General features: G+C 41.7%; 1 protein-coding gene across 27 annotated transcripts; it reads left to right on the top strand.

Moving 5' to 3' along the window:
• Positions 1-48,670: 48,670 nt before the first annotated feature.
• Positions 48,671-120,675, top strand: MBNL2 (muscleblind like splicing regulator 2). 27 transcript variants are annotated; one of them, XM_080341291.1, is made up of 8 exons: positions 48,671-49,271; positions 88,955-89,119; positions 92,175-92,375; positions 93,561-93,668; positions 93,744-93,824; positions 98,010-98,063; positions 98,737-98,890; positions 120,325-120,675. In XM_080341291.1, exons 1-8 carry the CDS (start codon positions 49,098-49,100, stop codon positions 120,450-120,452), a joined length of 1,065 nt encoding a protein of 354 aa, XP_080197417.1. In that variant the 5' UTR covers positions 48,671-49,097; the 3' UTR covers positions 120,453-120,675. The 27 variants fall into 27 exon arrangements, with proteins under 27 accessions (XP_080197417.1, XP_080197412.1, XP_080197432.1 ...); XM_080341286.1 differs by adding an exon at positions 103,044-103,079 and having other exon boundaries at positions 93,561-93,824; XM_080341306.1 differs by lacking the exon at positions 120,325-120,675 and adding exons at positions 103,044-103,079; positions 104,481-105,074 and having other exon boundaries at positions 93,561-93,818.
• The last annotated feature ends 23,504 nt before the right edge of the window (positions 120,676-144,179 follow it).

The following is a 144,179-nucleotide window of genomic DNA, read 5'->3' as shown; positions in this document are numbered from 1 at the left end:
GAAAAAGATGCTATTGAGTATTTAAAAAGACTGTGGTAGTTTTACTCGGGGACAGAAAAGATTGTATCAGTCTCCCAGCTCTTGTTCTTGGCCCAGAGAAATTGAAGCCCAAAACTGAGATGTTCACTGAGTTAATTATTCTGTGTAATCTCCTTGTTTCCAAATTTATCAGAAAGATTGGTAACAGAAATACTTCTGCAACAAACCCCCCCAGTTTATCCATAGCACACTTTTTATTATCCAGAGATTTCATACCCATTTTGTCTGACTTACTTTTCCTATAGTGCCACTCTTACTTTGTACTGTAGTTCCAATGAATTAAATTTTCTTTGTGGAGAACTCAAGTGTCCCAGCAATAGTACTTTTAAATGTAGGTAAAATAACAGAATAAGAAGGGCTATATCCTGCTAACCTTTGTTATTATCTAGGAATTCATATGGCTGCAATTTTTACCTGCAGGTGGTCTCACAATCCAGTGTAAAATCCATCAAAAAGGAATAGAAACAGCCTCATGCAATGTCAAGTCTACGAAGCTTCCTTAAGATGTGTTGCTGTAAAATAACCTTACTTTTAAAGATGGGTGTTTTATCCAGAAGATTGCATAAAATGAATTAATAGTGTATATTTATATACCATCTAACATCTTCTAGCATCACAAACCACAACTGAAGTTTCACAGGTGAAGTCCAACGTTTCCTAACGCTTCCAGGTGAAACAGGTTTCACGGTTTCATTTTTTTTTAAGTTTTGTGGTTTTTCTTTTTCCCAAATGAAGCTCTATTTAACTTTTTAAAATAAAGAAGACTCTAACCTGGGTAGGCAGAGGACTTTCACTGTCCAGTTCTTCAAAGTTATGCTAGTTAAAAAAATAAAATTAAAAAATAAGGCACTCAATAAATCGTAGGAGAGAAAAGCCCAAGATAAAATAATGGGGATTCTACCCAACATATGTGCCTCTTCAGGTTTGTAAAACACAGTATAGACAGCCATCTAAGTGTAAAAGCATACATTCAACATACTTAAGCCATAATTCATACCTTACATGCTCTAAATTGGTCTATTCCAATTTTATTCCATACATAACATCAGTACAAGATGTAAAATCAAGTACAAGATTTCCAGGTTCAGTGTCAAATACCCTATTAGTTGACCTACAGGTACGTCACTTCTTCACAGTGTAACATTGGATTTATCCACAAGAAAGCTTTTATATGAATCATACATTAGTGGTGGATGATGTAGGTGTGAAAGTATGTGTCATTTTCCCATCTGCACCTTCACTTTGCATTGCCCTCTCTACTGACCTGGAAATAAAAACCCTACTGGTTTTGTTCCGATCAGTTTGCTCAGTTCCAGTTCCATGTTCTGCCAGGGTCGGCCAACTTTGCTGTCTCATCGGTACCTCCTGGCTGGCCTGTCCCAGCCTTTGCTCCCTGATTGCACTGAGTGTGTGGCAATACCCACCTCAGATGGAGCTGGGGCACTCAGTGTTACTTGGTTGTGAGGGTTAGATGAGGGTTAGATGAGGGAATAGAGTGTACTATCAGTAAGTTTGCTGATGACACTAAGCTGGGAGGAGTGGCTGACATGCCAGAAGGCTGTGCTGCCATCCAGCGGGACCTGGACAGGCTGGAGAGTTGAGCAGGGAATAATCTGATGAAATTAAACAAGGGAAAGTGTAGAATCCTGCACCTGGGCAGGAACAACCCCAGGTTCCAGTATAGGTTGGGAAATTACATATTAGAGAGCAGTGTAGGGGAAAGGGACCTGGGGGTCCTGGTGGACAACAGGATGACCATGAGCCAGCACTGTGCCCTTGTGGCCAGGAAGGCCAATGGCATCCTGGGGTGTATTACAAGGGGGGTGGTTAGTAGATCGAGAGAGGTCCTCCTTCCCCTCTACTCTGCCCTGGTGAGACCACACCTGGAATATTGTGTCCAGTTCTGGGCCCCTCAGTTTCAGAAGGACAGGGAACTGCTGGAGAGGGTCCAGTGTAGGGCAACAAAGATGATGAAGGGAGTGGAGCACCTCCCTTATGAAGAAAAGCTGAGGGAGCTGGGGCTCTTCAGTTTGGAGAAAAGGAGACTGAGGGGTGACCTTATTAATGTTTATAAATATATAAAGGGTGAGTGTCATGAGGATGGAGCCAGGCTCTTCTCGGTGGCAAACAATGACAGAACAAGGGGTAACGGGATCAAGCTGGAACACAAGAGGTTCCACTTAAATTTGAAAAAAAAACTTTTTCTCAGTGAGGGTGCCAGAGCACTGGAACAGGCTGCCCAGGGGGGTTATGGAGTCTCCTTCTCTGAAGACATTCAAAAGCCACCTGGACATGTTCCTGTGCAACCTCACCTAGGCGTTCCTGCTCCAGCAGGGGGATTGGACTAGATGATCTTTTGAGGTCCCTTCCAATCCCAAACATACTGTGATACTGTGAACCTGCTTTGTTGCAGCTAGGACAATTACACTGTACAGTTGTTTAGTAGTAGTTATATATGATATTATATGATATTATATGATATTATATGATATTATATGATATTATATGATATTATATGTTATGATATGATATGATATGATATTGTATTGTATTGTATTGTATTGTATTATATTATATTATATTACTTTCTTTTATTTATTTCTTTTATTTTATTTTTACTGTAAAGAGATTTTTAAAAATTTACATGGATTATACCCCTCTTGCATTCAACACTCATATTTCATGTCAGAATTCAAATGACCACACCTGTCACATGTCACTTTTGCACCTTTGTGCTTCCAGAAACTCTCAGCTGTTTTTTTCACACCATAACTGAGGGTCAGGTAGCTCAGAGAGCACCTAGGCTTGTCAGTGCATTGCATGTAGAACAGAATTAATTATTTAAACTTCACCCATTTGCATCAGTGCTGCATAGGTATAAAACTGTGACATAACTTCTGTGAAGTTGTGCCAGTAGCTTTAGGGCTCTGTTAAGTATTCATTGAGTACATCCCTATAAGGGTGATTTGCACATTTAAAAAAATTACTCTAGTTTATAAGTCACTGGATATTTCAATGCTTTGTTCTATATTTCAAAGGATAAATTAGAAAAAAGTATTTGCATATTTTTCCTACATAATTTTAAAATCAAAGTTCTTAAATAGCTATAATTCTTAGACATTTGGCAGGAGAAACACTGAAAGTGTGTATCAAATTGCAGAATAAGTCTCTAATTCAGAAAACAAACAAACAAATAAATAAACAACAACAACAACAAAAAAACCCAAACCAAATGTGTACTTAAATTCATCTCTATTCAGCAAACCATTTAAACATACCGAGGCTTCACTGGAACTTCAAGACTTACTTACGTGGCGCAATAAATAGTGAGAAACTTAAAAAAAATGCTTAAAGTTAAGTGCTTTGTTGAAACAGAATTCGGTGATGCAATTCCCATCTCACAAATTATTAAATAGATGTAGGTGAAACTGTAAATTATGAAGTTCTAGTTATTAGTAAGTCCGAGAAAACTTCTCTGGGCAGGAACTAACAATACTTAAAAATATGTGTGCTATCATTTAACAGTGTTATACAGTCTGGTTACATTTAGATAACAAAAATGATATTTTAAAAAGCATATGTAGAAACAGATACATGATGGAGTTTTCTATAAAAACAAAAATAATATTATGTAAAAAATACAAGTTCCCTGGCAGATGAACGCCTGCAGCACTAAATTGTCTCCTGATGTAGACAATGCCATGGCAGTAGGAATAACTAGTGCAACATCTGACCTCTTGATGTGATGAGTTTAGGGGGCTACAGCCTGGATGTAGGTCCTGTTTTAATGCAGGTCTGATTGGATTATTGCTGTGGTCTCTACTAGCCTTAAAAAGCTATAGGGTAAAACATGTGAAATATATTCTATACATGAGTTGTGAAGACATTTAGATCTTACTTAATGACATTGTTTTATGCTAAAGTTAATAAACTACATATAAAACATCAAGATGAAAAATACATGCCACTGGTTAATTTGACCTAGGGAATATTTGCTGGATAGTTTGTATGGAAAAAAAAATTACAAACTTCAAGGAGAAGTGTTATTTTCTTTTTAAAGCTTCTTAATGCAGTAGGCACTGCTCCCAAAGGGAATGACTCATTATCAGACCTCCTCTTGACAAAGAATAGTTAATTGTCACTCTAAAAATTACTCTTCTGTTTGTGTATTTCTGATTAGAATCTGATTACACTCCATTTGCGTAAACATGTAACAGTAGCACTAATATTCATCTATGAATCTCTAAAAGAGCTAATTACCCAAAGCTTAGACTAATTGCCAGCATAATGGACAGAGAACACGGCTTTGAAGTAGGAAATGTTAAGAGAAGCTGCCAGTTGTTCAAAGATAGCCAGCTGAATATGTAGATAGCCATGATTTCATTAGTATGTAAAGGTTTTACTGGGCAGAAAGCCACCATGGTTAAAAAAAATAAATGAGGAAATATGAAAATAGAAAATCAATTTGTAAAGACTCAGGTGGGAAACAAAGAAATTAATGTCAGAGTTTAAAAGTAACAAGATTTTTTAAAGTTACTTGTTAGAGTACCAGTGGGCAACTCGATTAAATGCAATTAAAGAGCACTTTAAATAAGCATGAGGAGGAAAAGAAAAGAAGAATCCTACATCAAGTATACGTGAAGTACGGTAGGTAAACAGTACAAGAGATTTCTGTTTGGTATTTGGAGCACAGGGTTTACGTAGCTACGTGACAAAGAGGAAAAAGAAAAAACTATCACCTGTAAGAAAGCAAGCAGGACATGATCCGTTCAAATTAAACTCAGTCCTAACAGAGTTAGACGAGTACCTGTCTTCAGCTGCTAATAAGATGTTTCCCTAGGTCATGGGTAATTCCAGGAGGGTATTGTCAAAATTGCATCAGTTTTGGAAAGCTTGAAAGGACCTATTGAATAATTAATGATGTCGTTCCTAAACCCAAGCAAAGAGATTGCTAATTTGGGGTCTTACTAAGAAAAATTAGAGTTTAAAATATAACTAAGATCAGTCAACATGGCATCCCAGAAGGCAGATCTTACTACTGTTCTTCTGCTGGGGGATGTGCCTGTGCTTTTTCGCTTTCTTTGAAAAGGGTGTAATTCTGAGTGCTGAAGACGACTGTTCACATAACAGCCATTGATTTCTTCAAAGCTTTTTAGTCAATACCATAATAACACTTTGATTTAAAAGAGCTTCCATTATATGAAATTAACATTACATGGATTAAAAACTGACTCACTGGTTGATCTCCAGATGTCATTGTTAATGAAGAGACATAAACAAAGAAAATCATTGTGATGAGGAGTTTTTTCCCAGAGACTGTTTTTTTTCTCAGTGATTACTTTTATGGTAAAGTTTGCAGATGATAGTAGATACTGGAAAGCATGTACTATTTTTGCCAGTGGGGCTGAATCATCCCGTCGAGCATCACAATCCAACACAAAGGCAAATTAAAAGGGCCAAATACAATGTATTACACACGGGACATGACAATGCTGGCTGTATCTACAGAGTGTGAGGCTTGAGAAATGCGGTGTGTGTGGTTTATCAAAGACTGAAGAGAATTAAACTGACCGCTAGGTATAGGAACCATCAAAGGAGAGGGCTCATGGCTGGCTTTGCAACCTGGACGTCAAAGGTACAATGTTATTTGGTGGCTGGAAATTTGAAGCTAGCTAAAAACAAAGCTGAAATGAGAGATGGCAGGCTAGCAGCAAACATAACTGTGGGAATAGGTTAGTGGGGAGGGTGGAGGACTCACACTAAGTGAATGAAAACCTAATCAGAATTCTTCTTCGCAGATACAGTTTAGCCTGTTTCAAGATGGATAGTCATAGTGCTGTGTGTTTCTTTTGGTTGAGGACTCTGTGAGGTTACATGTATACAAGAAAAATGCACAGGACAAGGATACGGGCTCAGCGTTGGCCATTTGCATCAGTCCATAATGTTAAATGACGGCCTAACACACGGTATAGTTACACAACAACCAACATGCTTTCAGACAATACTGAACTTGCAAACAGACACCACCATCCCCTGAGCGCAGGAAATAACTCTTTTGCAGTCCTGCTGGAGGTGATGAGTGTTGTACTGCCCTGAGCACGTTCATTACATTTGCAGCTCTTCATTAAGACAATGAATGTATTAAAATCCTGTATGTCTGGACTTCAGCTGGTTGGCTGTCACAGTAAGGAAAGGCTCCTCTATGATGCACAATAGCCCAATTGTATTTTGTGGGTAGAGGGTTATCTCCCTCTGTCAGGCTGGAAATGAGTCTCTCCTAGAGCTGGAACATCGGTGGGAAAGCACTTGTTTTCTGAGATCATATGGAGAACCTTCCTTCTCAGATGTTTGTCTGCTACTGCTTTTTCACATAGCAAGCAAACTACCAAAGCATTCAATATATGTATAAATAGGAAAGAATTTGCTTCCAAGTCAGGGGGATCGTACCTTCCTCTGGAGCATGTGGTTTCTCTTGGGATCATCTGGATATACAGCACCACTCCAGATTAAAGAATAAACCAGCCCCTACCAAGCCCTTGATGAACCTTAGTTTCTGCTTTTATTTGAGCATGGCATGCACAGCTCAGTTTGCTGTGGAATGAGATGGCTTCTGCTGTGTCTGCTGAAGATGAGCAACAAAGTCATGGGGATGGCTCTCTGTGGCTGTGTCTTGGGAAAACTTAATAGTACATGGCATACAGTGTCTGAATCTATTGATCCACCATGGCCTTAAGTGCCGAAACCATGAAGGTCTCTCAAACTTCCTAACAGATGTATTGTGAAGCATTATTTCAAGAAGTCATCCTGAACAGATGGGGCAGATGCCCCAATCATTGTGTGACAAATTTAATGCTGCATACATGAAAAAAAGACATTGCAAATCTTGTACAGAAGAAGCAGATTGCAGACTTAGTTTCCTTGGATGATTGCATTGCACAAACTCTGGGTGAATTGTTTTCAGAAATCTGATGCTCCAGTGTTAAGTAATAAGCAATATGTGCTGTTAATTTGCATGAGTTCATAGGTTAAGTTTCATGTGTTTTCCCCTCACCATAAAAAAAAAAAAAAAGAACAAAAAGAATTAGTTATAGCACTGGCTATGATCTTAATGGCCTCTGTATATACATATAGGTGCCCACATACAGGAAAACATCATATTCAGCTGAATTATCCTGTTCTTTACAAAAAATGAGATCAATTAAAAAAATGAGTTGAACTGACTTGACTGTTTTTGAAACTACAATTTAATCTCCACTTGTGTAGACAAGCAAACTTCAGTGAAAGCACGCCAACATTCCCTAGCTGCAGCAGGTGAATATATAGATAATAAAAAGGGTCTTTTGTGAAGTTTCTTTTTATTGGTGGACTTGAAAATTAAGAGGCAAATAAAATGTATGTCTAAACTTAGGATTTTGCCATGATCCAAAACAGGTCGTTGGATTTTCTTGGTACATACTCTAATTTAATTAAAAGCACAGCTCAAGTTATTTCACTCTGTGCACCTTCCCTTGTATGAAATTCCCAAATTGATTTGAGGCTTCAGAGAAAGGGGCTGTGCAGTGTACGGATTGCATATGCCAGATTTCTTGTGTCACGTAAAAGCCTAATACATTCCTGGCATCCCAGTATTTGAAATTCACATGTGGAGACACATGAGGGCACCACTAGGTGGGTGTTGGCTGCTAATGCAAAAATTGATGTCTATCGGCACCTTCTGCAGGCTGGCTGGGATGATGCTCCTGGAGTCCAGGCAGGGGAGGTGGCTGGTGGTCTTAGGGCAAGCAGGTGCGAGACCAGGAGAATAGGCTTTATGCTCTGTGAAAAGATTTGACAGGTCATCTTTAAGCGTATGCAATATTTCTGAATATCATGTCATCATCTTGTAAAATATGAATGGCCTTATTGGTACATCTTGTTTGAATGGTAAGATATTTTCAGCCTTTGTGGTATGTTCTTGGTAAAAAGTAATAATACAAATAAGACAAAAAATCTCACAAATATGAAAGAGTTAATGGTATTTAACTTTCTCTTTCTCATCAGTTTTCTAGGCTGCACCTTTCAAAGCAGGATAATATTGACCAAGCCTCATTAAGCTGATTTAGAAATTATTTTTAAAAGAAAAATGCAAAATTAATGATCCATTTTTTAATTCCAATAAGCTACTTCAGACAGTTAATTGATGAACTATCGCTATTAAAAGATGCTCTCAATTGGTGGAGAGTATCCAAAATGAGTGAAATGAGGACAAGTGATGGGTAGGCACTTAGGAAGGCATGAAATTCATGCAGGGAATAGGTGGTGAAGAAAGGGTACTGTTGGCACTGACCCCCTACTCAATGAGTCAATGCGAAGTTGCCATTGCAACAAGAACAAATCTCATTAAGAAATATATTGGCAAATACACTATATGTAAGTCACCATTAATTATTCTACTTTCTTCATTACAGTCGAGGCTCTGCTGTTCCACAGTGTCCTGTTGTGGACATCACATTCAAGTATCTAGAGGAGAGCAAAAAGAATGATACAAGTTTGGGAAAATGGGACAATTTGAATCAAAAAGAGAAGTCTGAAAGGAAAATATACCTCATTGTAGCTTTAGACATATATGTAAAAGATTGTCATAATAGAATAATACAGCTGTCCTCCAAAATCACAAGAGGAAACCAACATTTAATTGGGTTAATTTGCAGACAGAGGGGCTTAGGCAAAAACAGTTAATGGACACAACAAATTGCCTGAAGAAAATAGGCACTTCACTTGATGTTTTTAGAAGCAGGGTAAAAGAAATGTGTTGGATTTGGCCTGAAATATATTTAATCCAGCTTCACTATGGGTAGATGCCTAATAGAAGGCCTCAGGAGATCCTGCATTTTACAATATCAGCTGTGTACTAAAGTCTTATTGGTGGAAGTTGAGGTTTTTTGCATATTTAACAACACCTTGTTCAGTTCTACCTTCTCTCGTTTAATGAAGATTAAAAAACAATGTGCCAGGAAAATTTCTTACGATCTTGCTTGTTTTCCTTCATAGAACTGCCATTCATCAAGACCAAACTCTTATACATGGAGGGAAAGAATGGACAGAGATGTTGCTCTTGCTGCATGTGGTCACCTGGGGAGCACCGTCTTCAGTAGTACGCCAAGCTGGACTTTTCAAAGCCATTCTCCTACCAACTGAGGGAGGGTGTTCATTCAGTTCAGTCTACCTGGTGGCAGACTCAGCTGGGCTCTGGCTGGGCTTTGTATTTATTCCATTTATTACATTTCCCTTTCAAAGTAAAGCAATATTAACATACCTTTTCTCACTTGTTATATTCAAACACCTTTATCCATGGAGTTGCCTTGAACAGACTGGTTAGAACTGGTTTCCAATCAGTCTTAAAATATTAATTCATCACTCTGCTCATTTCTTTAAAAGAAAAAAGAAAAAAAAATGAAAAGAAAGAAAGAGAAAGAAAGAGAAAGAAAAGGAAAGAAAAAGAAAGGAAAAGAAAGGAAAAGAAAGGAAAAGAAAGGAAAAGAAAGGAAAAGAAAGGAAAAGAAAAAATAAGAGAGGAAGGAAAGGGAAGGGAAGGGAAGGGAAGGGAAGGGAAGGGAAGGGAAGGGAAGGGAAGGAAAGGAAAGGAAAGGAAAGGAAAGGAAAGGAAAGGAAAGGAAAGGAAAGGAAAGGAAAGGAAAGGAAAGGAAAGGAAAGGAAAGAAGGAAAGGAAAGGAAAGGAAAGAAGGAAAGGAAAGGAAAGGAAAGGAAGAAAAGTAAAAGAAGAGAAAAGAAAAAGAAAAGAAAAGAAAAAGAAAGAGAAAAACATGTTTTCTTTGTGTTTCTTTTTCAGCCTCTAGTTGCCAAAGGAGGTGGCTAAGTTGAAAGGTTCACTTTCTTTCTCAAAACTAATACATTTTGCAGTAGCAGAAATCTGAAAGTTCAGTTACTGATTCTTGCAAAAGACCTCAGGGACAGAATTTAGTTGAAACTGAAGTGCAGATGCTTCCTGATGCTCCCCTGCCTACCCCAATGTGATGCTGCAGCAGTTCAGATCCACTCCTGGCCATGCCTGACCATCTCCTTGTTGCCTGACTTTCTGGAGAGGCTGCTCAGGGACTTAAACTGCCTGGAAACAAATTCTGAGTTTCATCAAATGAGGCTTCAGCTCTTCCAGCCCACAGAGCAGGGGGTAGCTGAGATGGTGGGGGCAAAGGGGATGCCTGGCCAGAGTCATGAGTGCCCTCACTGCTCTGCTGAACCCACCTTTAGTTTCATCTGGCAGAGCAAGAGCACAGAGGGATGTGCTGGGGGCAAACCGGGAGCCACTGTAGGTCCCCCCCTCCCTCTGGCTGGGGATATTCTCTGTTTTTTAGGGAAAGGTGCCAGGGAGAGCGGCTTGCAGGAGGATGGGGGCTGAGGGACACTGCAGGCCTGCGCTGGCTGCTGGTTTTTTGCCTGTGAACGTCACTTCTGGGCAATAGAAACTGTTCATGAATTCGGGTCAAAATCTGGGAAGAATGAGCCCTGGGAGCCAAACCATGCATTTGTTTCCTCCAGAAAATCGCCTGCAGTAATGGTGACAATCCATGGCTCCAGAAATAAAAAGGAAGCGCAACAACATGCCTCAAAGCCAGGATTTTGCCCCCTCCGCAGCATCCCTCTTCGCCCCCGCCCCCGTTGTTTTGCGGAGAAAAGGCTGGGGTTTGTTCTCAGGGCGGGCCGCGCTCCCGGCAAAACACCGCGGGGCCGGCCCGCAGCCTCGGCGGCGCCCGGGCCCCAGCGCTGGCCGCCGCGGGACGGCGAGGGGGAGGACACCGTGCGGGCTGCGGCGGGCGGGCCCGGCCCGGCCCCGGGGCGGTGCGGCGGGGCGGTGCGGCTCGGCGCTCGGCCCCGGCAGGGAGGGGCCCGACTGCCCCTACGCGAGGAGCCGCCGCTGTCGCGGTCGCGGCAGGAGAGGTGACAAGCCGCTGCGCGGAGCCGCCTTCGCCCGGGTGGGAGAAGCGGGTGCCCCCCACCCCGCGCCCCCAACCTCCGCCGCCCTTCCGCGCCCCGCTCCGAGGTAAGGCTGCCGCCCCCTGCGCCGCCGCCACCAGAGTCCTCGCGCTGGCGGCCGCCCTCGCCCCGCGGGGACACGGCGGGGGACAGCGGGTCCCGCGGCTTCTCCGTGTCCCCCCGGCTGCGGGGCCAGGCCGTGCGGGGACGCCGCGGGTGCGCGGCGGCGGGAGTTTCGTTTCTCCGCCGCCCCGGGGAGGAGTCGCGGCGGCGGTGCCGGCGGCCCCGGGGGAGCCTGGCGGCTGCGGCCCGCGGCGCCTCCCTGCCCGGGGAGCGGCCGCCGGAGCGTCCCCGGCCGAGCCGCTGCCCGTCCCGCCGCACCTGGGCGGGCGGCGGCCGCCCCCGAGCCCGCCTCGGCCTCTGCTGCTGCTGCCGCCCCGCCGAGGGCGCGGGAAGGCGCCCCGAGTCCGGCACTTGTTTGGGGTGCCTCCCCCCACGTCGTTTGCTTCCCCTTCACCTCTCTGGGGGAGCCGGCGGGGCGGCGGGCGCTGCTGCCTGCCCGTTGCATCTGGTTCGGCAGTGATTTATGGTTTTGTTAACTCAGCATTCGGCCCGGCGTGCTTGCGGGAAGCAGCGGCGAGCGGGGCGTTAAGTTTTTGTGACTTGTGGAAGGGAGAGGAAAGGGGCTCCGTGGGGCCGCGGCCGCCCCAGCGCCTGCTTCCGAATCACCCTCTCTGTGCCCCCCGCTTCAGCGCTGCGGGCAGAGGGGAGCGCTGGGCAGATTTTGTCGGGGGGTGGGGGGAATTACCACTCGTGAAGGTGAGCATGACGGGAGGGAAAATCTGTCAGAAACTGGTTTTTTGTTGTTGTTTTTTTTTTCTTACTACTATTTTTGTGCGGAAACCCTATATATTTATTCCTTGTATGTACATATATGTGTATTTATCTATGTTTACATGGTATATATACACATATTTTTTCGAGCTATGAGAACATTGCCTATAGGCTTCTGTTCCCAGATGTTTTGTTTTCTGTTTCTTTTAGGCATGTTTGCATTTCTGCTGGTAGGGGAACAGGCACAGCAGTAATGTTGCTGAGTATGTGTTTGAACAGTAGCATGGAGCAACTCGTGTGCCTTTAATGCAGCTGCAGAGGATATCCATGTGGGATTAATATACTTAAGCGATCATGTCACACTGACGTATCTTGTTCAGACTTGTAGATTTTTAAAGCAGTGTGGACTTGTAGGTAGTAGCGGAAGTATAATTAATTTTAAGCATGTGACTTGGCCTAGTGCTTATGATTTTAACGTGGTATTCATACCTTGGTAGATACACACAGATTTAGCCATCTGTCTTCCCTTTTCCCTTCATGTGTGTGCCACACTGCACAAATGAAAAACGTACCTCTGGTAGGTTTAAGGGCCAAATACATATTTAAACTCTTCTGAGAAATGCTCTAAAGTTACCGTCAAGAACTAGTGGAAAGCTGCTTTCATACGGTTTTTGAGTATGTTTAAAAAAACCATATGTTTGCTTCAGCATCAGTGATGCCAATTTGTAACTTGTATTTGACGTTAATGCTGTTTGCATGCATCCAATACAGCTGATACTGCTGCTGGAAGGCATGTAATTCTTCCTGCTATGGACAAGGCCCTTTTGTGTCGTGTCAACTTCGTACGCTCTTAGAGGGCGTATGAACCCCAGGTAGAGCTCTGCGGTTTTTCTCATCTGTGATAAGGTGGTCGGGGGGTGCCAACTGATAATTGCTCATTGTGGATCTTAGCAACAAAACTTCTGACCCAGGCTGGAGCTCCGAGTTGGGGCATGTTAGTCTTTGGCACTTGCTGTAGTTGCTGGCGTATGCTCTGACTCATCAACGTGCAAGTGAAAAGCAGTGGGCTACAGTGGTTTTGCGTTAGTGTAAGGGTCGGTCTGTCTGTCCAAGGTAGCTCGCAGGATGGTGGCGATACTGTAGTTGTGTTGCGGTATCCCTGTCACCACAGGAGTGGTACTTCTGCAGTGTGTGGATAGATGGGTGGGTGACATGAGGTGTCACCTCAACATGCTTTCCCTCTGAAACCTATCTCCTTTATCATTTATTATGGCACTGGTGTGTTTGATTTGCTGAAATCTTCATTTAAACATAATTTTCTTAAATTTGGCTTTTATAGAATAAAAGTTGCGATAAGAAGATTAAAAATAAAGTCAACTTGCAGCTAACACTTGGTGGGTGAAATTTTCATCTGTTCTATTACAGCTGCTCTGTAAGTTTCCCTGCTGATTAAGGGTGCCAGAGCACTGGAACAGGCTGCCCAGGGGAGTTGTGGAGTCTTCTTCTCTGGAGACATTCAAGACCCACCTGGACATGTTCCTGTGTGACCTCACCTAGGCGTTCCTGCTCCAGCAGGGGGATTGGACTAGATGATCTTTTGAGGTCCCTTCCAATCCCAAACATACTGTGATACTGTGATTACAGAGCCCCTAGAACTGTAGTATGTGGTACTGAATAGAATACTTTTTCTACTAACTTAGGGATTCTTAAACTGTGATATACCTATCGTAGCAAAAGTGGTACATGAATCCTGCCACCAGTGGCACGTGACTGCCATTTTGGGAACCTTCTTAGTCTTGGGTTTTCTTGGGTTAAAAGCTCAGCTACAAGACACTGGAATAAGTTCTGTTAAAAATTTATGGCAGGAAGAAGAAAAAGCATATTACATTGCTATTCCCTTTGCTGCCTGATGGTGTTAGATGATTTTGCATCCTCTGGGTAGCTCTTGGAATCTCAGCAACACTGTATTATTATTTAGTCCTTACGCTGCTGAGTAAAATTATACAGGCTAATTTATTTAGGTTTGGCATGTTCTCACTGGAACTCGTACCACGCTAGGTGAATGAACAGCTTGCTTGTTTATGTTGCCATTTTTTCCCCACTTTTAATAGGCCCTCATAGGTTTTATTGCAGTTCTATTGGAAGGTTTCAGAATTTGGTCCAACCTGCCAGTAAAAACAGAAGTAGAGAACCGTAAACCACATTGGACATGTTATCGAAGAAGGTATTTTCACACTGTCCGTTATCAGGGTCGAAATCTCACTTCGGATGGCTCCAGCCAGCCCTACAATTGCATTTACTGAGCTTCTCTGATTTTTTTTCTGGCATTTTATTGTTAGCCGTCTGGGACTGAAGTACTCGGGACAGATGTGAACATGCTACCTTCATCTTTGCAGAATTACAAACTAACCTAATTGGCTTCAAGATCTCACTGTGTCTTTCTTCATGTCCCTCTATCGTGATTCAGACTGTCTGCTTATTACTCCTTTCCAGATGTCTTTTACTGATTTAATCTTTACTGGATCACTTTTCCACAGATGAATTATTATTCGTTTTTTTCAGAGGCATCCAAGAAATAAAATGCCTGATGGAATGATGAAATTTTCTTTTTTTTACCCCATTACCTTTTTTCAATATTCTCCCACGTTCATTTGCAACTTTACGTAAGAAGACTTAGTTAGAAAGTATTCATTAAAATGTCATTGAAGTGAAAGTCAGGAAAAGTGTTGATCAAAATGGTTTTCAGTTTCGAGTCACTCATTTCTGGTGAATAAACCTTTAAAAACAACATTTTTTTTTTCTTTTCTACTGGTGATATTTTCCCTGAGCTTTTTGCTGTCTTGATCTTTGTGGTTGCATTATTGGTGATAACTGAGTTTTACAGAATCGATTTACTTAAAGCTTCAGAGAAACGCAATATCGCAACACAACTAAATTTGGAATAAAAATGTAGTCGGTATGGCTCAAATCACTCCAGGCATGAAGGAGGAGGAGATTTGGTGTGTTGAGTAGCTCAGCGGCTTATACTGATGTGCATGTGCACACAGACATTTTGGGTGACTGATGATGATGGTGATTGCCAGGGACTGTTCCCTTGTGGAGCCTGACGTGGCACTTTTGCTGCCCAGGGCTGGGAACACAGAGAAGCCGTAAGATTGCAGGTGGGTGTTTGAGCACGGTGAGGATGCAACCTGGGAGATAGTGGAGGGTGATGGTACGCAGCCATTTCTAGGGAAAGACATAGCATGTTGTGGAGCAATCAGATTTCCTAGGCTGGAAGGCTTCACAGCCTGCCTGTGGTGTGCTGGAGATGCGGGTCACTCTTTGCCTAGATGGAGCTGAGACAGCAGCCCCGGTGTTGAGTAATGTTTCAGTATGAAAGTATCATGTCAGTGTAAAGTCCAGAAATACTTATGACCTATGACCAGTTGGGATCATGTATCTTAAAGCGACATGACCAGGGTCTGTCTGTAGCGGCAAACTCTCAACAGTGTTTTCCTCTGCTCACCACTGAATTCCAGGTTTAGGTTTAAATTCAGCTACACCTTGTTTTCATGATGCTTCATCTGTTTTAGGCTGAGGGATAAATAGGTCTGTTGTGTCTCCACACTGAAAGAATTTGAGTCTATGTCTGACTGGTTCACCTGGTGGTTTGATGCTGATGTTAGAGAGTAGTACAGAGGGAATTGAGCTGTGTAGGTCTCTACAGGGGAAGGATCGAGTGATGTGGGAGCAGCTTCCCGCTGCTGCTTCTTTTCTCTTTGCTCTTAGTTTATCCAGAAAGGCCCCAGGCCATTTGTAATATTTTTGTGGGCCTTTGTGAGATGTCCCCAATCCCCTGGAGACAGACAAATGTTTTATACCTAATGGTATGAAAGAGGAGGTCTGGGAGGTTGAGCCCACCACTCCTCTGACAAGAAGTCATTTGAATTATGAGAAGATCCATGTCCTCTCTTTTGTTTGGTGTCCCTGGTCTATAGCGTGAGGTCCATTTAAGTGAGCTGTTAGTTGGCTTTGTTGTTGACCTTTACCAGGAGCAGGAGATTTAGCAGTAGTCAGTGGTTGCTTTGGACCATAGATCCATGGCAAGTTTCTTCAGCAATGGGAGGACGGTTAGATTTTCAAGAAGGAAGGAAACTCCTGAGTATTTTGTTAATGATTTAAGACTGGAAGGAGTACGGGTTGAATTCACAGATCTCAGAGGAAAAAAAAGTGTTTTAAGGTATAGGGATGTCTAAATGTACTTAAGCCAGGTTTTATAAGCTGGCTGTTGGTGGATATGGGTGAAATGTGTTCTTGTTGCCTGAGAGGGCTTTCCATGTGTGCAAAAGGTTTTCATGAAGTAGAGCATTTCCTTGTGCCCTTTGTCTATATGGACGTCATGCTCTGAGCATTGAAGGCCTGAGCACAGGCTCTCATAGAATTAATAATTTTGGCTTTCATTTGCCATCCTGAAATCTGGAATTTCTATTCTGCGTGTGTATATGGTGAAATATGAAAACATCAAGATGATTTTGGAGTTTGCTACTGGAGCAGTGGTTGTTAGGGGCTGACTGAATTTTTTTTGTCGTTGCTGGTGGTACCAGTCAGGGCTTCCCTGAGACCCTTGCCTTGCTGGCTGTTTGAGAGCTGGAGAAGATTTTGGAGTTTCTTGGTCTTTGTTCTAATAAATCTTCCTCTAGTTGCTGGGAAACTGGAGATTCTTTCTCGTGCTTGAATGAGGTGATGCTCTTTCCATAACAGCAGCAGTGTTGTGATATCCTTACTCTTCAGCTTCTCTGTCCAGGGTCAGGTCCAAAATACAATCAACTCCATGGGTTAGACCAGAAGTAACCTATGAAGGTGCCAAGGGGACTATGAAGAAACTGTTTTTTCATACAGAATGTTAAAAATGGATTTTGGGGACTTAAACATGTTCAACCTTGTCAATATATTTGTTGAAATTCCCCAAATTCTGGAGCATTTTGCCACCTTCTGTTAAAAGATGTTAGTGTTAGCCATGCTAAAGCCATTTGTTTATTGTAGTCTTTAAGTGAGTAAATGTTAGCTTTAGCTTTTCAGATTAATGAAATCTAATGAAGATGCTTTACTAGAGGCACCTTAGATTTCATGTTTGCAGAACAGGTGAACGAAGTGCTTCCTGCCATCTGCTTATGCCTGAGTCTTTGACTCGGTATCAGGAAGGGGAAAAAAAAGACATGGGATTTAGGTCTCGTTTAGACAGCTTTGGGTGATGCAATGCATATCAAGTATTTCACTCTTGGGACTGTGCATTGCCTGTTGGCAGTGAGAGGTAGGTCTTGTGTTACTCAATTCATTAACTTAATTTCATAATGCTTTATGCTCTTTGCTTCCTGTTTGTGGTGGAGTGCATTTCTTCTCCTGCTTGCAGATTTTAGAAGGTATCTGATTTCTCTGGTTCTTTTCCTAATTCATTGAACAGCCCATTCCAATTTATACCATGGCAGATCATAGAATCATAGAATAATTCTGGTTGGAAGAGACCCTCAAGATCATTGAGTCCAACCATAACCTAACTCTAGTGCTAAACCATGTCCCTAAGAACCTCATCTATGTGCCTTTTAAATCCCTTTAGGGATGAAGTGGGCTGTGCCATTTGGATTGCTGGGTGCCACGGGAGAGGCATGGACACCCCGTGATTCATTTTGGAGGTTTAAGCTCTTGAATCCTGGGAATGGTTAGACCTAGATAGGCATGCTGTGGGAGTAGTGGTGAGTGTGGACAGGAAAGGTTCAAGTTGTAATAGCCATATTGGTAAGATTAGGGCACATCCCAGCAGAAGGAGTTGCTGCTGATGGCTTCAGTCAGTCATGGAAATAACCTGTCCTCACCGTTGTGTGAATTAGGGGAAGGGGGAAGAAAAATCAATATGCTTTCTGAGGTATAAAGAGACCTCTTAATAGTGTGGCAATAACAGGAGGCCAGAGCTGGGTGGAGCTCAGTTCTCCTCCTTCATGAAGCAGCAGAGATGTTTGGTCATCTGAATTGTGTTGATGGCCCTGGGGCTGACAGGAGGATTATCACGATTATCACAGCATTGTTCTTGGTTTCTATAAAGCTTACCTCATTCTTCTTTGCAGATTTCAAAGATGATTCAAGCCCTTTTTCTTGCATGGTGCTAGTAGTGCCAAGCCTGCTAGTGCTGGTCCCTGCTGCTGTTGAGTCCTTGGTGGAGTCTGCTGCTGGAAGCAAACTGGAAAGGCGGAAATGTGGGTTTGTGTAGAACTGTGTAGAAGGCTTTTAGGATTGAGATGATGAGTTTTCTGAACAGGAGAAATGACTGAAACTGCTGTAGTTCCACTTTGCTTACTTCAGCAGGATTTTGTCAGTGGGGTCATAGTTTTTTGATGCTCTCCACATAATAGACTGAAAAAAAGGAGCAGAATTAATGTGATATCTATAAAGGTTGGTTGTTTTTTTTTTTAAGCTGCCAATACACTAGAAGTTCTGTTGTCTCAAGAAGAGATCTTTGAAGATGGCCATAATTGGAGGCATTTGCATCAAATTTTGTGTTTTGACAGACCTATAAAGAACTCTTCTAGAAAGTAAGCACTGGTAGCTTCAGTTTTTTGTTAGGTGGCTTGCTTGTAAAGATCTTTGTAAAATAGAAGTGCATTCAATATGCAAAATTTCCGAGAGGACTGAAATAGTAAGGTCCAAAATTCTGTGGACCTTTCTGTGCAGAATCTGAAGTGTTTACACTTCTGTCAGCAGTTAAAAGAAGAACCAAAAGAAGCAAACGCAAAAACATCTGTGTGATATTCCCTTGTATATGCTGCCAACAGTAAAGGGAAAAGATAGAGACCGAAGTCTCTTTAGTTCATCCATTGGGAACTGAGCCCATGGTCACTTGCATTTGTCAAAGGCAGAACTTCCAGCTCAGATGAAGTCATGTTGCTGTGTCTAGATCCAGTGAAAAGCTACTATTATGAGTAGGGGTCTAGGTTGAGGGAGCTGGGCTTCTTCAGTTGGATGAGAAAGAGTCTAAAGGACAATCCAATAGCTGTTTACAGCGATTTACAGCTACTACAGGATGGTTGTGAAGATGATAGGGCCAAACTCTATTTAGTTGTGCCATATGGCAGCAAAGGACAATGACAAAGGACAATGTTGCGTTTGAAATTCAGCTTGGATGTTGGGAAAATCTTGTTATTAGGAGGGTAGTGCAGCACTGCAGCAGGTCATCCAGAGAAGCTAATATCTGTCCTCAGAGTTTTTCAGGACTCATCAAGGCAAAGCTACTGCTGACCTCATCTTCTGTTGGTGACAGTCTTGCTTTGAGTCAGAGGCTGGACTAGGTAACCTCCAGAGGTTTCTTCCAACCAAAATTTCTAGGAAACTGGCCCAGATCACCCCCAAAATAAAGACTTTTTATACAACTTTGAATTGAGATGGTCAGCTACTGTGGGATTCTTGGTGATAAACTCAATTTCATGTGCTCAATGTAGCTTTTGTAGTTCATGCAATAATGTCTCAGTGACTGTGATCAGTTTTGTTGGCCTAAGTATTTATGGCCTGAGGACCTGCAGGTTATTTTTGTCAACAGTTTTCTTTTGGTCTCAGCCAGTTCAGAGGGAAGGAACAGAACTCTTTGATGGTCAGTACTGCCCAAACAGGCAAACCCCTCCTTGCAGGTCTGCTGAAGAAGGATTTGGGGGATGAGATGCCATTGCAATCACCAAGGGGGCAGGTGTACTGCAGTGAAATTTGCCTTATGATCTTAGGTTTGTAAGACTATGTTCCCCACAGCAAAAGATGTGTTTAATCTTCATCGTGTGCTTTTCCCCTGCAGTCCCCTTTGTGTAGTATGACCTTTAAGTACGCCAAAGGTGACAAACAGGATGCCTTCTAATCTTATTTGGCTCTACTAATATGTATTAGTGCTTGTATTTTATCGTTATTGGAGTTGGTATGAGGGGGAATAGCCAAATGAATGGCTTTGTCAATTTTATAACACCTTTTTTGTGAGAGGAAGAGGAGAGTCAGAGAAAAATGCAGAAGAGGTGAAGTACGCCATGTTAGAAAGCTGAATGCTGTTCCATTACAGACTTTTCCCTACAAATAAACTCTCTCTTCTATCTTTGGAACTCTGGTGAATGAAGTCCTGTGTGCATGTTGATTTTTGAAGCATTCTTTGTGGAATTTACTTCGTATTTGAGGTGGTGGGATTAAATCTTGACATGCACTGCTTGAAACATGCTGTTGTCAGAGGTCAGGCTTTTGGATGCTGTTTTATCCCACACCTAGTGCTTCTGCCAGAGGACCTTATTCTTTGCCTTTCTTTACCCTGACTTGTTTGCTTATTTTTCCTGAGTGAAAACAATTCTTGTTTCTGCCGGTATATACAGCTACTTATTTTTTGGTTTCTGTTACATGACATTGGGAAAAATGAAGGGTCGTGTTCATGTACACAATATTATGTGGCAGAGTAATTAGGCAAAGATCCATATGTAATGTTTGAAAACATTATACAAATAAAAGTATTATTGGCACTTCACAGTAGTTGGAGAGCAAGCTGAAACAAAACAACCTCTTTTGAGGTGAAAATGGAAATTGGGTGCAAAACTCATGCCTATTTGAATGGTTGTAAGTCTGATGTTTAAAGAAAAGCTTGCCTTTGTGAACACAAACTCATAGACTTCGCAAAACAGCTGCCTGCTAACCAGAAGACTAGTTGCTTGCCAGCAGTTCACTTGGCATAGCTTTCTTCTACCTGTCATCCATACTTCACAGAAAGAAATAAAACCCTGTACTTACATACTCCAGGCCTTCCCTCCTTGCCAAAGTAACGCTTTGGTAATTATATGGAGTCCTCTCCTCTTACACATATAGGTCATTAATTGCTGTAAAAGGGTGAGAGATTGAATCCTACTCTTACTGATTTTAAAAAACAAAAATTATCCAATTGGCTCTCATTTTCTGTGTAGTCTCCTGGAGCCTGTTTTCTCTGCTTATAGTGGAGATTGCTTGTTGATTTTGCTGCATGCCCCTGAGCATCTACCCTACAGACTAAGGCTGTTAAGTGGCAGCTTGTAGGGAAATGGGAGCTAGCATCACCTCTTAAATAGCAATACTTGTGTTGCAGTAGTGTGCAAAACCAATAGGATAATTTTAATAAATTAGAAGGAGTGCGTTGAATTATTATTGTTCTAATTGGAGATGGGAAGATTCAAAATGTAGCTTAGTTTCAGTGGCATCTTTTTCCCTTTGGGTTTATAATTGAGTAATGAAAAAGAGCTCTTGGATTTAAAGGATAATTAGAGAGTCCTCATTATATCACTGGTTGGAAGATTTATTATTTGCAGCCATTGCTTGAATTATGTGCAGGATCTGGGGTAGTTAGAGACTGATAACTGAAGCTTCGTAGAAGATTAAAAAAATATTTGGTTTACCTACAGAAAATGTAATTGGAATACTTCTCTCATGTAGTTATGTGAAGTATTATTTTTGGCAAATTAGGAACTTTTTAGAGGACAAATCTTGCTCCTGTGTCTTCCCAGTAGTTGGCTAGTGTGGGAAGCCAAGAAATTCTCAGGATAAGGGGCAGAAGTTTAGTACATGCGTCCTCTAGTTGTGCTCCCTGAAACATAAGAGGGTTTTCCTAAGCCCACGTGACTTTCTGGCTGAGGTTAGTAGGTTCTCTGACAAGGTGATTTATCAAATGGTTTCCTCCTGTTGTGGGTTTGAATAGGAGTTACTCCAAATCTGAGGCCAGAACAATAGCGATGGAGGAAATTAGTCATGGAGGGATCTGAGGAGGAAGGAGCATGTTTTTATCAGCAGTGGAAGAACTTCCCAATACACAGGGGTCTCGCTAAAGATTATTTAGGCATTAGTGAGTAGTGACAGTTTACACCTTTGTATTGTTTCCAACTGTGTATTGAAGACTAAAGGGTACAACACTTGCTGTCTTCTTAATTTGATGCAGTTGGAAAGTATTCTTCATAACCACATGGATTCAAAAATACATTTTTATGAAGGCTTAAGCATTTGGTGTTTATTTCAGCTGGAGTGAGAGACTTGAGAGACTTCCATCAGATAATTCCCTGGTTGTGGTGGATGCTGTACAAAATAGAGGGACGTGAAGTCGGTTTGCAAAGGGAAGGATTTATCTTGAATTGATATATGTTGCTGGCTTAAACAGTGCTTGTGCTTTTACCCTGTGATTCCTTGTGATTCATAAAATACCTGTTCTGAGTAGGCTTCAGCGGTTGAAGATAAAATGTTTCTGGTTTGTAGGTAACCCTTTTACATTCTGCTAGAAGAGCTGGGAGGATCTATTCAGATATGTTTTGGGGAAATGGTTTACATTTTTGGATGGGTACAGGTATCTAAAATGACCATTTAAAATGACACTAGGTTGTTTTATAGCTGGGACATCTGCACAGGGCTGGCAGATGTAAGCCAGGACATACCAGTAAGCCAGTCTTTCCACCAGTGGCCACTGGAGGCCAACAGCATTTCCCTAGGGGGTCTCAGAAGGGGCTAAATGTCTAGGTTTGGATGACTTAAAGTTTAAATGTTTATGTTTTAATCCTTCTGTGATTTGATATTTCAGATCAGCAAACTGCAAATGGTTTTTTCTTTCAGCTGTCATGAAGAAAAATAGAATCACTTACCTGAAAAAACTTTTGCTAAGAGTAAGGCAGTGTAGGTGATTTGCCAGTTTATTTTACCTGGCTTATTATTTTGCCAGTTTACATTACCTAGCTTTTATAGACCAAGTCAGCAAGATATTGGTTGGTTTACCAACCTTCCCTCCTCCAAAAATGCCCCTGTAAAAACAAGAAGAAAATCAGGAGGAGGATCCCAATCTAACTCCTCTTAGGTTAATTTGGTGTCAATCAGTTGTTCAGAGGAAGAAAGCGTGAGTGAGTGCAAGGATGAATGTTCAGTCAGGGGAAAAAAAACCCTGGAACATGTTCAGCATAGCTTAGAGAACAAGCTTATGTAGCTTATATAGCAACATAGCTGGAACATGCTTATGGCAAGCTGGGGATTTACACCAAAGCTGTAACTGCACATTGTCAAAATACAGGTGTTCTTTAGCTATATGCTAATATCTTCAGTTATTTTAAATGATTTTTGAAAATCAAAAGTGGTATCCAGTGCATGTAACTTAAGTGTCTAAATATTTATGCTCCCAATTAAGCTTCTTTTGTAGTAAGATTTCACCTCTTATATGTTTAATGAAGGACATGATAGAAGGAGCCTAAGGGTGACCGTCTCACATAACCAATAGAGAAACACAGATGCTTTTAGGATATGATGGAATCTCTTAGAATAGCTACATTGGGATAGGATGAATCACAGCCCACAAATGCCTGTTTCTCTTCAGTGACTATAAAGAGAGAGGGGGAGTAGAATGACTCAGTGAGATGTGGTTGTTTATATTTGGTCAAATATATTTCAAGCTAAGTGCATAAGGCTACAGTCCAGAGGCAGCTCAGCTCTCCATGGCACCCGGGATATATCTCTCAAACATTCAGCCTGGTTTTAGTGTCCTGCAGCTCTCCTCTGGCTAGTGCCTTCATCACCCTTCCCAACTGGAACCACCCCGTGAAGGAACGGTACATGTGTACTCAGTTTTCATCCTGATGGGGAATTGGTGTCATCCCAAAATAAAGTCAGGATGCAGACTGGATGGGTGCCTGAGCCCATGTGTTTCGATCTCACAGTTTAGACGCAGCTTAAATTCCTTGTGCAACCAGCGGAAGGAGAGAAGGGATCTGGGAGGCCTCCAGAAGCCACCTTAATTTTGGTAAGATTGAATTCTAACATGTAACTTGAATTTAGGCTTGCTTCTGTGGTGTGTTTTCATTTCATATTTCTCTCAGCATGTATGATGAAAATAGAACAGTCTGTTTTCATGTCTGTGCACAGTCTATCTCCAGTTTTCCTCAGTTAGGGAGATGTTGGGATGTCTGGGTGCTAGGAAGTTAAAACAAGTGAAATCCTGGACTGAAAGTTCTTCTGATAAGCATATTTTTAAAAACAAAATTAAATCTAGCGGTGTCCTTTCGGAACAGCATGCCTGCTTCCAGTTAGTAACTTGAATTTTGGCATTACTGTTTATTTTTGTAACTTGTAATGTTTTCTACCATCACTTCAGCCCCAATAGAGAGAGAGAGTGAGTGAGGTATTTTGCAAAGTCTGGCATCAGTAGTGTTATGCATGAATAGGTTTAGGTGCCTGGTTTTAAAATCTTGGCAACTGCCTTGACTTTATGCTGTCATGCAGACCGCAGCTACCAAGGTTGAATTTGGCTGGTATTAACATTTTGGGGGAAGTTGCTTAGGGAAGAGTCTGTTACTGATACAAGAAATAGTTTTGAGGTTCTTCTTGCCATTGCGGAACATATCAAAATGTCACTGTTGCTGTAGGTCATCTATGCAAGGCTCAAAATCATCTTTCTGCTGTACTGAATGTCACATAAATTGGTTAGTGTCTTCAGTGTTAGTTTTATATATATTCCCCACTGCTTGCAAAACCCTCTTTAAATTGAGAAGTTTTGTTGCTATGATTCAAGAGTAAAGAAGGAAAAACAACTATGCGGGTTCTACTTGTTCCAGTTCTCCTCTTTATTAATTCCAAAATGGTCCACTTCTTTCCAAAAGTTATATCTACACCCTTCAGAAAATTGTGTGTAATAGTCACCTTTAGCAGCATTTTTTCCTAGATTCATTAATTATAGGAGCACGTCAAGCAAAGTGGATGGCATTTTCTGAGCTGGGAATTTACCTCTATTTGTTATTCATTGTGTTTGACATTGGATTTCTCAGCTTCTCTAAGATGATGTCATTTTGCAATTAAATAAATAATACAATTGTATAAGCTGGCCTGAAAATGGAAATCCTGGCCTTTTTCTTTGTAACTGCTGTGAAAAATGAATGTGCACAAGAGAACGTCTTAATTTGAGATCAGTCACTTTGGAACTCACCCCTCAATGTACAGAGCAAGTATTTTTAAAAATCTCGTTTTCTTCTGTTCATGAACTCACGCCTTATTTGCTGTGCGCTACACAAGCACCATTTTTGAGAAAGATCAGACATTTTCTCTTGAGTTTTCTGATGGAGCCTGGCCAAAGGGTTCACAAATGTGACATGAAGTATTTTCATCATGCCCTGTTGTGTGGAGGGTCTTCTGATCCTTGGGCAAGGGAGGAACTAAGATGTAATAACCCATATGAGGAACTGGGTGGGCACATAGCTGCTAGTTTTGTGTTTGTGATTGAAGAGTCCTAGGAATAGTATCTGGGAGCACCTCAACCCCGTTTGACTGCGGTTGAAGCTCTGCAGTGTTTGAAGACTGGCCTATGTGCTGTGAAGTGATGGTGCTGAACCCTAACCTTTCGGGGGATTGTGTTAGTGACTCATCTTGGGTTTGTGGGGTTTTTTTTGAGGTAACTTGCATGTTTCCTTCCTCGTGGGAAGTGAACTAAGGGACCGCAAAAGCTGTCGACACGTGTTGCTGTATGAACATGCATGTGGGCCGTGGGGAGAGTGACTGACTCCTGTTGACTGGTGGCGCCCCAGCTCCTTGTCTTGACTTGGGCTTCCTCACTTGTAACCTGCTCTACCAGCCCCAGGGTTTCCAGGCTCTGGCTGTCACATCTCTTTTTCCCTTTCCCTCTCATTGCTGTCTCTCCCTCTTCTGCCCAGCTTCATGTCATGTTTTGGTCCATCTGACCTTTCTCACACCCTCTTTGCAGTGCACTCTCAAGGGCCTGTCTCCTACACGTCTGTGGGGCACCAGCTGAAGGGTCATGAAAGCAACAGGCGAGGTTGTCTTCCTGCTGTCAGCTCCAATGTCTGGTCTCTGGCAGATGGAGCAGCAGTTACAGGGGAAATCCTGCTAATCTCCTGTAACTTGAGCCCATTACATGCTCAGTCGCACCGTGGGGCTGGTGCCTTTCCAGCCACATACGGACGGGTGGACGGCGGGAGGAGGCGGTGGACGCTCACCGCAGAGTATTTTCTGAGGTTTGCACTGGTTAGGGATCAGAAAAGAAAATAAAGAGATGGTGTGCATCAGCTGAATTCTAGCAGGTTTTAAAGTTTTGTCAAACAGGAAAATATTTTTGTAAGTATAGCAAAAAGCATAGCCTTGATTTAAAGATAAAGGAAAAAAAAAAACAAGGGATCAGCGCTCTGCCAAATTTCAAGATTGCCCTGACCTGGGCAGGGGAGCCGGAGCTCCCCCCGGTGAGCTATGAGGAGGCCAGAGCAACATGTTTTTGTCTAGGCAGTCTCAGAAATGGGCAAACTGTGTTTTGGCAGAAAAGTAAATAAATCCTGCAGCAGATGTCCAGCATGGAAAATTTTTAACACGGGCCGCTCGAGTTTGGCCAAGTCAAAAGAATGTGGAAAATAACTATGAGATGCACGATCTTAATAATAGATGGAGTTACCACCCCTTGTCTCCGGGTCTCTTGAGTCTCACCAGAATCAACTATTCGAGAGTTTTTTTTGATTTATTTTGTTCTAAGGTTTGGTGTTTATTTATTATTAGTAGTATTTTTAATAGAGGGGAGTGTGGGGGGGTGAATGAGCAGAGAGCAAGGGCTGGCTGGCAGGAGCCTCCTTGATAGGAGCACATTTTGGCCATGCCAGGGAGGGGAGGGTTTTCACCAGTTGAGTGGGAGATGGAGAGGTTTTGCTTGCAATGTAGAACAATAACGGATTTTTGGAAAGCCGTGTTTATAATATGCAAAACAGTCCATAGGAGACAATGGGGCCTTGGGACAGAGCTGCTAGTGAATGAGATCTTTGTTTTCCTCTTGTCTATTCATATTTCTAAAGTTTTAGTGGCATTTTAAACACATTTTACACATTTTTTCTATGTAATGGCTTGAACTGCATGAACTGCTGTCTAACGTAGTATTGCACTGCAATCTTTATCCCTTTCTGGATAATGATTGACTTTCAGCTTAAGCTCCTTTTGTATTTTTTTAACTGCAACTCTCGTTCAATAATCTTTGGCTGTTTTGGTTTTTTGTTTTAAAACTTCAGCAAAATTTGTGAGAAAACTGTTTGACAGCAGACCTTGCGTACCAAGCGTTACCGAGCTGCCCACAGTTTGACTTGAAAATGGCAACTGGTCTCATATTCCTTATGCCAGAACCTTGGTACAAATTAACATCACTTGTAAGCTAATCACAGGAGCTGCAGTTCAGATGCTGCTGGTGTTATTTGTCTGCCAAGAATATTAAAACGCCGTCGTATAGATTATGTTGTAATGAAGAGGCATCCCATACCTGTGGTCCCTAAGAACTGGTTTCAAATATTAGGAAAGAGATTATGTGTATATCGCTGTTAAGTGCAAACGCTGCACAGTAAGATTATGCAGTATTAAAATGAGAGTATTACTGCCTGCATCGGAGTGCATGTTAAAATAAAGGATAGATTGAGCTGTGCACCGCAAACCAAACACCTTTACAACCCAACCAGCATCACTGCGGTTCTGCAATTTTCAAAATGATGTTTGTGCAAGCATTTATGATTAGCAAAAGCTTTGAAAATCCCCATGCAAAAGACATGGAGCCGCCGCAGCAGAGGGGAAGGGGTCGTTTGCTTCTGCTGCGTGTGTTATTTCATGGAGGTATCGCTTCACCTCGCCAGTAAAACTCCTTCCCGGCGCGAGGGGAAATTCCTGGTTCATCAGTATGGATGCATTGTTTTTAGACATTAGAAGTGCTGCGTTGCCCTGTCAATCATCCCGTTCGGATCAGTTTAAGAGCAGTCGGGCTGACGCAGCCGGGTGTGATTGGCTGCCATATGCTGGGAGGGCTCTGGGAGAAGGAAGGGCTGCAGTCTTTCAGCAACAGAGTTTAAGGCTGTGTCTTTGCTTCATCATCTGAGGGGGAAAAAAAAATCCCCAGATAATGCACAAGGCTTTCTGAGCGCCAAAAAAAACAAACAAAAAAAAGAAATAAAAAAAATCCAGGCTGCTCATCGTTTCATGTGAACATCACTTACCATGGTGCGATGGGAAAGATACGGCTGTTTGTTTATATCGGATGTTCCTGTTCACGTTGGGAATGTGCGGAATAGACAGGGCTAAAGAAGGTAGGAGGATCGTTTTCTTTCTTTTTTTTTTTTTTGAATGTTTTAAGGAGTTTGCTGCAGTGTGCTGCATACCCTATGTGTTGCCTGGGGAAGTGAGGGAAACAATGTTTCCCCGGTGAATATATTCTGTTGGGGTGCAATAGGTGGATTTTATGGTAACTTGTTTTCAAAGGGAATTAATTTCCAGTGCAAACAGCTCTCTTCAGAAACAGAATGCGAGTATACGCATATTAAAATAGTGCAAGTAAAAAAAGAAATAGGTCAGTGTGTTTCAGAAGTGCTGTTACCCTAATTGGATTTTTAGCTGGGTTGTCATCTGGTGGTGCTTCCTAGCTTTGAGAAGGAGCCAACCTGGAAATCTGTGAACTTTATAGCAGATATGTTTGAAGATTTAGGTGAATTAGACTGGCTGATCTAAATAATTCCCAGTCGGAGGCTTTAACTAAAGCCAAGACTGCCTGTCTTACACTTGTCGGAGCTGTACAATGAGGTTACAATATTTTACCCCGTTATAAAAGTGCTGGTGTTTTAGACTGCACTGTGATTCCTTGTGCTCTCAAAGGCAAGTCGGGAGAGTTTTTCGTATTGTAGTTTAGTTGAATGTTTCCCCTGCCCTTTCCAAGTCTTTGTCTCAGCAGCAAAACAGAACCTGTACACAAAAAATGGGGAAAACAAGGTTAATGATACGTGCTGCAATTATCTGATCTTTATACATTTTTAATGAGAGAACACACAGCTAGCAGAATAATTTAATGAGCAGGCTGGCTTTCAGAGCAATGATTTTACTGTGCTGAGACACATCAACTTTCTTGCTAAGGAGGAGCCTCAGGAAAGAACGGATAAGATTTATGTTAAATACTCTAGAGAGAAGGAAGAGGGTTATTTAGGCAGAGGTTTGAAAAAATTCTGGAAGAATAGAGGAGTTATTAATTATTATTATTGATTAAATTAGAAGCAAACTCCACCGTCATATTGCGGGAGGGGTCTGAGGACATTGCCTCATCCTGTGACGTGCTGAAAGCCTCTTCAACTTGCCCAGCCTGCCAGAGGGATTGATGGTGCTCAGTACCTTTCAGGATCCCACCCAATTAGCATCCCAAATTAGCATTCTGTCTTCAGTTGCATTATAGCAGCGTCATCTCTATGTGCAGTATATAATGTTGGCTTTTTATATTTTTTTTTCAGTTGATGATACAGCAAGAAAATGTTATTATCTTATTTCTCTTGTAATAGTCATGAACATTTTAATATAACTATTTGTATTTGGATAGGCTGCAGGTAGAAAAATTAAGTGTATGACCTGAAGAGGGCTAAATATGAATGTCTTAAAGAACAAGTGAGGCAAAACAACCTTTCACAGCCTAGAAAAGCTTTAAGTGGTGTAATTTTAGAGAAGGTTTACAAAATTTAAAGATATTCATTTATTTATTTATTTATTTTCCCATAGGAACAAGTTACACTAGTTTTAAAAGTATTGCATTAAATAGGCCCTTCTAGACCAACCATCCCTCCTCTTTTCCAAGGAGAAGTACAGGGCATGGGCCGGTGTCACCTCCCGGCTCCGCACAGCTGATTCTTCTCTGAGGAGGTTGATTCAAATTCCCCCTTCCCTGGCTATATACTTGCTGAAGACCTGCAGCCAGGTTGTTGGCACATCTTCAGTTTATGAACCGGTTATTTTTAAATGCTGCCATCTTCTAAGTAAAATCATCCTCGTGTCTTCTGAGAATTTCAAACTGCTAACAAGTGAAACCCGTGTCACGGTATAGAGCGTTATTATTAAAAATCCATGGGGTTATAGGGATGTATGTTTAAATATCTAACACTGTCAATGTTTAAAAGGGCTGCTAAAAGTCAAACGAATATTTTCCAAGCTAGAAAATGTGAGCTAAAGATTTAATTTTTGCAAATAAAATCATTTTAATGTACAGCTTACAGAGAAAGCTTTTCAGTCTCACGTTTTGAGACTGTCTCTTCTTTTCAGATAATTGAAGTGGCTGTTTTTCTTACCTTTGAGATTGGCAGTTGGGCGTAAGGAGGATAATGCTATACATTACAAAGTAAAAATTTGCTTTCATCACTCAATCAAATGGTTTGTATCAAGCTATTGACAGACAATCAAGTGACAAAGGGATTAGAAAAAATATTGCATGATCAAGGAATACTTTATATTGATAGGTTGGTGTGCTTTTGACTGGGAGGGTAAAGGTGATGGTAAATATTCTGTGTTTACTTTTGTTATGTAAATAGTTGGTAATAAAAGTAGTTTGGACCAAATTCTGGTAACTCTTTTTGTTTAGTAGTATCTTTTCCGCTTAACTGCGCTGTGAATTTCATTAGAGCTACTGGTGCAGTAATGTCTTACTGTGTGCAGTCTGCCTGTTTTCAAGGAATAATTATTTTATTTAGAATTAGTTTCTTCATTCTCCTGAGGCAGGGTTTACTCATGAGGTCCTTGTACTCAAGTATAGTGTTGTGACTGCAAAGTGTTTATAAAGCCAAATCAAGTTCTTCATTTATAAGCACATATTTTATAGAAATCTAAAATAATAATCATGTGCTACTTTCTTTTTTTTTCTTTTTTTTTTTCTTTTTTTTTTTTAAATTTATTTTTTTTAGCAAGAAAAGTGGCTCTCAATGTTGTGTGGGATTTCCGCCACTTAAGTCTGGTAACTCATCTCTGCTGTGAATGAATGTTGTTCACAGGTATGTCAGGAATAATCTGTACTGTGTTTGCTTATTTGTAAAAAGCTCTGTAAAAATCTGGTTTTATAGTACTAAGAGATGAGAAAAAGACTTAGTGTTCAAAAGAAATTTCTCATTAATGATTTTGTGTATAGCTTTAATATTATAAATCATTAGTTAGACATACTGCTAAGATTTAAGTTTCACATAATAGATATTAGCGATACCTTATTTTCTAATGTTATTAGAAATTTCTGACTTTGAGGATTTTTTTCTCTTTCAGGGAAGAAACACTTTTTTTTTTTTTAAAACGAAATTATTTCTTCCCCCCTTTTGTTAATGAATAAAAACACATGGCTGTTACAAAATGGTAGCAAAAGAGAATAAAATCACTTGCTTTAGCATTTGTTAGTATGTATTTTCTTTTTAAAACCATTTTCCAGCCTTTGATCAGGAAGCTAATGTGATATGGTTAATACAATGTGTTACGGTTACCTAGTGTGAACCAGCACGATGTTAACTAGTCTGTAAACACGCTGAAATTATAGTTTGAGGAAAACAAAACTCATTTCAAAAGGGTGTCAGTGCTGAATACTAGTTCAAATAATAGTAGTATTAACTGCTTGACTAATTAAACTAATCTTCTTATACGTTATTAGCAAATTCAGTGACAGTTGTTGGTTATTGATATACGGAGTCCGAAGTCTCCTTTTAAAAACAAACTTTTCAGCTGTATTTGGGGTAGAAGGTGTGTGAGGAAAAAGAAATCATGCAGCCTGTTGCTAGAATCTGCCAACTTCTTAATCTCCCCATTTAAAAAACATTTTCTTTTTTAAATAAGGCCATTAAAATGCTGAGCTCTGCCTCTGACAATGCTGGCGATGTTAAATTCTTAGTTCAGTATTTTGGGCACACTAAAAAAGGAAAACATTGGGGCTTTGAAAATTGAAGAGCGTACCCAACAAGGAGATTAAATGAAAAAATCCTTATAACTGACACAAAGAAATCTTAATTATGTAGGGGACTTTTTGTGCTGGTGATGATTAATAAAGCTGCTGAGAACCGCGAGCATGCAACTTGCTGCTTCTGTGGGAGACCTGTGGGATTTCTGCAGCCGCAAGTCTGGCAAAGGACCTGGCGGGCTTGTGATACCTTAAACTTTGCAAGTGAGAAAAGCTCGGCTGTAGTTCTGATAAATAAAAGGGATAAACACGCATGCTCGCACCCTCCCCGCTCGCATTTTTATACCTAGATCTATGTCCACAAACGCATACACATGTATGTAAGATACACGCAGCCATAAAAACATGCTTTTTCATTTTTGTGATATTTGCAATACACAAACAATAGCTAATAAAGACAGTAGGAGGGATTTAGTGGTACAGTTGTTGCATAAAGAAATGGATCAGGAAATAGAAGAGATGGTTCATATCAGAGTGTATTAGTTTTTTCTATTTTGTATCAGTAATTTTTTATCAGTTTCTGAGTGGATGATAAACAGCATTTCAGAGAGGTCTGGGTGTCGCACGTTGCTGCGCTTGTAAATAGAGACAAGGTCGGTCTGGAGGTTCATGTGCTATAAAGTCTTCTCTCCTGCAGAGAGTACAGCAACTCTGGCAATAGGGAGAACTAGAGAATACAGGTAAGGAAAAATACAGAAATGTTTTCCCTCTGTAGTTTTATGGAAGGAGGCTAGGACTGTTAGAAATACTATGGTGTTGGGGTTTTGTGGGGTTTTTTTGTTTGTTTGTTTGTGAATTCTGAAGACAACTTTTCAGTATGGTTTTTCGTGTGTTTTAGGAGACAAGCCTAGCAAATATTTATTTATTTATTTATAAACCTCCAGCATTCTCTCCTATGAATACTGAGTACTTTTTTTTTTTTTCCTGGGTTTCTGATGATTTTATGTGTTTTTTGGTTTTTGTTGTTGCTTGTTTGTGTGTGGTGGTTTTTTTTAATTTTCTTTTTTTCTTTTTAGTGCTCTGTCATGTATGCTTCAGGTAGACCAAATGGCTCAGGTTCCCTCGCCCCCTAATCTCCTGAATCCGTCATGACTTTTGCACTTTATAGATATTATGGGCAGCGTACTGAACCTAGTCTGAAACTAGCTTTGAGTTGCAAAATGGCAAGATTTCTGTTCATTTTCGGGCCCTCAAAAGGATGATTTTCATTGCTGGGTTTCAGCATGCTGGGTTTGTACCTTAACGTTCTCCTCCAGCATCTCTCAGTGGGAAAATCCTCCTGACATCAAGATGGGGGTAACGACTGCTTTGTAGGATATCAAAGCCTAGTTTTAGTCCATTTTAATCTTTTTTTTTTTTTTGGATACTCCTTCCCACTTTTTTGACCATCTGTGGTGCTGTTATCAGCAGCTATATGGATATTTCAAACCCGCAGCCCCACTGGTTTGTCGGCAAACACCTCTGGCTGTGTCTCTGGTGGGATGGGCAGGTCCACCGCTGCAGGAGCGTACCTCTGTGCCCGGTTAATGATTCAGGACTTCAGCATTGCATCACTTTTATGACAGAAGGAAGAAGTTCTTCCCCATGAGGGTGGTGAGGCACTGGGACAGGCTGCCCAGGGAAGATGTGGATGCCCCATCCCTTGGGAGTGTTCAGGCTGGGTTGGCCGGGGTTTGAGCAACCTGGTCTAGTGGAAGGTGTCCCTGCCCATGGCAGGGGGGGTGGACTAGATGATCTTTGAGGTCACTTCCAAACCAAACCATTCTGTGATTTCCCTCACAGCTGTGTTTACCCATGGCACAGCATCCCCAGCTGTGGCCTCTGACTGCTGTGAGGAGACCAGCGCTGGCTTTCCCACCTTCGTCTCCTTGCCCTGCAGCCCAAAAGCAGTGGGACCTGGTGTCCTGGTTTTGTTATGGCATCTCTGTCTGTCAGAAGCTTTTGCAGAGGAGGACACCAGTGTGTGGGCTGCTTGTGTGAGAGGTTGCAGTGCTGCAGTCCTTATTGCCATGCTGAATACGTGCCAGCAGCACGGCACGACGCTCTCCTGGAGCTCTGGCACTTGTCTTTAAAAACTTTTCTCTTCACGTGTTTTTTTTGTTGTTGTTTTTGTTTTTACAGTTCTCTTGTGTAGTTTGCTCCCCCTCTGCTAATCCTGAGACACGCTTTGGGGCTGCATTGCTTTACTGCCATAATTTTAAAAGGGTGAGGGAAACCAAAAAAACCCTAAGATTTTCTTTGCCACAATGAGGAAGGCATGAAAGGATTTGAAAGTGGCTGCACTGATGTGTTTATAAAGCCAGTGCTTTTATTTTTTTTGCCTTTTTTTAAAGACCTCATTTAATGATTGTGACTTTTTTTGCAGTGAGGCCACTTTCAAAGGCTTTGGTATCCACAGTAGCAGCTCTTTGAAGTGAAAATGCCAGCAGGGGGACAAGCCAGTAGCTTAATCCTTGGTGTAAAAGGTCCTAAGTGGTAAGAAGCGACAACATCCGTAACTAGGGTGCAAGATGGAGAGCAATACTGCAAACTAAATCCATCTCCTGGACCTGGACCTCACTTGTGAAACTGCAAATGGTTGAACACTTCCATAGGATGTGGTTGGATACTTCTGTAGGACATGAGAGATCCAGTCTCCCTCCTCTCACTCTCTCTGGTTTCCCTCTCTCTTCCCCAGTCTCCTGAGGAGTAGGACGCAACCACTGAAGGGCAAGGGAGTGTGTCCTGAGAACAAACACGTGTTTCTATGAGGTGGTTTTTTTTGCTTTCCCAAGTCAGTAAATCATCCCTCTGGAGTGCAGAGCAGGTGGCACAGTTGGTCGTGTGATCTGCCAATCCTTGTGGGCATGTGTCTGTCCAACTAGGTTGGTTGGCTTCATGGTGGCTTCAGGAGATAAAGCTGTGCCTTCATGTTCTGAATCGTCCTTTGGAGGTGCCTGTCTCCCCTTTGACATGAGGGCGATGAAGGAGACTGTGCTTTTTGGCCACCAGTGACGTACTTAAGTGCCTGAAGATAGGTGGTACAAGTCCGCTGTCGCTGAAATCTGTTTGAAATAGGAGATGAAAGTGTTGAGTTTCTCATGGAAGAGTTTGAAGATCAATGTGCCCCTATGGATCTGTAGCCAGCCCTGGCTGCAGGACGAGGCTCCTTGTCAAGGGCTGTCATCCCGAGGCAGAGAAGGCAAAAGGGTGACCTGGGGACAGGGGTGCGTGCCTTGGCTAGCGCGTGACTCGAGTTAGTTGCTAATGTTGAGTGGCTTTCTGAGGGGAACTTTCCTTCTCAAACATGGGATTTAGTAGCGATAAGTGATTCTGATGACAGTTCAAATAATCTGATTTTCAATTTGAAAAGTTATTTTGAACTTGTTAATATTTTTGACCTTCAGTAGATCACCTGCCATTTGAACTTCACGCCCTTGCTGTTTCCCCTGTGCAAAGACAACTGTTGTATAGTGTCCCGGTTGGTAATTCACGGAGTGTCCCGTGTCCCCTGCCTCCTACTCAAATTTTAGTGGTCCTCATCATCAGCCTGTATGAATGTCATATTCTCTCTGTTGTCAAAAGCCTCACTGTTGTCTCTTTGCATATGTAAGTCTTTCCATAGCGCTGATGGTGCTGCTGCTGTTCTCCCCGTTTTTTCCAGCCCTGTGGTAATCTCTTTGAGATGGGGGGGATCCAAACTTGATTTATCACTCAAGACTTACATGCTCCATGACTGTACATAGTAGCATAATTCTTTTCTGTTTCCCTTTAATATTGCCAAATGGTTTGGTTGCTTTATATTCCATCAACTGCCGACTATTCTGCTGAAGTTTGCGTCAAATTGCCTGTAATATCCACGAGATCTTTCCTCTGTAGTAGTGTTTTGTTTGGACCTAGTGTTGCATGTGTACTATTTTTTTTTTCTTCTTCTCCTAATCTGCATTATTTTGCCTATCTTTATGTTAAACGTATGCCATTTTATCATCCAGTGTACTCATTATCATGACATCCTTTTGTGACTCTTCACAATTGGCTTCAGCTATGACTTTGCAAAAAATTAATGTTAACTACAAACTGTCCTTTATTATTTATGGTTGTGTTGCAGAACAGAGGAGGATGACAATGTTCATAAACTGTATTATGAAAATGACAGCAGATTATTAGAAGTAAAAGAATGATATTTAACTATGTGAGTTTGTTTTGTTTGGGGGCTTTTGTAGAATTTGTTGATGCTGAAGTTAGTCTCTGACTTTAGCTATCATGCCATCTGCAAATGAGTAGCACTTTTAGCTACCCTTTTAAATTACATTTATTTTAACATCCATAAGACTCATGTCATCATGAGGACTAGATGCCAGAAAAATCACCATCTTACAAAGGTGAGATGTTCCATTAGCTTTTATTTTGCATAATTTTGAGCTTTTAGGATTTGCATTTCATAGCCCTTCCCTACCGTTATCAGAATTGTACTCTTTAATAAAAACTGACAATTCCTTGTAAGCATACTTGCAGGTGACAAGGCTTTATGAAATGCATTTGATGTTTTCAGGCTTCCAGTGAAATGGGTGAGAGGTAGTTGTGCTGCAGCAGGATTGTGTAGTGGGTCCTTTAACTTGCGTATTCGTGTTATAGGAATCCATATAGGTGGTCCTTTTTTTTTTCTTGCGGAGAAATGAATTTAAAACAGACTTAGTAGTAATGGTCTGTGTTGATAAAGGTAACTACCTGTGTCCCAACCCTCTTGGTCTCCAGACACCAGAATGTTAGCAGACTTCACTTAGGGAAAAGGTAAATGTGATCGCTTTCATCTTTGGAGTGCTCCCTGGAAGGTAAAAATGATTGCCCTGAAACAGGACTTCGGAAACAGCAGGGAAGTTTCTACTTTTCTGATCTGAAAGTACTAAACTTTTTTATTTGTCTGCCTTTATAGACTCCAGTGCTGCAGTAATGAATTTTAGATTGCGTTGTGCCTTGTGCATCAGCAGGATTGTTCTTTAAAATTTTCCTGGCAGACTTCGTTTGTCTGGTGAACATTTGGCATTAATGAAGCCAGAAAAAAACCTTGGACCTTAAATTGTGGATTTCAGTCCGACCTTACAGAACTGTAAGAATTAAATTTAAAAACAGACAAAAACCCAAATAAAAACAAAACACCAAACAAACAAAAAACCATACCAACTCAAACCCTCTTAGTATGTAAATTGTGTGAACTTTGTTCATAAGAAATCCTCCAAGCACAAACTAGAATACCACTGCATCTTTCTGTCACTCCCTTTTCTGTCTTTTCAGAATATAATAATGCTCTTTTTGGTAGTGGGCAGGCAGTTCTGTTCGGTTGCTATAAAGTGGTACCATGGTTACTATTTCAGATGATGAGACAAATATGGAGAAGGGCATTTCAAGTAGGTTTTCAGGATTTCTAGAGTCTATGCTTTGTAATAAAGTGCATATCTCTGTGAACACCAAATATTGGTAATGTATACTTTGCAGCCTGTAGAGTTGCAGAGGATTACTGGAGGGCATAATTTTGACTGGGAAAGAGTTGGTTAATTTGTTTGTTTGTTTTTTTCTGGTCTGTTTTTTGTTGTTGTTGGTTTTTTTTCTCACTTGCTTTGTCCTGGAAATGTTGTATGAAATGGAAGGAAGTCCTATCAAGCCTCAGGGGCCAGTGTGTGTACATAGGCTGGAGGTTAGAAAATATAAAACCTCTTATTTACAAGCTAAGCAAATATTGCTCTAAGATGAGGCCCATTGAGCACAGAAATCTGGTAAGACACTTTTGCAAAGTTGTTTTGTGGAACAGAAGTGTGTGCAAGCGTAACAGCAGCAGCCCGTGTTTATAAATGGGCATTTTTTTTATCACTGAATGTTGTTGCTGTTATTTATTTGACCAAATCAAAAATATTTTTGTGCTCTTTGGCTTTGAAACGCAGAAAATTTGACACTGTCTTTCAAAAATAGCACTATCAAGGTGAGATTTATGCAGGATTAAAGGAAGTTTTTGAGTTACGATTTAACACAGAAGTGGTGCAAGGCAATACAAATCATACAGCGCAAAACAAAATGTGGCTTTAAATGCCCACTTGGGACTAAGCTTGAAGTACAACAAATGAATTAAACCTTTGAAAAGGACAAAACTGTCGAGGCTTGTTTTAACCAGTCCAAATTTTCCGCCGCAGTATAAGCAGAAAAGTCTCAGCTTCCCTGTTGAAACACAATTTACAAGGTATTCCTGAATAACTCTGTCCTTATCCATGATATTTGTGTTACGATAAAATGAGTTAACCCTATGAAAATAAAGTGTCGACGTGGAGTTGTTTCAATACTGCTAAAATACTTCTGGTTTTCCCCCAGTATTTTCACCTTCCAGCCTAAGGAGGCATTGAGATGCTGAAAATCTTCTTCAGGAAGATTTTCAACAAGACCTAGGGAGAGTAGGAAAGACTTTTTCCTGTTGCTTTCTTTCCATATTAAATAGCAGAATTAAAATAGAGAGGGATTGTCATTTAAATATTAAGAAACTTTCTTACTTAAGGCAGGGACATGCCTGACTCTGGGACCTAGGAGTAGTGGACTAATGCTGCCTAACCAGTTAGTATTGCTGCTCGAATCCATTTCCTTTTCAACTTTTTAAGCTAACAGAAGTGAAGAGGGAGGGTCTGTACATTAAAGTGGCTGTTACAACACGCTGGGGTTGTTTTATTTTCCTTCCAGAAATGGGAATGTAATTTTACGTCCCCTGTTACCTTTGCATACAACTGAGCTACACACATGGCAGAAAAACAAGTATGAACTCATCTGATGTCCGTACTGTAGACCATTAAACTTTCCCACTTTGTGTATCGGCTCTCTCTGTTGTTCTAAGTACTTCGTCTGCTGTTACTTATTTTAAAAAACAAAGTTTCTTTTCTAAAATAAAACTGGGTTAAAAAGTAACTGTCTTTAAGTGGCAAGGGGTGGTGAGCTTTTTGGGCTGAGGGAGACGCGTTACACAAATTAAAACAACAGATCGATATGACCCATTTTTATTGCGTCAGTGCTTCTTAGCACTCAAGCAAAAAGGAAGGTCAGTAGCAGTACTGCACATCAAACCCAAAATTCATCATCCTAGAGATCAGAAAAAAATAAAGAAGTTTGCTCTGGTAGGCAGTATCTGCAGACAGTTACTGTACACTGTTTCCAGTTTTAACTCCATTATTTGCCTCAGGATTACATAGAAGTTTTCAAGATTTCCAGGAAAACAGAAATTCAGCAGTACTTGCAAATACTCTGAGAAAAGCCTGTCTTGTTTCTCTGCCCTCAGTTCCAAAACAATTTTAGAGGAAAAGCATTCTTTTTCTGAACTCATGATACCTATTGACCACAGAATAATGGTTCACTAAATGTAAATTTATTTTATTCCAGGAAGAATAAATTTCCATTATTTGTTGTCAAACACAACACAGGTAGCCTCTGAACTTGTAAATTTTGGTTCTTGAGTTGTATGTTTGTTTGTTTCTTTGTTTGTGGACAAATAAATGGCATGAATTTTCAATAGAAAGTCTTTTACTGTCATCTTCACATTGAGCTTGATTAGATATTTTCTTTATTTGCCTTGGAGGACCAAATATAATCAGGCAGGAAGCAATCTCTCTGTTCAAAATACAAAATGGCAACCTACCTTCAGAAGAGTCCAATAACCTGTTGAATACTACTTATTTATTTTCTCCAGGGCCGTGCCAAAAAAACCCCCATCACTGGTTTCTCCTGGACTGGGAAGGGTCTTTGAAAAGTGGCTTTTGGTGGAAGATTTCAGCTTCTGTTATATAAAGCATCTGGTATCTGAATGTTGGCATAAAAACATTATTAAAAAAAATTGGATTGCCTTTGAAGGTATTTGAATAACAATCTGCTATTTCGTAGGTGACTTTAAAGTTAGGTTGCTGTTCCATCTTTTTGACTGCTGTAAGATATGAAGTATTCCGACATAGACAATCTGGCTTTGCAGTATGTCCCAAGAGATATGTAAGATATAAAATACTTGCATGTGTTCTTCTTCATAAGGATTTCTTTAGTTTTGGAAGTAAATAAAACTGTTGTTGTGTGTTACATGCACTAATGACGAGAGAAAGGGGAATTGCACCATTGTGATAAAATGGGCGCTGATGAAGGCTTGCTTGGGCAACTGGCTGATAAGTAAACACACTATTGGGGTCTTTGCTTTTCCCTGTTGGAAGCGTTTTCCCATTGTGATGAGTCGCTGCTTCCAAAATGTATTTGAGATGGTTGTGAAACGCTTGGGGTCTGGCAGAATGCGATGGCAGTGCCTCACTTGGACTCCTTTGGGCATGCTCTTGGGTGTTCCTCCTGCTTCATTGTATTGCTAAGAAAGCATTGCTTCTGGGCATACTCCTATGGGATGCAGTTTGGGGTGCAGAAGAAGGGATCTTGGTGTTTCTTCCTCTTCTGATGGGTTTTAAAAGTGCTTTTCTCCAAGCTCAGCTTTCATTGGAAGGAAAAGTCACATCCTCTTTCCTAGTTCAACCCATTTGGGGGTAATAAAAAGACAAAGATTTACTTAAGGGTTTTTTGTAGTCAGTCTTCTTACTCCCCAGCTCCATTTGATGTTTTCACATTTTTGTAAATCTCCAAAGTCCTGGCGTATTCCCTTCCATATCCCTGTTCCTTTCCTGAGAGTCCAGGCTTTTGTCAGCAACTGTGACAACCAGTCAGGCTCCCTCTTGGTATCTTCCTTTCCACACACATGATGATGAAAGACACTTCTTGACAGAGGAGCGTTTGAGAAAGGCAATGGGCAAATCCATGAAAGAAAAATCCAGCGAGACCTATTAAATACAAAGACATCAGTCACAGGTTGCTGGGAAAAGATTCACGGGAATTATCACACTCTGCCTGCCCTAGTTATGCACTCTGCTGTAGACAACTGGTGTCAGCCACAGTTGGAGACTGGATATGGGGTGAAATGGACTTTTTGGGTGACCCGCTAAAGTCATCCTTGTGTGCTTTGGTATCCTGCTCTCAGGTAAAATGCAAATGGAGAAAACGGCACAGAAATGCAGGTATTTTATCTCAGAACAGTGATGCCGCTTGGTTTTGGTGCAGGCAATCTGTTCAGCAGAACAGGTTTAGTGCTTAAGAGACAGTTAGAGTTAATAGCATTAGTTGGCCCTCTTGCTGCCGTTGCCTCCAGAGCTTTGTTTGGATGTGCCATGCAACTTCCTAGAGCTCGGTAATTTGTAGGAATATATTATTAACAACACTATTGGCTGTCTTAAACATATTTTCTGCTTGCGAGTTCAACATATCTTAATTTACACAGAGTCCTTGGTTTATTCAGACTTGTCTTTCGATGCAGAGGGATGCTGTTTCTCACATAAACAAGTACATGGGTAAGAGTTCTGCCTTCTGGGCTTAGTGTAAAATTGGAGTAGGAAAAATAGAAAATCGACAACAGCCTGAGCTCCTTTAAATTGTGCTCCTGTGTAACAGCATGTTATCGGTCCTTTGGCAGGTGAGAACAGTTATTTGATCATGTGTTCCCTCCATGCCAGTCTATAAAAATTTCACAGTACATAAGCACACTTTTCTATAAATATTTTTACAATCGGAAAAAAAAAAATAAATACAATGCCTGTCTGCAGCCAGGTGTGAGTAGAAGGTCCTAATGCACTAGGGTACCCCTCCCTGCAGAATTTGGTTTGATTAATAGCTATTACGTGGTGCTCTCTGCCAAAAGCAAAACACTTGTGTTCACAAGAGGCCAAGTGATAACGTCATTGCTGCCGGGGATGATTAACTCCGCTTGCAGAGGCACAGAAACAGAACTTGCTTTTGCCACCTTGTCCAGGTGGGAACAGAATTTTGTCTATGAAATTCACACACCTAGAGGATGAAACCAGGCGCTTTTTTTGACTTAGAAAGAAGAAGTGTTTAAGTTACAGACTCTGAGAGAGAAGGTGAAGGTTAAGTGGATTGGGACGAATATCATTATTAAAAAAAAAAAAAAGTTTGCTAGAAGAAAAACTGTTTTCTGCAATTGCATCTTAACTGAAGCATAATGAGCATTAGTTTTATCAGCATGACTTCGGAGCACTTTGATGTTAGAAAATACTCTTGTGTGCTCCAGCCATCTACAGACTTAAAGTTCAGCAGAAATATTTCATGGTCCATTAGCAAAGTAGTACAGTGGATTGCTGAAAAGGTCCCAGGCTGTGTCTGTTGTTTTGCAGTCAATGCCACACGTTCCTCCTCACCTGCTTCCCCGGGGACAAAGGACATTAACGTTATTATATTGTAAAGCCAGCTTCAAAGTGAACTGGCGGGTTTTAATAAGAAGCTCATTGCCGTATTGTAAATAGCATGGGGCATACTAAAAAGCCTGAACCTGGCACATTAGTGATCTTGACAAGGAGAATATGGCTCGTTTAGCAAAATTGATACTTAGAGGTCATGCTCAGTTTAAATAAAACAGACTGGTGTTTTCCAGCCTGTCCCTGGACTTCTGCTGGCTTAACTAAAACAGTTGGAATTGACTATGGGTGAGGCTTTCATCTGAATTACAGTTGACAAGTGTTCATCTCTGGTTGTATAACAGGCAAAGAGAGATGTTGCAATAGTTATCTCCAAGTCAAGCAAATAAACCAAATAATGGTTCTTTTGTAATTCAAGGCACTTTTGACTTTGGCAGAGTTCAGGTTGAATTAATAAAGGAACTGGAATTTGAATTTTAGTGGTTTTGGCTCCTGGCTGCTTGGCCAAACCAGTGGGCTGCTTCTCTGATAGGGCAGTTCTGGTTTGTTCTTCATTTGAGCAATACTGGTTTGCTTGCTGCAAAATGGAAGCTGTTTAACATTCTTAACAAAGTGGAAAAACTCTTGAAATGATTAAACAAATCTTTACAAGTTTCATTTGAAATTTGTGGAAGAAAATGCATTCATTGTGTTCTACTGTAATTTAACATTTTTTTCATAAAACGTTAAGGTGGCAGAAAGATTTTCCATCTGTATTTTCCATCAAAGACTGGATGATGTTTCATGGAAGTCTGTCTTGTTTTCTCCTGTTTCTTGAATATAGGAATGTTATTTTTTGTGACTTCACAGCAGTTCAGAAAAGAGCCAGAAGCCTGATGCTGGTTTTAATACTGTAATTTTACTGAACTATGCAAAGACATTATTACACTCCACCATATGTTGTCTAGTCTTACTAGATATCTAGTATGAGGTTGCATATAAAAAATATGAATGTTAGAAATTGATTGAGGAGAAGAATATGAAGCTGGCATAGTACTCACTGATGAATGATACCTCTGTGCTTTTGCATCACTTTGTGGTCCTGTTTCCTAATCTGGTGGGCTGATGGAGTAAAAAAAGCCTATCCACCAAAGGAAAATCTCTTTAAGAATGTAATTTATTCAAATATGATTAAAAAGCATACTGACTGTCATATTATTTTTCTGTAAAGTTCCTTTTTTTTTTTTTTTTTTCCTTTTAATTCTCATTAGCATCTTTTGAAATAAGATCCCCTCCATTGGTGAGCAGGAGGTTTTGCACGGTAAGGCTTAAATTAGTGTGTGATGACTGAGAGTCAGCCTCACTTTCCAGGGACAGGGAGCATGTCCGATGGGACACGGCCTCGTAATTGCAGACGCTTGCAACGAGGAGCTGGACCTGCCGCAGGTGGGGTGCAGGGCTGCTGTGTTGGCTTTATTCTGCGCCTGGAGAGGCAGATCATCACGGATCCAGCTTTAGCCTAGGATTAAGCTGCAGCCTTGCTTTTCTTCAGCAGGAAGCCTGAGAGAGGGCAAGAGAAAACAGTGCGAGGGAGTCAAGGAAATGGCAGGAAGCTGGAATTGAAAGCGATGCTGGAGTGTGCTCGTGGGGTCGTGGCGGTCCTTTGGTGCAGAGCTTCTCTTCGATTTGGAGGCCTTGAATGCTATTTAAAGCACAAACAATGGGGGGAACAAAGAAGGACATAAAAAAATAGAACAGTGAGATTTAGTTGAAAAGCTGAAGCAAAGTCCCACCATCTCTTGGGATAAAGCACCTGCAGCATCTCCTAAATGTGTGGCTGTGTCCTGAGTGCTTTGAAAGTGGAGTCCACCGTGCCGCTGCAAACAAGAGGTACAGCTTAGTGGGATCTGGATGCATTTTCCTGGCCTTAAGGTTGGGGGCTCAGTAGTTGTCAGTCTTCCAACATCTGTATTTCCATTGTGAGTGCTCGAGATGCTTAACTTGATCTGGTTATAGAAGGATCCCTATATATTAGACTTAAACAGGGAGTCTTTTTACTAGGTTTTGGCAATAAACATAGTGAACTGCAAAGCGAGTTTCCTTTGCAAATGTGGTCAGCCGCTGAAGGAGTGGCAGCTTTTTGAAGGAACACAAGGTTTGTCAGGAGCCTGAAGATGTTATCTGTAGATTGGGACACATTGGTTAATCCTTGTCTTTGAATGTCATCGCATGTCCTGGGACATCCAGGAATGGTTGTATTTTGTCCCACATTACTTATCCCAGGTAAAATTACTCACTTGAAACTAGTAAGTCCAGGCTGAAGGGAGTGGCTGAACCAAAGGTATTATTTCTTATAAATTAGTTTGTTGTTGGACAAATAGGAATGTCCTGAGAATCTGAGTTAAGGTAACGCATGATGAAGATGTTGCTGGTTTGTGAACTTGTACTGTGGAGCATGAAGCCAGTGATGCTTATGGTTAACTGTGTCTAAGGGTAGAGAGCCTGTTTTCTCTGCTTACAACTTCCAGCCAGAGCTTAAAATTTCAACCTGAAATTCTATGTGTCTGGTGTGTTCTGCAGGGTCATTATTTTGTTTCTTTGTTGAAATATTCTTGAAGCAAATTTAAGACTATGGATATGGTTTTCTAGAAGTAAGCAACATGAATTTTTGTTTACGTGTAAACGTATAAAAGTTGTAGCAGCAACCTGTTTTGAGTCAAGGGCTTAAAATTGGTCACGACCATTTCCCTGGGATTAGAGATGCAACTTTGGTCTTCTTGAAAATGTTCCCACGTTTGGCTCAGCTAACAGTCTCTCTCTGAAGAGTTGTAATATACACATGCTGGGTTTGAAAACTAGGTTCTCAAGACATTCTCTTGGCATTAGAGTGTCCAGCAGGCCAGTTTTGGTGACTGCAGGCAGGTCCTGAAGGTGATTTTTCTCTCACTTGATTTCAGGTGTTTAACTAAATTTGGGCAGCAATCTATTTTGACAGTCAAAAGGTTTCTGCCCTGCTAGTGACCTAAAGGAGGAACATCCTTATTCCACAGTATAGTGAGTCTTTGGATCTTTATTTTATGTATTTTTTTTAATTCCTTATTTTTTAAAACAGACCATTGTAAATGATCAGACTTGCAAAGCTATGTATATTTAGCACATCTCTTCTAGCTTGCTGGGAAAGATGAGTTTGTATACTTTAAACTGCAGTCCCTCTTAGGTACAACTGAGGGTTTTCTGATTTTTCTTGAGTTTCTGGTATATATAGATAGAAGAAACATATGGATCGAGTTGATAAACTTTGACAGTAGGAGCAACGAATTCAGCCCCAGTCTTGACATGTCTTAGTGAAGATTCTAATATGAGGAGTAATACGGAGGGCTTAATTCTCTAAGAGTAAAATGAAAAACTTTTAATGCCTTTTGAGTTAACTTAATGGTTCCATTAAAACTCTGTGTTGGGACCATGTAGAGGATTCTGCTTCTTTACTAGAGTCATCACCTTCAGAGCTGACTTCTTGAAGATGAAGCCTTTGCTCGTTATAACACGTTACTTACTGAAGCATGAATACAACATGTCCAGGAAGCCTCAGGTTCCCCATTAGGCAGATACTACTTAATCCATTGCCACATAATATATCTGATAAGTAAAAGTACTGTACTAGGGCAGCCCATATTTTGCATATAACAAGAGCTCCTACTTTCCAGCTGAGAGATCAGCTGGTTTGTAACAGGGCAGGGCTTTGTGCTCACTCACAACTCCTAAAGATGCTGGCTGCCTACTGTTCCGCAGGATGAGAACCTGTTCTGGGGGCTCCTAGTGCCTGTGGGCTTTGCCTTGTTCAATAATTAAAAGGATGATTTTTTTTTTTTTAACCTGGGGGTTTTTTTTGGTTGTGTTTGTTTGTTTGTTTGTTTGTTTTTCACTTGGAAAAGGAGAAATTATTTTGTGATTTAGAACAGAATGAAGATCTGGAGCCTAACATAGGCTCTTTCCTGCTCTCTCAGGAGAACATGAGATTGGCAAAACCACCAACTCCTCCATGCCTTGCTAGCTTTCTGCAAAAGTGAAGTGATGCTTATCTGAATAGCAGGACCTGAAGCTAAATAGTTTTTACAAATACTTGTCCATGAATTTATGCCACTTAGGATATGAAAAACTGTATTTATAGATGTGTATTCTGGATCAATTCCATTGATCCAAGTGTATGAGAGCCTGAAAATAAATAGCAGTAGTTGTAAAAAACAATGAAACAAAATTAGTCCTTTTATACTTATTATATTGAGCGTTATCTTTGGCTTCTCCTTGTATTGCTTCCCTCTCGTGTTCAGGCTTTCCTGGTGGCATCTCTTCTTTCACCTTCCTAGTGAAGGACGTGGCCATGGACACACAGACCATGGAAGTGCTACAGATGGAGCACTCCAAATTCTTCTGTCCCCATCACGTTTGTGCCTGCCTTCTATTGAGGGCCTGGCCTCCTTCAGAAGGTCTTGTCTCTCTCCCTCTCCTAAGCCTGCACCAGGAAAAACTGCTGAAGCACTCAAGACCTCTTGAGAAATCAGATCATAGTGTTATTTTTGACAACACATGGATTTCTGAGACAAACTGTTCATGCTTCCCTTTCGTTAGAAGATGTTCCTGTAGTAAGAAGATAGGAAATAGGATGATGCTGTACTTCACTCCTCCTCTATCCCTCAAACGCTTTTTTGGTATTGATTCTTTCTGCAATCTCACTAATCTCATGTGTGATTCTGTTGTGCACGTTTTTTTAAAACCATGGCTACTGCCATTTACATAACGTGTACTGTTTGCTTTGCCGCCATGTGCAGCGTCTGGTTTTCTTCAGTCCTAACGCCTGCTACTTGAGAAACAACTTTTAGTTGTTTTTAGTAGTACGCAGCCCAGCAGAGTATTACTACTTGTGACTTTCAGCAGTGTGCGGTGTAACATTTACCCTTTTTCCCAAATTTTCCATCTGTCTCCTATATGTATTAGTGAAAACCGTTATTGACATTTCTGAAGTGGAATGCATGGCTCTCTGGGGAATATTTCCTCTTTTACATTTAGCCAGCTAAATCATCAGCCCAACAAGCTATCAGCTCAACAAGCTCTTGTAGAAAGGCTCTCCTTGTCTTTCCCCCTCTCTTTCCTTTTCATCGGTTAGGAGTATTTCCTCACCTCTTTGTATGTTTTCAGCTTAACCTCACCCTTCATTGATGCTGTGGGACAACATTGATAGAATATTTGATTTGATGAATATTTAATTCATGTGCTCTGCGATACTACAGTTGTGTAGAATTATTTTAAAAAGTACTAATTATCTCGGAACTTATTATTCTTTATGACCATGGAAAAGCTAGCTAAGTATCATCCAGACCCATCTTACTGCATGTTGGACTTAAAACTGAGTTTTTGAGCAATTAGCATTGCATTACCTTTATTCACGCTATTAATAGCTGTAGCAAATTTTGGTGTAGGTATCAGTCACGTAGTAAAACTCTTTCTGGTAGCATTACTAAGTAATAGAAAAGCCTTTTGATGTGAAGACTTGGAAGTCAGAATTGGGATCTGTTCCTGAAACTGTGTGTGAGTAATTCTTACTCACATTACTAACAATGCTGACTTCAATTAAGTCAGATGAATCCAAGCACAAAATGGTAATTATTCTGGCATGGGAAAGCTGACAGTGTTTTTAGAGCTATTTTTATTGACGCGTTTTAAAACCTTACTTATTCCATTCCTTCCCCCTTGCTTTATTCTTGCATAAAAATAATCCATCAACTGTTTCTGGCTGGTATCTGCAAAGTGAGAGTTGTGTTCCTTTGAAGCTGAATAGAAGGAAACATCATGCTCATGGTTTTACCATCTGCATATAAAGTCAATAAAGTCATTTCTTAAAAAATATTTATAATATCTAACCCTTTGATATTCAGATCCGTTTATCTAGAAAATATCCTAGGTATTTTATAGGCCTCATGTAGCTTAAGTTCCATATTTAAGTCTTAGATTTTGATGCTAGACCATTTGTAAAAATACATGAAAGCTAATTTAATCAAAGGAAAATTTAGATAAGGACTGCTTCATATTAGAAAGAACTCATCAGAGGATGATGTCTTAGTGATGAACCCTTTCACGAAGCCTTTATGAAACAGGCTTTAGCTTAACCGGAAAACTAACTCTATTTTCTGGATATGGAAGAGGTTTTTTCCTTGTAAATTTAGAGTGACAATTCCACACCCTTGAGAGGGAGACACAAAAAATCTGAACAGAATACAACCATCCTCATGTCTAAGGAGGAACGAATAACAAGAAAGAACTTACAATGCAGTAGCACGATCAAAAATACCCAATGATAAATTAATGGAAACAGGTTCTTGTATATTGTTTTGGAGACTAAGCACATTAGATTGAATTGTTTCACAACCAGCACGCCTAACTAATTATTGTGTCTGCCACATTTGTCTATTTAAATCATTCCCAACTTCTGGACTGCTGCCTAGAATATTACTGCAATACGTGTTTCAACTGGTTACTTCATGAAGGAGGCCGATTTTGTTTGGAAAAAGAGAAATCCAAGCAAGCATGGGCAATATGTTTATAATATCTGATAAAGAGGGATGATCGGTTTCGTAATGTTGGTTTGAATGAGTTGCATGTGAACTGATACTGTATTTGTTTTGTCAGGTCAGTGACTTAAGAAGTGCCTTTGTCAAGTCACTTTTATGAGCGAGGACTGCTACGCCCGTGTTCTCAAAATCCCATCTTTGCCAGCCAGACTTTGCCTTCACCTCACACCTGGCGGAAGATACCTCAGCCGTCTCCATTTGCCAATTAGTTGATGGGAAACTGAAAACAGGAAAAGAGGAAGAAGAACTATTCTTATTCTTGGGACATGAACAAATGACTGCATTGCTTTATGTGTGTAATCAATACCAGCAAGTGACCGTCAGAGAATTAACATTCTATCGAAGAGTGCCATTGCACTGAAGGATCTTGGCGTAAAACTGCTGCACCCGTGATACAATCACCAGGCCCACGTGTTTTACAGACAGAAATGCGACTGAGCATGGTTTTTCCCAGCCAAAAGTCTACCAGCGGGACTTAATGATTGATGAGTGACTGCTTGCTGGTGAACTTTCTCTGTTTATTCTGCTTTGTGTGCATTGGACATTGTTAATCATCCCCCACTTTTTTTTTTAAGATTTTTTCAATTGGAATTGATTTTTTTTTAATTCTCTCGTTCGTCATTATTTTTGGGAATTTCTTTGTTGTAACTCACTTGACAGCAAGTTCAAAATCAGCTTTTCATCATGGCTTTGAATGTTGCTCCTGTAAGAGATACAAAATGGCTAACATTAGAAGTCTGCAGGCAATTTCAGAGGGGAACTTGCTCGCGCTCTGATGAAGAATGCAAATTTGCACACCCCCCTAAAAGTTGCCAGGTTGAAAATGGAAGAGTTATTGCCTGCTTTGATTCCTTAAAGGTAAGGAAAAAATAATTGCACGTATAGTAAAAATGCTAGTACATTGTACTGAAAGTAAAATGTGAAATGATGACTTACAACTAAACCAGGTAAATCAGAAAGTTATTTCTTCTTGGTAAGATGTATCTATTAATACAAATTATATTTGTCATAACTTTTATTTAATGAAGCTTTGAAAAGTTTCCTTTCCAGGGATTTCCTTTTCCAGAGTCAATATGTTGTTTACAAAAATTGCGTATCATTGCTTACAGCTGGTGAGACAATTGTGTTCTCCCGAGTACATGTTATGAATTATCATTGTTCCATGGCAAATGAAAATACATGGTGGGACAGTACTAGACCATTACCAGAGTCCTAATGAAAAAAATCATATGGAAAGTGTGCAGATTCTTTAGTTTCAATCAACAGAAGTGAGAAAAACCTGTACCTTACTTCAATTTTGACACAATGGGTTGTTTCACCTTGGTATTGGGGTCTCTCAGATAAATTAATATCATTGATTATTACGTATATGGGTAGTGCAGACAGTAGCATAAATTTAGAACAGAGTGAAAGGATTCTCTCCTTTGGAGACTATTTAGCAATTATGTTGTTAGGCCGTCAGCTTCTTCTGACTTGCTAATGACATCAGGCATGCTTTAGAAAACTACTTTAAAAGTTCTGTGAAAATACTTCATGTACTGCATAAAAGAAGATTAATGACCCTGTGGGATTTGGGGAGTACACAGTGTTTTCTGTGATGATACATTTGTGTTCTCATGTCAACAGAAGGAAAAAGCTTATTTCATATAAACAATGAAAGGGCAAAATTGAGCATTTTGGATCTTGTTTTGAAAGTTTTAGTTGTGGCCTTGTCTTTTGGGCATGGAAAAATGTCTTGGCTTGCTTTTTAAATTTAGCTCTGTAGATGAAAATATTGGTTACTCACCAAGAACTCTCTTTCTGTGAAAACATCAGTGTAAATGAGGAGCAAATTCAGTGTTATTTGAAAATGTTAATTTATTTTCATTATTTTTTTTTTTTTTTGTGCAATGCAACATATTGTGCTAATTATCTTTCTTCTGGGTTTTCTTGTTTCTTCTCCTCTTTTGAAGATTCAGAAGAAACTAACTCAGTGTAAATGTTTGTGAGGGGTTTTCATTCTATAGATCCTACAAGCCAGAACAGCACCTTTGTAGTCACGGCAGTATGTCATTGAGTGCTATTAATGACCTTAATCCATGGATTACTGCACGATAAACTGTAACAGCTTCTTTGTAGATGTTCTTGTGTATTGGTTGCCTGCCAATGGGATTTTTTTTTTTTTTTTAAACAGGCAGGCTAGTGTCTGCAAGGTTTTTTTTGTGGTTTTTGGTTGTTGTGGTGGTTTTGCGGCTTTGTTTGTTTGTTTTTTAAATATAGTTTTAACCATTGTAAAGCCTTGGGGTGGTGGCGGGGTGGCTGGTAGCAGGGCTCAGTCACTTCCAGGCTTACAGGGCAGTGGGTTTGCAACATAAGAGCTGCTGCCGCTGCAGCACCCCGGCCGAAGCGGCGACGTGCCCAGCATCGCTTTCCCTGGCAGTGCAGGGTGCTCGCAGCGGAGGTGCCAGTTGTTTTAGCCAGAGACTTTTGTGCAGGCATAGTAATCGCTTGTGAATCAAAACTGGAGTCATAGCCTAAGCTAATAACACCATAAAGAGAAATCCTGAGGGATCGCAGTGGCTAGCTTACTGACAGGCAGCATCGTTGCTCAGTGGAGAGAAGTCCAATGCCATGTAAAAAATATAGTCAAAGCAAGCAGGCGTGTTTTGTCCTAGCAGGCATCTGCTCCGAGGGGCCAATTTGCTTCAGCCTGAATCTAGGGGCTGAAGCGATGCTGCTGCCCAAGGGAGCAGGCACATGGGCCTCCTGTCTTGTGTTTTCTAGTTGAGTCTGTTGTGGTAAATTGGCAGTAGAGATGGGTTTGTACCAAGAAACCAAACTGTGGCCTGAAGCAGCGGAGGCGGAGGTACAAGTTTCTTCCCACCGACACTGCTGCAGGCAGAGGGAGATCTGATAACGGGACAAGGTCTTCAATTGCTGCAGCTCCTAGTGGCTGAGTGCAAGTCTGAGCCGAGCTTTTGGGTGAGCTGTCTGACCTCTTGGTGCTTAAAAAGCTTTTAGGGATCCTTGCGAGTGCATGGCTCTTGGCTATGCCAACTGGAGTCCTTGCATCCATTTCCTTCGTTATTCAGAAGTTTGTAAATTGCCATAGGTAGGGCAAGAATGTTTCTGGTGAGCTTGGTTTGCATATGCTGCCGGTTGAAGGACTTGTGTCATTAGTCCCATAAATCTATTGGATTTGTAGCTTTCAGAAATAGCTGGTGTTAATCATACAGTTTCAGAATACTGCTTTGGCACTCAACAAGCAGGATAATGTTTCATGTAAATAAACAGAACAGTCTAGAATTATAGATACAATCAGAATTTAATTAAAAAAAACAAGAGCTGTTTTTCTTGCTGAACACTGAACCACACTTTAATGCAGGCAATTATTTAGAGTTTATTTACATAGTATCTAGAGCTTTGGAGACTTAGCATTTTAACTGTCTTGGTTCCGTGTACCTGCTGTAAAAATAAATTATGGTGAGTACATTGAGTCTCTTTGAATAAACATCTTCCTACCCAGAGAAAACATAGATTTATTTTTTTTTTTAGGCTCAGATTGAGGTATGTGTTACATTTAGGTGATGCCTGGTAGTTACAGCTGCTCCCTCAGAAGTCAGTCCAACACAACATACAGCACTCTTGAGACAGGCTCTCCTTTACCTGCTGATGGATCAGAAGAGCCCCTGTTCGGGGAGGGAATGTGCTCTCTCCTGCATGCCACCTTCTTTCTGGATTTTCAGGATAGGCAAAGAGCATGGTACAAGTGCCTACCAGCTGGTTCAGACTACCAAAGCACCAGTATGGAACTACTGAAGAGAGTCCAGCAAAGGGCCAGAAAGATGATGAAGGGTCTGGAGCATCTTACAAGGAAAGGCTGAGAGAGCTGGGACAGTTCAGCCTGGAGCAGAGAAGGCTCAGGGGGATCTCATCAATGTACAAAAATACCTGAAGGGAGGGTGCAAAGAAGACGGACCCAGGCTCTGCTCAGTGGTGCCCAGGGACAGGACCAGAGGCAATGGGCACAAGTTGAAACACAGGAGGTTCCCTCTGAATATCAGGAAACACTTTTTTTCACTGTGAGGGTGACCGAGCGCTGGCACAGGTTGCCCAGGGAGGTTGTGGGTTCTCCATCCTTGGTGATATTCAAAAGCCATCTGGATGTGGGCCTTGGGCAGTTGGTTCTAGGTGGCCCTGCTTGAGCAGGGTGTTTGATCAGATGATGTCAAGAGGTCCCTTCCAGTTTCAACCATCCTGTCATGGTGTGACCAGAAGCATCTTCATGCTGACATGCCCGTAGCCTTCAGGGTAGTTCTAAGCTAACAAAAGCTGGTATTGGGGCTGAAGGAAGTAATCCCAGCCAGGGGACCCGCCTCTATGCCATGCCACATCCTCCTTTGTGCTCCCACTGCTGTCTTTGTGGCTGTGTGGTGCACCAGCTTGGGAAATTGATTGTGGTTAAAACTAAGTTGCTTTATTTGCTGCTGACACAAGGGAGAGGGGCTGTGTGTTACCAGCAGAGTGCTGGGTCACCTTGGCCAGTGATGGTGCTGTGGCCTTAAGCCAGGCTTCTGGAGTAACATAATTGCATCAGAATCTGAATTTTCCTGTATTAAAGAAGTATATTTGTAGGTCTGTTGGTTGCCAGTAAAAGGTTGACAGAATTAAATGGGTGTTGTTTGCTTTTAATTCAAAAGGGGGTTTTGGCTTTGAATACTCGTCCTTGCAAAAATTGACTTTAAACCCAGTGAAAGTTGCAACAACATCCCGTTGGACTGATTACAGTTTTGGCGATCCAGAATGTTAGTTGTTAAAAACTGTCTGGGCTCTGAATATCCTTCATCTGTGAGATGCTTCAGGCTAGACAGAAATAGCTAAAGACTAATGAGCCTGGTTCAGATTCAGGCCAGAGAGTTGCTGATTTCAAGCCAGGTTCTGCCGCATGGGCTTCTGAGATGTGGCTCAGCTTTTGTTTCCGGCTCTTTGGTGAAGAACAGAGCCTGTTCTGTCGTAAACAGGGCATTTTGGGGGTGTTAGGAGAGTGTAGATGGTTCATTCCCGTGCACCCAATGCTTGATGGATGCAGCAGTCAGACAGATGCACGCCTGTTAGCCAGTCAGAGCATCACCTCCAGCAATGGGGCTCCCTCCAGCAGAAGTCCCCTGCGACTTGGCCAGCTGGTGCGGCCACATGGAAATACCCAAAACTGTACCAGGCAACTGGCCCTGGTGAGTTTTATTTGAGGATGAAAGTGTCTCTGAGCTCGTCTGTTTGACCGTGCCTGAGGTGACGGAAAGCGTACTTCCATGGCGAGGCGCAGGGCCCGCTGATGGCCAGGAAGATGGAGGATGCTGAGGAAGCACTTCCAGAGCTGGAGCCTTGTCTGCTGCCTTAAACCCTCCCGAAGACTTTTTTGAGCGCTTTCAGTCTCCTCTTTGGATGCTGCAGTGTTTGTGCAGTGGGAAGGGTCTGTGAAGATGCCTGTCCAACTGGGAAGTTTGAATTGCAGGAACTGCTCTGTTTATACTTTCATACTTCCCGCTCGGTTCAAGTAGCTTAATTTAAAAGTGAAGAACCTGGTTATATAACACTTCATATATCACACTTGGAGTCCTTCAAGTTGGGCACTATAAGCAAACCTGTTTTCAAGGCTTCCCTGTCCTGCTAGTAGGAAAGAACAAAATCCTTTCAAAGGAAAACTAATATGTAATATGATGTCTACGGACAAGAACACATAACACTCTGCTGTATTTGAGCTGGAATTACAAAAAAACAACATTGAAATGAATGGTGACATCTAGGAGGTAGAGAGGGGAAGAGCTTGGCAGATAACAAAATATGATAATAGGCATTTTGCTGGGAATTGACTCATGTTTGCAGTCAAGTCTGGGGTTTAAATTATGGTGTTATTTCTCGGCTCAGATTTATACACTTTCTGCAGGTCAGCTACTAAAAGGATGTGTTGTCTGAGCTGATACAGATAACAGAGGAGGTATCTTGAAGATACTGTCATTGCAAGTTTTATGCTGTTAACAATAAAATGAAAGCTTCCTTAGGGCTACAGATTTATTTTCTGTATTTTTTAAATCTATTTACTAGTGTCTAAACACTTGGAATTGTTCTGTTTATTGAGCCAGCAGACTACTGTGGACTGTTAATTTGCATTTTCCTGAAAGCCTTTTAAGAATATGCCTATCTGTTGTCATTTGGCACCACAGAATAAAAGGTAATTGAAGGCTGTACACAGAGACGTGTTTACCAAGTTTAAAAGGGTTCCAGGAAAAAGAAAAGAAATTTTAGGAGCATCCACTTTGGTGAAATATCTGGAACTGAAAAGCATCTGTTTAAGATGGCTTGAGCTTTATTTAGAAAAAGGAAAAAAAATAAATTTGTAAAGTGAGCAGGCTGTTAGTAAGAGAGTGAGCTCAGTTAGGCTGCAGTAAGTAGTCAATTGCCTTCCTGCCATTCTTTTGTAGGTCTCTAAATGTTTCACAAACATCAAGTCCTTGGTATTCTACAAAGGTCAAGGACTTGGGATCCTCTCACACTTCGAAGTAGCTGATACCTGCTCTCACTTGGCAGGTGAGGCAGTCTGGACAGACTGTAGATGTGCACTATAGGCAGAGGGGATTGGCTAGTTTTGTGTAGACTAGAAAGCATTTAAATGGGTGCTTATAGTGTCCCAGTTGGCTGAATTTCTGCCCATCACCCAGTTATGTGGTGTTATACTGTTCAAAGGCAAGGTGAGTTCAAGGGCTGTGCCTACAGTGGGTAGGGAAGAATGACTGAAATGGGAAAACTCTGGGTGACAGAATGGCATATTTGTTCTGGACCCATGGATCTTGCGTGCTTTGCTGCACAGTGGCATAATTACAGTAAGACAGGGGAACAGGTTGCCCATTTCAGTAGCTGTAGGCTCTGGGGATGTGGAAGTTGCAGGCCAAAATCTTCCAGGGTGGGAGGCATGCAGAATCCAGATCTTTATCTTCCTGCAATGCAGTGAGTCTGGTCAAACCCTTCTTTTTCACCCACCTCTGTTTTTTCTTTTAAAAATGCCAATTCCAAGTAGCTTGAGAACACCACCTGGCAGAAGCTTTCCTGTGTCTTGTAATCATAGAGTAGTTTAGGTTGGAAGGGATCTTCAAAGGTCGTCTAGTCCAACCCCCAGCAATGAGCAGGGGCATCTTCAACTAGATCAGGTTGCTCAGAGCCCCCGTCCACCCTGGACCTGAATGTCTCCAGGGATGGGGCATCTACCACCTCTCTGGGCAGCCTAGGCCAGTGTTACACCACCCTCATTGTAAAAAAAAAAAATCCTGCCTCATGTCTAACTTGAACCTCCTCTCTTCTAGTTTAAAACCATTACCCCTTGTCCTGTCATAACACGCCTTTCTAAAAAGTCTGTCTCCATCCTTCTTACAGGCTCCTTTTAAGTATTGAAAGGTCTTCCTGGAGCCTTCTCTTCTGCAGGTTGAACAACTCCAACTCTCTTTGCAGCTCTCTTAGTTGCTGCGAAGTGTGATCATGAAGAGAAAATGTCAGTCAAGGCCAGTTTTAGATGACTGCGGATTAACTCTGTAGGCTTCTTCTGTATATATAGCAATGGCCACCCTGGTCAGGCCAAAAAGCCCAGTGTAGCCCAGTGACCCAGTAATGGCCAGTAGCGGATATTTAGGAGGTGGTGTGTAAACATGCAGTGGCTTGCTGGAGTGATGTGCTGCTCAGGGACATGGAGGTCCAGGCATAATATGGTTGTATGTAATAGCTCTCAGTGACCATCCTTCCACTGTATTTGTCCTGCTGCTTTTTGAACCGTGTATGTCTTTGGCACCCACAGCATGCCACTGTGAGGACTGCCACAACTTCATTACATACAGTGTGGGAATCAGCTTCTGTTGTTCATTTCAAGCTTCCTCATTTCATGGATATCCCAAATTCTTGCATTGGAAAATCAGAAGAGAATCTCCTGTGAATTTTCCGAAGGATGAATCTGGATTATTTTTTTTTTCCACTGACTTCACTCTGGAAGGGGCATGTTTCTCCTCAATGGGAGGTCTCATGAGAGAAGACTCATTCTTTTAAATGTGTTCCATGAAAACACTGTTCCCAGGACAGGTGTGGTTCCTGAAGGCCCTGCTTTTTTCAGGCTTTGTTAATCTTTTTGGCTCAGAATAAAGTGCAAGGGGTCAGATGTTGCAGGAAATTATGCCATCCTGTTTTCTGAGACTATATTACACTTTATACTCAACCTGTGCAACCATGAGCTGCTATTAAAAAGAGATGGTTACATCCAGTCCTGTGTCCTGTCACACCTATTTTCCATTTTTTATCTCTGTTCAAGTGATTGTGCAGCCCTGCAACTTGTTTGAGCTGATCCAAAGGAAAGGGGAGAACTGCATTAAATGTAAAATGAAACTATGAATTTAGGCAGCAACTCTAGCATAAATTGAGATACAATGGGGTTTGAGAAAGGAGAATGTATTTCTGAAATGTTTTTCTGAAGATCCCCCGTATCTCTGAGTTCAGGGACTCAATATTCCCTTGCATTGTGAATCACCTGTTCCTGTTTGTTTTCTGAAAAAAGGCCTCTATTTTTTTGTTTGAGTTGTCTCCTGTAGTGCTTCCAGCGTGCACAAGTTCCTTTAACATTTTTTTGTGTTTACTGCCCTTCTCTCTATTCACATAGCTGTCTCCACGTCAGCTCTCCTGGCTTAAATAAAGGTAAGGTTAAAAACCAGCTAGCTGAACTGCTGGGCAGACACCCTTAAAAATCTGCGAGCTTGGCTTAAATTGTTTAGGAGAGAGTCAAACAAAACTGAAATAAGCCTTTAACTGTTGTCCTACACAATGTTTAGCTTTTTAAAAGATCAGTTAAAAATAAAGCCATGGATGTTTGTTCACTGCAGAGAGGGCTGTGCCACTCAGTAAGATTTGTCCCTCTTTCAAGAGAGACATTTCTTCTCTGTTTTCGAGCAAAGTCCAGAGGCGCCACCCAGGGTGCTTGGCGAGCAGGACTGTATGGGGACAGGAACCAGCGCTGAGCCAAGACCTGGGCCGTGCAGCAAAAGGTGCACTAGCCACCAAGTCGACTCAGAGGAGCAAGTGCTAACCCACTGTCACTGAACCTGCCCTCAAACCGCAGCTGTGAAAAGCAGAGGTTGAACCAGTTGAGGTGCATTCTGTTGGCTGTTAGAAAAGCTGGGTTTCTCCTCCAGGCCCTGTTTTGTTTCCTCGTTTGTCTCTCTGCAGCAGTGCTAAGAGCACAAAGCTGTCCTGTCTGTCACTAGTATCTCCTTATCACACCTGACCCATCAGATTTTAAACCTGGGCAGCTTGGTTTAGCTTGATGTAAGTTACATTCTCATAAGAGAGCTTGGTTGGACACCTGGTCGCTGAGCTACCCAGATCCTCCTTCCCTCTGAAGGTATGGGAAGCCCCTCTTCCCAATCTCACGGTTCAGTGGCGAAGCCTCTCAGTGATCAGAGCAGATGCTTTTCACAAGGAGGAAACCTGTTGCAACAGCTTGTGCCTCCTTTGGCCCGTTACAACCACCCAATGGGAGCGAGTGGGTGTTTACTGGCAGTTTTCACTGTCATTTTCAGTGTGGTGGAAGTTGCTGAGCAGGTTGCTGGGTCCCTGGCTTGGGGAGGAGGATAAGCAGAAATGGTTGAAATAAAAAGCAGTTAAAGAACAGTCACTGAAGGATGTAATATGAATATATCTTCTTGTTCACTGAATTGTGTTGTCCTGAGGGACAACCATTACTCTTTTAGTAGTTCCTGGGCAGTGGTCTTGCCGGGTTGGGTTACCTCCCGGAGCTTGCTGCTCCCAGGAGCCCCAGTAGTGACTCACAAAGAGCATTCCTTGGTAGCTGCCACTCGGTTAACTGTCTAAGTCTGTTTACACAATGAAAAGCTGGTAGGCAGACAGGTTAGAGATGCAGGAAACCTTGTGTGAAAGACCACAGTGTCTGGCAGATGCTCTCAAGACTTTTGGGCACTTGGAGGTGCTTCATATACCCACCCAATTCACTGTAGTTGCTGCACCAACCCATGCTCCCCTAAGCTTTATAATAACCAGTCTGTGGGTGTAGCAAAGGCAAAATTCAATCAGAGTCTCTGACTCATCCCATCACTAGGATTTTGAACACAAGAGCAATTGCTCACTGCCCACTCCTCCCCCACGCTCCCTATTAACTCAGGTCACTGTTCCCACCGGCTTGCTCTTTCCAGGTCTCCCCACCTACTCCTTTATTTTTCTGGCAGGTGGTTCCTCTTTCATTCCAGGCTCTTTTTTTTTCCCTTGGCCCTGTGTATGTAGCTTTCTCTCAGCTCAGGCGTCAGCTGTTCTTCCCAAGCTGTTATACTTCAGCTGCATCATCGATACAAAAGACAAGGCTGTGTTCAGATGTCAGGAGCTTCCTGATATAGAAGCCTAGCAGAGACAAGGCCTATGTTCCCAGGTCATCCCCAGCACTGCAAAGGTATTTTAAATCTAAAAAAAAAAAACCAAACACAACAAGAATTGGGGAGTTTATTTGCAATTCTGTTTGACAACCACAGCCCTCTCCCAACTCATATATCCTTGTACGAAGACTGGCACCTTGTTTTTGAGGAGGTGGATTGCATTGGAAACCTACTGCAAAAAAAGGAAAGCTGTTATGGTTTTAGAGATGTTGGAATGTTGAAGGCCTGCTGTGAGGTACCCGTCCCACAACAGAAATGCCAGAGGAAATCCTAAGTGTCTGTTTCCCTGCACGTCGATGTGTTTCTGTGGTGGCTATGGGTATGCTGTGCCACCCAGGATTAGATGCCTGCAAGGACTTGACTACAATAATGAAGAAATTAATAATGAGGAAAAGAAATTGTCTTCTCATCCACTTTGACCAAGAGCTATATGGCAAGATGTTGTGAACAAAGCCCCAAAAGTCAAAGAGTCTCAACGTGTGGAAACGCAAATAATTGAGGAATAAAAAGAAAGAAGCAGTCAACCAGTAGAAAACAGTATGAAAATGTATGAGAGATGTAGGAGCTGTGGTGTAACATTCCTGTGCCAGAAGAGCCATCCTGCTGCCTGCAGGACATACGTCTCCACAGCATGGCACTGCGCAGAGCCACCTCCTCACTGAAAGGTGGCTTGGTGCCATCCCCACAGTGTGGACATGTCCTTTGTCATGAAGCATTACAAGTTTTAAGCCCTTGCTTCCTCTTGAGTTTGTTTGGCTTAAACGAGAGGGAATCCATGCTGCGTGGATGGCTTGGGCTAGCAGCCCATCAGGTGTGCCACTATGGCCTCCCCTGCATCTGCCATGGGCCAGGCACCTTTAAAACTTTTTAAAACCTAATTTATTAACTTTTGTTTGAAATTCAGTTTGGGCCTTGAACACGCTGCAATGAAGCTATACCTCTGACTGAAAGGATTCATGCACTGCCTTATGTATTGTAAGGAGTGAAGCTTACTGAACGCCGGTCTGGTGGCACCTATGAGGATAATGCAGTGGCTATAAGGAAAGCTCTGTTGTAATTGGGAAGCTAACAGAACTGCTGGGCCTTTCTCTGTTGGTTCACAGTGAGAGAAATAAAATAAATAAAATCCAGTGTGTCACACACTATGGTAAGACCCAGTGGCTGTTGTCAGACAGTCCTCCCAGCCTCCACCCCCAGCCAAGTGAAAAAATGTAAAAAAGCCAACTTTTTCAGCTACATGTAATGTGAAAGTAGAGAGATATATGATGCTTTTTTATTTTTTATTTCCTAAGAGTGCTTTCTAGATTAGGCCATCACTTTAAAATTAATATGCTTTTATTTGCTGTGGTTAGGACCCGAGTGTTTGGGCTTGATTCATTTGCCTGAAGAGAGGCATCTGATACTATCCGAGATGCCCTCCAGTGCTCTTGATGGCTTTCCAGTGAACATGTCAGTGGAGTGTGTCATATCTGCTGGCACCATGCAGAGGTCCAGGATGTCCCAGAGTGCTCCAAATGGTCCTGCTGATTTCTCTATGGCAACAGAGTGAAGCCCTTCTCGGGAGGCAGCGTTTGCTCTTGTGCTCACTGGAGGCTCTGACGTCAACTGCTTTGAGTAAAAAGGGGGACAATGGCATTTGCCACAGTGATGACCTGGCTGAGAGGAGACCTGGGGTATAGGCCAAATCGAGAAGAAACTGTCTTCTGTAGCAGAAAAACGCCCTTGTGGAGACCAGGGACAAACATTTTCGGCATGTACGTTATAATTCACTAGTAATGCTAACAGCCGGTGTAAGCTTACTGATTTGAAATAGGTGTGACTCATGTAAGTAGGCTCATCCTTTGCTATCTATGACAATAAAGAAAGTCTTTCTAGGCACAGGGATGTTACGACAATGAACTCAGTCTATTTAAAATAAAATACAGGCAACATTTCATAAATTTAAATTGAACAGCAACCATAACTACTTCTTCATGAAGATTTTAAAGTTAGGAATTAATGAGAAGATGGTCTATGCATTTGAAAAAAAACATGAAAGTTAAAACAAAGAAACTCCATTCCTCTGAAGTATAATTCTCCATTACTTCATTTGCAGATGTGAACATATGTCAAGTGCCATCAGATATCCATATAGTTGGTTTCTGATACAAAATGAGAAAAATATACTTGCTTTTCAAATACTGTCTTAATGGTGATTTTCCTAAGGTAGTGGTTTTATGTGACACATGCCATGAAAATGCAGGCTGCTCCCCAAATACATCTTCCCTGTGTGCTTTGTAGCAGTGGTCATACAAAATCTATCAGTGTTATTAAAAACGAAGTCGGGGGGTTGTTTGTGCAGCAATGGAGATATGCGGCTATAGATATGGAGATACGGTGAGATTCTGTAAATTACGTTATTGGAATGAAGGTGATTTTGTGTTTTTGCTGAACATGGCAATGATGTTGAAGTTTCAGCCTGTGACTGTCATCAGTATAAATCAATACAAATATTAATTTGCTGCAAACTCTCATTACTTCAGTGAGAGCAGTGTTAGCTGATTAGTATGCATGAACCAGTTTGTGTTCGAAGTGCAGGAAAAGTCTATGGTTCCTCTCTCTAATTGAACCTTCTGGCTATAATTGTTTTTAGCCTGGATTCTTGAGGAAATGAGGCTTATGCAGTCAGGCTGCCTCTCCCTCTGCCCCCACTGACTTGTGAACCCACTGGCCAATTTCAGTGAAGTCTGACAAAGAGATCATAGTCTCAAGGATAATTAAGTTCCTCCAGGTTTTGTGTAACTGTGCAACCAAATGGTGGGTGGAGAAAGAGGGAGAGACCTCTAAACCATCCCAAATGAAAGAAGATGTTCTCAGTGCAGGCAAGAGGAGATACTCAAAATACAGTTAGCCACAAGGAGGTTGGGTTTTGGGATTTGCAATCAAATGTATAAAGGCCCTGATGTAATTTGTGCTGGTGCTCGCAGCACTACCCATTTAATGGAACTAGTGGTCATTGTGCTGAGAAGAGCTACTGCAGAGGACTGCTTACAGTCATTCCCTCTTACCTTTAGCCTTTGCTTACTTGTCAAGCTTGGTTTTCATTATTTTTTTCTATTTTTTTGACCTTTTCAAATAGCAGCTACGTTTTACTGAGTCATTGGTACTTACCTTTACTTTTTTCTCTTCAGGGAGAAGGAAATTCCCATTAGGAATGCAGGTTTAGGTCTTATTTGAGATGGGTGTGCAAGGCAGTGAAAGGATCCTGGATAACTGGTGGGGAAGGTGACATCCCTCACTGAAGCTGACTGTTGTATAGAAAGCCCCACAGAAATTACAAAAGGCAATAAAGAGAGCAAATATGGAATGAGTGGATTATGTGGTTAGAGCTCATCTGGCAGGAGGGAGTTTGCTGTTACCATCTCTGCTGCTAGGTTTCTTGAGACAATTTTCTTTAGATGGCCACTTGATGAAAAAAGGTAAAAACTGTTGTGGAAGCAGAGGAGGCTACATTTTATGTAAGAACAATATGCCATTTTGTCCTGAGCTCTTAACATCTCATTTTGTTTTCAGGGCAGCAGCCCACAAGGCTCTGCCTGTATCCTGGTACAGGAGTAAACTGCTCTTTGGCATTACTCAAGGCTGGCCCAAGAGATGTTTGCTCTTTCTTTCTTCCCCCAAACTTGACATTTTTTGCCGTGTAATTAAGTCTTCCACTGTTCTATGTGTAGATGATCTTATAAACAAGTACTACTACAAAAAAGCAGATTTAGCCATCTTTCCCTAAAGCCAACAATACTATCAGCAGGTTTTCCTTTATCAGATATTTCAGCATGCCAGCTGCTACAATGCATGTAATGTCTTTAATGAGCAACGGAGTTTATTATTAGGTAATAGAAGAAGGCTGTTCTTTCTAATTAGTTATTTGCCTTTCAGTCCTGGATGTTGCAAAAAGATCCTCTGTGATCTGTGTCAATTGTATCTTGGTGTGCTTTGATTTGCTATAAAGCAGCTGTGCATTGCAGTGATGCACATGAGGATCGGGGGTCTGAAAGCAGCCAGCGAGATTTTTATGTGAAATGAGAAATGTTATCACCAGCTAATTAAGTAGCAAGTGAAGGTCAAATAATTCCTAACGTATCTGTATACACGGCCAAGTTCTATTTAGTGGGTTTACTTACTGATACAGATGTGGAATTATCAAACGGAAAAGCAGTGCAATAAATTAATAAATGTGTAGCTTCTTTAGACACCAAGAAGAAAGAGTGGCAAATGGATGTTTGCTTCAGCTCAACAGACATTAATTAACTGGTATACCTAACAGGTTTTGCTAATCTGAGCACGCTTGTGATCTTAGACTGCTTTATTGCTTGGAATCACTGCTGAGATGGCACAGGCCAGTAGTAGATACTGGTACCCTGCATCCCTGTGGATGCCAGGAGGAGACCACAGAGAGGACAACACAATTTGGGAAACACTGTGCTGCTTTTCTTAGTGGCATTTTTAAAAATCAAGCAAGCGCACGTGCTGTTACACATAATGTGAAGCAAATTTCTCTCAAAACTCTATTTTCTGTTGTGATGGTAAAAACTAGCAGAGAGTACAGGAATGCCAGTGTTATGAAGATGTTTAGATGGTATTGTGTGTTCTCTGGCTTGGCTGTTTCGTTCAGACTGACTTGGATAACAGTGTCATCACTAGCAAAAATGCTAAAAGACCTTAAGTGATCTGAAAGGAGTGGCGAGACTTACTGATATGGTATCTGCAGGATTGTTGTTAAAATTTGTTAGTTTGATTTTTTTTTTGACTTTGCACTTCTTATGTGCATACTGTGTGCAGTTAAGACCGCAGTTTAAATAGATAACTATGATTTATCAATAGAAATACAGTAGCTTTAACATTCTTTCTCTTCCCCAAAGAATATAGAGGGGAAATGCTTAAATTTCATTTAACTACAATTTCCTAAATGTAGTATTTTTGTCTGTTTTCTTTATAAGGCTGCAGACCTCTTAAAAATCTGTATAGAACTTACAGTATTTGTAAATCTTTTCTTAGTTATAGTTCTGCGATGGGTATGGCTTTCTCTTATACCAATCCTAGTGAGTGATAAATCAGAAGGTATCAATCTTTGTATGTATATTTAAACACACCTTTGCTTGCAAAATACTTGTGTCAGCCCGTTTTGAGCTGAAATAATCTTCAGTTTGCAAGTCATGGTAACCACTCATGTCTTAGCAGACCTCTATTGGATAACAGATAACATTGGGTATTGGAAGATGTTTATTTAAATGGTGCTGTGTCATTCGAAGGAAATTGTTTAACATCTTGGTCCGTTTGTTTTTTCCCTTTGTGAAAGGTATGTAAATCTGTTGCGGTGTCGGTTGTGTTTGTTGTTTTTTTTTACTTATCCTCTCTTTTTCTTTTAGAAATAGGAGAAACTAATTAGCTGTTCATTAGTAAGGAGAGACAGTCCTTTCCATTAGACCTGCTAACATAGCTGGGAAAAAAGAGGCAAACTGTTGTGCTCACAAGCCCTTCTTTGGGTCATATTTATAGATAATTGTAGAGAGTCTTGGAAATACAGAGCATGCCTGTCAATATTCACTCATCAAAAAAAAAAAAAATAGCATTTTAAAATATCTTAAGGAGGCTGCATCTGTAATGGAACTTATTCACCTAGGAGTCCATGAATGTATAGATCACACAGATATAGAGAGAGATGCAGAGTATTTAGCGTGTGCTGTGCACTGGAGTTGGTAGACCCAGGATGTACTGAACATAGAGTAACTTCTGCAGTGCAATGGCAGTTTGCTCATGGGTTCCTTACACCTGAAAAACTGGTAGATTAGGGAGAAGTGATAGAATTAAGAACACCACATATTGCTTCTCCAGCTCAGAGAAGAGATCCATACCCAAAATTATGGAGGGACCTTTGTCTGCCTCTAGCAGCTTGGTGATTGAAGTGTAAATTGGAATCTGATGCTCAGAGGAAAAACAAGTAATTAATTCAGATCCCCTGGATGTATTACCTAAAGTTGGGTCTCTCCTTTTTGAGCTGTTGTCCCAGGTGTTTAAATTTGGGCTCCCCACAGTGGAGGCGGGTCACATGAGAAGCCCCTTGAGCAAGGGACATCTCCTACCACCTCACAGCCTCTGCGGAGAGTGGGTTACAAATGCAGATTTGCACTGGAAGAGACTAACGTCTGCTCCAGCAGGGAGTGAGACTTCATTTTCAGCTTTTTTTTAAAAAATAAAGCATGCCAGAGATTCTCAAAACCTGTCAAGCACACAGTATTTTTGTTTTCATGCTAGGGTATCTGCTGAAGCTTGATGTAATCCTCTCTGTTAACTTCTGAGTGGGAAAGTCTGCTCTTTTGTTGAGGTTTGCTCTAGCCATCAAACTGACCCTTGAAAGGCACATGGTAACATCTGAATGCACTATTTCCTCACCTTTTTAAATTTTTACCTGTAATGCATCTCTTTGGTGTGAAGCTGGAGGCTCAAAATTCCGTTGAGGTTGATCGTTTCTTTACTTTATGCATATATATGATATATATTATATATGCGTGTGTGATACCTATTTTATATATAAGTATCCTTCACATCACCTGCTGCACAGCAAAGGTTTTCCCTGAAGCAACCTGCTGCAGTGTTTTATGCTCAGTGCTTGGCTGAGGGAGGAGGGACCTGATCCCACTCGAGTACTCTGCTTAGTCGGTGTTGTATTGAGCAAGGACTTCTGAAATTCCTGATCCTGTTCCTCTATATGAGCAGTACCTATTTTATTAATGACAGGTTAGAAAAATAGTTTTGAGGGAGATGTGGAAGTCAGAGGTTTCCATGCTGTTTTTTATCATAGGATCATTTTGGCTGAAAGAGACCCTCAAGATCATCGAGTCCAACCATTATCGTAACACTGTCACTAAACCATGTCCCTAAAAGCCTCATCTATACGTTTTTTAAATGCCTCCAGAGATGGTGACTCCACCACTTCCCTGGGCAGCCTGTTCCAATGCCTGACAACCCTTTCCGTGAAGAAATTTTTCCTAATATTCGATCTAAACCTCCCCTGGCGCAATTTGAGGGAATTTCTTCTCGTCCTATCACTATCATGTGCAGTCACGTCACCTCCTCACTAAAGTTATTTAATAATCTCCATATTAAACGTGGGTGGGTTTTTTTTGGAGTTATTTTTGTTTTCTGCTGCCATCAGAAGTCTTTCCTATAGCTTCACTTCTCTTCTGCATTCTTCTCATTTCCAGCATGGATTTATTCACTGCCAGTTTACCTCCATTGAGCTGAATGCTGCAGTTATTCTGCAGCTATGGCATTCCCCTTCCCGCCACCCCTCCCCTGACACCCCATCCTCTCCTGGGACACTCACTGGCAACATGCATACCTCAGCTTTTGTTTTACTCTTACAAAAAAACCCCACCTCTCTGCTTTTAAGACAGGCTTTCCTTCCCTTGAGTCACCTTGGCAGCCCTCTCCCCTGCCTGCTTCAGGCTGAATCCGTCTTAGTTGGATGTTGGTGACCAGAAGCACACGCAGCATTGCAAGTAGAGATTCACTGTGTGAGAAGCAGCCTTGCCACAGAGTGTGCTGTGCTTTTCCTAGACAGTCCTTGTTCGATGCATCCTTTTCCCCATTTGTGATTGCCTTTTCCACGGTTTGTCACACCAGTGCCTCCACAGTCAGTGGTTGATCAAAGCATCCATGATGTTCTCCTCTGGCACAGGCAGCTCCATCCCCACGTTATAGGCAAATACCTTCCTATCTGTGTCTGAACTGATGTGCAAGGTTCATGTCGCTGGCTAGAAATACTTTGTTCTTTCATACTGTTCTCATTCTCTGGATTTCAAGGTTATCATCTTCTGTCATACCCGGATTCTTCTCTCTTCTCATTGCCAACTGAGTTTGAGTCATCAGCACATTTCATCAGCTTATCTGGAGCTTCTGAAAAACACAGATCTGGTGTCCTGGAGATATGAAGCTTGACAGTGTAATCAAAGTGGCTGGTTTCTGCATCTGTGACTTCATAGCCCCTCTAGCCTATGTCCCCATGGATGACTTCTCCAGGGTCTGATCCCATCTCCAGCTAAGCCAGTCGCAAACATCCAGTTGATTTCATGGGACACTTCACTGTCCCTGAACCTTCTGTACCTTTCTGAGTGCAGCCTGTTTGGCCTGTTTCCAGTGTTGCTGCCTTTGTGGTTGTTCCCCTACCTGGGCAAGTAAGTGGAGCAGGTTGCACACCTCCTTGAGGTGTACACGATTTGAAGCTGTCTTTATATATCCATCAATTTAAATACTTTGGAAGCTCTCAACTGTGACATTATGACATAAAAACCTAACTGTATGTTTCTGTGAGGACCCTTTCGCAGGAGAAAAGTCATTGACACTCATAATCAAGGGTTCTTAAAAATTATTTAGCTAGCAATGTGCATCAATATGGGTTTACACTGTTTCTGTCTGTGAATAGCGAGATTCTGTGGTGTGTTTTTCTTTTCTTCAAAAAAAAAAAAGGAAATCTGTAAGATTTATCTTTCCCTCAGTTCTCTTTTTATTTTTAAAGGAATGTTTCATGCTTTTGCAAAGGGTGTGTGTGTTGGGCTCTTTGTTTTCTTTTGCATTTTTTTCCCTCTTCTGTCAAAATTCCATCTCTGTTTTCCATCAAGGATATGTGAAAAATATTTTCAATATATATCATTAAATGGTTTCCTTGTTCTTATACTACTCCCTAGGCATGTGCTGCTGACTGCTTTTGGAAACAGGATACTGGGCTGGATGGACCTTGGTCTAACACAGTGCAGCTGTTTTTATTTTCTTAAATGCTGAATCATTTGTCAGAAAAAGTGATTTTTATTTATTTGCTTGTATGCAGCTGCAGTAACTCTTGAGAAAGGGGGAGTCTGTGGTTTGCTCTTGAGAGTATGAAGACAAATTCAGAGGTGTACAACAGCTCATCTAAGTAATTACAGAAGTGTTCCTGATTCTAACCTTCTACCAAATGCAGAGGCAATAAAACGTGCAACTTGCAGAAAGTCTGGATGTTTAAGGAGGAGAAGAGTGGAGACCTCCAAGAGCAGAGAAAGAGGGGACCTACCCCAGCTTGCCCTCTGGAGCGGAGAAAAGGGATGTCAGAAGGAAACAAAATCTACACGAGACTTAGTAGCTGTTGTTGCTCAGGAAGAGGAATAGGAGAGCACCGGGAGTTTTCCAAATTCCATAATAATTTGTCAAAACTGTAGATGGTACATTTCATTAAATAGTCAGTTTAGCAAAACTTTAGGGGCCCACGACCACAACCTTTCGCACATTCTTTTTGAAATTTCTGTATTTTAACATTCATTTCAATCCTTAAATATTTTTTCCTTTTAATATGTAGAATAAGAAAATGTTACCGTGGTGTGGGTTTTTTGTGGTTTGGTTGGTGGTGGGTTGTTCTGTTTTGTTTTGGTTGGTTGGTTTTGTTTTTTCAAGAAGCAGACATAGAAATGTGAGCTCTGTTGCCTTATAATGTTAATTTCTTTTGTACTCCTAATTCATATACCACTGAAGTCAGTAACAGGTTTGTGGAATGCTGCAGGGAGCCCAGACATGGCTGAGAATGATTGAAATACTTTTGTTAATGACATTGGACTAATGAAGGTAGTCTTGCAATGGTAGGCTTAGAGTAAGGTCTTTTAAGTTTCCCAGGCATTAATCATGCTACATGGCCAGATGTAATGTTGAAAGCTTTCCTGTTTTCTTGGGATTAGGATTTGTATTCACAGAATTTTTAACCAAATTCTACATTTGGACAGCAAAGTTAGACTTTTACTTTACTTTCACTGTACTTGTACCCATTTAGTCATTAGAACTGATTGTATCATTATGGGCACTATCATCCAGTTTAATTATTTTCCCCAAGATTAGTGGTTTTCCTATACTGGGTTTTTAAAAATATTTTTTAAAAAATATTTTAAAATTATTTTTAAAAGGGCCTAGAAGTTTTGAAAACCTTGACCCTTCTTTTTGTGTTATAAATTGTCAGAGTATTTACAGATACTGGGCTTTGTTGACTTGTTGCTCAGGAGTTAAAGTTGGCTGAATATCTGTCCTAAATACTTCCTGGCTGCTGTACTTGGAACAGCAGTTTTCACTTCTCCGGTGATGGTGAACTAGCCAACAGGCAATATATTTTTATCTGACTCCACTGTCCTTGAAGTACTTTCTTTTTAAGGAATGCCAACACGTATTTTTATTTGAGGTTTAAACAAAGAAATAATTTAAATTTCTGGAATATGAATTTATTTTTTCTAACTATAGGGCAGCTAAAGAGATGTGGGAATATTAATGTTAGGCTCCCATCTACTTAGGAACATGAGCAAAAGAAAAGACTGGATGCAGTTGATTTTGTGTATAGTCTACCTTTCCAAAGGAAGATGATGTTTATCTGAAGACCATTTAATAGGTGCTGATGTATAGCTAATTATTTGAACACACAAGCTCAGGCTGGCCCACCCCACGTTTTGTGGGATCTGCCAGTGCTGAGGGGAGGGGAGCTGGCTTGGGCAGGGTTCTTGGTCATCTTCTCTGCTGAGTCCTCAGAGATGGGCCTTGTTTTCTAGTCATCGCTAGCAATCCCACACCTCCCAGTGCAGCTGCTTGGAGCCATCCTGGATAATCCCTCTGTCCGTGTGGGAAGAGACAGTGGGACTTGGGAGCACTGAATGTTGCTGTGGAGTACGGTGTGGTGTCCAACAGCTGAGGGACTCCACTGGCCTCCATAGACAGCTGGATCCATAGGCCACAGGGCCTGTTTGGGCCATGCACGGACACCAAGAAATGTCCCAAAATGACTCTTTCATTCCCAGACTGGCAAATGCTCAATTGCCAGTACTCCCTGACAGCATTAGGGGGCTTTGGGGGTGGTTTAGAGTGTTGGAGAGCAGTGGTAGCCATCACGTTTCCATCATAGAAGGGCTGTCATCATCCTCTTAGCTTCAGAGAGATCTGAAAAATACTTCATTGGATATCTAGAGTCTAGTGTGTGTGTTGGTTTTAATAGCAAGCATAAAAGGTAGATTTAAAGCATTAGAATCACGTTTTAGAGGTCTTCATAGGTTATCAGCTCTTTGTGTGTCTGCAAGAAGTACATGATAAATTGGCAGACAGCTCTTTAATGATATATAATTTGTTGTCTGGTACTCAAATAGCTTAACATTTTCCAACTGTGACTGAATATATCTGAAATTGTTCAGCTTTACTCTGAGAGACCTTCAGTTTCTCATTAATTCTAGTACTCCGTGAGTAGTTAACAAGTCTGTAGAAGACTTTGTATTTCCAAAAAGCCATGTTTAATTACCTAGTGATTGGCCTTTATGTTGGGGTTTTCGTGAAATGATGAGAAAAAGTTCTTTGGATCAGACTTGCCGGTGTTTTTGCATTGTGTCCCTGTAGTCTCCAAACTGGTAATTCCACTTGTTAAACTGGGTTGGCTTTTGCAATCTCCTTTGTTGTGGGATTCTTCTTTGCTTCCCCCAGTACATTCCAGAAATTGTTTGCTTGCGGGCAACTCTATTTATAAGCTTGTTTCATTTCTTCTTGATGTTTGAAGAGGTTTTTCTTAGCTCCTACCTTTTCTTTGGTTTTGCTATGATATGCTAATCAAGTGTTCCTTAACTAGTTAAAACTGAACACTTTATTTGTTAAATACAAGCATCCAAGAGAATCCTTCAGGCATGTATCCCCATTCTTTGTTGTCTCGCTATTTCATTGTTCTCAGGATTATAGCATGGGAAAACTAATAAAGTGTGGTCTACAGTATGGAAGGTGGCTGTGCATATGATGAACCATCTATTGAAGCCTCGATACCTTTAAACTTCATTGTGTTTCTTCTTCTCAAAGCAGAGTTGACATTTAAAGCTAATTTGGCATTCTCTATTCACTGAAACTTTGAGACTGGGACTACTATTGCTGAGAAGAACTCAGATAAATACTTGCTGATGAAACTTGGCTTTTCAGTGTGGGATGGTAAAGTAAAATAAATAAAAAGCCCAGTGACATCTACTGTGGGATACAGTTTTCTTTAAAAATGTTAACAGCACAGCTGTAGTCTTAATGTCGATTTAAAATTAATTAAAAGATGTTTTCCCCGTTGCCAGTTTCTTCCTTTCTACTGAAGTTACTTGCCAAGGAAGACTGAGATTATTTACTATATTCCACATGATCTGCTGTAGGAAGGCAAGATGCTTCTAATCACTCTGCTTTTAAGGTATCTAAAAATCTACAAAAGCAAATGGAACTAAATAATTCTAAAGCTAATAATAACGTGCTTGGGGAACTTTCACGTTTAACTCCTCTCCAAAGCAATCTCTCCATCAGAGGCTACATCTTTAGAGTTATAGAGGTACCCTTATAAAAACCTCACTTTTTCTTTTGTTGTTGGTCTGTCTGAATATAACCCATACAACCTGAGTGTATGGCTTGCCTACAGTTGAGGGGGGATGAGTGCAGTCCTTCCAGCCTCTCACATCTTTTATCCGTGTGCTTGTGATCTGTTTAACAGTGCCTGCAGTCAGAGCTTTGCCCTGGTGTGAAGATGCTCCATCTGGCTCATAGGTCTTCCAGAGGATCCCTAATGAGTTTCGTGTTTCCATAGTGTGTTTTGTGGATACCCTGGTACTTGCCCCCTACAGGGCAGCTTACATGTCCCCAAGGCAGGCCTGAAGATGTGAGAACATCTTCAAAAGTAGATCTTTCTTTTTTCTTTTGTTCTTTTATTTATTCACTAAGTAATATAGCATAGGGATATAAGAGCTTGAAGAATTATATTTTTGCTTGTACACAAGCAGTAGGAGGTAGGCGATGGCTTGTATCAGGAGCTGTATCTTTTCAGCATGATTTTACGTTACATTGGACAAAGAAAGCCTGACTCTAATCTTCCTCTTGCTAACATGGCACAATAGCTTTTAGTGCTACGTATACCAGTGCTGGTTGAGAGGGAGTCCTCTCTCTGCTGTGCTGGAAACCCGTGATTAATATTGCTGGGTACTATAGGCTGGCTAAAATGGTTTTAATATGTTAGCTTTAAATTTGTAGAACTGTCTAAACTCCTGACATCTCTTCATCCAGACACCAACTCCCCAGTGATTAAACAAGGGAGTTGGTTAAACCCTGTCTAGATTCTGGTTAGTGATCTCATATTTTGACTATTTCTCCTGATGAATGGTACTCATCCATCACAATTTTTCTTCACTGAAAAGCAGCAGCATGGGAAAAAACCACTGATTTGGCCGTGTAAATACTTCTTTTCCAGACTGTCTGCAATTACAAAGGCTTTTTGAAAAATCTGAATTGTGATTGTTTCAATTATGATTAGCATTTCCTACCGTACTACATTTTAACTTGAATATCCTTTAGATCAAACTTGATGTGCCATGACAATTTTGATCACTTTGTGATGTGCGTATCAGGCGAATAAAAATAGAAAATAGAAACAAGTACTTCATGGTTCCTGGCTGCAAAAGAACTACCCCTGTGAAAAGCATGAGATCATGATGCATTTTCTTTCCTCCATAAAACTTTGGTTTGGTTTGTGGAGTTTTAGTTTAATATATCCTTCAGCCTTGTGACATTTATAATGAATATTTAAACCAAAGTCCTGCAGTGTAGCTGTGATGAATGATTCTCCCAGGAATGATGAAGACACGGCTCATCCACATCACCAGTGTGGGTGTTGAGCCAGGTACCTTCACAAATGCTGCATACAGTTTTGAGGTCTTGGTGGTTGTGGTCTTCTTCTTGTTCCTTCTCCAAAGAGGGAAGTTCCCAGTGCTTCTGTTCTCTCCACTCAGGCACAGAGAGGGAGAAGGTCTGTCAGCCACAGGTGGTGTAATCTTCACCTAGAGATTCTCACTCAGTTGTTGCCACTTTGGCATAAGAAGGAGTGACGGAAGCCTTGGCTGTGCCCTCAGCTTCTGATGGCATCCTGCTTTTTCCTTCTACTTGGCACCCAAACAGGGGGAAGCATTTTGAGAAAAAAAAAGATATTTGATGGGAATCTCCGTCTTGTGACTGCTGCTCAGATAAGGTGCAGGCAGTGAAAACAATTTACCCACAAAGGAAAGCCATAAATTATTTGATCCTTTGGTTCCTGTTTAGAGGACAGTATTTCAGAACCTGTGTTAGTTTCTCCCGAGAAACACATGAGAGGGATGCCAAACCTCTGAAGGCTTCCAGGAGATGGATGGTGAAAGCAGGCGGTTTGTCACTGTTGTGGGGGAACCTGCTTGTCTCCTGTAGACACTTTAAGGGGAAGGAAGAACAAGTCACAAAGGTGGTTCCTTCATCCAAGTGGGTTTGCACGCTTCTCATAATAGCCTGTCAGTACTTGATGAACTACTTTTACCTGCTGAGAGTTAGGGTGGGAAAGTATAATCTTCAAAATGCTGAAGAAAACAAATCAGAGAAGTCATCCTTGTTCAGGTCAAATGGTCATGACTTTTTTTTTCTTTCTGCCTAGGTCATTTGGGCTTTGTTGTGACACTGGAAAGCCTTGGTACGCTAGTAAATGATCCCTTTTGATGTAATCTGAAATATAAAAAAGAGTTTGCCTTGAAATGATGTTTGGTAACTATTGTGTCTGTGGAGCACATAAGCTGGCATGTGTAATGACCACTTGCACCAAAGTATTTCTGGACAAATGGTCCAGCAGATTTCATTTTTAACACATTGCTGAATGTTTTGTTTACAGTCATTGTGTTTAAATACTTTTATTTCTCCATAAGTGCTTGGAGATCTTGTGATCATTAGCCTTTGTTTGGGTGTGTTGATGAGGCACATTAGTATTTTATTACCAGGAGTGTGCCACCATCATCATCACCTGGATTTAATCTTGCCCACCATTTTCCAAATAATATCTTCCCTTTCTGTGGTTTGTAAGCCTCTCAAAATACAATTATCTGGGCTGAAACATATGAGTGACTGACTCACAGTGTTTATTTAAAGTTTTGGTGAAACACTTGAACCGTTTTTGAGAAACAGCTGAGACGTAAATACCTTGTTTTTCCTTCTGAAGTGTTTCTTAAAATGAGTTCGATGATGAACTTCATTTCTCATTGTTTACAGCTGAACCTCGAGATCTAGCAGCAGAAGGGTTGCTGTGATATCAGTATTTTGCCTTATGCTATTCTCATGAAATTTCACCCAAATTTGGTCATTTTGTAAGCGTGAAAATTCTCCATCCTTGTATGCTGAGCAGAGGCTGTGCGCGGGCTGGTGTGCGGATCAGGCAGGCTCTGTGCGCACCCAGCTGGCTCCAGACTGAGGACCAAATGCAGCTCTCTTGGCTTTTGCTCCATCTGCTGTCAGGCACCGGTGTGGGGAGCAGGGAAGAGACGATGCCAGTGGTGAGGAAAGGAAGAGGAGAGCTGGAACAAGGTGGGAGTTGGCCCAGGTGAACTGGGTGGAAGACAAGAGTCGAGGAAAACATGTCAGAGATGTACTGCCCAGCTAACTTTAGTGCTTGCTGTTTTCCAGCTTTGTATTTTATTTTGCCTTCAGTGAGTACACGTCACAGTACATGTCCTGTGGAGGGGGTCAGGTCCCCATCCAGATGGTGCTTGTACATGAGTAAGATAGGCTGTGGCAGAGCTGGCAGGAGATGGCCTCCTGGTCGGGCATTCACTAGTCTGCTGGAGACCAGTGAGCAAGTCCTTCAAACTGGCCTTCTTCACCACTAGCCCTTAGGTGGCTGAACTCCCAAAATCCAAGAGCAGTAGGAGTCTAGTGGAGCACCTGCATGTGCAAAGCAGATGCAATGGTGAAGTGGAAGGAGGGCATAGGTCTGCAGCCAAAAAAGACAGGCATTTCTCAGGTCTTGAACCGTATTTGGTCTCAGTTTGTACTGTGTGGAGTGGGAGTAATGCTGCTTAGTGTAACAAGAAGACCAAGAAATCCATTAATAATTTTAACAAAGCCATTCCTAATGTGATCCTGTAGAGCCAGACCTATAGATAGACCTAAAAGGAAGTTAATATTTTGCATTCAGGTCAGGAGATAATTGTACAGTACTACTACCCACTGACTGTCAGGGTTAAAAGAAATACCATTCAACTGTGTATTCACTGTCTGGGAAAGGAGGTTGTGTAGAATAGTAGATGTGGTCATGTAATTGAAGTTGATGTCACCACATCTACTCATGACATTGACGAAAGCAGGTAGCATGGACATTGGAACATACTGAAAATGTTGTGACAGTATTATACATGGTAGGGAGTCCATTATGTGTGCTTCCCTGAAAGTGATGGGTATATGTGTTGGAAAACCTAGATGCAGTATTTTGAGATTAACCTAGGCTTGTATTTAGTCAGCGCTGAATCTGTCTTAAGGAAAGGAAAAATTACCATAGAATCATAGAATGGTCTGAGTTTGAAGAGACTGTAAAGATCATCTAGTTCCAACCCTCCTGCCATGAGCAGGGACATCTTCAACTAGACCAGGTTGCTCAAAGCCCCATCCAACCTGGCCTGGAACACTCCGAGGGATGGGGCATCCACAGCTTCCCTGGGCAGCCTGTTCCAGCCTCACCACTCTCATGGGGAAGAATTTCTTCCTTATATCTAATCTAAATCTACCCTCTTTCAGTTTAAAGCCATTACCCCTTGTCCTATCACTACATGCCCTTGTAACAAGTCCCTCTCCAGCTTTCTTGTAGGTCCCTTTTAGGTACTAGAAGGCTGCTATAAGGTCTCTCCAGAGCCTTCTCTTCTCAGGCTTTTCAATCCCAAATCTCTCAGCCTGTCTTCGTAGAAGAGGTGCTCCAGTCCTCTGATCATCATCGTGGCCCTCCTCTGGCCCCTCTTCAACAGGTCCATGTGCCTCTTGTGCTGGGAACTCCAGAGCTGGACACAGGACTCCAGGTGGGGTCTCACCAGAGCGGAGCAGAGGGGAGAATCACCTCCCTCGACCTGCTGGCTACACTGCTTTTGATGCAGCCCAGGATACAACTGGCTTTCTGGGCTGGAAGTGCACATTGCCAGGTCATGTTGAGCTTCTCATCAACCAACACCCCTAGGTCCTTCTCCTTAGGGATGTTCTCAATCCATTCTGCACACAGCCTGTAATTGTGCTTGGGATTGCCACGACCCATGTGCAGGACCTTGTACTTGCCCTTGTTCAACTTAATGAGGTCCACACACACCCACCTCTCAAGCCTGTTAAGGTCCCTCTGGATGGCATCCCTCCCCTCCAGCATGTTGACTGCACCACACAGCTCCGTGTTTTTGGCAAATTTGCTGGGGATGCACTTAGTCCCGCTATCCATGTCACCAACGAAGATGTTAAACAGCACTTGTCCCAGTACCAACCCCTGAGGAATGCCACTCCTCACTGGTTTCCACTTGGACATCGAGCTGTTGACCTCAACTCTTTGAGTGCAACCATCCAGCTAATTCCTTATTCATTGAGTGGTCCATCTATTAAATCCATGTCTCCAGTTTAGAGGGAAGCATGGCATACGAGACAGTGTCAAATGGTTTGCACAAGTTCATAGAATCATAGAATGTTAGGGATTGGAATGGACCTCAAAAGATCATCTCGTCCAATCCCCCTGCCGGAGCAGGAACACCTAGATGAGGCTACACAGGAACGTGTCCAGGCGGGTTCAGATAGATTTTGTCAGTTGCTCTTATTTACCAACGCTGTAACCCTGTCATAGAAGGCCACTAAGTTTGTGAGGCACTGTTTGCCCTTAGTGAAGCCTTGTTGGCTGTCACCAATCACCTCCTTATTTTCTGCCTTATTATCTGATCCTTCAACTGAATATTGTGAAGGTATAAGCACTCTCAAGATCACAATCACATATTCTAGTACTTAGATGAATATAGTGTTCAAGGAAGGTAATAAAACTTCTTAATATGTCTTATCTTTTCTCATAACTGTGATTTAGCTGCCTATTTCTGTAAGCTGCCATTTGAGATAGATGTAACTACTTTATAATTCTTGCTATTTTTGCTAGATCTTCTGGAATCTTCCTAATACCAAGTGGAGGGGGACAGAGAGCCCTTCAGCAATAAGAAAAGGGGTGTTTTTTTGGTTACTGGAATGCCAAGGCTTCGTTCTTTCCTCTTCCTTGAATTTCTGGACCTCTTGTCACCCTCCTCCCTTTATTTTTTAGGCTGATCTAGTTGTTTGGTTCTCTGGATATTTCTCAGTGATAATTCTCATGTCCTGCTGCTTTGGGGCAGGAGTCTCACTGCCCCTCCTGCTGGTAGTACCAGTTTCCCCGTTCCCTGAAAAGGGAAATCCGAGGTGTGTCAGACTTCAAGAAAAGATAGGAACTGAAACTTATCACTGATGTTAAGAAACCAGTTCCCAGAAGAAGGAGGAGCATGGACTGGGTAGGGGAAAGGCTAGGAAAGGTGCCTGCTTACCTTTTGCTTTTCAGGTTGGGCACACTTGGTTGCTCTCTGTACATGGTCGCATAGTGACACAGTGTCTTTTCATCTTGTTTTGATAATTTGTTTGCCCTTTTTCTTGGCAGTTAGGAATAGTGCAGTGTATATTCCATGTGATTTTTCTTTGGAAATGCAAATATATTTTCATTTTTCACAAGTGTTTTCTTTAATTGTTGTGAGGTTTTTTTTAATGCAGTTCCAAGTACATGGATCTTCTAAAACACCGAGAAGTTTCTGTGTGTTTTCAGTAACTTTCCAGTGAGTTGGGAGCTGGTGTCAGACTCCAGCCCTTGCTGGCTTGTCCTGGGAGCAAAGCTGATGATTTATTAATAACGCAGCTGCGGTTCCGGCGCTGCCGCTGAGGGTGGGTAAACACTCCTTCTCTGCCGAGGAACAAGGCTTTCCACTGCTGCAATTATGTAAGGTGTCCGTGGCCATTTTGTGTATTTAACTTGGCCCTTGCTTTTTACTTTTGTTTGTCAAGCGATTGGCCAAGAAACTACGAAATGCCCACGGAGGAAGAGGCCCATGAAGCCCCAGCCGGACTGGGAGCCCCGGCATGTTGTTTGGCACACTCATGGGTGCGGGATGGCCCTGCTGGGGTGAAAGTGTCCCTACAAGGAGTGTCAGAAGGACTTGCCGATGGCAGATCTGGTCACCTCCGTAGCAGTTCATGCCTGCTGGGCCTCCAGCTCAGGAGCTGGGGCCGTGACACGCTGGTGGCCAAGGTGGTCGCTTGCTCCCAGTATTTTAAGTCTGTCTTTCTCAATAGCACACCAGTGGGGTCCCATGGTACATAAGGAGCTTGCCAAATCCTGCCAATGTGCCTTATCCACATGATGGGACTCTTCCAAATGATGGGCCTTTTCTAAATCGTTTTCATTCACGCAACTCTCAAGTGAAGTATCTTCTGAAGCCTCCCTTGGGCGGGCAGCTCACTGTAGGAGGCTGACGTGGTCAGTTTTACAGAACTCTCCTTCCATTTTGTTCTGATCTGGTCGGCCACGTTCCTCACAGCCAGCATGTCTCCTGCTCCTTTTTGATGCTGTGTAACTGATTTTATGTTTTTTTCTGAGGGTTGTTAAGATTCCTATTGCACTGTTGAGGGAACTGTTGTTGGCATGCCAGCCTGGTCCTTGCTGGGCCACTCACCATTTGCACTCACAGTGGCAAAGATCTGTACTCACGACTTGCTCTTTGTTTTATAACCTGCTTACAGTGGTATGGATGTAGTCCGTGTGCTAGACATAGCGACTTTCTTTCACAGGCCACTGAGAGAGAAATAAGGTGTCTCAGGGCTTGGCTGTCAGTTCTGAAGTTATCTTTGCCTACTTTTTCACTGCAAAGTGGTGTTTCCAAACCAAGGGAGTTTAATTTGCCCTGTTTGTGTGAGTAAGCTTGCAGTAAACTCAGCATATGTCTTCTTGAAGGTTTTTATGGGAATTGTAAAGGAGGTGAGGAAAGAGGTACATCAGGGAGTGGCACCATGCCCATCCTCTTGCTTGCTCTTCTGCTGTTCTTCGTTGCCTTTTCTCTTGCCAGCTGACCTGCAGTGAAACAACTACCTTCCTTTACAGGCATTACTTCTGGAATGGCTATTTTCGTCAGCTCTTGAAATATTGAGAAAAGTTGAAGAAAATTGCCTCTTTCCAAGCTCTTATCTTTTTCTTTTTCGGTTCAGTTAAGTTAAACTTAATGATGGAGTATGTTGTTTACCAGCAAAAAATCTATGTCACCCTCAGCTACCATGTGTTCACACCTGCAATTTACACAGCTCTCTTCTGTCTTCCATGAAAATACTCAATCCTTGTGATGAGAGGATGCATTATTGCTGCCCAGTCATCAGTTAACTGTGTGTAATGCTGTATAGTGAGACTCCATAAAGGTTTTTGACATTTTTTTATGTAATGCAGGAATCTGCAAATACTTTGACTTCTCTGAATGGGCAGAGTTGGAGGGTTTCAATCGCTGCTCTGCTACTGCAACCCATCCCGAGCCATGTGACAGGCTGCACCTGGTCCTGCCTTGGAAGAAGCTGTATGTTTGTTAGAGCCTGCACAAGGCGACCTCACATAGGATCACAAAATCATAGAATAGATTGGGTTGGAAGGGACTTTCAAGGCTCATCTAGTCCAACCTCCCTGCAGTGAGCAGGGACATCTTAAACTAGATCAGGTTGCTCAGAGCCCCGTCCAGCCTGGCCTGGAATGTCTCCAGGGATGGGGCATCTACCACCTCTCTGGGCAACCGGAGCCAGTGTTTCACCAACCTCATTGTAAAAAATTTCTTCGTCATGTCTAACCTGAATCTCTTGTCCTTTAATTTAAAACCACTATCCCTTGTCCTGTTGCAACAGGCCCTGTTAAAAACTCTGTCCTCATCTTTTTTATAAGCCCCTTTTAAGTACTGAAAGGCTGCAATAAGGTCTCCCCAGAGCCTTCTCTTCTCCAGGCTGAACAACACCAACTCTCTCAGCCTGTCCTCACAGCAGAGCTGTTACAACCCTCTGTTCATTTCTGTGGCCTCCTCTGGCCCCTCTCCAACAGGTCCATGTCTTTCCTGTGCTGAGGGCTCCATATCTGGACACAGGACTCCAGGTGGGGTCTCACCAAAGTGGAGCAGAGGGGCAGAATCACCTCCCTTGACTCACTGCTTTTGATGCAGCTCAGGATATGATTTACCCGTCCTGTGATAAGTCTCACCACCCATGTAATAGAAGTCAGACGTTTGAGGAATTTTAGCTAAATGAGGTCACGCTTCCCTCTGCTTTTTTCTGTTCATTCCCTAGGGGGTTTCCCCTGTACTAATAGTTGGCTGCCTCTTGTTGCCTGTATGCATTAGAGTGAAGATTTATTTCAAGGATTGTCCACAGTTGCTTGTGATCTATTCGTTGATGCTGGTAGCCAAACATGGAGCTAAGGTAAAAATAACTGGTTTAGATTTTCAGTGCCAGTGAGGGGGAAAAATGGGAAAAGAAAAAGAAATGGAGCTACATAATTGAGCAAGAAATAATCTTTATTTCCTTATTATTCTTGAATTATTTTTGAGGCAGTAAACACAGAAATAAAATAAATGGATATTAGTTTAAACTGTTGTTTCTTTGTCTGAATTTTCTTTGATTTATTTGTTAGAGTAATCTCAAGGATGTTTGTCAACTTACAATTTCATAAGTGCCTTCTTTTTTTTTTTTTGATGTCTGCAATATCTGCTTGAGTTCTTTCTCTTCTGAGCAATTTAATATTGAGTACACTTCCCTTGATATTGCAAGGCAAATTATTAAACCATTCTCTATAGCTATCCTGTCCACATTAGTTTGAAAGAGCATCTTGAGAGACTCGGAGCTCTTTGTGCATTGCAAATGTGCTCTTCAATAGAACATTCTGTCTTTTTCCATTTAAATAAATATCTCCTATTAAGTCTTTAGTGTTAAGACTTATATCATTTAGACATTCCATCTTTCTGTAAGACTTCAATTTTTCTTCAATATTTTTCTATTTCTTATGTCAGTTACAGGCAGTTCTTGTTCTCTAACTTTGTGAATAAAAGGACCATTTTTATTTTACCAGCTTTTAGTTTCTTACAAATAATTGAAACCATTAGAAGAGCAGCTAAGGGGTTTTCTTAGCGTGTTGGCTACAGAATCAAGCTGAAGTCACTTGAGATTTTTTTTTGCCTTCTTTTCCTTTTCTACTTTAAAGTAAGAAAGTGAATTTGCCTTCTACTTTTTCTTGAAACGAAAGCGTGTAGGTGCATATAAATATGTATGCACACTCACTAACTTTGGTGGGTGGACTTGCAAGGTGGCTTTAGAAATAGAGAATTAATTTCTCAGCGAAGTTTCTAAGTTGCTTTTATTGGTGGTTTTTATTTGTTTGTGTGTTCGTTTTGGGTTTGTGTTCCACCCCTCTCCCCCCTCCCCAGTAAAACAGATCCAACAGCTGAAATGTTTCAAGTGTAGTATAAGAGATGCTTGTGTTTTTTTTAAATACCTTTTTTCCTTTAGATGTTTGTGCTGGTAAGGCATATGACAACAAGTTAAGTTTGAGGCATTTGAACACTCCATCGAAAGCTTAATATTTCTGTTACTAGTACACTTTGGTCTTTTTGAAATTATTTTCCTTTTTTTTTTGGAAGTGTGTCTCATTTATTAAAACAAACAAAATTTTGAAGCTTTTTATATACCTTAAGGAAGAAATACAGTGCTAAGTTACATTTTTAAAAATCTATGACTTGTCATTCTTGAGGCTTAACTAAATCCCCTAAGCCCTTGCACATATGCTTAACTCGACAGGCATGTGTAGTCCTACAGATTGTGTGAGATGGTACATATTCATAGCAAGTGCAAAGGAAATACATTAATGGAGGTGTGGTATCTGTTTTTCTACTTTCTGAGACAAATTAGGAAGCAGATAGACCTGCACTGGAAAATTGCATTCTCACATTGTGATGCTAGATGGAAAATACTTTTTAACTCAGCCCGAACTGAAGTCGAGTGGTTTTCCTTGAGTGTTGAAAGTACTGCTGGTGGTTGAGCTCTGACGTACTAAAACATATAGGGGAATGCATGAATGCAAGTCCTATAGAACAAGAGGAATCTTCCCGCTCTGCATATGAATACACAGTGGTTTTTTCGTGGTTTTTTTTTTTTTTTTTTCTTTTTTAGTGTTTCTGCTTTTGAAAAATAACATTTGAACTGGACGTTCTGGGGTGGTAGAGTTAGTGTGGCTGTCTGTGGACAGAAGCAGAAGCTTAAGTATCTCAAAATACCCTGCCCTGCTATTGACTGGCTCTATTTTTAGCCCCAGGGAGCCCGGGATTATTGGAATTGAGAAGTTCCTGATTTATGCAATGGTGAAACTGTCAAATTGATTGGGTCGGGCCACACACATTCCAACCAGAATTCGCTGAGGGGGCTGCTGAGGAGGAACCCCAAAGGAGAAGAAGCAGTTTCTGCTCTTGTCAGAAACTCTGCCGGAGGAGTTTTTAGGGCTCAGGTACCTCCGCAGCTGCTGACACTGCTGTCTCTGTGGCTATTCTTGCCATGGGCTGCCACCGCCCCACACAGCGGCCTGTGGCACTCTCGCTCTGCTAAGGCTTGAACACTATGTAATATCTCCAGGTATCTAATATCAATAACAAACAGTTGATGGCTAGCTAGCTAGCTTGCATGCCCACAGTTGCAAGTGCATTAGTTTGTTAAAATGTGATCTGATCTTTACGAACATGTTCGCTGAAGCTGCAAGATACAGAATACTGCAAATTTCTTTTTTTTTTTTTTTTCCAAGAGGATAAGTGGTTGTGGCATCAGGTAATTATTACTCTGTTTGAAAAAATGTGTGTGTATGTGTGTTTTTTGTAACTCCAGCAAATGGTGGGATCTCAGAGTGTCTGGCTGGAAACCAGAAAGTCTTTTTGCCCTTGTACAACCAGTTGCTCAGATGCCTTCTAAAACCATCCGTGTCTTGGAAGTCATATACTTTTTTTGATAAGACTGCATATTCAATAGTGAGAGATCATACAATTTCATCTGCATTTGTTAGTTTTAGCTTGTTTTCTTAAGAAAACAGGTTTTGCATAATTGCACTACCCGTACTTTTTTGCCAGCATCACCCTAAAAACTTCTGAACACCCTGGCCAATTTCAACCGAAGTTGCTGGACACTGGCATTTCAAAGACATATTGTAAAATTCTAACTGGCTATCCAAAAATCAATGTCTGGGTAGAAGAGAGAGATCCAAATTACTACTCTGTTAAGGAAAAGGTGTGAGCATGCACTGAGCCGCTCCCGAGCGTGGTCCGCCAGCCACGTGCATGTTTTGGCTGGTCCTTCAGGACACATGCGGCTCGAGCAAGTTATATTTATCATGTGGGTTGTTTCCTGGTCTATAGTTAGGAGAGGTGGGAGGGTGTTCTCGGAGAGGAGGGGATGCAGGAGGAAGCTGTGAGTTTAGGGAGAGCAGAGTTGGGGGCGAGCTGGAAGCACCCTGGGGAGAGAGGTTTGGCACAGGGGACACATGTCTGCAAAGAAGGAGGCCTCCCTGTTTCTGCTCTTCATCGGATAATCCGTTTTTTAAATGTGATGGGGTGTCCATGTCAGATATTAGGCTATGCTGTGAGTTGGGGGAGGCTTGCTCTGTTGTTTCTCACTAATAGTATCAGTGAGTTGCCTCAGTTAACTTTGGATTTGTACACTTAGCTTCGAGCTGGACTTTCCCCATTTCAACTGTATTTAAGGAAAATACAAAAAATTTGGTTGTTTTGATGATGGATAACACTGCTGCTTTGATAGGATGGCAGATAACCGTGGCTGCTTCCTTCACAAACTATGAGGTAAAGCATAGAGGGAGTCTTAATGTAGCTGGTATGGTTTTAAAAACCTAACATGTATCCCTCAGGGTTCAAACCTGAGACAGGCACACTAACAGAAGACAACCTGACAACGTTGTGCAGTGATGCTCCTCCTGTGAGATCAGCCTTGAAGGACAAGGAGGTTGTCCAAAGGTACAGCCCAGCTCCTTGCGGCTGTGTATGGTGGGAGGACATAAGGCTGACAGCGTAAGCTGGAACTAGACAGGTTCAGACTGAATATAAAGGAAGTCATCTTCATTATGAGGACAACCAAGCAGTAGATGAGACTCCTCAGAGAGGTTATGCAAGCCTCCACTCATGGAGATATCTAAGATCTGGCTGGAGCAACCTGGCCTGACCCCAGGGCTGACCCTGCTCCGAGCAGGTTGGCCTGAGGACCTTTCATGATCCCTTCCAACCTGAATTAGCCTCCCCTTTTGCCAAAAAACCCCACCATGTTGTGCTGCAGAAAAGGGTTTTTCAGCAGTTGTGGATTGACTGTAGATTTGGGCTCTTATATTTACTACTGTGATTTTATGATTAGCATGCCAAGAATATGTATTGACTCCCATCTTAAAAGCAGAATTCAGTACCTGAGCAAAATGGTTGTGGATGCTTTAGTTGTTATTAGTGTTACTTCTGCACTTACCTCATTTTGCCAATTTTAAAATGATAATTCTTAGCACATACCTAGCTTTTTTAATATACTCCAATCTGTGGGCTGTTTTGTGCCATTGATTTCAGGCAAACTACCTGCTGTTCTTAATAAGGAAATCTGCTCATTTAAAAAGAAAAAGTCAATGGTGTAACATGATAAAAGAAACATTGTTTTGCCTGTTTTTTTCTTTTTAATTTGAACATCTTATTTTGATGAAAGATAAAGGTAATTTTAGTAAGTGAAAACTAACTAATTATTGTGCATAAGCAATTCCCAGCCCGGGCCTGGATGAATTATTAGTGTTGTTACTATTAGAGCAATAGTAAAATATTGAAGAAAACTATGGATCTGTAAAACATTCAAGGCAGAGATGTGGTTGTACAACATGTAGTTATTTTAGTATCCAGAGTTACGCAGTGTTACTTCTGCACTCGCCTCATTTTGCTTATTTTAAAATAATTCTTAGCACATACCTAACTTTTTGTTATATTCCAGTCTGTGGGCTGTATTGTGCCAATGATTTTAAGCAAACTAGCTATTATTCTCAATAGGGAAATCTATTGATTTAAAAAAACAAAAAGCAAGTCAATGGTGTAACATGGCTCATTAAGTGAGGTAGCAGCTTCCAAGACCATTGCTCCTGCAGAAGCAGAGCCTCTCAATGCGGCACCTGGCTGGTGGGCACTGGAGTTTCCAGCTCCTTGGTACAATCTTTCCCACTTCTTTAGTGGAACGAAGCCTGTGGCACACCCCCAACATGAGCCACAGCATGTTCCGGTTCTGGATAATTAGTAGTAGAAAAGCAGGTTTTTTCTGCTAAAACTTTCCGTTAGCTGTCTAAAATGTGGTACTATGTGTAAGGACAAAGACGCAGGAATGAAAGGTCAGAGGGGAGGTACCGTCCTTGCAGGATGAGGGGACTAAGAGGGTGCTGGGAATTTAATGTGGTGTCTTATCGCTGTCTATACAACTACCTGAAAGGAGGTTGTAGCATGGAGGGTGTTGATCTCTTCTCCCAAATAGCAAGTGATGAGAGGAAATGGCCACAAGTTGCACCAGAGGAGGTTCAGACTGGATATTAGGAAAAAATTCTTCACAGAAAGGGTTGACAGACATTGGAACAGGCTGCCCAGGGAAATGGTGGAGTCACTATCCCTGGAGGTGTTTAAAAGGCGTTTAGACGAGGTTCTTATGGACATGGTTTAGTGCTGGAGTTAGCTTAGGTTATGGTTGGACTTGATGATCCTGAGGGTCTCTTTCAACTGAAATGATTCTGTGATTCATCATTACTATCCATTGCAGATAAGGAGGCAGCTCAGTGAAGGTGATTTTTTGGGAGTGAACTTGCATGGGAAGTGCACAACAGCTTATGATATGCTTGTTGGTAATCTTCAGTTCCCAGGTGGCAAGAGTTTTTAGAGCCTGAATTTCAAACCCATTTGTCTGCGCCCTCAGTTTCTGGACTTTGGCTTATATGTGGGAGCAGGTTAAAAGTTGTATGGAGCAATTATTTCCCCTGCTGCCTGCCCCATCCTGCTGACAGTGTCTGCGCTGCCATGTGCCGGGGGGACTGAATGTCTGTGGAGCAGCTCCTGAACTGCTGGGGTTTTAAGAGCTATGATGAACCAAGCCTTGCTCCAGAGGCTTCATACTGATGCATCCTAAAGTTAAAGCACTCAGTTTTGTCTCTGTATTTATTACGAGGTAGCTCACTAGCATAATAATTTTTTGCAAGAATCCAAAGTGGGCTCTTATTATAGATGTTGACCCAACATGTTGAATGCTCGTGCATGTGGTGTACAGTTGTCTGTTCTGTTTGGCTGATACGTGCTGCTGTCTCAGTTGAACTGAGTCAAGTCATATTTGACTTTTTAATAAACAAAATTCCAGGATCCCATTGGACTGAGTTTGAATATTTGTTCCTGCATTGGTTGATAGTTGAGAATCTGCCTGTTTCCTCTCTGAAACTATTTTCATCAAGAGTTCACAGGGACATGAAGCATTTGTTAAAAAAGGAATGAAAAGTTGCTTATATAGGCATTTTCCCCCAATGATTGTAGGTCAAAAAAGTGAAAGCTGGCTTCAGAATTTATTTAATTTTGGTAGCTAGGGCTGGATTAATCTGCTCACTATTTTCAGTGCTCATTCCACTGTGGTTTATTTTGGGTCATTTCATTTCAACAAAGCTTGATTTGTTTACAGAACTTTCTATAGTAGCGTGATGGGGCCACACAACTCTTTTATAGTACGTTCATTGCTAACCAGGAGCTCAAAAAACTAGTAAATGAGGCACAGACATGAATAAGTTTAGAGAGGACAGTACATTTTTGTATGGTTGGCTTATTTTGGAAAGTTTTCTGAAATAACCAGTCTTTTGTGCACTGTGGGTTGCTTTGCAGAGGTTGAAGTGATGATATGTAGAAGCCGTGTGCTTTCAGGGGTGGGAGCGGAGGGCTCACTGAAGGAACTCTTCAGGCTTCAGGAGCTTCAAAAGCCACTGTGGTTGAGAGTTGCTCTCAGTCCGTATTTGAGGAGCACTCTTCTTTCCACAAGTAGATTATTTCCATCAGGTAGAGTAGTTTGATTTGATTTTGCTGTTTTAATTTTCAGATTTGCTGTATGAGCCATTCATATAGGAAATAGATTAAGGATAAACAGGTCTTAGTTAAAAAATCAGCCAACACAAAAGCATATGTATGCTCGTTACCTGCATTGAGTGTGCTCTGATTTGACGTTATGAAGGCCTTATTCCCCTGAATGGAAGAGCCAGCCTTCTTCTGTGTCCATCAAATCATGACTATTTCTGTTTCTGCTCATGCCAGCTGACAAAGTAATGTTCCATTAAAACAGAATTAGTGACCTGCATGACAGAAATCAGAAAGAAGGCACAATGTCCTGAAAGTGGTTGCACCTATACTGGCAGGTTAAAACAGCAGTAAGAAGTGTTCTTCAGTGCCATGACCAGGGTTTTTTCCTTAAATTTTTAGCTTTTCTGAACTGCCAGCCTCTGTTTAGTGTACTCCCCAAAAGTGACCAGGCACAGTTCAGCTAAAAGCTGATCTCAATAGTTTAGTAGCATAAACATAGCTGTTTGCATTCCTCTTGGCCTGGGTACGGGAGAACCTTCCCAGACACATTTAATTTACTTCTGTGTAGGTAGTCATTACATCCTTATAGTAGACTAGAGGCAGAATCAGCCAATGTTTCAATGTCTGAGTAAAAAGCATGACATTAATACTGACATTCAAAGTGCACTGAAGGTTTTGTAGCAGAGTGTGTGCATATGTATGCGTACGCAGAGTCAGCATACGTGTGTGCTGTTCTTGCATAGGGATCTCCATGTTCTCTTGGCTCTAGGAGGATATTCCTGCTCGGTGGCGAAATGCAAAGCCCTTACACCAGTGAATGGAAAGTTTAAAAAGCACTTTATAAAAGCGTCTCAATGTGGAAACTTACCTCCTACAAGTTGTCAAATGCAGTTTGTCTGATGCTCTAGGTCCTCTGGTCGCAGCTCTTAAAATTCTGTGACTGTTTGTGAGCTGTGCCATCGAGGAGTTTCTGATTTCAGCAGATCCTACCCTGCAGCTGCACAACCTGCTGGTGCACCCCACAATTTCCCTTTCTGGTGGAAAAAAACTATCAGCATGTCTTATGCTGTTCTACTTATGTTTTTGTCAGCATGCAGTGCTTGTGGAGGTGTGTTCCATGTTCATCTTCTCCAGCACAAGCCACCCTAGAGGTGACTGCCCACCCTTATTTTTATTGTCTCATAACTGTCTAAAAAGTGCTTTCGGGTTGATCAAGAGCTCTTGTTTTGCTGTGTGCTTTTGGATTTGGTTCCATGAGCTGCTTCTAAATTTAGGCTGTGAAAGTACCAGCTTGACTTCTGTTCTTTTATACTTGAGTGGAAATAGTTCAAAGTTGTGCTGATGTAGTAAAAACAGGAGGCCAGAAGGCAGTGAACTGTGATACGGGTGAATGTACAAGAGAACACAAGCAGAAAGTGGCCTGTTTAGATCCTTACTGCCATGAACACACAATCATTTTTTAATACGTGCTTGAAAGCTGCATTTCTCTTAAAGAGGTTTAAATTTCACAAAATCACAGAATGTTAGGGATTGGAAGGGACCCTGAAAGATCATCCAGTCCAATCCCCCTACCGGAGCAGGAACACCTAGATGAGGTTACACAGGAATGTGTCCAGGTGGGTTTCGAATGTCTCCAGAGTAAGAGACTCCACAACCTCCCTGGGCAGCCTGTTCCAGTGTCTGTCACCCTCACTGAGAAGAAGTTTCTCCTCATATTTAAGTGGAATTTCCTGTGATTGACCAGATACTCTAGCCAAGATACCGTGAGAGGCAGTTCAGGCAGTCTGGATAATACTCGGAGTATTAATTGTGTAGCAGTGATCTGTACTTAACAATGAAAATGCTGTTTCAAAGCCTTTCTCTTTATATTTTTGTGGCAAGTAGCCTTAAAGATCTATCAGAGGCAGTGGGCTGAGGCAAAGCTCAAGGCCATCAGCTCCTCCCAGCTTGCTGCATAGTTCCCAGGAAACACCCTGGATTTCATTAGTTCTTCTTAGTTTATGGTGTAATATTTTGCTTGAAGGCATTAAACTATCATCAAAAGCAGTAGACCAATTACTGTGACTTCTTTTTCCAGGGTCGTTGTACAAGGGAGAACTGCAAGTACCTTCATCCACCAACACATTTAAAAACTCAACTGGAAATAAATGGCAGGAACAACTTAATCCAACAAAAAACTGCAGCAGCAATGCTTGCCCAGCAAATGCAGTTCATGTTTCCAGGGTCACCGCTACAGCCAGTGGTAAGTATGTTTCTGTGATGGTGTTATTGGTAAGTAGAGTTGAAGACTGTATTGAGCTGCAAAACTTCTCTAAACTAGTATTGATAAAAATAGTCCCCATCTGTTGACTTAAGGAATTGCCAAGATGCTAGAGATATGTTCATTTCTATTTGAATTTGAAGATATAATGGAGTGTTGCTGTAGATTTGATACTTTTTTTGATCCCAGACTAATTTGCTATTTTTTTCCTCCTTTTTTTTTTTTCCTTCATTCAGTTCACATCAGGTTTAGTCTAGATTTGCAAGGTTTTCACCTATAATCCTTCTGGAGGTGAAAATAATAATAATAATAATAATAATAATAATAATGATAATGATTTGCTAGTAAGCTATTTGAATAGGGATGCAAAGTTTCTCATGAGTCTGCGGGTTTGAATGGCTTTAAATGGTATTTAATCCCAGTACCAGGAACAAAGCTTAATGGCATTCTGGGTAGCATTTTCTTACTCTCTTGAAATCTGAAGTGTCCCAGAATAAGACAGAGAACTGCTGGTGCATGCAGCCGTACAAACTCAGCATTTTTTCTTGAGGTAATGTGTCTGGTGCCTAGGACACTTCAAATCCAGAAGGTGACATAAACCTAGAGTCTTGCAGGCATGAGCAGTGTCTTTGGATATACATGAAAACGGTCAATTGCTTAGGGCTGCCTTTGCGGTTGAGCTCCTTAGTTGTACCAGATTTCCAAAGCATAGTTAAGCAAGTAATCGGAATTAAACTCTTCACACATGGCTGCTAATGATGTTTTCTCAATCCAAATGTCTAGTGTGAGGCACTGGAGTGGGATTTCTTTCTCTAACTTGGGGCATCTGGAGTGTTGGCATCAACTTCTGTATTGGGCTTCCAAGGCCTATTTACCATTTATCAAAAGAAATAGGCACTTCTAATTACTATTCACTTGGCTTGTTTCAGACGTTTACATTCGCATTAGATTACTTGGGGTTTTAAGTGCCTTTGTCTTTCCATGGTCTGTCACAAGAGCCAAGCATAAGCATCTCAGAGGAAGACATCTGTATTTGGTCACAGGAAGCTCACCCCAGATGCCTCTTCCAAATGTGTTTTTACACTTGGAACATCTGCTGTAAGGTGGGAGGCATGAACAAAAACTGAGTGTCAGAAGTCCCTGAATTTCTTGTACATTCTCATCAAAATGTATGTTGGTATACTGGCGTAATGTGTTTTGATATTTCCAGAGTTTATACTGCTTGAGTTTTCACCAGAAAAGTTGTCGTGAAGTAATAGATTTCACCTCGTAGTATTATAAGAAGAAATGAAGTGGCAAAATTATACTTTTTTATTCTCACCCATTTCATCGTTTGAACTTTACAATTTCATTGACGTAATGCCTTCTGTACTGATTGCTGTGATCGAAGTGTCAGGTTTTAATTCTCTGTCTCACATAAATTGCCAGACTAAGATGACTCAGCCTTGACCAAATGGATAAAAAGTGAAAGAAAATTCCATAGAAGTCATTCGACATGTGGATTTATTCTTAAAATTATAGCTGATACAAAGCTGTCTTTTATATTTTACATAACACATATTGTTCCCAGCATACCTGAACTGTTGTTTCATATAAATGTTCCTTATTATGCTCTAAAGAATTTAGCTCGCACTTGGCATATAAACCCTGCTGTTTGATATCAAGCAGTTTTGATCTCTGATTAAAACAGAACATTGTTCACTTTTAATTCTCTGGGGCAGGTAGATGCCATTTCTGTACAGTTGGTTATCTTGGCAAATGTGCTGCTCAAAGCATCTTCGTGATACTAATTCATGTTCATTTATAATTTAGTAAAAAAAAAAAAGTTAGAAAGAACCCTTCCAGCTCCTGTGCTTTCTCTTGTGTATTTTTTACATACACCATGGCTGGCTTCCCTTCTCTGACAGCAGCGGCCACCTTGAACAGAAGGACACTCCTGCTTCATTAAGTGTCTTTACATCTTCCCCTACTCTCTGCTATTGCGTGGTTCAGTTCTAGCTGCCTACTTATTTGGGAACTTAATTTTTGATAAAGCCAATCTGAGATTTGTCCTGTTTTTCTGCATAGCTTTTCCTCATTTTATAATTGTAGCTTCACTCTCCAGGGTAAATGTCAGCTCTGCAGAACTAAAGCACTTTCCAGGTCTGACCATGGTGATGTTCTGCCTCCCCCCGTCTCGAGCTGGTGGTAACAAACCCACCATTCTGCCTGGCCTGTGTTTTAGCATCACACAAGTGCTCTTTCTTCTGGTCATGACTTCACTGACTCACCGTAGGAAGGCATGAAACAGATTTTTAGACCCATATCATTTCTTCCAATCAAATTTTTTTGTAAGATGAACTCTAGCTAAGCCTGAATAATCCCTTTCTAAATATTGTGTCCAGCTGAGATTATAATATTTATTCTGCTTGCCACTGGTGACAGCTGAGCACACAAACATTCGCAAAGGTGAGGTTTTCCGATGTGTGGGCCATAGTAACATATAATTGCAGGAGGTGGCAAAATACAGCATGAAAACAGATGGAAGTTACATGCCATGCTCATTATATATACTCTTGTTAAAAATATGGCTTTAATATAGTTAATAATGCTTCACCCATGAAATCTGGTACTTTGAAAAATAGCCTGTTTTCTCAAGGAAAACAGGTACTGAGAAAAAGCAGTAAAGTCTATGTTAGTTCTACTTTTAGATGTGTAAATAAGCCCGCAATGTAAGCTGGACCTCCACAGAGATTCAGGTTCAAACTACGACTCCCTTTGCATCGGCAGCCTCTTTTCTAATAATAGAGCTATAAAGTGTGGTTCTTAGTATGCCACTGGAATGTGTTACGTGATTAAAAGAAGAGAGTATGCGGTGTGTTTTGCCAGCTGTTTCACATGTTTTGATTAAGAAAACAAATCGGCACCAGAACAAACATGCAAAAGACAACTAATAAGCTCTTGATTAATGGGTTGGTTGTTGTGTTTTCTTTTTTTTTTTTTTTTGTGGTGTCTTTTTGTTTTGGTTTTTTTTTTGGTCTATGTTTTCATTTTGCAGCCCACATTTCCAGTGGGTCCCACAATAGGAACGAACACGGCTATTAGCTTTGCTCCTTACCTAACGCCAGTAACACCGGGAGTTGGCTTAGTCCCGACCGAGATCCTACCCACGCCGCCCGTCATTGTTCCTGGAAGTCCACCAGTTTCAGTCCCCGGTTCAACTGCAACCCAGAAACTCCTCAGGACTGATAAACTGGAGGTACTGTAGACACCGCCGTGACTAGAAATATAATCCTCTGTTAGGCTGTGTGAAAGATCCTGGAGGGAAGGACTCTATTGTTTTAGAAACGATGCTTGAATTTAGTCACTATGAATAAAAGACCTTGTAACTAGGCAGGATTTCTACGCTTGCAGCCAGTGGTAGTTAAACAATGTTATTTTTAAGGTAGTGCTTTTGCTCAGATTTAATACGTAGACAGCAATATGGAGTTTCGTCTTTCTTAAAATTCATCTCCTCCAACGTACCTCAGGTATACATGCCTGCAAAGGTATGCTTTGGTGGAATATCTAACAAGCACATTTTTATTGCAGTATTTATTCTGTCATGGTTTTTATGTGTTGCTACTGAGGGACTTTTATAGCCTTATGGATCAATATCAGAGGAATTCTATAGCCCTTCAGTCTTGAGCTAGAAATAGAGCTGTCGAGTGTTACCAAGCCTGCAGTAAGTTGAAGGGACAAGCCCCCAGCTACGTGCAGAGCCTCCCTGGTGTTGATGGATCTCCACGTAGCGGGACTCTGTGGAATCCGTGATCCAAGAACATGACAAGGCCAAATGGCTCTTGCAAGAAATGAATGTTCTTGCCCTAAAGCCCAAGCACCAGTGTCGAGAGCATATTTCTTCTTAGGAAAATCAGTATGTTTGTTTTGCCTGTTTTTGAAAGTTATTTTTAAGGAAGGTCTTCGTTTTGTTTGTGGACGCCATAAAAAGTACAGTGCACCTGATGCATGTCTTCCGTGGGTTCAGCAAGAGGAACTCCCTCCCTACCAGTGGAGCTGCAAGAATGTAAAGTGTAGTCAGAAAGGGACTAGATATTTTGTGATTTCCAGTTATGCAGGGGCAAGTTACTTCAGTAAGTATCCTTCCCAGGTGTTTTATTCTAAACAGGAAAAAGGAAAGGCGCTTGGGAATGCTTCTGTTGCATGTCAGATTCATTTAACTGCCATCCCGCAGAGCTACCCGAGGAGCCAAGCACGTAAGGTAGAAAAGATGCATTTCCCTCTCCCAGAATATGATGAAGGTTTTATTAAATTGAATTGGCTGAAAAGCTTGACCTATACCAGGGAAGGGGGCAGGTCTGTCTTTTGGGGACGCGGGGCTGCCCTTGCCCTTTGGCGTTGGCACCGAGCTCTCCCCCTGCAACACGTGTTGTTTTGCACATAGGTGTGCAGGGAGTTCCAGCGGGGAAACTGCGCGCGCGGAGAGACTGATTGCCGCTTTGCCCACCCGGCAGACAGCACCATGATTGACACAAACGACAACACCGTAACCGTGTGTATGGATTACATAAAAGGTCGTTGCATGAGGGAGAAATGCAAGTATTTTCACCCTCCTGCACATTTGCAGGCCAAAATCAAAGCGGCGCAACACCAAGCCAACCAGGCTGCGGTGGCAGCCCAGGCAGCTGCGGCAGCTGCGACTGTGATGGTAAGTGCTGCCATATACAGCTGCCTTTTATTGACAGAAGCTCTTTAATGCCTATTTTGCTTCAATTTAATGCTGTTTGCTTGTACTTTCTTTTCTCTTTTGCCTCTTCTTTTTTTTAATTTTTTTTTTCTTTTGGTAGAAGATAAGAATTTATAAAATTATTATTATTGCTTGATGGGAGGAAGCACTTTTTTTTTCTTTATGCCCGTATTTTAATGCTGTATTTCTATCCAAGACAGTGAAGCAAATGACACTCTATACCACTTCTGTTCTCTGCCTTGATCACATGTTAAATTTGACCCTAGCATTTCCAACCAGAAATAAACTGATGAGCTTTATTAACCCCTGGAAAATAGGGGCACATTCGCTGTTTTAGCTCTTTGATGGCAGATACATGTGTGGAAATTTGGAAGAAAAGGAAGAAAAGCAAAGAGAGAGCTTTTGCCTCAAAGATCGGTAGTAGAAAAGAAAACTGTATTAGGATTCCGTTTGCCCCACCTTAGATGTCAGACAGATATCTGACCTGAGCCTGGCTAGGTTGGTCTCACTTTATAGGTAGTGGAGAAGAACCAGCATGTTCTTCTGATCTACCACTAGTTCCTGTCTGAGGATGAAAAAGAACTAGCCTTTGTAGGTACACATCTGTCCCCACTGTCTAACAAGTCTTGACTATATCTTTTTTAACTTTAGTTAGATGATGAATCTCACACCTAGAGACTTCTGCCTTTCCTGCTGTCATGGACGAGTTACTGGAATCTCTCTATGATACAATTTTTCTATGAGAAAAAGAGAGTTTAAAAGTAGTAAACTAAAGTGGGAATCATTAAGAAAAAGCTTAATAGCTGTAGTCAGAAGAGACTGAGGGCTTTATATTTTCAGTTATTTTAAGCTCTCACTGAAAACTGTTCAGAGAAGTCAACCCACCCATTTACCATTGTTAGGTATATTTTACAGTTGCTACCAGGAAAGCTGGTAAATTTAAATAGAGTGATATTGATAAAGGTAAATAAATCAAGCTTGCAGGATCTGACTTGGGAGACAAAATGGCCAACAGCAAATCAAAGAATCATTTCCTCATTGCTGGCAGTGGACGAATAATTAAGCAGACGTGGTTTGTGGACTTGTGGGCAGTACATGTAATAGTTACAGACAATACAGTTATTCTCTGGGTAAGAAGCCTACCAGAAACACAAAACAGTACAGTATATAACTACCCCAAGCTATTGTATTTAGCAAATTAGCAAAGACTGGACTTTTTGAGGGACAAAGGGTAAGTTATGCAAGAAAGTAAACCTCTGAACAGAATAACGTTTCTTAAGTTTTAATATTCTTTCTCTTATAGTATCCCCAGTCTCTGCTTTAAGCAGGGTGATTTTTAGTTAAACTTTCATGTGCTTGCAGAAGTTGATTGCCATCTGGAAATTAAAGCAAAGGAGATTGGTTTTTTTTTTTATTCTAATTAGCTTCTATTGTGCAATATTTATTGTCCAGTGAGAGAAAGTAATATTTCTAGGCAATATACTACAGAAGAAGGGAGAGGCATGAGCGGATTCATTTTTTTTTGTCCTTCAGTAATGGTTGTATATATATCCTATGCTTTAAAATAAGCTGTAATTGGAATTGCATTAGCCTCGAAGCAAGATGAAGCATCTTTGAAAACTCACAATTGAAATGTTAGCATTTTAATGTCATGGTAGAAGAATGCAAGGACCTGTAATTCAGGGTAACTTTTTGCAGAAAATTATGTACAAAATACTTTAATGGCATATTTAGACTACCAAACAGAAAAGGTTCTTTAAAATCCAGCTACTTTTTTGTCTAATATAGATGTGAAACAGTCAGAATGAATGAAAAAATCACCTGAATGGCAATAACAACAAAAAAAGACACAAGCCAGCAAGGCTGACCAAGAATGCTCAGTTGGATTTAGAGAGCAATAGTGCGGCAGCAAGATGTGCCAGGGGAGGTTTAGGTTGGACATGAGGAAAAGGTTCTTCCCCCAGAGGGTGGTGCAGCACTGGAACAGGCTCCCCAGGGAGGTGTCACGGCATCAAGCCTGACAGTGTTCAAGAAGAGACTGGACAACATCCTCAGACACATGGTGTGAACTGTGGGGTTGTCCTGTGCAGGGAAAGGAGTTGGACTCGATGATCCTTGGGGGTCCCTTCCAAATCAGGACATTCTATGATTTCATGATGAAACAGAAAGAGGCAAAGGAGGTTTTACTACTAGGACAAAATGAAAGGACAGATAGAGGTGGGAGAGAAAAATGGACAGTTGGTCTGAAAGCCTTAAAAGAGTGGGGGACTTCACGGTTGATGAGCAGGTCTAGAAACAGATCAAGTGTAAACCTTGAGGCTGGGAAAGCTGTGAGACTGAACTTGCTGTGGAAGATGACAAGGAAAGCCAGCAAAAAGCTTCCAAATAGGGAGGTGAGGTTAAGAACAGCATGGAGAAGAAGTGGAGAAAGGCAATCATAAACCCAGAGATAATAAGTTAACATATGAGATCAGATAAAATCTACATTTGGATAATAAAGTTAATTAGCTGAAATCCTCTACTCTTTAGGATGTTGATTTGAATTTGTGGACTTCATCATCGCACAATGCTGAATTCGATCGTGATGCTTCGCCTCCATCCATGGTGGATGGAGAGTAGATCTGAGGGATGTCTCCTGTTGGAGTGCACATGGGGGTACCACACCTCAGCTGCGCAGCACCCTGCTTAGACACAAAAAGGCTCTCCAGATCCTCACTTTGCACCAGGTGTTCCTTTTTTATTTCTGAGTCTTGGACCCCAGATGGACGAGCAGCTCCTATAGATTAGGATATGTAATCCAGAAGTGCGCTGAAGGAGAGATGTGGAGGACATTGGGAGCCTCATGCAACTTAGGTGCAACAGAGCCAGGAACAAGGAGTAGCCAAAGTGAGGGCTGTCTTGCAGAATACCCTGTGGGCACTTGCTGATCTTGTGGCCATTAGCTGTTTGTAGGCATTTTGAGCCTTGTCCTCTTTTTTTTTTTTCCCACTTTTGTTCCATATTTCCACATACTGATGTCAAGATAGACATAATCTGCATATCCTCAAAAGAGCTAAATATCGGCCTGTGTTTAAAAAAACGAAAGTAAAAATTCTGATTTCTAAGTAAACCTTGCTTTCCTTTCTAAAGGTTTGTAAGAATTGCTTACAGTATAAAACTTAAAAGTAAAATTTTATATGAGAAGATTTTTTTACAGAATGCCAACATATCAGCCATCACTTTGATCATATTATGGAAGTACACATTAATGTATATGCCTATGTACTATGCCTAAAAAAATTAATAATGCTGGACTAGTATCTTAACTCATATGTTAACATTTGCTTATGAACTGAGAGCAGTATTTTTGCTCCCTGCTCCTGAAGGTTGTATCAAAATTTAGGAAATATATTTTAAATTCTGAAAAACTTTTTTTCCCTCTCAAAGTAATGTGGTAAGTTACAAAGAAAAAAAATCTACAAAAATGATCCAGCTGTAGGGAAAAAAAAAGAATTAATGATAAGTTAGTGTAACTAGACATATTACTTATTCTGCTTTGTACTAGAAAAGGAGAACCTCTCTCATTTTGGACCCCAAATCTGTCAAATGACTTAGTTCTCTTAATTGAAAGACCCTTAGCATGAAAGCACTGACATTAGTAGCATTTGTAACACGTTACAACTTGCACTAGTGCTTTGCATTTGAAAATGTAGCCTTCCAAATTGAGTTTTCTGCTTTAAAATGGGACTTAACTAACTTATCAGGAATTCTGATAGATGTATCCTTAAAACTTTCTGCATCTCTGTGAAGTGTTTATACGATGCTTAATAGTCTCTGCAAGCTGCTGTTTTACTCAACTTTCCTGAATTTCAAACATCTATATTTTACTCTCTTATATGCTTTTAACTAAGGTATAGTAGATGCATTTTTGCTTCGGTACTAATTCGAACTGTAATATTCATTTCTTTAGAAGACATTTTTGTTGTTGTGCATGCCTAGTGTTTTGTATGTTGTATATTGCATTCAGAATATTTTTTTCCTTCTCACCTATCCACAAATGCAATGCCGTTCCCATGATGCACCTCTGCTTGCTGTTTACCTGTATGTTAATTCGCTTGAATCCCATTGGCCCACTGCCATCATGTGCTCGCTGCCTGTTATTAAAAGACTCAGTCGACTGCCAAAGCAATGAAGCGACCTCTCGAAGCAACTGTAGACCTGGTACTTTGACCTTTCACCTTTTGCTTTGCATGTAGCTTTTTTTTTGTTTTTTTTTTTTTTGTTGTTGTTTTTTTCCAGAGAAGCAACTAATGAAATTTGTATCGCTTTACTTTTGAACATCAACCGGAAATGATTTCACATACTCGTTAATTTACCGGAAACTCGATATTTATCCATCTCATTCTCATACGTAATAAACGCAGACGATTTAGTTTGGTTCCTAACATGGTTTCATTTTTTTAAATATTCTCTCATGAAAAGTCCAATTGAGATAAAACTGCTTCTGTAATTGAAAACGCTTAACGTAATCCATTAATCTGTATAATAATAGGAAATGATATTTAAATTAAAAAAAAGAAAATACTTGGCAATGAAACATAAGTGGTTTTTTCTCCCTATAATATTTGAAAACCTATTTAAAGGCAATGCCATTTTCGTTGCTTTAAAAGCCTTTCTTTTCAGTAGTTGTGCTGCTACAGTTTTAGGTTAATAGTACCATGCTTTTGCTATCAATAACAAAATTTCACTCATTTTACATTGCTGTGCTTTGAGTTAATATGCATGATGAGGCATCTTTAGCCGCTTTAAAAAATAATAAGTTTTTGTATTTATGTATATGTTACAGACAACATCTTAAAAATGACACTGTTTTAACTAACTTTCTTATTTGCAGGCCTTTCCTCCTGGTGTTCTTCACCCTTTACCAAAGAGACAAGCACTTGAAAAAAGCAATGGTGCCAGTGCCGTTTTCAATCCCAGTGTCTTGCACTATCAACAGGCTCTTGCCAATGCTCAGTTGCAGCAACATGCAGCATTTATCCCGACAGGTATGTTGTACCCCCATAGAGTCAGTTTTGTGTCCTTAGATAGCCCCTGTGCCCCTGTGCCAGGCAGTTGCACTTTACGGAAGGTTTTATTATGCTCCCTGCCCTACTTGAGGTGAAGTCTGCACAGACGTTTATAGATATGAATTCCTCCTGCAAAGTACAAGAATTCAAGCAGAAATTACAATATGCTGTTAGGCTGCTTTGCACGTTCATAGCCTCGTTCATCATTGTCCACAGTTCACCCTTTTTTTCCTACCTTAAATCAGCTGTATTTTGACTTTTATCTCCCCGCGCTCTCCTAGGAGATGAGAGGGCCAAGTTCCACTAACAAAAATGCTGGGAAAAGCATCACACTTCAGAGATGCCGTGGGGAAGCTGTGCTGTGGCTGTGGCACATCCTTCTGTGCCCCTGGGTGCTGTTTCACAGCCCTGGGGGTGACCTCAGCTGCACACCAGCAGAACAAGCAGGGGAGCACCAGCCACCACCTTCTCATCCATACCTGCGTGGAGTCACTGGCAAAACACGTTGCTCCCTGCAGCTGCACTGAAGGGCTTGAAGGCATCAGATGTGTTTTAGAATCACAGAATCATAGAATTGTAGAATAGTTTGGGTTGGAAGGGACCTTCAATGGTCATCTAGTCCAGCCCCCTGCAATGAGCAGGGACATCTGCAACTAGGTCAGGTTGCTCAGAGCCCTGTCCAGCCTGGTCTGGAATGTCTCCAGGGATGGGGCATCTACCACCTCTCTGGACAACCTGGGCCAGTGCTTCACCAACCTCATTGTAAAAAATTTCTTCCCCATGTCTCACCTGAATCTCCCCTCCTTTAGTTTAAAACCGTTACCCCTTGTCACATTGCAACAGGCCCTGCTAAAAAGTCTGTCCTCATCTTTTTTATAAGCCCCTTTTAAGTACTGAAAGGCTGCAATAAGGTCCTGCTGGAGCCTTCCCTTCTCCAGGCTGAACAACCCCAACTCTCTCAGCCTGTCCTCACAGCAGAGCTGTTCCAGCCCTCTGGTAATTTTTGTGGCCTCCTCTGGCCCCTCTCCAACAGGTCCATGTCTTTCCTGTGCTGAGGGCTCCAGAGCTGGACACAGGACTCCAGGTGGGGTCTCACCAGAGTGGAGCAGAGGGGCAGAATCACCTCCCTTGACCTGCTGGCCACACTCCATTTGATGCAGCCCAGGATACGACTGGCTTTCTGGGCTGCAAGCGCACATTGCTGGCTCATGTCCAATCTTTCATCCACCAGTACCCCCAAGTCCTCTTGGTAGGGCTGCTCTCAATCCCTTCATCCCCCAGCCTATATTGATACCGGGGGTTGCCCTGACCTAAGTGCAGGACCTTGCGCTTGACTGTGTTGAACCTCATGAGGTTCACGTGGACCCATTTCTTGAGCTTGTCCAGGTCCCTCTGGACCTCATGGTTTTTATTTTGGAACATCACCAGAACTTTTTTTTAGCATTTGGCACTAATAACTGCTGAGGTTATAATTCTTCCTAGGGGTGATCTGAAGAGAAGTGAATGTAATTTGCATTTCAGTGCTCAGAACTTTGTAGAAATCAGGGCATTCAGAGATAGCTCGAACTGCACCATGACTGGTGACTGGGCTTCTCTTTAACACTGCAAGAGAAGGAATGTGCTAGGTGCTTGTGTAAACAATAACAACATAAGCCTCTAAATTATGTCAGTCACCCCCACTCCCAAAGTTCCCAAAGGTAAATACTCTGCCTAATGAATTCTGTGCTTTAATTTGTAATTAACAAATTACGTATTTTAGTATCAGAATGTTATTGAGTGTGAATTTCCAGAATTGTTTAAAACTACGTGTTTGCAAATGCACTTGACATTTCAGTGATGTTATTTTAGTTTATAGAAATAATGTCTGTTAAACAAGAAGTGAAACGCAATACGCGATGATTTCCCAATCTATCAGCATTCCCATATGTTTTTTAAAGATAAAAACAAACACAGATGGCATTGACTTCATGAAAGTTTGCTATAAGGCCTGAGTAACAACCTTGGAGCCTGCCCCTGTATTTATAATAGTAGGTCATAGCATGCCGTATTTTTAGCACATGGGTGCACCAGAATATCTGTGGCAGAAAACATACTGACGTTTATGGGAGTGTTTGGGAAAAAAGGAAAGTTGTGAGACTGCCTATTTGGACATGAATGGAAGACTGCCCTTGTGCTTACAAACGTACAGAAACTTCCACAAATTCATTTTACATCATAACTCTATGAATTTGCAGTATTACATGTATTATTCCTTAAGCAGTCCCTTTCAGGGCTTATCACTATTATGTGCAATTGCCAAGGATTTTAAATTAACCATGGAAAATACAGTAGTTGAAACCTTTTTCAGTGAAATAGCATTTGGATATTTTCCAGACTTTTGGAGCGCTCATGCTTCCTTAAGTAGCTCGTTCTTTGTGCTTTTTATTATCCATCCCTCTTTCCAACTAACGGTTGTAATTATAGTTTTATCTTACAAATTTCTGACTGTAGGAAGGGTGGATCTTGGAACCAAATCTTAAGGGCCAGGTTGTTGGCAAGCCCCAAAACAAGTGCATGAAAAAAAAAGAGAAGAAACAGAGGGGTAACATAGCAGATGGAGCCCAGACCCAGAGTGGAAAATCTTCCTCACGGTGCTGAACTGCTCTGTGCGAGCACCACCAGCACCTGGAAAGGATTTTGGGGAGAGTAGCGGGGTATGGGAGGAGGTTAGGAAAAGTGGAACCCCCTCTATATGAGTGGGTGTCATGAGCTTTTCATTAAAGATGCTACATCTGACATTCCCATGTTTCCTGGGAAGGCTGGATTTGGTGGGTGTAAGGCCTGTCACGCCACCCAGGTCTAAGGAGCAATGCATGACATTATCTGTTGGATTTTAAATTATTATGTGATGTTTTCTGAATTAGTATAATTTTCAAATGTGTTCCTGTGTGTGTGTGTGTGTGAAGTTAAATTTTAAGACAAGTTTTGCTGCTGGAATATATATAAAACTTAACTGTTTTATATAACTTCTCTGCTTTCTTAACCACTTGCTCCCCTAATAAAAAGTGTGGGGCTTGACTTAGCATGGCTTACCTCCAAAGTTCTGCACTTTGTTTGTTTTACATCAGTTTGATTGCTTTGTCACCTTCTCCTTATTGTTTGGTGAATGGTCTTAAAAACAAAAGATCTTTTCTCTCTTCCCATTGCTGTTTGTTAGTGTTTTGGTAGCTTCTAGAGGAGGAACTATGTGTATTCTCCGGGGACTGTTGGGTAAGGTCATTCATAGTTATGCTGCTACTATGATGTTGAGTAAGAGGCTGCAGTAGTAATTAAGCAGGAATACAAATAGCATATTTGACTTTTTATCAAATATGCATGTATGTGGGACTAGTCTCCTTACACACTCACCTTCACCAGCTCGCTATATGCCATGTACTGAAAACAAGCTGTTCTTATTTTTCGTTTGGTCTTCCCAGAAAGGTTAAAAGTGAACTAGGCACCAAAACTAAACCACGTGGTGGGTGAACAGTCCTTCCAGAGCATCTCTGGGGTGCGCTGGGAGCCTTTTGCTGGAATGTTACACACTTGGAGGTGTTTATCTTGGGGACTTGTCCCAGTAGTATTTTTTTTGGTTAGAAGAACCTCTCCACCTCAGGTGTTTTGTTAAGAATGAGCACATTGGCATCAAGAGCAAATTTGGCAAAGGCTCTGCAGAGCAGTGTCAGCTCATTCCATTTTAAGTTCTTACTCTGCTACACACCAAAAAGTTGGTGAAAGTTGATCTGCACGATGTTGAGCTGAGTTACGCAATGAGTTCTAGAATCCCCAAATAATGTGATATTTAACCAAGGACATTTCTGTAAACAAAATCCTGTCACTGCGAAAGTACTAAGTGAAAGGATAAAAGTACTTGAAGTATCTTGTGTGTATACAGGAACATGCCGCAAGTCCCAGAGTATACTCAATAGCAGTTTAATAGGAACATAAGCGCCTTTTTGTGTTAAAGCAAAACTATGAATGACCTTACAGTTTCATTTAACTAACGTACTTCTCTGTGGTTATGCTTGAATCTCACTTTGAATGTTAACTCTAAACGGCTAACCTGTTTCTTCCCTTTATCCACTTTTTTCACCTATCATTGCATGACACGCAGGGTCAGTTTTGTGCATGACACCCGCTAGCAGTATTGGTAGGTTCCAAATTTCTTTATTGATCTCTTTTTATACTGTATATGATGTATATTCACTTGTTTCAAAAACCCTAGGCAAGATTTAGACACTGACTAGAATTAAAGGTTCGCTTGTCCTTCTGGTTGACTTTGCAGAGTGTTTAGATTTGTAGATGAAAGCTGCAGTTTAGATGTGATATCACCTGCTATAACAACTACACTGCAAAAGCATAATACCATGAATTCCAGTCTGCTTTTCAGTTTTCAAGTTTTATTTCTCTTTATATTTTATATTGTCTAGTACTGTAAAATCATAAAATACTGGGAAAAGCCAGCAAATTTCATCAGTGTTTTAAAGTTTCATAGTGGTGTGCCTATTTCTCCTTTTTGCTGTGTGTTAGAAAGTTTTATCAGCGTTTCCCAGAAATGCCAACTTCGATCCACAGAGGTTCTGTTGAAACCCGTGATCTGAATCTTGCTCCTCCTTTAAATGTATTTGCAGCTTGAAATTAACATTAACAAGCAAGCCCAGTGCAACAGCCTCTAAGACAGAAAAGTAATATTTCTGTTATTCTATAGCCCTATCCCAGTGACCACTCAGATGGGCAGTTAAAATATCAAGCCTTTAAAACATCAAGTTAATAATTCTCTCATGAAGATGCTGATTAAATTGGTTCTTGAAATGAGCAAAAGCAGCGACTTTCACAAAATCGACCTTGCTTTTTTAGATCAAACAAAGTAGTATTTAAATCAGGAAAACTATTATCATCCTTCTCCTGATTTTTGCTTCAAAGCAGACGGTAATTTAACTCTGATAAAGTCTAACAGTTATGCAGTGCTAGTAGGAAAAAAAAGGCATAAATTTGATTATAAAGACAGCAAGTATCTGGCTTACTTCAAAATGAAGATACATGAAAGTAATTTTTAAATTGTGTTTAAAACTTAGATAAACGTTTATCGTTTTCCTTCCCAGTACAAACCACTATATTTTTTTAAGTAGAATTTTGGCTTGGAGTGCTTTATATCAATACTGGGGGAAACAAATTGCTCATGTAACAATTCTCAGGTACTGGGCTGTTTTGGTAGAGACCTCGTTTGCACAAGTAATCCTCTTGTTAGAGATAACCCCTGCGTTTTTAATGGTCCTCGCTCTTTTTTTTTCTGGGAATCGCCGATTGTGTTGACAACCTTCCTTTAATTGTACTTGTAATAAGCTATTTTCCCTTTTTTTTTTCTTTTTTTTTTTTTATTATTTCTCCGCCACGCTTTCTCGCTTTGCACTGTGATTGCATGCCATCTGCCGGTTTTAACCCATGACGATGGCTTGCCGCTCTTGATATTCACCATGCCAAAAAATACCACTTCTCTTACCATAATGCTGCACCCTCCTGTTCATTGCTTCCATGGTTCCCCTCCTGAAAGTACCCATGATGCACAACGCTACGGCCGCCACTGTCTCTGCAGCAACAACTCCTGCAACAAGTGTTCCCTTCGCCGCAACAGCCACAGCAAATCAGGTTTGCTCCTTTTAAAGCTTTCTTTCACAAGATCCCAAACTCTAAATGAGTGCTGAGATATTTTTATTTTAATTTTTTTTTTTTTAACAAAAAAAATTCTCACGGAGAATTTTTTTTTTCTTCTGTGTTTACCCCATCAAATTTTACTTTTATTTTTAAGTCGTTTATAGCAAGTGTTTGTGGGACAGGTTGCACTTATTTAGAGTTAACATTTGTTGCAAATAATGATGTAGCTGTGTTTTGTGTTGCGATGTTTGTACCTAATTACTGTGTAATTAACCAAGCTGGAATTAGAATCACCGTAGTACTGGACTGCTTACAAAAATCTATTACGAACTTTCGAGTTCAAAAATGAAGATCATCACAGGTTTCAAACGTTCTGATGTGTTAATGTAGCCTTCTCCATGCCATGTGTGGACGCGACTAATTTGTAAGCATGGAAGCTGTCTAAAATCACAAGTGGGAAAAAGCAGCTGAAAAAAAAAGGAAGAGAGGAACAAAACTGAATGTCTTCTGTAAATGCTAGTGATCAAAAACAGCACTTGAGATATTTATGACTATGCCTGCTTCATGTTTGAAAGTGTATCTTTAACCTAGGAATTTTGTACAAAGAACCCCCCGGGGTTATTGACAGAGGCAGGCTAGGAAAGGTGACACTTTCTCCTTTTCTTATGCGTTTTGTTATGTTAATGACAGTTCTCGTTTTGGTAGGGTCTCCCCCTCCACCTGTAGGACCTGATTCCCAGGGAAGCCACATCTGTGGCAGCTCAGAGTGTGCAGCTTTGATTCCTCCGCTGGGGCTGTAGAGATTCCCAGCCCACTCCACCTGGCATCTGCCCGGAGAGGGGTTTGTGCAGCACTTGGGTCTTTCTGGCTTTTCTGTTGCTTCGGGACCACACTCGAGCACTTGAACCCGAGAGCTGTTTTCCCTCAGATTTTGAGAGGTCAAACCGAGGGAGAAGCAAAGCAGGTTTGCTCACCAAGGGAAAGCAGAGGACTAAGTCCCTATCACCTTTCCTTGGGTTACTCCTGGCCGGACCAACAAGCTGCAGCAGACCCAGTAGAAATGCTCACCTGTTGATTGACTCTCCTCCACCTGCCAAGGAGTTACAAAGAAATCAGTGAAAATGTTTTGCTTAATTATGTCATATGAGCAGATTTAGTTAGTTAGTTAGTTAGTTAGTTGGTTAGTTAGTTATACTGTCGGGCACAAAACTATTTAAGTATTCTGTGGAAAAACAGAAGTTGCCACAAGAGTTAATTTATAATAATTTAGGAAAAATATACTACCTCTGAAATACACCCTGCTTTCTTAAAGAAACACAAACCAGTCCATTTTCTCTGTTTTTTTTTTTTTTTTAAAGGTTAATTTGCCAAAATTGTGGTGTTCGTGCTTCTAGCATTTTCTTCAAAAGAGGGTTGTCTTTTTGTATGTTCTTTTCTGAGAGCTAGCTTGTTTCTAGTGAAAAAATGCTTGGGACAAGGAGGAAAGTGCAGCAAGCAAATGGTGCATTTCATTGCCCTTTGTGGAACAGTGTCTGCAGCAGAAAACTTTTTTGCGGAATCCAGTGTAATTTTATCAACCCAAAGAGGTGTCAGAGAGACTTGAAGGCGCCAAGGGATCATGAGAAAAGGGGGTGGTTTGGAGTGGGGGTGGGCTGGGGATCCTCTCCAGTGTGGGAATACCACCGAGGCAGTCTGCTACCCGCACTCCTGAGTGTCAGAGGGGCCGATGGTAGCTGAAGTTGCAGAAGTACCCATCCACCTACAAAAGGGAGTAGTAAGCAGTCCTTGTTTAGCTAGTGGGAATACTTTCACACAAGGCACTGGTGCCGCTGGGGAGGCACAGGTGTCCCCAAATGCACTTTCTCATCTAGCAGAACGGCAGGCAGAGCCCTTCCTTTCCCAGCTCAGATTTTGTTTGCCTTGGAGGAGTAGAGCATTTTAAATTTAACAGGGGTTGTAAAAAGTGTCTGTCTGCATTTATTTAGTTGCATATATTTGTGTCTGTGTGTATACGTCTGAAATTAAAAGGCGGTTTAGCGTGGGGATGGGTTTCCACTTGTTTTAACTTCAGCTGTTTGGAACTTTGGTATCCAGTTCATCTGCTTTTCTGGAAGTCCATGTTAGGGCAAGTTAAGCTGCCCTGAAGGGTCCTGCCTCTCTCTCTTGCCTGTGGAAGGAGTGTAGGTACATACCCAGAACTCTGCACTGCTGCACATGAACAAGATGAGTCCCATCCAGCAGCTTTTCTCGTTGGCTTCTGTAGCATGTGTCATCATTGTCTTCTTATTCTCACTCCTGTTCTTTGTTTTAGTCATCGCAAATCTAGCAGGAAAAAAAAAAAAAAGCTACTGTAAAAAAACTGTGTGTTTGGAAGTAGGTAAAGTAGTAGTTACTTCTGCTTTGTAAGAGGCAAATCTTCAGATTTGCTGTTTATTTACAACCTCTTAAGAGCTGGAGACAAACTACAACACTGGGAAAGGCCCCATAGTAACTCTGGCCCTAACTCAGTATTTCTTTAGCCCAAGAAGCACAGAAGGAGCAGGTAATTAACCTGAGTTAAGACTTTCTTCTTAAGACTTCTTTCTAACATCCGTTGTTCATGTCCTTTTTATAGATTTAAACTCTCCTGCGTATTTCAGAAAACTACTGTTTTTATTCCCATCTAGATAAAATTTGGGGTGGGGGTGTGCTGGGGACCCTCTCCAGTGTAGGAATGCCACCTAGGCACTCTGCCACCCACACTCCTGAGTGCCAGAGGGGCCGATGGTAGCCCATGATCTGTGCCATGTTACTTCACGTATCTCTGGGATGCAGTTTCCTCTTTGCAGTGTCTCTACTGCCCTTTTAAATCAACCTGCAGCCTTCAGCCTGTCCCATTTCAGCTCCCGCAGCTTCTCCTTACAGTGCCAGGCATGACAAGAAATTGTAGCAGGGGTTAGTCCTTTAGCTCGATATTATTTGGCTTGGGGAAAGGTTGCTGGACTTCCTTGGGTTGAGTGTGATGATCCTGGTGTCTCTGAAGCACCCATGGAAGGAAAAGTTAACATCTCCAAAGTTACAGAGTCTCAGCTGACAGCTAAAAAACCCTACCAACTCTTTTGTGTCCAGTAAATTATTTAGTATATGCTATCAGCTTGTATTTTGAAAAAATATGAACTGTATCTCATGTCTTCTGTATGTCATTTCTTTCTGAAAATAACAGGAGTAATAACTCAAAACGTGCCTGCATTGACACATGGACAGTCGGTCAGGCTTGGCCAGAAACTCTATGTGTTGTGTGTTCAGTGTATGGCACGAGACTTGAGAGGATTGTGTAGATTCAAGGCTATGCTGTAGTACATCCATGCAGGGTGGCACCAGTTAAGAATATATGAAAAACTGGAAGTCACTTGCTTTTCCTGCCTTAAAGAAGTTAGTTTTAAAACCCAAATAATTTTCTTGCAGTTTACTTCGGAGGAGAGGTGAATCACTTTGGCTCAGTGCAATGGAAACAGGATGGAGCGAAAGTGCTTTAGCAAACCCTGTTTTACAAATCCTGATAAAAAACTAACTCCGTCAATACAAGAGCTGGTGGTGCTGCAGGTCGCTGCGTGTGGGCATCTTGTGAGCGGGTGTCCCCGCTTACTCTAGCTGCCAGGCTGTGATGAGAGGGGATGGAGGGGGAGGCTTCAGTTTGAAATTTCCAGTGAAAGGCAGGTGGACTTCCAAAGGTACGTGCAGAGTCCAGGAGCATGATGGGCCAGAGATGAGAGGTGCTTCCCCTTTTCCTCCCTTCACAACTGCTCTAATCGTTTCCACCACAGTGTGGCTGGAAGCCACAGCTGCTTAACCTCACTTCAGGATTAGATCCTTAATGAACTTAAGTCCAGTTGTTGTTTGGGGATGCTTGACAGCATTTTCGTGGAGGATGGAACCAGCAAAGTTCCAAGTAGTGTGAAATGACAGTGAGAAGCAGCATTAGGGTGTGTGTACAGAGGCTTTGGTCCTGGCTCCCTCTAGTGCATGCCTGTGGGCAGAAGTATGTAAAACATCGTATTTAAAATATTAATACAGTAATTGTGTGTAAATAGATACTTCAGAGATCTTTAATTGTTACTGCTGTAGCTAGTGGACTAGCAGTACTGGAGCAAGCAAGGAAACTGTTACCTGCTCAGCTTCACTCACCTATAGCCATACACAGAGGATGATCTATACTAATGTTATTTGAGAGAGGTGTTATTCTGAATTCTGGGACGGAATTTCAGTTTTAAATAATGCCAACACCTGCCAGGGGAATGGTGGGCTTTAAATTTCTAAGTAGAAAGCCTTACTGTTGCTTTGTTTATATATGTCACAGAATGTTAGGGATTGGAAGGGACCTCGAAAGCTCATCTAGTCCAATCATCCCGCCGGAACAGGAACACCTAGATGAGGTTACACAGGAATGTGTCCAGGTGGGTTTTGAATGTCTGCAGAGAAGGAGACTCCACAACCCCCCTGGGCAGCCTGTTACAGTGCTCTGGCACCCTCACTGAGAAGAAGTTTCTTCTCATATTTAAGTGAAACCTCTCATGTTCCAGTTTGTACCCATTACCCCTTGTCTTACCATTGGTTGTCACCGAGAAGAGTCTGGCTCCATCCTTGTGACACTGTATACATATGTATTGGTGAGTCCTACAAGAATTAAAAGGTTAGGACTCAGCCCAAAATTAAGACACCTAAGTGTTGGTGTCTGAGTGTGGATATCTACATGCAAGCTGGAAGTTTTAAGTACCCATTGTAGACTGTGAAGGTTATTAACACAGTCAGATGAAGTCTGTAGAATAGCTTGGCTCACCCTTCAAGAGTCACGCAGGGCTTGGTTCAGTTGCTTAAACATGTGTCTACTGACACTTAATGTGATCTTGAATGTCGAGGTTATCCAAAACATTTTGACAAGCTTGGCAGATGCAATACAGACAAACGTGCAGAATTCTGAACTGGTAGCTGAATGACGGGCAGGAGACCCTAGCCCAAAAGACTGATCCTGAGAAGTGATCTCCAGGCTCTGTTGGCAAACTGACAAGGTTGTATCACACCATTGACTGCAATGAGAGGTTAAGACAGCAGCATTTCTGTGTCTTAATCTGGGTCTTCAAGCTCAGTGGATGCTTCCTTAGTTCTTGATTATTACAGGGCAATTACCAAATTCCAAATAATTTTAAAGAAAATAGTCTCACTCCTATCATTTCAGTATAGAGCAGTACGTGGTTTTAAGTTCTGTAGCAAAGAAAATGGGCCAAAGACTGACAGTACAAAAATAGCATTATAGAAAATGCTGCTTAAGGGTGTTATTTAGTGACAACATTATTCTACTCATTGTATGACCTTTCACCAAGAAGGAAAAATTAAAAGGCAAATGAAATCAAAAGAAAATGAAATACTCATAGGCCATGTCTGAAAAGAAATATGAGATCAACAGGCTGTCTCATGCTAAGACTTATGATTATCTAGCACAGCTGTTTTAAATTATGCATCAGCATTTACACTAAATTAGGTGGCAATTATGCAGCTATTAATTATGAAATCATTCAGTAGCCTTCAGTTTTGTCAAAATCTGTAAAACTACAATGCAATGCAAATAAAAATAGTTGTGTTACATTTGAGTGCCACAGACAAAAGGACAATTAAAATATTTGCCCGAGAATTCAAAAAAGTAGTTAACATAGCGTAAAATACAAACATGCCGAGCATTTAATGGGGATTTGAGGCGCCACGTGTGGCAGCTCCCAAGGGAGGGGAGCCGGGATGTGCGGCATCAGAGCATCTCTCCTTGCCAAGGTGCCTGCAAAGGCAGCCACCGCTCCCAAAGGAGGCACATTCTCCTTAGACCAAAATCTCATGTGACACCTACTCAAGCTCATTTCCCCTTCTGCAAAAGGCAGAAGCGCCACTTGCTCCCTCTTGCGAATATTCCCTGGTGTCCCCAAAAAGGGTGTCCTCTCCGGTCCACCCATCTGGCCCTAGGAAGCCACCTGGCAGGGCAGAGGTTTGTCCTCAGCGTGGCTGCCGGAGCATTTTCTGCCTTGTGTTCCCTTTCTCCCTTGTGAAGACCTGCTGAACTTGTAAATGAGGAACAGAGTAGCAATATACAGAGAAAATGTATCGAAAAAAATGTGGAAGGCAGCAGGAAACAGCCTTTTTGTTGGTTAAAATCTGGCTTTTGAGAAGGAAGGTGGGAAGGGGGAACAAATGTTATTTACATCTTCAGTGCCAATATTCAACAATGTTACAAATGAGAGCCCGTGCAAAATTCTTTTTAGTGATTTGAAAAGCTTTAATTTCAGTGTCTAAGGGAATGAGGGAACAGGTAGGAAAGTACTTCTGCTGTGAATAATAACTATCTAACCAATTTTTGTCTTTTTTTTTTTTTTTGACTGAAAGATTTGGTCTAGAAATTCCATAAAGTCCCACATTAAATACTCCTGTAGAAGATTCTTTTCTAACAATGGAAAAGGAGATTTTAATGAAAAATTCCAACAAAGGAGGTAGAAGAATAGGTTCCTTTCTCAGATATGTTATCAGAGGGGATGCTTGCAGGGAGCACGCCCTGGGCAGAACATCTCACCTCTTGTCTGCTCCAGGCTGGAAAAGTGAACCTAAACAATCCTTGATTATGAAGAGTCATTTCTCTAGAGCAGGTATCATCTGAATAGCAATAGCTTGTCACGTTAGGAAAGGCAAATGCAAACCACTTGCTGCCTTTTTCATGCTAGACACCCAAGAATCACAAGCCTCAATTCAATCCAGTTAATCTTGTCTGAAGACACTGAATTATGTGTAAGTAGCTGTAACGTTCAGAATTAAGTTTGCAGATTCAAGAAGTGAGTTTCCAATCTTGAAGCCCACAACGAATCTCAAGCGGTGTCAAGAAAAGACACTTTGAATTGCCTTGAAACAACTGATGTTATGAAATATGTGGCAAAACTTTGTTTTTGTGAACAGCTAGGCAGCAAAGAAGCAAAGCCAAAAGATTACCCTGGAAAATCTGAAGAAGTTCTGTTTTAAGTCTCATGTAAACTTTAACCAAGTATTTTGTTTTACTTTTAATCACATTTTTTGGTCTCCTAAGATAGTGTGGTTTTTCTGTGTAGATCACAGAATGTCAGGGATTGGAAGGGAGCCTCAAAAGATCATCCAGTCCAATCCCCCTGCCGGAGCAGGAACACCTAGATGAGGCTACACAGGAATGTGTCCAGGTGGGTTTTGAATGTCTTCAGAGAAGGAGACTCCACAACCTTCCTGGGCAGCCTGTTCCAGTGCTCTGGCACCCTCACTGAGAAGAAGTTTCTTCTCATATCTAAGTGGAACCTCTTGTGTAGATGATAAAGCCTTCTGGCAGGCTTGCATACAGTATTTTAGATCACATGCTCATATAGAAAGCCAGTGGGAAGAAATGGAAAATCTGTTCTGTTTCGGTTTTATTTTTTTAGAAATTCCCCTCTCACACACCCCTGGTCCAGTAGAGGGCTGAAACCTGACTTTGCCTGATAGCCTGCTAGATGGCAGTATTGCATAACATGAGCAGTAAGCAAAGGCAAACACTAATTTCTTTCATATAACAAAAATCAAGACATATTTCCCTTTCCTGTTATAGACTGTTTTAGCTTTCATATCCTTGCAATTTAAAAAAACCCAGTATTTATATTTTATATGATAACTTCCTTTTGCCTTCTTACTTTCAATTATTCAACAAAGGATACTTTGACAAGTTGAGTAAAAAGTCTTTTGGGGCATGTATTTATTTATTAAACATGGGAAATTTTTTTCTGAGGTCAACTAATTTTGTAGGCATTTGGGGAAGATTGATTTTGTTTCACTGTGCTTAGCATGTACACACAGCTCATGTGAGTCTGGTTTTTTCCATCATAAAATTTTAACAACACAATGCAGTGCAGAGCTCACAGAATCACAGAACCACAGAATGTCAGCGATTGGAAGGGACCTCGAAAGATCATCCACTCCAATCCCCCTGACGGAGCAGGAACACCTAGATGAGGTTACACAGGAAGGCGTCCAGGCAGGTCTTGAATGTCTCCAGAGAAGGAGACTCCCGATGTAGTTCTCTGCTCTTTGAAATAATTGCATCTGGACACCTCTATCTGCTCCAACTATTTGCCCTTGAAATAAACCAATATTGTATTTTTATCTCAATATATGATTTCTTGCCCACCAGAAATGCCAATCTTCTACTTTGAGTGTACAGAATGCTGCCCACATAACTGCAGTGGAAACATCTATTTGGGTTTTTTTATTTCTTTGTTGCACCTGTCATGATTTTCCACTTGAGGCAGAGATTCGTTAACTTTGACTTCATTTTTGGTGCAATATTATCTGCAGTGACAGACAATAGTATGTATGTCTGTTTATGTGAGAGTATTCAGATAAGTTAAGGAAGCGGTAAGCAGTCAAAAATCAGGAACATTAAGATTTCCTAAGAGAAGTTATAAGTATAGTGAATTTTATAAAACTGACGCAGGTGTTGTAAGCGTGATATCTGATGAGTAACCTCGACTATAGATTTGCTGCCTTTCTGTGTTCAGGGTAAGTTGTGGGAGACAGCATGTCTCAGAGCAGTGGTTACTGCTGGGGGACCTGCAGAAGTGCAGCCTCATCTCGCATCATTTGGGTCTGCATGGTGTGTAAGAGGATCATAAAAAGCAGGTTTTGTTAAAAGAAAAAGAAATGCTAGGTGAGGGCACCTCTTGTATTCCTACAAGAGGAATACAGACATTTCATGGGTGATGTGCAACTTGTGCTCGGCCTTTCGCTCCTTTGTGCTCTCAGTTCATCTGCGTAAGCCTATTCTGAGAGTTTCTAAAATTCAAGAAGAGAGGGGAAAATGACCCGAAAGTAGGAAGTAAAGAGCACAGATAATTGCAGTGGCTCAGACCTGCTGAAAGGTGAAATTGAGTGGCTGTTCGAAACAGTCACTGTACAGTTGCTCCTAAAATATTACAGCAGCAGTTTTCTCATTTCTGTGTAGTCTGTCTGCTGCCTGTGTGAGTGGTTAAAATAGATTTTGGTAGAATATATTAGAGTGTGTTATGATCAATTTCTAGTACTGCATTATTTATTACTTTAAAGAAAAATAAATAAAGCCAGATTGCTTTCATTTTTAAAACAACTAGTCCTGTTTCTTCAGAGTGAGTAAATGCCTATTAAATTGAACTTAAATATTATGCATTATTACTTGAGTAAATACCCACTGAAGCTCATAAGCATGCTAAGGAGTTGGCAGCATAGATGGCTTTGGATTCTCTTTCAGGACCTTGCGAATATTAAATGAGAAGAATGATGCTGTTGAAGCCTTGAGCCTTTTGGGATCACATATTTGCCTTGATAGCTTTTTTAGGTCATCATGAAGAGCTGGATTCAGACAAGGTCTTTGTCAGCTTTATGACACCCTGATGGCCAACAGCTTGTGCCTGATAGAATGAAAATGTGCTAGCAGATGTGTCCACTTCAGCATGGACATCTGACCCTCAGACATTTCTAGAGGCATATTAGCAACCTATGGGACAGGCAGAACTGGGCACGCTCAGATTTAGGGGAGGAAAGAGATGATTGAGCAGGGGACCAGAATTACCATGTCAGGGGCTGGGCCATGAGAAAGCCAAGCAAACAGGACCTCCACCACCCCTCAGGAACCAACTGATGTCCCCATGTTAATCACTGCATGGGCAGGCAACCAAGGAGCTTATCTGTGGCCTAGACATCTCATCCTTTATATACAAATCAGAGGTCACTTTATTGATAAGCAAAGTAGGCAAATGTATGGGAACGCCTTGGATTAATGGAGAGGCAACATGATAAAAATCCTCCTTCACCCCTGAATTAAGTAAAGGTCCACAGTTAGCGAGAAAAACGAAGCACGTTTGGCAGTGACAGTGGGGATAACAAATTGCTTTCAGCAGGTCCTTCCAGCCCTACTAGTAGTTCCTTTAGGTTTTATTTGGAATTATGTTTATTCATTGTTTTTGTTGTTGGTTGGTTTTGTTTTGTTTTCTTTTCTTTTCAGTGTTTGCAAATGACAAACTAGGGAGATGCTAGTTTGGTGCTAGGTTTGCAGGGGTACCAACTAGTAACCATGAACTTTGAAAGCAGAAAGGGACAAACGAGCAAGGCAAGTGAGAGTTGGAACCATCTCAGCTGTCAGCCAGTTGAGGACAGGGGCAAATCCCATCCCGGGGGGAGTGTCGGTGCAAGTCTTGGGGTGGGTGATTGGAAAGCTTGGGTTGATGCTCCACGGAGGTGCTGCTGCTGAAGCCATAGAGAAACAGGAGCTGAAGAATTCCATCTGTAAGGCTATGTAGAAATTAAGACCCGGTGTAACTGATGAAATAGTGATTATTCTCAGTAAATTCTTGAATATTCACTCATCCTTTTCCACTTTTGATTAAAGAAGATTGATTTATTTGGAAGAAAAAGAACAAGGTGCATGTCACAAAAGAGCATTCTAAGAGAAAATGAAAAATAAAGAGATGGCGACATTTCCCAAAGGCATGGAGGAATATAAATAGTCTTGGGTTTCATGTCAAAGGGAAAAATACTTGGTGTTAGTTTTATTTTTAGAAAGCAGGAGAAGTTATGAGACAGCCTGATATGAGTTGGCTGTGTGAAAATATCTGTCGTTTTTAATGTATACCCTAGATATATCTGACCAGTCTGCTACTCGTGTGAAAAACATGAAAATAGAAAATGTCGCTGTGGAAGGATTCATCTGCCCTGACGCAGGTGTCTAAAAGTTAAAAACCTCAGTGTGAACTGTTTGCTGCAGAACTCTTATATTGGGTGGAAGTGAAAAAGGCATCATGAGTTGATAATCTGTCTCACAATAAAAGAAGTTGCCCGAGGTAGGCTAGGAAGATGTAAAATAGGTGACCGTTTGAGGCGTGCATGTTTGAAATCATCTGAGACTAATCTTGTGTACAAGAAAAAAAATACACTACAGTAATATACTACATTGCTCTTAAAATGAAAGGCTGAACAGCCTAAAATGTTTTTGGAGGAATAAGTGCTTGCAATCTGGAAGTCAAAAACTATCTCAATACCCCCTCAAAATCTATTAATATAAAGTATGATTTGGAGAAATAATTTCAGAACTTCTGAAAGAGAAACATCTCAGAGGTAGATGCCAGGTCATGTTTTCCAGCTGATCCATTGTGACCGGTCTTTAGTTGAACAAGAGTTCATGTACACTGAATTCATGCAGGGTGGTAAGTTTTCTGTATTCATCATTGTATAATAAATCTGGGAGTGGATACAGACTTTAACACACTGAGAATAAAGAGGCTTCGTGAGTTGCAGCTTCAAAACAGAAAATCTCAAGCCAAACGGTGTTCTTGAAATTCATAGTACCTAGTCATGATTCTGGGTAATTTGGTTAATTCTGTGAACTGTATCAAGTAAAGCAGTGCACATAGTAACCTGAGTGTCAGAAAACTGAGTTCACAAAGGTGAAATTTCCACCCTAATTGAAAAGAGAATCTCAGTTTTACTTTTTAAGCCTTGAGGCAATAACCAGTCACAGACACCTTTGCTGGGTCTGAGGAAAATCCCAGCTGAGGTCAATTCATCTGCTGTGTTCCATGGGTTGGTAGTTTGGAGAGAAGCTAAAACCATTGGCGGTAACGTCTCTCTTGGTTGTCATTCACGTGGGTGACCCTGCAGAACTCTTATTGCCCTTAGCAGCAACCCTGGCCTAATTTAGGGATGTTCTGTCTTGCATGGCAGGCTTGATGACCACTGTGGTCACTCAGAGGTCCTGAAGGTAGCATTCTAAAAGAACCATGCTCTGATAGAAAAGAGAGAAAGTCTTGGCATTTGGGAGCTGAAAATGCCACCTCTAAAGAGCTGGAAAATTTGGAAGACAAATGCTTCTTGGTGGTTAGAAAGTAGTGTGCAGAAATTTAGGTTCACTACATGTATTTGCAGTTTCAGTGAGGTCTGGTGATGAACATTGGCGCAATTTTAGTGATTTTAGTTTAAAGGGTAGCCAGCTTTCTGGCACTTCAAACAGGTACCAAGTGAGAAGACAGTGGAGACAGTACCCTATGTCTGTGTTTACCTCCAAAAAATGCCCTTTGCTGTTAGTAAATCTTCTATGTATTACTACCCCAGGCTGTAAGTGCCAGGCCATTTTACTTCTGCTAGAAATGGTCTTCTTTCCAGATCTCTTACTGCACTAGCAAAAGTATGTTTTCTGGAATGTCCATATGCATACCTGTGGACATGGATACGATCTTATCTGTATGGAGCATGAGAAGGTGCTGTCCCATGCTTAACTTGTAGAGCTGCGTACAGGGAACTGTGTCTGCAGGTGTGCGTATGTACACACACACACACTCTCATTGTGTAATCTTATTTTTCATTTTTATAATGCTTATATATACTCCAGTAAAAATGTCAATGCATTATATCAAGTTGCTGTGAAATATAAGACTATAATAGTATCACTGCAAGTATGAGTCATATGTATGTACATTTGAGATGTAATCCTTCAAACAGTAGAAAGCGTGAAGGTTGTGGGACATATTTACAAGTAACAAGGGAGTGCAGACTCTGCAATGGGTATTTGCAGGGACGTTCCTTGGTCAGTATGTTCTGTATAGCTTCTTTTTCAGTATGCAAGCGATGGAGCAATTAGCAGCAGTGCACACTTAGCCTCTGTCTTCCATCACAGTTTATTACTTCATTTGTAGATTAAACAGAAGAGGTTCACAGTGTGTTTTCCATGTAAAGTAGTTTAACTTTTTATGTTTCTCTGTCAGACACAGTGAAAAAAAACAGTTGCAGAAGCTGCTACCTGTGTGTGTAGCTATGGCAGAGTTGTGATATCTTCTGAGAAATAGGGTGTGAACATATAATTAAAGACTACGGGATACATTTTACACTTTGTGGCTAAGATTTAAAAAAAAGTAGCTCTTCAGTTCTGCATCTCTGTGCTGGAGAAGCTTGTTCTGAAGGAGAAACTTCAGGGTTTTTTTTCCTAGGAGGACTCCTACGTGTGCTAGAAATAGCCAGGGTGCAGGATGTCCTAGTTAAATCCCTGCACGGGCGGCAGCGCAGCGAGGACGATGCGATGGGAATGAGCTGGCCCCGTGGCCGCTGGCGGTGGGAGAAGCAGGGAGAGCTCCAGCTGTTCCTCCCGCACCCACGGCCACATAAACAGGATGTGCTGGTGCACAAAAGGAAAGTGTTCGCATTGTCTTTGCTGTTCCCTGAGTTTCCAGAGGAGGGGAGAAGCGTCGGGGATGGAGACGGGGCAGTGGAAACCCTTACCTGGGCTCTGCCCCGCTGGAGCAGGGCAGGGATGGGGTCTCCGCTCCTTCCCACTGCCCAGGGTCCCCTCTGTCCTGCCTGACACCCTGCAGAGTGAGTTGCACTTGGGTTAATCCTCCCTTTTCCCAAGACACAACCTGAGGTTAAGCCCTCTGCCTCCTCTGTCACACATCTTGGAGGAATTATAATAGGAGCATCAGTCTTGTGGGGCTGTTTGACCTTTTAGGACATCTCAGCACAAGGAGCAGTGATCTGTCTCTGTCTTTTCTCTGTGTTTCTGAAATGGTACAGGGAGAAAAAAGCTATAGGAAAATGCAAGCTTATCTTCCCAAAAGTTGGCAGACAAAAGAAGTGACTGCAGTGTCTGAAATTCTGATTTTTTACACTGAGTAGATTTCAGGTTGTGTTCCATTAAATCAGACCTTAGGATCCCTTAAATACATTTGTGTGATTATGGCTAACCCAGTATAGCTAAAGATGCTTTATTAATTACATTGACATGCTGGGTTGTAGCACTCTAAAAATATCAGTGCTGATAATCTTGGTCACTTCTTATTTTCAGCACAGCTACGTTCTTTGTGTGCCCCATCAAATCACAGTGTTGTAGATGGACCAGGGCTATCACAGGCGGGGATTTATTGTGTCAGCAAAGGTATTTATGTGTTATTTCAGTAGGAAACAGAAGATAGGCGATAAGCTAAAACACTCACAATGGGTGGAAGTTCATTAAAAATGTATGCCCTTGTTGTATGTATGGTGTATTTGGATGTGGAGCCCTTTGGAGCAGCAGGTGTTTGTAAATTTGTACCATTACAATGGGGCCTCGTGTGTCACCAGATTTTCAGTGTTGATGGCAATCAAAGGTGACCTTTTGGCACACCGCCAGGTTAGGTGGGGTCAGGAGGCTGGTAGTTGTGTATAGAGAGGGAACAGCGATGGCAGAAGGTTCCTGGCCCCCTAGAGCAACAGGAGTTCTCACCTTTGCTATGTGGGTCAAGTGGCAAGCTTGAGCAGAAGGGACACATCATAGGTGCTGTAGGAATTGGGGTACAAAGGTTTTGCATATCCTGCCTCTCTCCAGGACTGGGCTCTTGCCCCCCTCCTCGCTCCTGCAAATGCTTCCTTCATCTCATTGGCAATATTTTCATTGAACTGAGCACTCTGAGCAGTTGTCTGCAGCAGGCAGGAGTTTTGCTGGCACACCATGCCACGCTGTACCTGGGACACAGCATCCTCTGTGCTGCCAGAGCAGCCTGCGCGTAGAGACTGCAGGTGTGATGGGGCAGGGAACCCCAACAAGCACCTTCCAGGCAGAGGGGAGCGTGTTTCTTTTTGGCAATCTGTATGTCAGAGGTAGTATGTTGCTGAAGTTATTTTCTAAACACCTTTTTTTATACCTTTTAAAATAAACACCGCATTAAGCAGCGGTCTAGCTTCATAATACGCAAGTGGGTCAAAGTGCTGTCATGACTGTCTTGCACACCACCTACAAATACAGTTTAAAAATACGCCGAGTGCCAGATTGAACAGCAAGAGCAGGTGATGCACTCTTAATTCCTCGACTCGTGCTGAAGTCTGGAGCACAGACTAGCAGTGGCGTGATAAAACATCACACCCCTGGCTTTTGTCATGACTTTCACCGACAGCCATTTCAGGCAGGTGATGGAAATCTGGACTGTTTTCCAATACTGTGAGCAGGTTGAGCCGGTTGCCGGGCACATTGTGCATTTAACCTTCGCAATATTGGAAGCATGAGAGCTTGCATCTGTATAATGGTTGCTTCACCCTCAGTTTGAGAGATTGTTGGAGGTAAAGCAGCAAGGTTAGTGACTAGCTAGGTGCATGGAGATACCATTGCCATCATACCCCTGCATCTCCTGACATAAGGAAGCGTGAAAAATCTCTCAAGTTTGCTGACGTGCAGGTGTTTGGGTTTTTTTTTAGGAAATGAGCAGCTGCTAAAAGTGCATTGAAAAGACACTTTAGCTGGCTGAAAACACAAAACCCTGTACGTTTTTTTTTTTGCTTGATAGCGGTGAGGGGCTCCACCTCCACCTTTTCCCTGGTCATTCCTGACTTGGTGGGAGCAGGCTGGGAGCTGGAGCCTCGCACCAGGCACCGATGCGCTCATGAGCCTCCTCGAGAGGAGCTGGGCCCTTCCTTTGTGGCTTCGGTGCCATCTCCTGCATTTTGACACGTAAAATAGCCCCCTCTGCGTGTTCTCACACACGTTGAGGACGTGTGCGCGGGAGGAGGACGACCAGGTTTGTGAAATGCAAACGCATGCCAGGCAGCGTGAGGGTACGGGATGCCGTCCCCTACGGGATGCTGTCCCGGATGAGCTGCGCCCAAGCTTAGTTAGTCCAGCTCTGTCCCGTTGGGCGAACTGCCCTCCCCGAGTCGCCTAAAAAGCGCGATCACACTTTCCTTTCTCTTGGCAGATAATCCTGAAATAGCCGGCAGGAGCGGAACGGAGTGTCACGAAGCCTCCCTGCGGACGGCCAAGCACGGCTACTGTACATACTACCCCGTCTCCTCCTCTCTAGAGTTGCCACAAACTGCATGCTAAGTCAAGAATTTGTTCTGATGGACAAATCACAAACTCGAAAAAAATGAAAAAAACAAAAAAAAAGCTAGTGCTGCTATGTCATATATGAATATTAAATATGGTATGCTTACTATACTCCAACCTAAAATAGTTAACTACCTGATACCAGCTGTGATGTTTCAAGACATAAAGGGTAACATTTAGTTTTAAAGGTTTTCTAAGCATAGTTTAATTCTTGCAAATATTGTCTTTTCTCCATAACTATACCTAACGGAAATGGTCCAGTTAAGTTAGTCTCGCGAGATTCAGTGTTTCTGAGTCTTTCGAGCTCAGCAATAATTAAGTTGTATTGGCTACAAGCTTATCCCAGTTGCAGGTTTAATTTTCACCCTAACTACGGTTGGGGTTTTTCTTCTCGGTTAAAATAACACTCTTGGTTTTGTTCCCCTTGCGAGTTGATTCCAAGACAGAAGAAGTGAAATGCAGCCCAGTGTCCTGCACGTCACCCTGCCAATCCGAATACTTTTAGCCAGAAGTCCAAAGTAAAGCACAAATCGTTTAGATGCACATGGTTGGTGTTTGACTTGTATGGAGAAAGTTGCATTTGAATCATAGCAGAGTAGCAGAAGAAAATCTAAAAATTTTGCACAGTATGAACTTCATACCCCTTTCAATCCCCAAAAGAACAAAGTCTTGAGAATATTATTTTACAAGTATATTTATAATGTTTTTAAAAGAGACTTTGCAGAAGTGCCTAAATTTTGTCACATCAGACTTGATGAAAGTGAGCCTGATGCCAACAGTCAAATCTCACCAGAAGCGAATAATCCTTCAAACTCATAGTCAGGTTACCAAAAAGAGCCAAGCTGTTAAGAAATAACTTCTAGGAGTGTAAAATCAAACAGACAGACAAACAAACAAAGACCAAACTAACAAAACAAAAGGTGAAAAAGACAGCTGTAGATGAAGAGATGTGTATGATACTCTAATTTAATTAAATTCAGTTGAGTCACTGAAGCTTTGTAGGTGACTTTAATCTAGACTATTAACTGAACACTAAGAATGTAGAATGAGATTCAGTTTAATAAATCATTACTGTACTTGCATTTTTTTTAAATTGGATTATAAGATTGTAACCAGATTAGAGTGGAGAAAAAAATAGTTCTTTTAAGTGTTTTTGTTTAAAAACATATTTTATGTCACAAAAGTATGAAGATATCTTTAATACAATTATATACATATTATATATACATACATACATACATATATATGGATGAAGCAGATTTTAATGTTGTTTACTTTTTTAAATACTTTGTTGATTTACAAGGTAATTATATATGTATAATTAAACTTTCATTTGTTTGATTTGAGATTTGTTTCAAGCACTATTGTACCAAATATTTCATATTTCACATTTTGTATGTTGCACATGTATCACATAAATGACATAGTTTTTAAATTATTGTTTAAAAAAAACAGGACAGCTGTTATAAGTGGATATTATGTATAATTGTTTGCAGCATAAGTTTTCTATGTGGACATTATTAGTGATTGCAGTATTTTAACTTAACCTCTTCAGATTGATTGTAAACTATTTTAAACTTCGGCAGCACTGCCTGTTCTGAAAGACTGAAGGCACTAACCATGTAATTATTTGCCCAGGAAATTATCTTCCGGGCTAAATCTTGTTTGTCCGATGTCTAATTACTATCTATTTATATATAAAGCTGGAGATTTGATCATCCGAAAGAAAAGCAAATAATCACAATTCGATTGTAAAATTAACATAGTGCTTGTAACGTTGCGTTAGTTTTAATTTGTGGAAAACCAATGTATCTTAACTCGTTACTTTAGCAGTTAAGGTATCACCATTATATAATATTAAAACACTAATATTTGTAGACTTTCTCAGTCATTATAACTAGGTAGTTGACACTGCAACTTGCCTATATCTGTCAAAGTTGTTTTTATTTTTTTATAATAGTTAATTTAGGCATTTGGGTAGCGTACTGTATAATACTAAATGGTAAATTATCCATGTTGTTTAAATATTTTATGTAGATAACACTTCAAAACATTGTTTTGTGTGAACTTTTTATGTTTCAAAATAACTGTTATTCTATGTTTTTTACAATTAATCCAGTGCTACTATTTTTTGCCCATGGATGACGAAGCTTCAGATACATCAGGTCTTTCATCCAGATAAACTGACAGACAAAAAGAGAAAATGTATTTTTAATAAGAGATCCACTTTCCGACTTTATGACTTTGTAATATTCTTGGAAACTGTACAAGTACAAACCTATGCTAGCAGTAAGGAGGCAATTACAGATGTGCAAATATGTGTACAACAGATTCTGCATTTTATTTATTTACAAAGTAATTTTATAGACTATTTCAAAATTTGGGAAGATCTAAAACTATTTTTCTGTATAAATATTATTTGCCAAAACTTTGTTTATATTTAAAAAAAAAAAAGTCTAATGAAAAGGATTAAATTTTAAATGCTATGTTTAATTAACAAAAAAACCCCAACAAATAAAACCCCCTAAAAGAACCATGAGATGGGCCAACACAGAGACAGTGAATACTGTAGCTGGGACATGGTTTCAAGTTACTTGAGATGTCTCACTGTTTATTTTCTTCAAAGGATACAGCACTTCACCAAAATACATTTTGTTTGCCTCTCTCATCCAGCATAATTGACGACGCGTACGATGAATATTTCAGTAACAGTTAAAAGAAACCCCTCCATTCACTCTTTTTCAGCATATAACTACTAGTGGTCTGTTAAATAGCCATTCTATTTCTGTTGTGACGTTAAATTCATTCACCCAATGTACAACCACTGAAATAAAAAGAAGCATTTTAAAGTGAGAGCGGAGTCGGGGCGATCCTTTCTCGTGGCACGGCTCTGGGAACAGGGGCCTGGGGTAACAAAAAATAGCTGAAGTGGAAAAGCCTTTTAAAAGTACATAATTATATTATTGTATTTTATTATTTATTTTATTTTAATTTCTTTTTTTATTTTATTTTATTTTATATATATATATATAAAACTTTTCTTTTTATTTTTTTCTGAATTGCACGTTCCAGTAACAAATCCCTAAGGGCAATCCCATGGTTCGGGATGCCCACAGTTGCTGTATGAGGCAGCACATACTCTTCTGCTGGGGAGGGTGTGCCGAGGACACCACCTCACTACCCGGCTTTAGTCCCAGACACTGATTTTGTGCCCTTTTTGCCTGCCCGTGCGCGCTGGGGCGCAGGAAGGCTGTGGTTATCTCAGCAGTGTGGCACGCAGATGCCTGATCTTTGGGGGACCTTTTCACTGGCGCATCCTCTCCATCCTCTTTTCTTGCCTACATCTCAGAATATTAAACCAACAAATAAATCCCTGTTATCTACTTGTTCCTCCTGGGAGAGCGGCGTTGCAGAGGAGTTGTGTGCCCAAGGGCAGAGATCACACAGCAAGCTAGTGAGAGAGGAGGGATTAAAACCTCTGGCATGCAGCTCCATGATTTCTTCACACAATATTCTCTAAATTTTTTTTTTAATGTTTTAAAGGAAGTACAGTTGCTGCAGAATCACAAAGAGTTTGTGCTATAAGGCTGTAAACATTGCATCAGCACAGGGCTGGTTTGAAGGGAGCCCAAGGTCAGAAGTGATGTGGAAAACCACCGGGTTGACCAGTCAGTTTGGGTGGATCAACAAGGTCCTTAGCCAGAAGGCTGCTGAGAAAGGAGCCTGTGGGATAGAGAGGAGGTGCGGGAATGGCTTGCAGGGACCGAGGACTGCCTCATTGGAGAGGGCTGCAAGGGCACGGTGGAGCAGAAGCAGCAAACAATTCAAATTCAGGAGTGGAAACTCTGTCCGTTCACACTTTCTTAAGTTAAAACCCACCCTGCGGTGACATTTTGGACAGTTGTCAGCTGCTAAGAAGGGTCATGACATTGATTTTCTTAACTAAAAACTGCTTTGCTCCTTGTCAACTTGGGCACTTTTCTGGCAGTGAAGAAGTGCTTGTGGCAGCCACGAGCTTTCGGGATCCACACTGAACCACCCATCTCTGCACACCTCAGTGTGCAGAGCGTACCACCTTCAGATAAGGTCTGTGTTTCCAAAATGAAGATGATAGTTCCAGAGAAGAACCTTTAGAAACCTTTGGTATTCCTCCCACCACACAGGATGCAGCAGCGTCACGTTGAGCATCATGTTGCTCAACATCAGCCCTTTCTAGAATAGAGAAGCCAGGTCCACTCTCAGCATTTGGCTGTGTATCTCCTCTGGCCCCACATGATGTAGCTGTAACCAAAGGGCTCATTTTCAGTATGTTTTGCTTGGTTTTCAGTTCAAAGGTCTGGAAAAATCTACGGGCTGGATTTTGGTGGGTTTTTTTGCAGCCCCCCTGGAATTAATAGGATGAAATGAAAGGGGATGTGACATTTGAGGGGCCAGGGACTGCTGGGATGGCTTTGCATGTTTGTCAACAGCAAAGGAAGCCAAAACTGGTTTGGCCTTGTCCACACTGCATTTTGTGAGTGTCTGTTGAGCGAGTTACCAAAAGAGCAGCTGGGTTTTGTTTCAGGAAGAGTTCTTTCACTCCAGAAGAGCGCCTAGGAGCAACCTGACATTTCTGTGTTGTGGGTAATGACAGAAAAAAGGACTTGTGGGCAAAGCTGCTTGATGGTGTGAGTATTGAGTCTTCTGTTGGTGGCATTTGTAACATGAATCACGGAACCCCAAAATATGCCTTGCCTGGAATTGCTGAAAGCCTTCCTTGGCATCTGCATACCATGCTCTTTGTGCCTGCAATCATTTCTCTAGCCAAGCTTTTGGTCAAGTGACCTCCCTTTTTAATATCATATAATTGACAGTTCTAAAGGCTTTTTGCATGGGTCAAGATGATTTTTATTGCTGGAGTAGGGGGAGGGGGGGGGCGGGGGTGAGGGCAATACCATCTCAGCTGTTGCATTAAAGAAGATACTGGTGCTGGTATCTAATGCATTGGAGCAAATAGTGATAGGTATAGAACACATGGTAAGATTATAATCTGTGAATTAAATTATAGAAATGATTTCTAAATTCTTATTCTTCTAACTATGTAATTATAGAAACTATAGAAATGTAGAAAATAAGTTACTTTTTTCATTACGTGAAAAATACTTTCTGCTATAGGAGGGGGAAAACACCCACTCAGAAACATGAAAGGAAGATTCTGGTGTGAGCTGCTTATGCAATGTTGTGTTGTAGTGGCATTATTTCCACCAAAGCTTCTTACAGAGTGTGGAAAATACACTTGGCTTTATGATTTAGGAAAATCGCTACAGGAAAGACACCCTTCTTCAAAGAGCTGGATTTGGATACTCTGTCAAGGAAAACAAATTCTGGTGAGTGTCCTCCTTAGTCTAATTGTCACAAACCAGTCAGGGTGTAGCCTGCGTGGAAGGTGGTTTCTCAGAGGGTCACAGGACCAAACAGATGCTGGGATGTGGTGGTGACAAGGGTGACCACAACAGTGTGAGGTCCACCCTGAAGGATGGTCACTCGAGGGTTGGTCACGCAGGCATGTGCCTACGCGTAGCCTGAGCTGTGTTTACATTTGCCATGGCTGCTTCTCCTTTTCACGGTTGGGTAGAGGGAGGAAATGCTTTTATTTCCTTGTTTTATGGTTGTAGTCACCACGCTGAATGCCAGCAGAGGTGCCAAAGTTGGTGGTAGCTGACAGCACAGCTCAGGACTGAGAGCAAGCAAGTTTTTCATGCTTGGAAAGCTGTTAGGGTGGGATCCAGCTTTCTCTCTGTAGCTGTTGCGTATCATTTTGGAGCACTGCAGGGTACCCACTTGGCCTAAAGCTGCTGCTATGGAGGAGCACGGGTCTGGATGGATACCTGAAGTCTGCCAGCCCCATGCAGGTGTCTCTGATATCCTATAATACACCACCTCAGACTAGTGCAGTCAATGAATCCCACCTGTTTTCACAAGGGACTGTCAATTGTAACAACGGTTTTGATGGATTTTAGAACACCATCGTGCACAAGGAATCACAAAATCGTGAGACTGGCTTAAACAATCTGATGGTTAAAGACACCTTTCTTCACTGTAGGTATTTGAACTACATTCAGGTTGCATATCTAAGCTTTTTCTGTCCTACCGTGATGCCTAGAAATGTTCTTTATGTCACCTAAAATGCCCATGTGCTCATGCAGGTAAAGTTTAAAAAGCAGCTCGTAACATTCTTGAAAAAGTCATGAAGATTGACAACACGAATACAGATTGGGCAAATTCAAGATGTTCTTATTTCTTACCATGTTACAAGGAAGAATGAAGGAATATGGTAATCCTTTGGCATGTAATATCGTTTTTTCAGGCTTAATCTTCACGTGGGCTTTATTCATTTATCATTATGCCAATGGAGGTGTGATGTTACCAGCGTAACTTAGTCTGAATGCGAGTGCAATGGGATAGATTGGCCAGTTACGCAAATAAATCATTCTGCTTAAATGTTTCATATGGAAGAATTGTAACCTACTATATCCAAGGTAGCTAAGTTGTTTTAATTTCTCAGTAAGGCTTGCTAACAAGCTGACCTTTGGCAGCCATTTGGTAGAGCCCACACATTCATTTCCAGGTTTAAGATAAATGGTGGAAGGCAAGTGTCCTATTTTGTGTCCTTCTTCAAGCCAAATGTGTTGGAAAGAAAAGCTACATAAGGAAATGTGGGTAAACAAGGACCCAGATCGAAAACCAGTGGTGAGCCTTGCGCAGATGTCAGTAGGCTTTCTAACTACAGGAGGTGATAGAAAGCATTTTCCCTTCCTATTGACCTTAAAAGTGATTACTTTATAGCCATTTTAGAGGACATAAATGAGGCTGAACTCTTCTAACAGGGAATCAGTGCCCTCCTCCATGAGCATGAGTTTTCTGATCCAAACTAATTGCTGGAGAAGTCCCTGGGCTGGTGGCACTGCCCATTCCTCAGCTGTCATCGTGGAGTCCATGGTAAGTGTTTACGGGTGGCAATGGAAGCACAAATGGCAACTCCTCCTGTGGCCTTTTCATTTTATTTCCTTTTAATTAGGTGGTGGGAGAGGCTGAACTTGTTCCAATCCAAATTTATTTGGAATTGGAGGTATATAGAGAGAATTTTGCTTGGTGTTTTTCTCCCCAGCTGATTTGTTAGATGATTGATCATTCATCCTTTGTAGCTTTTAAGGGTGGAGCTACTTACATTTCAAGTTTGCTTCAGTGGTCTCTAAATGCACATTTGAGATGTGCTCATTTGTCTTCCAGATCAGTTACTCTTACTCTTCACAGAACTTACTCTGCAGCAAAGTATTTCAAATATTCTGCTTGATGAAGTACAATCCAAAAAATAATTTATAACAGCATACAGAGAGCCTATAAGGCAAATGAAACCAAATTACATTAAATTATCGGCCAACTCTGCACTTTCTTACTTGCAACCACTCTATTTGACAGATGTACCACAGTATTTATATGTATTGCCTAAACAGTGGCAACGGTTTTCTTCCGTGCACCCTTTTCTGCATACAGGCAGAACAAAACAGGAGTATGTTTTTACTACACAAGACTGAGGCCTTTTGCATTCAGCCCCAGGCTTCCTATATAAGCAAATGGAGAGAGAGCGACCGACGCTCTGCCAGAGGGCAACAACATTCAGCTTCTAGGCAGGATTCCCTCTTCTGGAGCCTGCCCAGCCCAGCTGCCTATAGACATGCCTGGGGTGACCCCCTCCCACACTGAGCTGGGGCACAGGGTGAGTTGCTGTGCATCCCCGTTCCTGCCTCCAGAGCCACATCCTTCTTGCTCTGCCTTTCACCTGAGCTGAGCACACGTTCACCACAGGAACCTTGTGCCACCTGCCAGCTTCTGCACCTTTATTTCTGTCTGAGGGTGGTTGTATTTTTTTTTTAAAAGCATCTTGTTGCTCTTTTCTTCCTTTCATTATAGCAATGACGCCGGGATTTTTTACCCTCATGTGGTTGAGGAGCACATTTCAGTCCTTGCACCATTGCAGCGCTTGAGCTGATCATTTAGGCCCATTAGTTGCAATGAATGGATTTCTCTTGCCAGCACATGTTGAGCATGCTGCCTGAAAGGTGAGCAGATGATTTGTAAGTGACCTGTTCTGCAGTAATCAAATACCTTTCCCCACCACTACACATGCACATTAATATGAATCCTTTACTGCTTAGAGAAAAATTCAGGGGAAAAAATGTCCTCTTGCTACTTATGAAATTAGATGATTCTGTTTTAATCTGTGTGCAAAGGCTTTTATCTGCACCCACTTGTGCTGGCTTTCTGTAGGAGACTCTTGGATCCAAGTCAAGAGCCACGCTGCTCTTGATGACATGGAGAAGTTCCTTGCAAGCTTATGAAAGCCTGCATGAGAGTCATTTCCAGTGGCACTGACCACACAGCCTTCATTTTCATAACTAAAGTGGGAAACCACAAGGGCCTGAGCATTTAAAGTGGCGTTTAATTACGGATTTGCTTTGTGTGGAAGGTGGAGTGGTCAAAACCTTCCTGGAGAGGATCTGACTTCCACGCAGGCAGTGCCTCGCCTGCTCTATCCAACGTTTTAAGGTCAGGGAGAAGATGGAGAGGGATGGCTGCAATCCAGGCTTGCTGCAAACAAACCCCGCTTCAGCAGCAGGAGTAGCTCTCTGCTTGCAATTCTTTGGCCAGAGAAATTTGCCAGTCTTTCATGGTGAATGCTGCTCATGAGAAAGGTTTTGATGAGAGCTTGTGGGCGTGGTGGAAACCTGGATGGAAAGCAGAAGGTGTAGAGCAGTGAGAGGACATCATATGGTGAGAAACCACTAGGGAAAGCCCCTTGAAAAGGCATCCAAAAGTGCCATAATTATTCTCTTCTTTGCTGCTCACCTCCGTCCACATCAGATGTTCACTCCAAGAGATGTTCACCACTTCTTGGCGGAGTGGACTTTATTTTTGTATGGACTCGTCATTTGGGAGTTGACCTCCTTTCCTTTTGTTTCCTCTCCCTTGGCTTTAACTTTAGCCATAAGGCAAATGATCATCTGTGATAAGAGACCAGCCTTCAGGCTTTGGTGAATGCAGCAGATACATTCCTCTTCAGGAGTAATTATCAGAGGAAATGCTTTCAAATCCTTGTTTCCTGTGCAATATAATTACTCCTATTTAAATAAAGGGCAGTGCTACTCAGCAGCACCTCTCTATACAAAGTGAGGGTTGTTTCCACTTGACACATCTTTCTTTCTGCTCCTCTCAGAAAAAAACTGCTAGAATCAAACATTAGTCCATGAAAGTGCCTAAAATCAATGATCATTTTCTATTCAATTGAACCCTTTTTTAAAAATATCACAATGAAGTTGTTCTATTTTACTTCCCTTTATTGTTACTATTCTTCATGAATACTGCAGAAACAGCTGCTCCTCCTTTATTTTTTAGCTTCTTTGTAAGACCTACCTAGATGTAGCTTCATGCTCCAGGAGACCATACGCTTGAGCCAATTTGCAATAAAACCGATAAAAAGAACAGCCCTGATAACATGTGGTATTTGTAGAACTTGGATTTAGTTTGCTCAGCAATGGAAACATGTCCCAGTGTGAATTTTATCTAGAAACGTGTGCTGCAGTGTCGTGGTACCAGGAGCTCCCTTTAATGGGGCTGATGCCCATCAAACTACCTGGAGTTTGTGGTGGGGCTCCTCAGCAGCAAGACCCGCAAGAGATGGCTTTTCTGGGATTAGAAACTTATTACTGGAGCTGGATCCACGGCTGAAAGGAGTAAACTTACGCTGGGTTACTTGAGCAGGGTATTAGGATAAGTTAGCGTGTGGATTTACAGAGACTGCCCGTGTGCTCATGCTCTGCAATGAAAAGTGCTGTCAGAAATGGAAGCAAACATCTCACTTTTTTAAGCATAATGAATTTCTTCAGGAGCTCAAAGTGTCTGTGGCAATGGATAATCAGGTTGGCTGTAAACAAGCCGTAGAAGGTCTCCTCAGGTACCTGAGTAAAACAGCAGTTTTGTCCACCAGCTAGATTGCTAGATTTACTAGAGGAACGTCCTACAGTCTTCCGCGGGCCCAGAGGAGAGGACTCAGGCACAGCCCAGGAGATATGTCTTCAACCTGAGCCATCTGGCACATCCCCATGGTAGAATCCCCATGGCCTCACCAGCTATCCCATCCCTGCATGTGCAAAATGTTACCACTAATCAAAATAAAATCCAAAGTCCCCTAACCTTTGGCATCAGCAGTAGTGGAACCCCTCTAAGAAGCTACCGAGTATGAAAAAGGGAAATCAGCGGCCTCTGCGGTAAATCCTATGGTTTCTTCTTGTTGGTATTTCTTTTCCCAAATCTCTGGTAGATGCCAGTGCTGGCAGCCCTGGAGCTGTCCCCTTCTGCCATGTTTCCTTCTCGCAAACCACAGGGGAATCAGAGCATATGCAAAGACAGAAATGTAGATGTGTATCTTTCTACCACACTTGGAAAAAGCCCTTGCAGGGGACCCAGAAGGGTGGGTGGGTTTTATAGGGCCCATTCAGCCAGCCAGGCTGAGGGAGTCTCCAAAGCTGCAATCCCTTAAGGAGACAGAGGCTACTTCTAAATCTGGAAAATTAAGAAGGCTGGGGTCCTGGGAGGTTGACCAGCTCCTACGGGGTACCTGTGGACATTGGAGACAGCTGAGGTGAGATGATGCTTCCCTGCAACACACCTGCTTGTTCCATCCTGAACTTCCCTTGGTGGTGAAACACTGGCCCAGGTTGCCCAGAGAGGTGGTAGATGCCCCATCCCTGGAGACATTCCAGGCCAGGCTGGATGGGGCTCTGAGCAACCTGGTCTAGTTGAAGATGTCCGTAGTCATCGCAGGCGACTAGATGACCTTTGAAGGTCCCTTCCAAACCAAACTATTCCATGATTTCCCAAATCCCTTCCTTAGACCCTCAACCCTGCAACTGCCTGGCTAACTTAATGCTCATGACAGAGGCTCTCACCTTCAGTTGTTCACCCAGCTCCAAACAAGCACCCCAGCAAAAACTCTTCATCCCTTCCTGGCGTCCCTCCACACTCCTTCCCCACATGGGCAATCAGATGCGGGGCTTGGCTTGCTGCGTCTTGCCAGTGTTAGGAAAAGTCCAAGAACCTTTCAGAGTATTTTGTACCCGTTTAGGGGCAAACTCTGCATTTGTTTTGATGAAACGAAAATAGCTGGAGGTTTATGATGATAGCAGCCTGCAGCTAGGCCTTCTGGTACAGCAGACCTGCTGTGCCTGCCATGGGGAGGAATTGCTCCATGCTCTGCTGCTGGGAGCATCCCTGTCACCTCATGGATCACTGCCTTGTTTCCTCTGGATAAAGCTCAGGCTGGCACCTTCTGCCAGTCCTCAGCTCCTGAGGTTTGGTTTCATCACAGCCTCTTTTGCCTTAGGGGAAATATAACAAAATCAAAAAATCCCACGCCTCAAGCTCTTACATTCGTCACAATTTAGCTTGCCCGCTTTTGTCCTTGTGCCTCCATCTGCCCATCCACTGCAAATGGGCCCAACTACATGGGTAGAGCTGGTGGGCACCCACCATTTAATTTGTTTTGCCCTCACATGAATGCAGGGTCTGTGTGAGCACAAGGGAGGTGCTGCAGCACTGCAAGAGCAGCACCTCACCCCTTCAGTTTTAGCCTCTGGAAGAACACAAAGGTTCTTGCTGTTGTTTGTCTTTTCTCCACTGACTTCCGTATCACTCCAGCGCTGAGGGTCTTGGAGGAACAAAGATTTTTTTGCCCTGCCAGAGGTTCCCCCATGGGAAGGATTTTCCCTTCAGTACTGGAAAGCTCTGCCACTGCTGCTTTTGGCTGGAAAAACACAAAAACAAAACAAAAGGTGCATTTTTAGCAGGGCAGTGAGGAGACAGCTGCTCTTCATCAGTTTCCTCATCTGCAAGAGGAAAATGGCAACATCCTGGTGGGGGCTTTGCTGGGGAGAAGTGCAGAGCTGCTGAGGGCTCCTTTCTCTCCTCTGCTGCTTCAATCAAGGAGCAACACAGAAGCATGGAGCCAGGACTGGACCAAAAGGATTATTTATTTTGACCCAGCAGGTTGAAAGCTCTGGCATCACAGTATCACAGCATCACAGTATGTTTGGGATTGGAAGGGACCTCAAAAGATCATCTAGTCCAATCCCCCTGCTGGAGCAGGAACGCCTAGGTGAGGTCGCACAGGAACCTGTCCAGGCGGGTTTTGAATGTCTGCAGCAAAGGAGACTCCATTTATACAATGGTCCCACAAATCCCAGAGGTCATCTCCCCAGATCACTTAAACCAATGCAGCTTTAAGATTCTGGAGTTTATGCCAGTATATAGAAGCTGAGACTCTGGGTTTTCAAGGCCATAGGAAATACTGCAGCTAAGACTGTTCTTGCTCTTTAATTTCCTTTATGTGTTGTTAAATAGGTGTTTCTTCCTCTAATCAAATGACTCTATGTAACAATATATCAGCATCAGAGACAATCCATTTCTTAGGAACTAGCTAAAATACCAAAATAAAGGAAATTTAAAAGTGCAAGGGGAGTTGTAAATAGTCTGTTTAACCAGAACATATTGCTTGGTCTTTTCTTTGTAAACTCTGTGTGTGTGTTAACTGTATTATCATCATTTTTATCTAGACAGCTATCTAATTTAGAACATGAAAAAATAATATTTCATGCTCAAACAAGCAAGCATTAACCGCTCTCTAAAAAATTATTGATCATGACTGAGTTTAAATAAAACTAAGTGGGATTTGAGCCTGTTTACACATACAGACACATGCAAGGAGAGAATACACTGACATATACAGAAACAGGTACTTATATAATATATGCAAATTGAATTATCACTTTTTAAAACACAACACCTCTTTTTTTTTTTTTTCCAGCATGCTTTTAATAAGTTCAAAACTTCACTTATTAGAATATTTTATGAAAAGCCAGTCGTTAACTAGACACATTGTGGATCACTTGTATGGTTAAGAGAACATTTCAGGGCCACAGTGACCAGTAACTTTTGCTGCTCCTACATCCCTGTGCATAAAGAAAAATATAACATTATCTGATAAAAACATATTTTCTCTAAAACAAGTGTGGGACATGCCAGCACAGTGGTCACGCATAGAACCACAGCTAACAAACATATGCACCCACCTCACCTTCAAACAAGATGGAGCTGTGGTAGCCACTGAGCAAAGCCTCGTGGGGAGCAGGGGGAACACATTTATCCCCCCAAGACACATACCCAAATGCTGGGCTGCATTGCCAGGGTCCCCACGTGTGCGGTGAGCCATAACACAAACTGCAGCCATACCTACACCACAGAAAAGATATATAGGTATAGGGCTGTTCTGGATATCACAGAATCACAGAATGTTAGGGATTGGAAGGGACCTCGAAAGATCATCTAGTCCAATCCCCCTGACGGAGCAGGAACACCTAGATGAGGCTACACAGGAATGTGTCCAGGTGGGTTTTTAATGGGTTTTGATGCTTCCATGCATCTGCTGCACCTTAGCTATGGCATTGCTGTGTGGTTACCTTACTCTGGTGGCCACAAAGCAAAGTGTCCCCAAGCACCCTCAGTGGGACTTGCATCTTTTGCACACTGCAGTATGGCAGGTGCCAACTGGGCATGACTTCTCCTCACCTTTTTGCTAACACACCTCAGCTCACGTCACAAGAAGCTAATTTTCAAGAAGAGGTGACAGACAGAGTCACAAAAACACAGAATGGTTGGGGTTGGAAGGGACCCCTGGAGATCATCCACTCCAACCCACCTGATAAAGCAGGTTCTCCCAAAGCAGATTGCACAGGAATGTGTCCAGGTGGGTTTTGAATGTCTCCAGAGAAGGAGACTCCAAACCCCCCTGGGCAGCCTGTTCCAGTGCTCTGGCACCCTCACTGAGAAGAAGTTTCTTCTCAAATTTAAGTGGAACCTCTTGTGTTCCAGTTTGAACCATCTGACAGGTAGGACATTTGTTCGTAGCTGATTTGGAGCTACTGCTGGCTTGGTTTGTCTTTCTCTCATGTTAAACTGCAGCTATTTCTTCTTGTAAAGAATTACTTTGTTCCAAACAACTTTTAAATTACTTCAGGGACAGAAATTCCCTGCTGCATCCCATTAGAGACTGTAGCCAAAAAGATATATAGGATTATGTTTTTCTAACACCTCAATGACTTAGGGGCTCCTCAACCACCTTCACAGGTGACTTAGGCACTGAAGGCCAAGAGCCATGGGGTGGTACTGCAGGAGACCCCTCCACACCAGGGCTGTGTGGACAGAAGCGTGCCTTCCCCTGTGCTCCCCCAGATCAAATTTGCATCAATTCACTGCTAGCTCTCATCCAACAAGCAGATCTCATTTGCTGCATGTTACACATGTGACGTCTCTCTGGACCACCACTTTCCACTATTCCTCTCTGGATACTTGTCTGCTCTATCTATCTCCCACCTGCCTATTGTCTGATGCCTTCCAGCTGAAACTACTGAGAATGGCCCTTTATAATGTTTTTTACTAAAGGAATGACTGATATAAATCAATGGATCGGGCAAGCAGCCTCCAGCAGATTCTGCCTGCAGACTTGTCCCTGCCTTCAGGTGTCCCTGTGTCCCACCAAAGCAAGGAGCAGTCATGGGCACCTGGACCTGTGGCAAGCTTGACCAAAGAGCACCATGTCCATGTGGCACTGGACCTCTGCAAACCCGCTCACTCCCTTAGCCCAGCGCAGGCACTGCTGTACGGCTCCAGTCCCCAAAACAGCAGCTTCGGAGCAAATGCCATGGTCTGAAAGACCCGGTCCCAGGTCTTCAGACTGTGGGTTGTTCTCCCAGAGGTCTTTGTGGTCTCTGTTTATTTACACTGGACTCTTGCATCTTTATCTAAAGACAGTGAGCAGTAAACACTATTCTGGACTTTTTCAGTATCTTCTTTCCATTGCGCAGATGCAAATCAAGAATTTTACTTGTAAGTAATGGTTAGCTTTGATGCAAGAGTACAGTTGATGACACAGCCATGCTAATTTTAGGAAGTAAATGTAAGACAGCTACATGGCAACATGTATTGCTAATTAGGCTTTTTTTATTAAACAATTAGATTTCACTAACTGCTGCCTAGATGAGACGTGGCTGTTGAGGTGAACTAAGTCCCACTCCATGAAAAAGCTGAGCCACCACAATTTTTACCTAAATTTTTTCAGTGGGGGCATAATCAATGGTGCAGCCATATCCAAACAGACAGCAAGATTTTGCAGATATGAGCTTCTCAGGAAAAAGGCAAAAAATAGTAATAAAAAACAACTGAACAAACAAAACCACCAAAAAAACACGAACAAAAACAAATTAACCACTACCTAGAGAATTAGATGGAGCAGTGCAAATGATGCTACCAATTACTGTTTCAAGTTTAGTATTTATGTGCTGTCTATGCTAACTGGCTCAGGTCTCTGTACTCTGCATTGCTGACACCTTTGTGGTCACAGAGCAGATACCCCTAAGATGTATATAATAACACTGCTGGTGAACATGCTAAAATTTAGTTTCTTATGTAATAACACTACAAATAATAAATACTCGTTTGATTAGGGAACAAGCCAACAAGCACTCACTTAACTGGCGTATTACATAGGTTGGAACAGATGATGCTTATTAGATCTGAGGATGATACAAAGCTGAGAAGGACCTGCAAGTACAGTGGAGAACAAAATTAGAATTCAATATTGTCTTGACAAATTGGGGAAAAAAATAGTATGAAAACTATGATGTAATTCAGTAAAGAGAAGTGAATGATGCTGCACTTTGATAAGAATAATCAGCTTCATAAAAACAGGATAAGATGCAAATAGCAGAGTAAAAGTTCTTCATAGAGGAGATGGGTGGGAGAGGCTAACTACAGATTAAAAACTTAACACAAATTAACTCCATCATGGTTTTGTTGTGAAAAGAAGTTCCAAGTTATACTGGTAGGTACAGACAGAAGCCTACCCTGCCAAGAAGGTCAGTCTTACCTACTCAGCTCTGGGAAAGCCTCAGCTGAGGTACCGTCTCCAGTCTGGGATGCTCTGCTTCAGAGAAATGATGCTCTAGTCAGAAAAACTTCAGGGAAGATGCACATTTGATCAGAGGTCTAGACAGTGTTGCCCATGGCACTTCTATCATGGAGAAGACCAAGGGAAAAATACAATTTTATTAAAGTTCTTAGAAGTCTGCCAAAAAAGGAACACATAGCTTCACAACCTGAGTGAACTTGAGTGTAGCAGGGCTGAACTATGCAAAGGGAGATGCAAGTTGAACCTCAAACTAACACAGTGCAGACAGCAACACACAGGAACAGGTTGCTTGGGGTGGTCGTGGCAGCTCCATCGCATGAGGTCTTTAGGAAGCCGCTGTGCAGATGTACATCAGGGCTGATCCTGATGCATTCCAGCTGCCTCACAGAAGAGCACGACCTATGTGACCTCTTGAAATCTGCTCATCAGCCTGTTTCTTCTGTGGCTCTAAAGAAATCCCAGTGTGTTTCAGTTGTAGCTGCTCGTGGCGGTGCTCTTGACATTTCTGAGTAAGATGCTTCAGTGCTGTCTCTCCATAGGGGTGGAAGTAACCCCCTTCATGGGTGATTTCAGACACTGAAAGCTATACTAACCAGTGAATATTCATAGGGCAGGGACATCAGGATGTGATACAGCCAAAGAATTTGCAAATGCTGAACTTCAAATCAAAGCGTTGGTGAGTTTTTTTTTTTTATCAAGAGGTAGAAAATACCAATCATATAAATGCAATCACAATTAAAACCCAGAATAGTGCTGGTTTCCTTCGTACAACTACTCAAACTGCAGCAATAGCCCAGCAGGGAGTAAGTGAAAAAGGAGGAGTGCTGGTGTGTTGGAGCCCAAAGGCTCTGTGCCAGCTGGTTGAGAGACCATTGGGGGATGATACGGTGAGTAGCTAGCGGGGAGAGTAGGAATTCAGTCATCTAGTTTCCCTGGCAGAGCTAACATACCATGAAAGCATGGCCTTGGGGAAGAGGAGTTGTGAGGACACTACATTAAAAAGAGAAGGAAGCCAAGAAAGAAGCCACATGAGGAAGAGAAGTTTGCAGCAAGTATGGAACCAAGAATTACGATACCATGAAAAAAAACAACTGAGAGATAATTCCCTTGCTGCACTGCTGCATCAAAGTCTTTCCTTAAGTAAATACAAAACGTCATGTATTGCATAGTAACTAGAAAAAGAGATACAAGTGTGCAAAAAACATTGACGTGGAAGATGACAGGAGAACCAGAAAAAGAGAAACTAACAGAAACCATCTCGGGAAGACTCTCCTGAAGCAGCTCTGGAGATACATCAGCCATCTAATATGCCCACTACATTCATCCCAAATCCATAAGGAAATCTTGTTGGAATCTGCCCCAGAAAGGCTACCCTGATTAAGTTCAGCTCTGTGCTGCGGGACCAGATCTATATGAAAGCTCCTGAATAATTCTAGAAAATCTAATTTTGTGGATTTGTTTGGAGTGTTCTGAGTTGCTCCCAAATTATTTTGCAAGAACCTACCTGCAATTTTACCAGCTCTCACTGTTTCAGTCCCAAGAGGAAATGCAAAGAGAGGCTGGAGCTAATTCTTTATATTATTTTCCCCAAGTAAATGAGCTGTGGTTCTTATTTAAAGTAGCATCTACACATTTCAGGTTTGTAGGAGAGGCCTCCCACTATAACACAGCTCTGAAAGTTTGCTTGAAAGCAGTAGTCACAGGGTTGCATTCATGTACAGCACTGAAGACCTGAAGAAGAGTATGAGAGCTTCAAACACCTCACAAACTCAGTTCCTTTTTAGTTTTCCCTGGCATGAATCTTTTCTCCAGGCTCAGAATGATCACTGAGCTATTTTTACTCCATCCATAGTTACTGCTGCCAAAACTTCCAGTTTTACCCCAAATTTGTGATATGGGGTCTTCTTAAAGCACCAGGTACTGGGATCAAGGACATATAAGACTCCTGGCTTCTATTAAAAAAACCCAAACGTTTAAGGTACAAGGAAGCAGCGAAAAAGAAGCAACCATATCTAAAGACTAAGAGGCAAATCCAATAGTCAGTGTTGGGACACAAACTCTTTCAGGCCTTTAATGTTTATCTTTGAAGGCCAGTGTTTCGCAGCTCCTGTGTTGATAAAGATCATATATAAAACTCATCATCCTGAAGCGTTTAGTTAAAACTTCCTGCTCCACTAATTAGAGGCTGGGCTCAACAAGCTCCCAGAAGTGAGAACTCCAGGAGACCTTCAGGTAGAAAGAGACAAGTTACTCTACAGGTGAGACCTGCCTCCCCACACATGTAGCCCCAAAATACCTCCTACCTACATCTGCTCATTCACTGCGGTGAATCTTCGTATATGGAGACAGTCTCAATGTTTGCTGACAAACTGGCTCCTGAGTCTTTTTGGCAGGGGGGGAATATCATGTCCCCTAACGGCCCCTTAAAACCTGCCGCTCTTCAGGGACCATTCAGGGTGTCTGACACAGTTTATTTAAGATGCTCCGTAGAGCAACCAGCTTCAATGCCTGGAACAGAGGATGTAAAGCCAAACATCCAAAATAAATGCATCTACACGGACATACAACAAAATGACCAACTCAGTTTTAGGACACGTAGTGAATTGAACTGATGAATTAATCACACATGGGATGAAGATTAAATGCTGCTCTTTTTAAGAAAATGCATATATAAGAAATAAATATGAGAAAAGCGTATTGGAAATCTTAATTTACAGTATCATTCACAGCACTTAATGCATCTTACCTTTTAATTAAGTTCTGAATATTTTGCTCAAAATAATCATGTAAAAAGAAACTATTCTAACTGTAATATTAAATTTTTATTGATACCTTCAAAATCTAATGCTTGTGAAATACAAGACTCTAATGCTTATACCCCAGTTATCAAAAAGGAGGAGTGAAACTTATTTCAAGTCTAACTCAGAAAAAAAATGGCTACGTGACTTGTGACAGATATTGCAAGACTTTTGTACGTTAATAAAAACAGACTACCATTATCTTCATTTTCTCTTAAGTCTTCATTTATTTTTGAACATCACAAGGAGAAAGAAAGTCAAATGGAATAATAAATTAGCTGTTTTCAGTTTATTTTACTGTGGTTTTTTACATCCTGAAACTCCCCTGTTTTGAACCTACATCTGAACAACAGCTATTTCACTTAACTTTATTGACAGGTGAATATTTCTCACAAAACTTAGATAACGGAGTGGAAGCTTTTCATTAAAATTTATAACACCACCGAGGTTTCCTGTTTGCTTTTATGGAAAGCAAAGAAAACTTTCTTGTGAAATACCACAGTACATCAGCAGAAGTTCACCAGAAGTCCACTAAAACCAGTAAAAATCAGGTCACATTCTAAACCGCAATATTTTCACATGGATTTCTCGATGCTTTGGGGAATGGTTTGATCAAATTTTCACTCTGAATAAAAAGAGGGGCAGGAGCAATTACCCTTTTTACATTTAACCATCATCTTCAACTAAATCCGATGACCTTATTACGTGACAGGGATGGCTATCTGACTGCATCAAATAGTTCAAAAACATCAGCCCCACCCCTCGACAAGTGATCCCCTTCCTTTGAAGGTTTAATGCACAATGTTAGGAAAGAACATTAATAAGATGGTAACAACAGAAAGCTGTCCTGATTTGCAGAGCTACCAAACTGGCCATCGTCTGAAATACACCCATGGGACTGGAGCCTTAGTGCTCCTTTCTGGTTAGAAAATTCCACTGTGATAGAGAGGAGACTTTAGTATGCCTACTCCTATTGTCCCCATCTCTTGCAAATTGTGGAAAAAAACAACCAAAAACCACAAAAACCCCAAACCCTGGGGACTGGAGCACACAATTGAAAGTGGCAGGTATGGCAACCTAATAAGTATCTATTGGTGGAGCCACAATAATTGTGTTCACACTTGTCCTCTCTAGTTGTATGGTAAAACACTTTAATTGAATCTCATTCTGCTGGAATGTAATCTAGTTTGTTCTCTTTCACAACACAAAACAGCGTCTCAGGAAGCCATAGGTGGGGTTTAAACTGTTTCAAGCAGAGGACGGCATTAATTCTGCTCCTCTTTCATGGTTGAGTCCCTGGCAGCTAGCAATTATAAAACAATTTGCATTTCTAGTCTGGATTCGCTTTGTACAAATTTAGTGAGCTCAACAGGCAGGCAGCACTAGGATGGGTGTAAAGGAGACAGGCAGTGTAGGTCTGGGCAGAGTGGGGCAGGGTCTGCTTACATCCCTGTGGAATCACAGAAAGTGCAAGAGACCATACCAGATTTTGGCTCACCAGTTCTAAAAATGTGTAAATGAAGGCTATAAGCAATTTAAACTAAGAAGAAAAGAGCTGCCCACACAACATTTCTGATCAGCTGGTTTTAAGATCTCCCTGCTCAGCATGCTTGACTGCTGGGAATCCAAGTGCTGAAGTCTTCAGTTTCGCCAAGAATTTCCTAGCGCTTACCTCAGCTCTGTGAATTGTTTTCCCAAAAGTCAGGTACCAGAACTAAAGCACAGCAATGCTCATCACCATCACACTTACTACATTCAATGGATCAGCTGAGCTTCAGCCCCCTGTACACTCTAGTTTAACAATTTAGGGTGCTAAGCCCAGGATGGGCTTCAAGAAGTGCTAATATCAAGCAATGCAAACACTGATGACTGCAATTTGCCACTGAAAATTTTGACTCTGATCTTATAGTGAGGTCTATGGAGAGCTGCACAGAGCTCCTCTGACTTCAGTAAGGCTTAACACAGATACATCTCATTCAGAGTTCACGTTAAGCTTCACCACTACAAAACAAAAGCATACCTACTAAACCTTCAAAACCCAGCATTCAGATTTCCTTAAGAACAAAACAAAACAAAAAAACAGCAAACCCAAACTGGCCTGCAAGCAGTGAAGTTAATGAAAACTAGCTTTCATAACACGCTCTTCCAGTGCAGTAAGTTAAATCCTACTCCACACCCTCTGTCAGGCTGGAGACAGAGCTTGCTGTCACCAGTCGGGCTCTTGGGCAAACAGCGATGCCACCCGACTGCAAGCAAACAGGACTAAGGAGGTTCAACCTTCCTTCCCTTTCCAAGTGCACTCGGGTTGTGTGGTGGGTTTCCCCTGGCTGGATGACAGGTGCCCACCAAAGTCAAACTGTCACTCCATTCCTCAGCTGGACAGGAGAGAGAAAAATACGACAGAAGGCTCGTTGGTTACGATAAGGGCATGGAGAGGTCACTCACCACTTACTGTCACAGGCAAAACAGACTCAACTTGGGGAAATTGGAGAAAAAAACTACTTCTCAGTAAGGGTGCCAGAGCACTGGAACAGGCTGCCCAGGGAGGCTGTGGAGTCTCCTTCTCTGGAGACATTCAAAAGCCACCTGGACATGTTCCTGTGCGACCTCACCTAGGCGTTCCTGCTCCAGCAGGGGGATTGGACTGGATGATCTTTTGAGGTCCCTTCCAATCCCAAACATACTGTGATACTGTGAAATCAATTTAGTTTACTACCAATCAAATCAGAGTAGGATAATGAGAAATAGAACCAAATCTTAAAACATCTTCCCAAGCTCAACCTTCCTCCTGATTTTCTCCACCTCCTCCCCACCAGCAGCACAGGACAGGGAATGGGGGTTGCGTTCAGTTCATCGCACATTGTCTCTGTCACTCCTTCCTCCTCAGGGGAGGACTCCTCACACTCTTCCCCCGCTCCAGTGTGGGGTCCTTCCCACAGGACACAATCCTCCATGAACTTCTCCAAGGTGAGTCCTTCCCACAGGCTGTAGTTCTTCACTAACTGCTCCATCCTGGGTCCCCCATAGGGTCACAAGTGCTGCCAGCAAACCTCCTCCAGCCTGGGCTCCTGTCCATGGGGCCACAGGTCCTGCCAGGAGCCTGCTCCAGCACAGGCTCCCCATGGAGTCACAACCTCCCTCAGGCATCCACCTGCTCTGGTGTGGGGTTCTCCACAGGCTGCAGGTGGATCTCTGCTCCACCATGGCCCTCCATGGGCTGCAGGGGACAGGTGGCCTCACCATGGTCTGCACCACGGGCTGCAGGGGAATCTCTGCTCTGGTGCCTGGAGCACCTCCTGCTCATCCTTCTTCACTGACCTTGGTGCATGCAGAGTTGTTTCTCTCACATGTTCTCACTCCTCTCCTACAACTGCTGTTCTTCAGCAGGTTTTTTTTTCCCTCTTAACGATGTTATCCCAGAGGTGCTATCATTGTTGCCGACAGGCTTGGCCTTGGCCAGCGGCGGGTACAACTTGGAGCTAGCTGGCTTTGGCTCGATGGGACTTGGGGGAAGCTTCTGGCATTTTCTCACAGAAGTCACCTTTGTAGTCCCCCCGATACCAAAACCTTGCCAAGCAAACCGAATACTTCCCCTTCTCCTCTAGAAAGCTGCTGTTTTCATGAACAAGTATGTCAAACACCTACAATTTCGCAGTCAGTAAAAATACAACAATATTACTGCTGGGATAAAAGGGAAATTAACACTGTGATCACCTGAAAATGCTAAGGATAGGGTAAGAAAAGTCAGTTACCTTTCACTCCAGTTAGTTGCATCCTGAATTTGTTAACAACTTTATGGACAGTTCTAATAAGACAATTATTTAGCAAGATATATTAAAGAATAAACATAATCTCAATCCTTAACACTGGCTACACTTCCTAAAATACCATAACTACACATGGTTAGGAGGAATTCATGTGATGGCAGAACTGCATTGACAGTCTTAGTGTAAAAACATGACAGTAAGGAAGGCCAGGAAATCACTGTTGTTCTACTGATGTGCACTTAAAAGAGCTCTTGACCATGAAAAATAAATATACACTAGAACAGTTTGTAGAGTAGACAGGCTCTATTTCACACGTTCGCCTGTGCTTTGGTGTCAGGAGACCATCAACAGCTGTCAGAGGGCAGGGGCTATGGATTTCCCCATTTTTATATTGCTCCAGTTTACATATTGCCACTGATACTACCAAAGAATTAGCAAATCCTGGGTTTGGAATGAAAATAGATAGTAGAGGCCCTGTACCTCTTTCATACACATACCCTAATATGTGGCCAGAGGCAACAATAGCTAGCAAAAAAACTTCTAAAACAGCATGTTGGTTTCTGCGTAAGATAAAAATTCAATATTTACTGAGAAACTCCAACCTATCATAAGATATTGTGGCTAGCTGCAAGCTGCAAAAGTCTGAAATCAGATAGTTTAATATAAGACATAAAAAGACTTGAGGAACGAGCAATAAAACTGAAGTCTCTAAATCCTAGGAAGCCGTCAAAAACCCAGCTGTATGGCACAGAGGGACTAGATGACTCGCGAGTCTCCTGTGAGAAGCTGCCAAGGCAGTCATGCTGGGAAAGGATGCTGTGGGCTGAGATATTCGGCTGGCAAGCCTTGCCCAGTTCAATCTTTTGTGGCAGGAAGTTTCTCTTCCTCTGAAATTTCCTTCTGTTTTTCCCCCCTGCTCTTTGGTAGAACATAGCAAAAGTATAAGCAACGTGCGTAACAAAAAGACCAGTATCACCTAAACAGCCCCGTGTTCTCCACCTAACTATAAATAACAACACATAACTGATGTGATACTGTATTTGTTTTTAGGGCTGAGCCTCTAGCACTTATTAGCTGAATTTTCAACATTGCCATTCTCCGC

Source organism: Nesoenas mayeri (assembly GCF_963082525.1).
Source record: "Nesoenas mayeri genome assembly, chromosome: 1".
In the NCBI taxonomy this organism is placed as follows: Eukaryota; Metazoa; Chordata; class Aves; order Columbiformes; family Columbidae; genus Nesoenas; species Nesoenas mayeri.
This window is presented reverse-complemented; position numbering and strand designations above follow the sequence as displayed.

Bases quoted from the DNA above. Each gene is read 5' to 3' on its own strand.
- MBNL2 (XM_080341286.1), top strand. From the start codon at position 49,098: ATGGCTTTGAATGTTGCTCCTGTAAGAGATACAAAATGGCTAACATTA. The intron at 49,272-88,954 runs GTAAGGAAAAAA...TTCTTTTTCCAG, and splicing joins CCTGCTTTGATTCCTTAAAG to GGTCGTTGTACAAGGGAGAA. The intron at 98,891-103,043 runs GTATGTTGTACC...CATGACACGCAG, and splicing joins TGCAGCATTTATCCCGACAG to GGTCAGTTTTGTGCATGACA.